This window comes from Pongo abelii, chromosome X (assembly GCF_028885655.2).
Source record: "Pongo abelii isolate AG06213 chromosome X, NHGRI_mPonAbe1-v2.0_pri, whole genome shotgun sequence".
NCBI lineage: Eukaryota > Metazoa > Chordata > Mammalia > Primates > Hominidae > Pongo > Pongo abelii.
The window spans coordinates 135,389,757-135,518,523 of NC_072008.2; the positions used below are offsets into that span (position 1 = coordinate 135,389,757).

The 128,767-nt window shown below is 37.9% G+C and overlaps 1 protein-coding gene, 1 non-coding gene and 1 pseudogene across 11 annotated transcripts; 1 reads left to right on the top strand and 2 right to left on the bottom strand.

Annotated features, from left to right (window-relative positions):
- Positions 1-30,929: 30,929 nt before the first annotated feature.
- LOC112131180 (5S ribosomal RNA) lies at positions 30,930-31,047 on the bottom strand (annotated as a pseudogene).
- Positions 31,048-40,885: 9,838 nt separating this feature from the next.
- Positions 40,886-117,399, bottom strand: SMARCA1 (SWI/SNF related, matrix associated, actin dependent regulator of chromatin, subfamily a, member 1). Of its 10 annotated transcripts, none has more exons than XM_024240351.3 (25): positions 116,917-117,399; positions 112,046-112,132; positions 110,013-110,179; positions 109,564-109,664; positions 109,356-109,456; positions 105,434-105,613; positions 101,568-101,723; positions 99,718-99,849; positions 98,361-98,429; positions 93,248-93,357; positions 91,378-91,604; positions 90,293-90,414; positions 86,581-86,616; positions 85,498-85,650; positions 83,610-83,742; positions 82,495-82,643; positions 80,585-80,704; positions 75,487-75,597; positions 75,115-75,228; positions 65,565-65,687; positions 63,102-63,234; positions 60,178-60,296; positions 59,854-60,066; positions 42,718-42,828; positions 41,142-41,617 (listed from the first exon to the last, which is right to left on the bottom strand). In XM_024240351.3, exons 1-25 carry the CDS (start codon positions 117,088-117,090, stop codon positions 41,546-41,548), a joined length of 3,213 nt encoding a protein of 1,070 aa, XP_024096119.1. In that variant the 5' UTR covers positions 117,091-117,399; the 3' UTR covers positions 41,142-41,545.
- LOC112131184 (small nucleolar RNA SNORD112) lies at positions 112,261-112,332 on the top strand. The gene has a single exon (XR_002913319.1). It is a non-coding gene; the product is annotated as a small nucleolar RNA SNORD112 (small nucleolar RNA).
- Positions 117,400-128,767: the final 11,368 nt, after the last annotated feature.

Sequence of the window (128,767 nt, forward strand, 5' to 3'; positions counted from 1 at the left end):
TGTGGGAATGTAAAATGGTACCGTCACTATGAAAAACTATCTGGCAGTTCCTCAAACAGTAAAATACAAAGTTTCTATGTGACCTGGCAATTCAATCCCTGGCAATATACCCAAGAGAACTGAAAACATATGTCCACACAAAAGTTACAGACGAATGTTCATAGTAGCATTATCCATAATTACCCCAAAGTGGAAACAACTCAAATGTCCATCAACTGAATAGACAAAGTACAGTATATCTACACAATGGAATATTATTCAACCATAAAAAAGAATAAAAGAAAGTATTAAAACATGCTAACATGGATCAACCTTGAAAACATTTTTATAAGTGAAAGAATAGTCACGAAGAACCACATATCACATGATTCCATTTATATGTAATGTCCAGAGTGGGCATATATACAGCGACATAAAGTAGATTAGTGGTTGCTTAGGGATAGAGCAGGAAGCGGGGAAATATAGAGTGACTACTGATGGGTATGGAGTTTCTTTTAAGGGGAATGAAAATTTTTAAAAATTATCTTGTAATGATGGTTGTACAAACCTGTGCACATACTAAAAACCATAAATTGTATACTTTAATGGGTGAACTGATATGGTATGTGGTACAGTATATTTCAATAAAGCCATTCTTGTGAGTTGAATTATGTCTTCCAAAAAGATATGTTGAAATCCTAAACCCTGGTACCTATGAATGTGACCTTATTTGGAAATAGGGTCTTTGCAGATGTAACTAAGTTAAGACGAAGTCATTAGGTTGATCCCTAATCCAATACGACTGGTGTTCTCATAGGAAGAGGGAAATTTGAACAAAGACACACAAGGAGACTGCCATGTGAGAACGGAAGCAGAGACTGGAGTGATGCAGCTGCAAGCCAAGAAACACCAAGAACTGGTCACCACCAGAAGCTAAGGAGAGGCAAAGAAGTGTTCTACCTAGAGTCTCAGAGGTAGCATGGCCCTACTGACACCTTGACTTCAGACTTCTAGTCTCCAGAAGCATGAAACAATTAATTTCCATTGTTTTAAGCCGCCCAGTTTGTGATATTTGGTATGGCAGCTCAAGGAAACTGATACAGCTTTTTAAAAAATACAACAACCCGTTGAGTTTTAACTTGTATGAGATATCAGAAATAACACCGGACTAGGAGTTAAAGGACTTACATTTTTGTCCAAACTCTCTTCTAACTCACTGACACTGACATTGGGCAAGTCACCAACTTTCTCTGTTTTTCCCCTTTTACAAAATGCAGGGATTGGCTTGCATGTTCACTAAGGTCCCCTCGAGGATGACATGCCCCATTAATAGAACTCTTCATTTTACAATTCTGAAAATGTTAGCATAGGACCCCAAATTCAAATGACACCAATAAAAAGTAAAATATTTTCCAAATAAATTAACTGCTTCCGATTTGAAATTCTTTTGCTCATCTTGACATCTCACTGGAATGAAATCATTCCATTTTTTCTTAGCTCCTATAGGAATATGAAGCCATTCCCCAAGCCTCGTGGGGACTAACTAGCAACTGGGACATAACATTGTTGCTGAGACAATGTAAATTAAACTCCATTTGTCCTTTCTCTTATGCCTTATAAATGCAGAACTCCTTTTCAAGAATTGTGCTTTTATAAAAACCTGTGTGATGCCAACAACTAAGCCTCATTTAACCAAAGAAAGAAAAGTAGCATTGTCCTAGTTTTTGCTCTGCCTTGTATTCAAAGATGCCTTACATAATGTGTAAACCATTGGTTTTCATATAAATTAAAGAAATCTCATGTCGATCTCTCCTTTGTTATTAAAAATGTACAGCATATTGTTGCATAACACAGCAAGTGCTCAAAATGGCTTCCCCCTTCCATGTTCTTAAAATGTGAAACATAATACTCTTTCCTTTATGTCTCCTTTTTTTTTTGACCTTCCTTTTATCTCTCCTGTGGTGTATTCTCTTTACAACAAAATTCACTTGACACACTTGACACTGTATTGTAGCTCAAGAAATGAGTACACATCAGTTGCTGAATTGTGTACATGCCATAAAGATGTCTTTTCTTTAATACCCAGCCCCACGTGAAGTTTAAATTCACTTCCCCAAGGGAGGAGCCAAGATGGCCGAATAGGAACAGCTCCGGTCTACAGCTCCCAGTGCGAGCGACGCAGAAGACGGGTGATTTCTGCATTTCCATCTGAGCTTTGAGGAGAGCAGTGGTTCTCCCAGCACGCAATTGGAGATCTGAGAACGGGCTGACTGCCTCCTCAAGTGGGTCCCTGAACCCTGACCCCCGAGCAGCCTAACTGGGAGGCACCCCCCAGCAGGGGCAGACTGACACCTCACACGGCCGGCCAGGTACTCCAACAGACCTGCAGCTGAGGGTCCTGTCTGTTAGAAGGAAAACTAACAGAAAGGACATCCACACCAAAAACCCATCTGTACATCACCATCATCAAAGACCAAAAGTAGATAAAACCACAAAGATGGGGAAAAAACAGAGCAGAAAAACTGGAAACTCTAAAAAGCAGAGTACCTCTCCTCCTCCAAAGGAACGCAGTTCCTCACCAGCAACGGAACAAAGCTGGACGGAGAATGACTTTGACGAGCTGAGAGAAGAAGGCTTCAGACGATCAAATTACTCCGAGCTACGGGAGGATATTCAAACCAAAGGCAAAGAAGTTGAAAACTTTGAAAAAAATTTAGAAGAATGTATAACTAGAATAACCAATACAGAGAAGTGCTTAAAGGAGCTGATGGAGCTGAAAACCAAGGCTCGAGAACTACGTGAAGAATGCAGAAGCCTCAGGAGCCGATGCGATCAAATGGAAGAAAGGGTATCAGCCCTGGAAGATGAAATGAATGAAATGAAGCGAGAAGGGAAGTTTAGAGAAAAAAGAATAAAAAGAAACGAGCAAAGCCTCCAAGAAATGTGGGACTATGTGAAAAGACCAAATCTACGTCTGATTGGTGTACCTGAAAGTGACGGGGAGAATGGAAACAAGTTGGAAAACACTCTGCAGGATATTATCCAGGAGAACTTCCCCAATCTAGCAAGGCAGGCCAACATTCAGATTCAGGAAATACAGAGAACGCCACAAAGATACTCCTCGAGAAGAGCAACTCCAACACACATAATTGTCAGATTCACCAAAGTTGAAATGAAGGAAAAAATGTTAACGGCAGCCAGAGAGAAAGGTCGGGTTACCATCAAAGGGAAGCCCATCAGACTAACAGCAGATCTCTCGGCAGAAACCCTACAAGCCAGAAGAGAGTGGGGGCCAATATTCAACATTCTTAAAGAAAAGAATTTTCAACCCAGAATTTCATATCCTGCCAAACTAAGCTTCATAAGTGAAGGAGAAATAAAATACTTTACAGACAAGCAAATGCTGAGAGATTTTGTTACCACCAGGCCTGCCCTAAAAGAGCTCCTGAAGGAAGCGCTAAACATGGAAAGGCACAACCGGTACCAGCCACTGCAAAATCATACCGAAATGTAAAGACCATCGAGACTAGGAAGAGACTGCATCAACTAACGAGCAAAATAACCAGCTAACGTCATAATGACAGGATCAGATTCACACATAACAATATTAACTTTAAATGTAAATGGACTAAATGCTCCAATTAAAAGACACAGACTGGCAAATTGGATAAAGACTCAAGACCCATCAGTGTGCTGTATTCAGGAAACCCATCTCACGTGCAGAGACACACATAGGCTCAAAATAAAAGGATGGAGGAAGATCTACCAAGCAAATGGAAAACAAAGAAAGGCAGGGGTTGCAATCCTAGTCTCTGATAAAACAGACTTTAAACCAACAAAGATCAAAAGAGACAAAGAAGGCCGTTACATAATGGTAAAGGGATTAATTCAACAAGAAGAGCTAACTATCCTAAATATATATGCACCCAATACAGGAGCACCCAGATTCATAAAGCAAATCCTGAGTGACCTACAAAGAGACTTAGACTCTCACACATTAATAATGGGAGACTTTAACACCCCACTGTCAACATTACACAGATCAATGAGACAGAAAGTCAACAAGGATACCCAGAAATTGAACTCAGCTCTGCACCAAGCAGACCTAATAGACATCTACAGAACTCTCCACCCCAAATCAACAGAATATACATTTTTTTCAGCACCACACCACACCTATTCCAAAATTGACCATATACTTGGAAGTAAAGCTCTCCTCAATAAATGTAAAAGAACAGAAATTATAACAAACTATCTCTCAGATCACAGTGCAATCAAGCTAGAACTCAGGATTAAGAATCTCACTCAAAACCGCTCAACTATGTGGAAACTGAACAACCTGCTCCTGAATGACTACTGGGTACATAACGAAATGAAGGCAGAAATAAAGATGTTCTTTGAAACCAACGAGAACAAAGACACAACATACCAGAATCTCTGGGATGCATTCAAAGCAGTGTGTAGAGGGAAATTTATAGCACTAAATGCCCACAAGAGAAAGCAGGAAAGATCCAAAATTGACACCCTAATATCACAATTAAAAGAACTAGAAAAGCAAGAGCAAACACATTCAAAAGCTAGCAGAAGGCAGGAAATAACTAAAATCAGAGCAGAACTGAAGGAAATAGAGACACAAAAAACCCCTCAAAAAATAAATGAATCCAGGAGCTGGTTTTTTGAAAGGATCAACAAAATTGATAGACCGCTAGGAAGATTAATAAAGAAAAAAAGAGAGAAGAATCAAATAGATGCAATAAAAAATGATAAAGGGGATATCACCACTGATCCCACAGAAATACAAACTACCATCAGAGAATATTACAAACACCTCTACGCAAATAAACTAGAAAATCTAGAAGAAATGGATAAATTCCTCAACACATACACCCTCCCAAGACTAAACCAGGAAGAAGTTGAATCTCTGAATAGACCAATAACAGGAGCTGAAATTGTGGCAATAATCAATAGCTTACCAACCAAAAAAAGTCCAGGACCAGATGGGTTCACAGCCGAATTCTGCCAGAGGTACAAGGAGGAGCTGGTACCATTCCTTCTGAAACTATTCCAAGCAATAGAAAAAGAGGGAATCCTCCCTAACTCATTTTATGAGGCCAGCATCATCCTGATACCAAAGCCTGGCAGAGACACAACCAAAAAAGAGAATTTTAGACCAATATCCTTGATGAACATTGATGCAAAAATCCTCAATAAAATACTGGCAAACAGAATCCAGCAGCACATCAAAAAGCTTATCCACCATGATCAAGTGGGCTTCATCCCTGGGATGCAAGGCTGGTTCAATATACGCAAATCAATAAATGTAATCCAGCATATAAACAGAACCAAAGTCAAAAACCACATGATTATCTCAATAGATGCAGAAAAGGCCTTTGACAAAATTCAACAACCCTTCATGCTAAAAACTCTCAATAAATTAGGTATTGATGGGTCGTATCTCAAAATAATAAGAGCTATTTATGACAAACCCACAGCCAATATCATACTGAATGGGCAAAAACTGGAAGCATTCCCTTTGAAAACTGGCACAAGACAGGGATGCCCTCTCTCACCACTTCTATTCAACATAGTGTTGGAAGTTCTGGCCAGGGCAATTAGGCAAGAGAAGGAAATCAAGGGTATTCAATTAGGAAAAGAGGAAGTCAAATTGTCCCTGTTTGCAGATGACATGATAGTATATCTAGAAAACCCCATTGTCTCAGCCCCAAATCTCCTTCAGCTGATAAGCAACTTCAGCAAAGTCTCAGGATACAAAATCAATGTACAAAAATCACAAGCATTCTTATACATCAATAACAGACAAACAGAGAGCCAAATCATGAGTGAACTCCCATTCACAATTGCTTCAAAGAGAATAAAATACCTAGGAATCCAACTTACAAGGGATGTGAAGGACCTCTTCAAGGAGAACTACAAACCACTGCTCAAGGAAATAAAAGAGGATACAAACAAATGGAAGAACATTCCATGCTCATGGGTAGGAAGAATCAATATCATGAAAATGGCCATCCTTCCCAAGGTAATTTACAGATTCAATGCCATCCCCATCAAGTTACCAATGACTTTCTTCACAGAATTGGAAAAAACTACTTTAAAGTTCATATGGAACCAAAAAAGAGCCCGCATCGCCAAGTCAATCCTAAGCCAAAAGAACAAAGCTGGAGGCATCACACTACCTGACTTCAAACTATACTACAAGGCTACAGTAACCAAAACAGCATGGTACTGGTACCAAAACAGAGATATAGATCAATGGAACAGAACAGAGCCGTCAGAAATAATGCCACATATCTACAACTATCTGATCTTTGACAAACCTGAGAAAAACAAGCAATGGGGAAAGGATTCCCTATTTAATAAATGGTGCTGGGAAAACTGGCTAGCCATATGTAGAAAGCTGAAACTGGATCCCTTCCTTACACCTTATACAAAAATCAATTCAAGATGGATTAAAGACTGAAATGTTAGACCTAAAACCATAAAAACCCTAGAAGAAAACCTAGGCAATACCATTCAGGACATAGGCATGGGCAAGGACTTCATGTCTAAAACACCAAAAGCAATGGCAACAAAAGCCAAAATTGACAAATGGGATCTAATTAAACTAAAGAGCTTCTGCACAGCAAAGGAAACTACCATCAGAGTGAACAGGCAACCTACAAAACGGGAGAAAATGTTCGCAACCTACTCATCCGACAAAGGGCTAATATCCAGAATCTACAATGAACTCCAACAAATTTACAAGAAAAAAACAAACAACCCCATCAAAAAGTGGGCAAAGGACATGAACAGACACTTCTCAAAAGAAGACATATGCAGCCAAAAAACACATGAAAAAATGCTCACCATCACTGGCCATCAGAGAAATGCAAATCAAAACCACAATGAGATACCATCTCACACCAGTTAGAATGGCAATCATTAAAAAGTCAGGAAACAACAGGTGCTGGAGAGGATGTGGAGAAATAGGAACACTTTTACACTGTTGGTGGGACTGTAAACTAGTTCAACCCTTGTAGAAGTCAGTGTGGCGATTCCTCAGGGATCTAGAACTAGAAATTCCATTTGACCCAGCCATCCCATTACTGGGTATATACCCAAAGGACTATAAATCATGCTGCTATAAAGACACATGCACACGTATGTTTATTGCGGCACTATTCACAATAGCAAAGACTTGGAACCAACCCAAATGTCCAACAATGATAGACTGGATTAAGAAAATGTGGCACATATACACCATGGAATACTATGCAGCCATAAAAAATGATGAGTTCACGTCCTTTGTAGGGACATGGATGAAATTGGAAATCATCATTCTCAGTAAACTATCGCAAGAACAAAAAACCAAACACCGCATATTCTCACTCATAGGTGGGAATTGAACAATGAGAACACATGGACACAGGAAGGGGAACATCACACTCTGGGGACTGTTGTGGGGTGGGGGGAGGGGGGAGGGATAGCATTGGGAGATATACCTAATGCTAGATGACGAGTTGGTGGGTGCAGTGCACCAGCATGGCACATGTATACATATGTAACTTACCTGCACGTTGCGCACATGTACCATAGAGCCTAAAGTATAATAATAATAATAAAAAGAAAAAAAAAATTAACTTCCCCAATCACCACAAACCAGATTTTTTTTTTCACCAGCTGAATATTCAGGAAGCAGTTTGGTATTTAGCTTCAAAGTAATGAACTCTTCTATCTTAAGTGCCAATTATTGGCTTTTTGGTATCTCATTATGCAGAATACCAAAGATAAAACAAAACAAAACAATTCTACAAGAGAATGACTATTAGATTGACAATGGAGGCTCAAATAAAATGGAATGATAGCTTCAAAGTGATGAGGAAAAATATCTTCTACCCTGAAGCCTATGCTTAGCTAAACAATCATTAAGAAGTCAGAGTGAACAAAAGGCATTTTCAGACAAACAAGACTAAAAGCAGTTTCCTTTCAAAGACCCTTGCTGAAAGGCAACAAAAATATCTACTTCAGACAGGAAAAAATAATAATTTCAGAATAAAAGTATAGGACAAAACAAACAATGGTGAGCATAGAAACTGAAAAACATGTTTACAAATTTAAAAAGCACTGAGTATAAAAATAAACAATAGTGATAGTTAAGGATGATTTAATAACAAAGTTAATACACTAGACAACAAGATGGAAGAAGGGGTGATGACGAGTATTTGTTTTCTTGCATTGTTTAGAAAAATACAGAGTGATTGATGTTAGACTTCATTGTAACATTTATCTATAAATATTTAAGGGGTCACATATTGATTTAAATTTTTTTAAGTTACCAGAAGATCAGAAATAAAATGTACGACTTCCAAATGAGTAAAGGGTAACAATAAAAATAGAGAAAACTTGATTCATAATAAGAATCATCGTTGGCAGTTCCTAAAATAGTAAAACACACAGTTACAATATGACCCAGCAATTCCACCCCTATGTATATGCCCAAGAGAGCTGAAAACACAAAACCTTGTATGTGAATGTTCATAACAGTGTTATTCACAATAACCAAAGAGTAAAAACAACCCAAATGTCTATCAACAGATAAATGGACTAACAAATGGCACTATGTCTATACAACGGAATATCATTCAGCCATAAAAAGGAATGAAGTTGCCTATAAGCTGACTGAGAGAAAAAAAGGAATGAAGTGCTGATCCATGCTACAATATGAATGAACCTTGAAAACATTATGCTAAGCAAAAGAAGCCAGACATAAAAGCCCAAATATTTTATGATTCCATTTCTGTGATGAGTCCAGAACAGGCAAATTCATAGAGACAAAAAGTAGATAAGTGACTGCCACGGGTTGGGAGAGGGGGAATTGGAAGTGACTGTTAATGTGTATGAAGTTTCTTTATGGGATAATGAACGTGTTTTAAAATTGGATTGCAGTGATGTTTGCAAAACACTGTGAATATAACAAGAGCTATTGAATTTTACATGTTAAAAGTAGGAATGGTATATAGTATGCAAATTATGCCTCAATAAATCTGTTATTAAAAAAAAGTCCAAATATATCAATAATCACAACAAAAGAAAATGAATTAAACATAGCTGTCAAAGGCCCATATCGTTTTAGAAGCAAGTTTAACCAAATGTTCAAAAATATATAATCCAGATTTTATATAAAATGCTCCAGAAGAAAAAGAAGTTAGAATTTCCAAATTATTTTGTGAATCTAGTATGTGTTGATACCAAAACTCGAAAAGAACAGTATAAAAAGAGGACAAAAACTGGAGAATCTAACATATGATCATTAATGTAAAATCCTAAATCCAACATTAGCAAACCAAACCTAGCAATGTATTATAATTTTTAAAACATTATGACCAGGTAGTATTTATCCCAGAAATATAAGATTAGTTCAACATTAGAAAATCCATGCAATTCACAAAATTAAGTGTCCAAGGGAGAAAATACACCAAATTTCACTAGATGCAGACAAAGCATTTGATAAAATTCAATACTCATTCATATGATTTTTTAAAAAACACATCTTAGCCAACTCAGAATGAAAAGGAACTTCCTTGACTTGATAAAAGGTAGCTAACAAAAATCTGCAACAAACATCATAGCTAATGGTGAAATATTTGAATCATACCCTTTAGAATCAGAAAACAAATCAAGTATCTTCATCACTATTTCTATTCAATATAGACTGGAGGCACTTGTCAGAACAATAAAACAAAAAATAAAAATAAATGAAAGAGAATATTGTAAAAAAAGAAAGAAAATTGCCATTTTTGCAACAAACTATTGGCACTAATAAAAGATTTCAGCAATGCTGCTGGACATCAAATCAACATACAAAATTATATATACCAGCAATAATCAATTAGAAAATATATAATATATTTTTAAATATCATTCACAACAGCAACAAAACCTGTAAGATTCTTAGGAAAAAAAGTTAACCAAGTATGTGTAGAATTATAATAGAGAAAATTATTATTCAATTATATTCCAACCAAAATCCCAACAGTATATTTCCCATTGTAAAAGTGATATGTAAGAGTATCAGGCCAAGAACAGCCAAGAAAATTTTGAAGAGAATGAGGGAAGATTCAACCTACTAGATATCAATTTATTAAAAACATATTAATTGTTAAATAATATGATACTAACATAAAAATAATCAAATAGATCAGCGGTTGGTAAACTTTGTCTGTAAACGGCCAGATAGTAAACACTTTAGGCTTTGCATGCCAGGGGGAAAATTTGAGGATATTGTGTAGATACTTATATAACAAGAGAGGAACTCCTACCCAGCTTCACCCCATTTGCCTGGGGTGGATAGTTCCACACAGTGAGCAGGCTTTGTATCCTCTGTTGGAGACATTTTTCAGAAGATCTACCATCCAAAGGCTAAGGTGACTATTGACCAACTATCTCAGTTTGCCTGGGACTGCCCTTGTTCTGCCCTGAAAGTCTCAGATACTGAGTATCCCCTCCATCTCCAGAAAATCAGCATGGTTGATTGCTCTACCTAAGCGGGAAGGGAAGACAAGAAGGCAACCACCACAGTCAGTAACATCTTCAGCCCCAGCCACACCCAGACCCCAGTACATCCATCCTGCTCTGCTCTCAGAGAGCTTGGCCATCTTAACTTGGGCAGGTGGCTGGAGGCAAGACAACTCACTAAGTCACTGACTCCCAGACTGAGATTCCACTGGACTGATGCCACTGCTCCATGGGGACAGCTGCCAACAGCTGCTCCATGGGGACAGCTGCCAACAGCAGAGCCTCCAACAAGTAGAAGGAGACTATGAGCCCTGGGCAGCAGTGAGGAGTGGCTGCCATAAGGGGAGGCAAGCACTGGGAACAAAGAGGAGGACATGGGCAGAGGAGTATGGCCAAGGCTTGGCCTCCAACATTTATGTTGCTAGCCTACTTGAGCAGCGCTTGTGGGCCAGATTTGACCTGAGATATATAGTTTGCTGACCCCTGAAATATATCAATGCTTCACATTACAGTGCCCAAAAGCAGATGTACATACATATGGGAACTTGGTATATAACAGAAGTAGCATTATAAATCAGTTGGGGAAATAATAGAGCATTCAGTAAATGGTGCTGGGACAATTTGTTATCTGCAAAGGTAAGGGGAAATAAAAATTGATCCCTACCTTATATCCTACACAAAAATAAATTCCAGATGAATTAAAGACTTAAATGTGAAAAACAAATTTTCAAAAAATCTAGAATTAGAAAAGTGAGAATATCTTCATGATATAAACGTATAAAATAAGTTATTAAACAGGGCACAATAAGCACAAACAAGAAAGAGTATAGACAAATTTGACTACATTAAATAGAAAACTTCTATATGATAAGACATCTTTAAAAAGTCAAAAGATATTCTACAGACAGGAAGAATATATTTTCAATGTATAAAATTAATAATACAGTGTATATTTTTAACTTCTACAAATCAATAAGAAAAAAACAACAAACAGCCCAAATGAAAAGATTTAGACATGGAATGAATAGGCAGTTCCCAGAAGAGGACATCCTAATGGCTAATATAGGAAATATAAACAAGGATGTACAAAAATGTTAATCAGAATAAGCTTGACTTATACTACAGTAACAGATCATCCCCAAATCTCAATGGCTTAACACATAAATATTTCTTATTCATGAAAAGTCAACTATAAATTAGGCACCTCTCCAAGACAGTAGTTCTCCACGAGGTGACTCAGGAATTAAGGCTGCTATGATCATGTGGCTCCATTTTCTCCATAGCCAACTTCCATGCCCCTGATCCAAGGGCAGGGTGGTGGAGGAATGAGAGAAGGGAAGGATAGGATAGGATAGGACAGGACAGGACAGGACAGGACAGGACAGGACAGCAAAGCATAGCATAGCACAGCATAGCATAGCATAACATAGACTGCCTCAGCCAGGAGGTGACCCACATCACTTCTGCTCACAATTTTATGGGCCAGAACTAGTCATGTGGCCCTGCAAGGGGACTGGAAAGTAGAGTTTTCTGTTGTTGAGGAAGGAGAAATATGAAACAGAATTTGGTAAATGCATAGCATTGTCTCTAGCATTGTCTCTGCTATAAATGATCACTACAGTTTCCAAGACAAAAACAATATAGTTTGTAATGTAAAAAATTGAGAATGATATACCTGTCCATCAAAGTGTTAAATAAAGTAGCAAGTATATTCATTGGAATACCACAGGGTAAATGAATTAACTAGATCCATATTTCTAATATGGGTAAATCTCAAAAATAAAATGTTGAGAAAACATAAAACCATAGATAGGAGGGATAAGCACCAACCTATAGGTAATGGCTACCTCTGAAGTGGAAAGGAGGGAGGGGAATGGCATAGTGAGAGGAGGGGGTGATGAATCTTCAGAGGTATGATGTGACATTTTGTTTCTTTTTAAAATGATATGTAGAGTAAAATGGTGGTTATCAGAGGCTGGAGGGGCTGGGGAATGGGGCAACACTGGTCAAAGGGTAGAAAGCTGCCATTAGAAAGGAGGGATAAATAATAGGTATTGAAGTTAATGGATAGTTAATTCATTTGATTCACTCATTCCACACTGTATGCATATATCATAACATCACTGTATATGCCATAATTATATATGATTATAATATGTTTACAAATAGAAAATAAATAAGTAATAAAAATGATCTGTAAAGGCAAATTTATAGAGAAAGGAAATTGATTAGTGGTTGCCTGGGGCTGAGTGTGAAAATGGGGAGTGACTACAAATAGACACAAGAGATTTTAGGAAGGTGATGAACGTCTTCAAAAATTAGATCGTGGTGATGGTTGCACAGCTCTGTAAATCATTGAACTGTACACACTTAAAAAAGTGAATTTTATGGTATTTAAATTGTACCTAAGTAAAGCTATTTTATATCTATAGTCATACAATAGAATGTTTCTATATCTGCAATAAATCCATATTTACCTCTAATAAATATACAAAAATGTTCTATTGTATGACTCCATTAACATAAAAATAGATGTGTACATATACAATAAAAGCTTTATTTTTCAATGAGAGGGCATAGTAGCTGGTTTCTGTCTAAAGGTCTGATGGCTCAAGTAAATTGCTTTTTGGAAAGAAAAGAACATGAGACCTAAAGATGACATTGCTGAAGCAATAATAATAACTACCTAATATTATTCAATTTATTAATTTAGATAAATGCACATTTAAATTTTAAGTCAGCCACATTGATTATCCACTCTCATTTCATAAAGCCAAATCAGTGTTTTCATCTTACTAGATCACTTTTTGCATCATCTAACATAATTTTCCAGAGCACATAATTTTCACTTTCAAATAATAGCAGAAGACACAACATTTTTTAAATGCTTCTATGATGCTCTCTCTGGAAAAAAAAAGTTCCCAGGCAACAAATACCTATAGGCATAACATACATAACACTTAGACCATTTTTTCCATTAATGGTTTACTATAATGATTAAAAGTATAGCTCTGAAGCTTGACCAGTTAACATTTATTGAGGAATTTCTATGCACCAAGCCAATCAACTTTCAAAGTAACCCTCTGGAATAAATATCTTTATTTAGCCCATTTTTTAGATGGAAAAACAAGGCTCAGAGAACTTGAGTAACTAACAGCTAGTGACAATCTGATAGCAAAGCCTGAGTGCCTCTACTTTAGCTGTTCCTATCAGAAGTCTCTACCCAGGGATGTGTTATAACATTAACCACAAGGACCTAGTGGAAGGAGAGTGTTGTCCAGAGTCCTTGTCAATGTTGTCAGAGCAAAACTTTCTGTTTTGAGTTTATTCAGTGACTTCAGGTAATTTTAACACATGGGGTTGCAGAGAATTCAGATGTTTTTGCAAGAGTTTTTCAGATTGTCTTTTTTATTGATACACAATGTTTGTACATATTTATGAGATACATTTGATATTTTATTATATGCATAGCATGCATAATCATCAATTCAGGGTATTTAAGGTATCCATCACCTCGAATATTTATCATTTCTATGAGTTGGAGACATTTCAAGTCCTCTTTTCTAGCTGTTTTGAAATATACGATGCATTGTTGTTAACTACAGTCACTCTACCCTGCTTTGAACATTAGAACTTATTCCTTCCATCTAACTGTATATTTGTATCCATTAAACAACCTCTCTTCATTGACTCCCCTACACAACCCACACATTCTTCTCAGATTTCTAGTATACATCATTCTTCTCTCTACCTCCATGAGATCAATTTTTTTTCTCCTATATGAAAACATGCGATATTTGTCTTCCTGTGCCTGGCTGTCTTGTAACAGAATGACATTCAGTTTCACCCATGTTGCTGAAATGACATTATTCCATTCTTTTATATGGCCAAATAGTATTTAATTGTATATATATGCAATTATATACATATATATATCGCTTTTTTTATTATACTTTACGTTCTGGGATACATGTGCAGAACGTGCAGGTTTGTTACATAAGTATACATGTGCCATGGTGGTTTGCTGTGCCCATTAACCCATCATCTACATTAGGTATTTATCCTAATGCTATCACTCCCCTAGCCCCCCAACCCTGACAGGCCCTGGTGTATGATCTTTCCCTCCCTGTGTCCATGTGTTCTCATTATTCAACTCCCACTTATGAGTGAGAACATGCGGTGTTTGGTTTTCTGTCCTTGGGTTAGTTTGCTGAGAATGATGGTTTCCAGCTTCATCCATGTCCCTGCAAAGGACATGAACTCATCCTTTTTATGGCTGCATAGTATTCCATGGTGTATATGTGCCACATTTTCTTTATCCAGTCTATCATTGAGGGGCATTTGGGTTGGTTCCAAGTCTTTGCTATTGTGAACAGTGCTGCAATAAACATACATGTGCATGTGTCTTTATAGTAGAATGATTTACAATCCTTTGGATATATATCCAGTAATGGGATTGCTGGGTCAAATGGTATTTCTGGTACTAGATCCTTGAGGGATCGCCACACTGTCTTCCACAATGGTTGAACTAATTTACACTTCCACCAACAGTGTAAAACGTTCCTATTTCTCCACATCTTCTCCAGCATCTGTTGTTTCCTGACTTTTTAATGATCACCAAACTAACTGGCGTGAGATGGTATCTTGTTGTGATTTGCATTTCTCTAATGACCAGTGATGTTGAGCTTTTTCTCATGTTTGTGGACCACATAAATGTCTTGAGAAGTGTCTGTTCATACCCTTTGCCTACTTTTTGATGGAGTTGTTCGTTTTTTTTCTTGTAAATTTAAGTTCCTTGTAGATTCTGGATATTAGCCCTTTGTCAGATGGATAGATTGCAAAAATTTTCTCCCATTCTGTAGGTTGCCTGTTCACTCTGATTATAGTTTCTTTTGCTGTGCAGAAGCTCTTTAGTTTAATTAGATCCCATTTGTCAATTTTGGCTTTTGTTGCCATTGCTTTTGGTGTTTTACTCATGAAGTCTTTGCCCAGGCCTATATCCTGAATGGTATTGCCTAGGTTTTCTTCTAGGGTTTTTATGGTTTTAGGTCTTTCGTTTAAGTCTTTCATCCATCTTGAGTTAATTTTTGTATAAGGTGTAAGGAAGGGGTCCAGTTTCAGTTTTCTGCATATGGCTAGCCAGTTTTCCCAACACCATTTATTAAATAGGGAATCGTTTCCCCATTTCTTGTTTTTGTCAGGTTTGTCAAAGATCAGATGGTTGTAGATGTGTGGCATTATTTCTGAGGCTTCTGTTCTGTTCCATTGGTCTATATATCTGTTTTGGTACCAGTATCATGCTGTTTTGGTTACTGTAACCTTGTAGTATAGTTTGAAGTCAGGTAGTGTGATGCCTCCAGCTTTGTTCTTTTTGCTTAGGATTGTCTTGGCTATACGGGCTCTTTTTTGGTTCCAAATGAAATTTAAAGTAGTGTTTTCTAATTCTGTGAAGAAAGTCCATGGTAGCTTGATAGGGATAGCATTGAATCTTTCAATTATTTTGGGCAGTATGGCCATTTTCACGATATTGATTCTTTCTATCCATGAGCGTGGAATTTTTTTCCATTTGTTTGTGTCCTCTCTTATTTCTTTGAGCAGTGGTTTGTAGTGCTCCTTGAAGAGGTCCTTGATATCCCTTGTAAGTTGGATTCCTAGGTATTTTATTCTCTTGGTAGCAATTGTGAATGGGAGTTCACTCATGATTTGGCTCTCTGTTTGGCTATTATTGGTGTATAGGAATGCTTGTGATTTTTGCACTCATTGATTTTATATCCTGAGAATTTGCTGAAGTTGCTTATCAGCTTAAAGAGATTTTGGGCTGAGACGATGGGGTTTTCTAAATATACAATCATGTCATCTGCAAACAGAGACAATTTGACTTCCTCTCTTCCTATTTGAGGTCCCTTTATTACCTTCTCTTGTCCAATTGCCCTGGCCAGAGCTTCCAATACTATGTTGAATAGGAGTGGTGAGAGAGGGCATCCTTGTCTTGTGCCAGTTTTCAAAGGGAATGCTTCCAACTTTTGCCCACTCATTATGATCTTGGCTGTGGGTTTGTCATAAATAGCTCTTATTATTTTGAGATACGTTCCATCAATACCTAGTTTATTGAGGGTTTTTAGCATGAAGGAGTGTTGAATTTTATCAAAGGCCTTTTCTGCATCTATTGAAATAATCATGTGGTTTTTGTCATTGGTTCTGTTTATGTGATGGATTACATTTATTGATTTGCGTATGTTGAACCAGCCTTGCATCCCAGGGATGAAGCCAACTTGATCGTAGTGGATAAGCTTTTTGATGTGCTCCTGGATTCGGTTTGCCAGTATTTTATTGAGGATTTTCACACTGATGTTCATCAGGGATATTGGCCTGAAATTTTCTTTTTTTTGTTGTGTCTCTGCCAGGCTTTGGTATCAGGATGATGCTGGCCTCATAAAATGAGTTAGGGAGGATTCCCTCTTTTTCTATTGCTTGGAATAGTTTCAGAAGGAATGGTAGAAGTTCCTCTCTGTACCTCTGGTAGAATTTGGCTGTGAATCCGTCTGGTCCTGGGCTTTTTTTGGTTGGTAGGCTATTAATTGCTGCCTCAATTTCAGAACTTGTTATTGGTCTATTCAAGGATTCGACTTCTTCCTGGTTTAGTCTTGGGAGGGTGTATGTGTCCAGGAATTTATCCATTTCTTCTAGATTTTCTAGTTTATTTGCATAGAGGTGTTTATAGTATTCTCTGATGGTAGTTTGTATTTCTGTGGGATCAGTGGTGATATCCCCTTTATCATTTTTTATTGTGTCTATTTGATTCTTCTCTCTTTTATTCTTTATTAGTTGGGCTAGTGGTCTATTTTGTTAATCTTTTCAAAAAACCAGCTCCTGGATTCCTTGATTTTTTGAAGGGTTTTTCGTGTCTCTTATCTCCTTCAGTTCTGTTCTGATCTTAGTTATTTCTTGTCTTCTGCTAGCTTTTGAATTGGTTTGCTCTTGCTTCTCTAGTTCTTTTAATTGTGATGTTAGAGTGTTCATTTTAGATGGTTCCTGCTTTCTCCCATGGGAATTTAGTGCTAGAAATTTCCCTCTAAACACTGCTTTAGCTGTGTCCCAGAGATTCTGGTACGTTGTGTCTTTCTTCTCATTGGTTTCAAAGAACTTATTTATTTCTGCCTTAATTTCGTTATTTACTCAGTAGTCATTCAGGAGCAGGTTGTTCAGTTTCCATGTAGTTATGCAGTTTTGAGTGAGTTTCTTAATCCTGAGTTCTAATTTGATTTCACTGTGGTCTGAGTGACTGTTTGTTATGATTTCCATTCTTTTGCATTTCCTTAGGAGTGTTTTACCTCCAATTTTGTGGTCAATTTTAGAATAAGTGCAATGTGGTGCTGAGAAGAATATATATTGTTGATTTGGGGTGGAGAGTTCTGTAGATGTCTATTAGGTCTGCTTGGTACAGAGCTGAGTTCAAGTCCTGAATATCCTTGTTAATTTTCTGTCTCATTGATCTAATATTGACAGTGAATACCACAGTTTTTAATCATTTGTCCATTGATGGACACTTAGGTTGATTCCATATCTTGACTGTCGTGAATAGTGCTGCAATAAACATGGCAGTGAAGTATCTTTTTGATATACTGATTTATTTTCTTTTGGATAAATACCCAGTAGTGGGATTGCTGGATCATAAGGCAGTTCTATTTTTAGTTTTCTGAGAAATCTCCATACTATTTTCCATAGTGGCTGTCTTAATTTACATTCCCACCAATAGTGTATAAGACTTCCCTTTTTTCTGCATCCTCGCCACCATCTGCTATTTACTATATTTTTAGTAATAGCCATTCTAACTGAGGATGATATCTCATTGTGGTTTTGATTTGCATTTTCCTGATGATTAGTGATGTTGAGCATTTTTAATATGCCTATTTACCATTTGAATCTCTTCTTTTGAGAAATATCTATTCATGTCATTTGCCCACTGCTTAATGAGACTATTAGGTTTTTTACTGTTGAGTTCCTTGTATATTCTAAATATTAGTCCCTTGTCACATGAGTAGTTGATAAATATTTTCTTCCAGTCAACAGGTGGTCTCTTCACTCTGTTGATTGTTTCCTTTGCTGTTCAAAACCTTTTTTGTTTATTACAGTCTAGTTTGTCTAGTTTTGTTTTTGTTGCTGCCTGTGCTTTTGAGCTCTTGGCCATAAAATCTTTGCCTAGACCAATGTCCTAAGATGTTTTCCCTATGTTTTCTTTTAGTAGTTTTATACTTTGGAGTCTTATGTTTAAATCTTTAATCCATCTTGAGTTGATATTTGAGATAAGGGTCCAGGTTAATTCTTCTGCATATGGATATCCAATTTCCTCAGCACCATTTATTGAAAAGTGTTCTTTCCCCAATGTATGTTCTTGGTACCTTTGTAAAAATCAGTTGGCTACAAATAAGTCAATTTATTTCTGGGTTCTCTGTTCTGTTCCATTGGTCTATGTGTCTATTTTTATACCAATACCATGCTGTCTTGGTAACCATAGTTTTGTAATATATTTTGAAATCAGGTAGTGTGATGCCTCCAGTTTTGTTATTTTTGTTCAGGATTGCTAACTATTTGGGTCCTTTTTTGTTTCCATATAAATTTTAGGACTGTTTTCTCTATTTCTGTGAAAAATGAAATTGGTATTTTGATAGGGATTGCATTAAATCTGCAGATTTCTTTAGGTACTATGGTCATTTTAATAATGGTAATTCTTCTAATCCATGAGCATGCAATGCCTTTGCATTTGTCTGTGTCCCCTTTAATTTCTTTCATCAGAGTTTTGTAGATTTCCTCGTAGAGGTCTTTCATCTCCTTTATTAAACCTATTCCTAGGTATTTTAATTTTTGTACCTATTGTAAATGGGATTGCCTTCTTGATTTTTTCTTTAGCTAGCTCATTATTGATGTAAAAAAACACTACTGATTTCTGTGTGTTGATTTTGTATCCTGCCACTTTACTGAATTTATCAGATCTCAAAATTTTTTTTGGTGGAGTCTTTAAGTTTTCTATTTATAAGATCATGTCATCTCCAAAGAGGGACAGTTTGTCCTCCTCTTTTTCAGTTTGGATGCTTTTTTTTTTCTCTTGCCTGATTGCTCTGGCTAGAATTTCCAGTACTATGTTGAATAGGAGTGGTGAAAGTGGGCATCCTTGTCTTATTCCAGTTCTTAGAGGAAAGGCTTTCAGCTTTTCACCATTTGGTATAATGTTGGCTGTGGATTTATCATATATGGCCTTTATTATATTGAGGTATGTTTCTTCTGTGCCTAGTATGTTGGGAGTTTTTATCATGAAGGGATGTTGAATTTTGTCAAGTGCTTTTTCTGCATCGATTGAGATGATCATACGGTTTTTGTTCTTTCTGTTGATCTGATGTATCACACCTATTGATTTGCATATGTTGAACCATCCTTGCATCTCTGGGATAAATCCCACTTAATCATGGTGTGCTATATTTTTATTGTGCTGTTAGATTCAGTTTACTAGTATTTTGTTTAGGATTTTTGCATCTACGTTCATCAGGGATATTGGCCTGTAGTTTTCTTTTCTATTGTTGTGTCCTTATCTGGTTTTGGTATCAGGATGTAATGCTGGCCTCATATAATGAGCTAGAGAGAATTCTCTTGTCTTCAAGTTTTTTTTAATATTTTGAGGAAAACTGGTGTTAGTTCTTCTTTGTGAGTTTTGTAGAATTCAGCAGTGAAGCCATTCAGTCCTGGGCTTTTATCTGTTGGGAGACATTTTATTACTGCTTCAATCCCATTACTCATTAATGGTCTGTTCAGGTTTTCTGTTTCTTCTTGGTTCAATCTTGGTAGGTTGTATGTGTCCAGGAATTTATCCATTTCCTCTAAGTTTTCCAGTTTGTTGATGTACAGTTGTTAATAACAGTGTCTGATGATCTTCTACGTTTCTGTGGTATTAGTTATAATATCTCCTTTTTCATTTCTTTCTTTCATTTATTTATTTATTTATTTATTTATTGAGATGGAGTTTTGCTTGTATCGCCCAGGCTGGAGTGCAATGGCACAATCTCGGCTCACTGCAAACTCTGCCTCCCGGGTTCAAGTGATTCTCCTATCTCAGCCTCCCGAGTAGCTGGGATTACAGGTGTCCACCACCACACCCAGCTAATTTTCATATTTTTAGTTGAGATGGGGTTTCACCATGTTGGCCAGGCTGGTCTTGAACTCCTGACCTCAGGTGATCCACCAGCCCACCTCAGCCTCTCAAAGTGCTGGGATTACAGGAGGTGCCCGCCCTCTTTTTTCATTTCTGATTTTGTTTATTTGGGCTGTCTCTCTTTTATTCTTGGTTAGTCTAGCTAGTGGTTTATCAATTTTGTTTATCTTTTCACAAAACCAATTTTTTTATTTTGTTAATCTTTTGTATTTTTTTAAGTCTATTTTATTTAGTTCTGCTCAGATCCTTGTTATTTCTTTCCTTCTACTAATTTTAGGTTTTGGTTCTTCTTGCTTTTCTAATTCCTTGAGATGCATTGTTATATTGTTCCTTTGAAGTTTTTCTACTTTTTATATAGGCATTCATTGCTATAAACGTCCCTTGTTAGCACTGCTTTTGCTGTATCTCATACATTTTGGTAGGTTGTGTTTCAATTCTTGTTTCAAGACTTTTTTTTAATTTCCTCCTTAATTTCTTCTTTGATCCAGTGGTCATTCAGGCTCATATTGTTTAATTTTTACATATTTTTTAAGTTCCTAAAGTTATTCTTATTATTAATTTCTACTTTTATTCCATTGTGGTCTGAGAAGATACTTGATATGATTTCAATTTTTAAAAATGTGTTGACACTTGTTTTCTGTCCTAGCATATGATCTACCCTGTAGAATGTTCCATGTGCTGATGAAAAGAATGTGTATTCTATAACTGTTGGATACAATATTCTGTAAATGTCTGTTAGGTCCATTTGGTCTAAAGTGCAGTTTAAATCCAATGTTTCTTTGTTAATTTCCTTTCCAGATAATTTGTCTAATGCTGACAGCAGGGTGTCACTTCTTCCAATTTTTTGAATTTGCTTTCATAGGAGAGGACTTATTCCTGAAGATGCATTTATGGTGTTGGTTGGTAGGGCACTTTGGCTTTGATTCTGAGCATGTGCAGTAGTGTAATCTCTGCATAATTTCTTCAGATGTAAAGAGTGTCAGTAGTGTCTGTGGTTTCCTCAGTGGCTTAGGGTGTGGTTTTTAGTGGTGGCTTTGGTGAAGTTTCACTGGGGATAGGTTTGTCAGGTGGGCCAGTCCCTGGACCCCTGTGGTGGCAGTGGTGGACTGCGCATACCTGTCCTTGGGCCCCAGTGTGGCATATGCTGGCACTAGTATTAGTAGGTCGATGCAGGCCAATCACTTGGCCTCCAGGCAGCTTGCTTGAGTGTCAGCAGTGGCAGTGATAGACCAGGTGGGAGGGTGGGTCCTTGGGCCCTTGGGCAGTGGGTGTGTTGTGACCGACAGCAGTAGCAATGGTATGAAAATTTACTGGCTCCCAAGTGTCTGCACAGGTGTTGGTGGTGGCTACAACAGGCTGAGTGGGCCAGTTCCCAGGCCCACAGGTGATGCATGCTGATGGGTTCCAGCTGTGGTGATAGCATCATGTTGGGTGGGCCTGTCCTCAGGCCCCTAGGAGGAGTGCTCAGATGCCAATGATGGTGGATCGGGTAGGGCGATCCTCAAGCCTACAGATGGCATGCTTGTGCACCAGGGGAAGTGAAGCCAGGCTGAGTGGACATGTCCTCAGGCCCCCTACTGGTGCATACAGGTGCTGGCTGTGATAGGCAGGAGCAGGGTGATCCCCATGCTCCCAGCAGAATGCTCAGGTTGGGGTGGCAGCTGCTGGGGAGGGTGGTGTTACTTTCAGTGGCAGCAGCCATGAACAAGTGGCTGAGGAGCACACACTTCAGCCCCAGGTGGTGGCTGCAAGCAGGATAGCCTTTCCTCAGGGCACATGTAAATGCACAGTGGCCCTGCTACTGGGGCCAGCAGGTTTGCTGCCAATGGTTTGCACTTCAGCCCTGGAAGTGGCATCTGGCTATGGGTGGAGATGTCAATGGGGCTCTAGGAATGTGAAGATGCAGGGGCTGTTGGGCCTGGGGGCAGGATGCACTCTGGTGGGAGCTGGGCTCTCAAAATGACACTATGCTGCAGTTTCTTGGGACTGGAAGGGGGTGGGGCACAGCAAGGTTGAACTCAGTGTGAGCTCCCTCTCTGTAACAATGCTGTTGCACAATCTCCAGACAGTTCCCTGGGTTAGTCTCAGGGCCCACATGGATCCAGGGCTCTCCTGTGGCTAGGACTGTGGGAGTCTACAGTAGGAATGTGAACCACAGGAATCACTCACTTACCCTTTCCCACACTGGGGAGCCTCTTCAGGCTCCCTGCCAATCCTGATGAGCTGAGCAGGCTGCCTCTTTCCCTCTTTTTCCTTGCCTTAGGTGTTTCCTGTCACTTATCTGTTGAATTCCAGCATTCTCTCTTAGGTGATCTATTTGAAGTATGATTATCTACTCACTATTTTGGTTCTTCTTTGTGGAGGAGGCAAGTACCCAATCCCTAGTCAGCCACCTTGAAGCCCCTCTCCAGATTGTCTTTTTAGGAAGGTTCCAAATTTACTAAATCATGAATAATCCCCTGGGTGCTTCAGCTCCATAGGTGACCTGGGAGTGTTGGCTGACTCAATGACCAGGAAGCGGGATGACTGATGCTGTGGCAGCAATGGATTTTTAAAAAAAAAAAAAAGTTATAAACTCCCAAATGAGGACAACAGTAGAGACCATCAGTATACCAGAGAAATCAGTGAATTTCTGACGATAGAAAGCAGATGCAGGCATGGTAACTGATGAAGAAGCAATAACCCAAAGAATGCATAGAGAAGTACAGCCAAGAAAAGAGTCAGCATGCCCTTTAGGATCCCAGAAAAGCTCAGAGTTCAGAAGCACCAGGTACAGCAAAAAGTAGAAGTGAAGTGTGGAACTCACAACACTGAGATTAATTAAAAGTCTCTATATGGAACAGTTGTCTCTCCTCAACCTCCAATTCCTCACACAAAAGAATATAATTAAGCTTTTTGAAAGACAAGGGCCAAGTTTGACTCAACTCTGTATTTTTCTAACCAGGAAGCCTACGTATAATAGTTTTCAATCAACAGTTACCAAAATACAGACAAATTTGGTATTCATACTTTTTTCTATGGAAAAACTGAAAGTAGGAATGGAGGAAGGTTTAAATATTCTCCTCACCTCTCCTGATGATAAATATGATTTACACTTGCAATACCTGGGTTAAAATCTCTTTTTGACATTTATGTGCTCTATCTCTGATCCAAGAGTACGTTTCAATTAAATAAACATATAAGAAATGTAAAAAAAAAAAAAAAAAAAAAAAAAAAAAAAAGAATATAATTACCAGGCTTCTATTCCAGGCAAGAGAAAGGAGGATTACTCTCTGGAGGAATTAAATAGTCCTAAAGGAAAGGCCTCTGCCTTATGTTCCTTGAGGGATCCCTACCAGATCAGCCTAAAGTGAAACCCACTAGTTGACAAGCTTTACCCAAGCACAGAGCTCTCAAGCAGTTGTTTATATTTTATTGCATTATTGTTATATATGAAGACACACAGGGATCACCAGGCATTTGAAAAAAAATTTGTAATGAAAAAGAGATCAATAATAAACAGAAAAATGGCCCCAAGAGCAACTGCAATAGTTCAGGGAATAAAGAGAACTTAAACAGCAGTAAAACAAAACAATTTTAAGTAGTGTTCTCAGAGAGATTCAACATATTGCATCCCCAAAACATGGACGAAATGCTATGATAAAGGACCAATCAGAGAACAAGAAAGAGGTTGTGTAAATTTAAAATGTGATTTTCATAATAAAATTTAGTAACAAGTTTGAGCATAAGGGTGGGGACATTTCCCAGAAAATAGAAGGAAAAGACAAAGAGATGGGAAATCTAAGCAAAAAGATAAAAGACATGGAGGGTCAATCCAAAAATTCCAAATCTAATTAACAGCAGTTTCAGAAAAGAGACAGAGAAAGCAGAGAGGGAGAAATTATTGGAACAAATTATACAAGATAATTTTATGGAATTGCATGAAGAATAGAGTTTCTACATAAAAGGGATCCCCCTCAGTGCTCAATGCCACAAATCAAAAACACCCAACAAGCCACATCATTATGAATTCCAGGACACCAAAAAATAAAGCAGTGTTAAAAGCTTCCAACAAGAAAAAACAATGGTGATCTATAAAGGTACAATAATCAGATTGGCATCATATTTCTCGTTTGCAACACTGGATGCTAGATGACAATTGAGCCATTCCTTCAAGTTTTGAAAGAAAAGTATTTTCAAATGAGAATTCTGCACCCAAACTTATCAATCAAGCGTGAGAACAGAATCAAAACATTTTCAGAAACTTAAAACTCAGAAAGTTTATCTCACATATTCTTTCTTATGAATTTACTTGAGGCTCTATTCCAGCCAGAAAAAGTAGTAAACCAAAAAAGAAAACAATGAGATCCAAGAAACAGTGGTTCCATCCAAGGACTGCAGTTAAGAGAAGTCCTAGGATGACTAGTATCCATTAGGACTAGAGTGCAATCAGGCCAGATTGCAGCAAGATGATGGAGGGTTCCAGGAGTAAGGTACCCACAGAAAACAATAGGAATCAAGAGCGTTTACACTATCCTTTAAAAACTGGAACAACCTAAGGAGATGATAAAGGCAGACAATTCCTGTCAATTAGGAAAGCAACCAAGCAAGCAATAATTTGGGTAATATAGTTTCCATGGAACCCTCTGGAAAGAACTGCCTAAGGATAAAATCCATCCAGGAAAGAGATAAGCAAAATAAAAAATTTATAAATAAAGATTCTTGGGTAAAATGGATTGTTTTTCCAGGCATTAAATCTATGCAAATATAAAATGAGAACTAAGCAACTACAGAATTTGAGATCACAGGAGCTGCTCACCTTGGGCAATGTGCTCAGTGGAAAAACCATATTCTTCAATCTACCCTACAGATGAGGGATGTAATGAAATACAAATAGCAGTTAGGGCTGCTGGAAGTCTTTCTGACCTTCTCTCCCTTCCTTCTGTTTCTTGCCTAGAATGTAGACATGATGTCTAGAACTCTAGCAGCCACCTCATAACCTTTAAAATGAAAGTCACACACTTAGCCTGGGAAATAAGGAAACCAGAGGAAGCTGGATCCCTATTGAGTTCATGGAACCTTCACCATGACTGACTCCCACCTCCAGTCTTTCTTCAGGTGAGAGACTAGATCCTTATGTGTTTGTCATTATTGTCAGGTCTCTATTAACTGCCAGTCAAACACAATTTCTAACTGATTCCTAGAACAGAAAGTACATGTTATTGACCTTGACAATGTAAGATAGGGAAAACATGTATGATTTCCTCATCTTTCATAGCAAAGTCAATCAATATTACTTAAAATTGGAAAAAGAAGAAAAAATACAATAACACCACCTCAATGTTTTTTTCACCAATTTTTTCCCCTCAACCTTAGAAGGATCTGTTAGAAACTGATATTTTTATGAGGAATAAATACTTTTTCCAAAGTTTACCATTCCTTCCACTTTACCTCATTTTCTCCTTATTTTGTGAAATTCTAGTAAACATAAATTGAATAATTTTGATTAAAAATAAAGAAAAAAATTAGCTGGGTGTGGTGGCGGGCACCTTTAGTCCCAGCTACTTGGGAGGCTGAGGCAGGAGAATGGTGTGAACCCGGGAGGCAGAGCTTGCAGTGAGCCGAGATAGCGGCACTGCGCTCCAGCCTAAGCGAAAGAGGGAGACTCTGTCTCAAAAAAAAAAAAAAAAAAATATATATATATATATATATATAAAATATTGCCAGGTGCAGTGGCTCATGCCTGTAATCCCAGCACTTTGGGAGGCTGAGGCAGGTGGATCACTTGAGGTCAGGAGTTCGAGACCAGCCTGGCCAGCATGGTTAAACCCCATCTCTACTAAAAATACAAAAATTCACCGGGTATGGTGGTGGGCACCTGTAATCCCAGCTACTCGGGAGGCTGAGGCAGGAGAATCACTTGAAGCTGGGAAGCAGAGGTTGCAGTGAGCTGAGATCACACCATTGCACTCCAGCCTGGGCGTCAGAGTGAGACTCCATCGCAAAAAAAAAATGTATATATATATTCATCTATCACGTGTGTGTACATATATATATACATATGCATGCAATGAGATATCTGGAACACTACGAATCTCATGCTAATGGACATTTATCAGGGTGGTGAGATTTGAGATGGTTTTAGCTCCCAACTTCTTACTTTGAATTACTAGAATTTTTGGTAATGAGCTTGTATCATTTTTAGAAGAACAATAAAGTCCTTTTGAAATAAGATGATTAGAGTCAAAGATCTCCAAAGAATTTCAAGCTCTAATACTTTATGATTTAATATTCTATGAAGCAAATGCATATCCATAATTCAGTAACAAAAGGCTCCACATTCTTTTTTTAAAAACAATAATATCTCACTAAGTCATCTGAGTCTCCTTTGATTACTGACCTTTGTTGAGGCTCAAGGCCTGGTGGAAAAATACTAGATGACTTCAAATAACCTTAGAGGACAGTGTGTTCTCATTAACCAAAAGCAATTTTTTTTAACACAAATGAAAATTTTAAAATGGGAAGCCTGCTATCTCATCTAAGAAAAATGAAAAAACATTAACTTACACATAAAGTAGTTTTTTGTTTGTTTGTTTGGGATTTGTTTGAGACAGGGTCTCGCACTGTCGCCCCCCCAGGCTGGAGTGCAAAGGCGCGATTTCAGCTCACCGCAACCTCTGCTTCCCGGGTTCAAGCGATTCTCCTGCCTCAGCCTCCCGAGTAGCTGGGATTACAGGCTCCCGCTACCACACCTGGCTATTTTTTGTATTTTTAGTAGAGACGAGGTTTCACTAACTTGACTAGGCTCATCTGGAACTCCTGACCTCGTGACCCACCGCTTCGCTAACATTTTTTGTATTTTTAGTAGAGACGAGGTTTCACTATGTTGGCCAGGCTGGTCTCGAACTCCTAACCTCGTGATCCACTGCACCCAGCCCACATAAAGTAGTTTTAATATTTAGATGTAATTATGGTAAACTGTACACTTAAAGAGTCTATAAATATAACTTACATTGTCATCACTTTCTTCAATACCAAGAGTCCAAATATATTGTCTGGTTGGAGAACCCACTATTCCTCTAATCTCTCCCAGTTCTTTCATACCTCTCTGTCTTTGCACACATGCTAAGGCTTTCTCCTTCATCTCTATTTGGCCAAATGCCATTTATCCTTCAAAACTCAGTACCTCCTACCACTACAGGCCTATAGCACCTGGGGTATACATCAGTTATAATGTTCTCAGGGCCTTGTGTAATTGTGTAGGTTGTGCACTGCACAGGGCACAAAGATGAGGGAGTAAGGGGGAGTTAAAATCCAGCCTGAGCTCAGCTGCTAAGCAAGCTGTACCTGCCTAGAGGAGGACTCTACTAAATCTGCACAAATGTTGACCTTACAGGTTCATGTTGACTCTCAGGGTTGTTTGGATTGAAATCAGAAGTTTACTGCTCCTCCTAGACTGTGAATGCATACAAGGTAGGGACAGCGCCATGTTCACCCTTTTACCCCCAGCATCCTCAATGCCTAGCATAAAGTAGGAACTTCATATTTGTTTAATAGATCCTGAATAAATATAAGATATAAACAGTTCCTTAACCTCTTAACATCACAGTGATAACAAGTGCCAGAAATTTTTCTCTCACCTTTAGGTTGAAAAACAATTTTTTAAAGTCATACAGGAAAATAAATAAAACTAATATTAAGTCAGTCGCATTTGTATGCCAGGAATTTCACATATATCATTTCATTTTATGCTTCCAATAACCCTACCCATTAAGTCCTATTAATAGTGATAATCAACATACTTAACAACCAGTACAACATAGGCACCCACCAATCAGAGTGGACTCTGATAGAGCTCAGCTATAAACAACTGTTCCACCCATGCTGGTATCAACTCAGTGTCAGCCCTGAGTATGTCATCCTCACGTTAGAGTTAGGCAAATGCATGCTCAGGAAAGTTAGATAATGTGTCAAGCTCACATAGCTAGTTAAGCGGAGAAACCAGGCCTACAACCTGGTTGATTCCCAAAACCTATGCTCTTTCCCCCATACCATGATACCACTACATCATCTGTATATAGCCTAGCAGGAGTGTGGCAACTTCACCTGTTTCCTGACACCTGGTGCAATGTCTATTCACTAGACTACTTCACCTCCCCAAAGAGGAATAATCATAGTTTATAACACTAAAGTAATTACCTTGATTCCACAAGTCACACACAACTACTCATGTGGCTTTATAGTCATGCTTTGTATCTTAATAAATCTGAGTGGTACATTTTTATTGCTTCATACATTGAAGGGGTTAGGAACAGGAGACAATTCTTGATTAAGGCTCCTGGCTCCCTCTGAATTTTCTAAAGTTAATTTTCTTTAAACTTGGACTACATAATGTAGTTCCTTTCCACAATTATACCTCAACTGCTTAAGATTATACCCAATGTAATTTTGTTCTGTGAAAGTTCGGGGCAATACTTTGCATCCTACACATTTTATTATTGGTTAATGAATTCTAGCTCGTTTCAAGACATCATAGGTTATATGAACATACGTTCATTTGGGGACCCTGTTATTTACTCAATTCTTGGATCATCCACCGTATAGCCCTATGGCCAGACATGATACATAATGCCAAATCCCTACTAGGAATGAAAACATTGAACAGTGCTTGGTTTGTTTTGAGTTTGTTTTCCATTACAGCCCTGCAGGGGATTCTAATAAATTAGTTTATACTATTAAATCAGTTCTCCTCTGTAAAGTAAAGGGGATTTTTTTTCCTTAGTTTAGTTTTACTGGAATGTAGTACTAACCTACAGGCAATCTAATCATTCTGATTTGTGACCAAAATTTATTTTACTTGCAGGAAGACAGTGAACCTAAGGAAAGAGTATCAGTTTTAAAATGCTTTTCAAAAGACATGCTTTCCTTTTTTTTTTAAGCAAGACATGTTGAAATTGCTTTAGAACAAATCAACCAAACTATGAAATGTTTTATTTACAACTACATTGATGCAAGTACACATAGAAAATATTGTACACGTGCCTTCTGTAATATAAGTTTTGGATCCTCTTTCCATCCATGTCATGGGGTGGCATTCAAAATAATTAGCAACAAGAATGGCACAGACATAAGCCAATCAAAATGGAAGAGGCCAACCCTAGCCCTGAAGCAGAAGCCTGGAGTCCTCTGCTATGCCACAAAATAACCCTTTAGTTGTTGGGTAGTAAGAAAGTGTTGGGGGTCTCAGGAAGGGATCAAGTCAGTTGGGGTAAGAGAAGGCATTCGAAAGGTTCAGGGAAGGAACTATTTACCAATAACTAAGAAGTATTCAGTATTTTAATAACAAGTTTACCTGGTTATTAAGTAATTGCCAGTATTGTTATATTCTAATTTATATTATATTTTAATATTATAGTAATAGCAGTATAATTTAAAACAAACAGTATGGTGAGTACCATCTAAAAATCAATCTGCTAGTCAATACACTGTACTCAAAATGTCCATCAATGCCTGCCAGACCCCAGGCCCTTTGTCCACCTACTCTACTCTTAGCCCCTACTATCTAGCAGCCATGTTATGTATTATATTAGTCTGCCCTTCATTGGACACAGCCAGTGAGACTTAGGATGAATTCACAACTCAAGGGCTGAAAATCCACAAGCCAGCCAGCAACCTTTGATATGGCTGGCACAAAAATAAACTGGCCAGCCAATCAGACTCCCAGTCTTGGGAATTTGAGTTGGGAAGCATGGAAAGATTCACGCATGGGGCATTAGTCCTTCCTGGCAGGAAATGAGAATGCAAGAGGTGATCACAGAAGTATCACTATATAAAAAGAGGATGGGAGGAGCTAGGGTTGGACACAAGTGGCAACAGTTAATCCCAGGTGAGTATGGACATCACAATCAGCATGTGAGGAACAGTGGCAATCCAGGTGCCAGGAGGGACAACACAGGGAGACCTCTGTTTTGAGTTTACAAATCAAGGGCTGCTAAGGATCACAACTGTCAGATGACCTAGCGAAATTCTCCTGGATTGAAACTACCATACAGCGATACAACAAAGCCCACTTCAGCTCAACCACCAAACGCCTGGATTCAAATTGGCACCCTAGAAACAGCAGTTTTCAAAGTGTGATTCCTGGACCAAAAGCATCAACATCACCTGGGAACCTGTTAGAAATGCAAGTACCTACTGAATCAGAAGCTCTAGAGATGGAGCTCAGCATTCTGGATTTTTTTAAATTAAATTTAAATAATGCCTACAGCACCCGTATTCCCAGGGGGTCTTACATCCAAGTACTAACCAGGCCCAACCCTGCTTAGCTTCCAAGATCAGGCAAGATTGGGCACGTTCAGGGTGGTATGGCCATAGACCAGTTTGAGTTTTAACAAGTCTTCCAGGTGATTCCAATCCAAGTTCGAGTTTGAGAACCAACCCCTCAAGTTGGCTTTGCCCAGAGTGCCAGTATTACCTAGAAGTGGACTGTTGCTGCCCTTAGATCATCTCAGGGATAATCCTCCCAGAGGCAGATTCCCCAGTTGGTCAGATTTGCTGATGAAAGAACTCCTCTGCAAGTTTATGCTTACTGGTTTCAGTATATAATTCATCATTCCCAAGCAGCTGCAAGGATGCAATATATACACTGAACCAAAGACCATAAGCAGGCCCAGGAACTGAAAGATTTAAGGATGTCCCCTAAAGGTTGCAGACAGAGACTGACAGGCAGCTTTTAATATGATCCTTTCATATGGCTTCTAGATGAAACTGAGTTGTGTCTCTCCTGGAAGCACGTGTTTGTGGTTGAGGTGTAATGGGTAGGTGGTTTTAGGCAGAGACAGCTTTGGTATTGTATATAGAAGAAAGGTTAGTGTACTAATGGGCAATAAACAGACTATATGAAGATGTCAATTACTGCCTGTTAGTCCACTGCCTGCTTGCAACCTCTGCTGCTCTTGCTGCCAAGTTTTATATCACATGACCTCACCCTTTAGCCACAGGGTGTACCCGACCCAGTTGTAGCCAAGTCAGTCGAGTCACTTACCTACAATGTGACCTGATGCAGAAGATGATCTATGCCCATATGATTCTCCCATTCAAAAACGTGAAGGCGGCAGCAGTTAGAAATGAGAGTTAGAGTTTACCAAAAATGTCCTGAGGAAGAGAGGGATCTACGAAGGATCATGGCAAGAAAAAGTAACAATAAAAGCAGAACTCATGCACAAAATCAGTAGGCCATTGATTAGGGCTATGGACACATACAGAGAGAAGCAGGGATGCTGAGAGAGAGAATGACAATGACAGAGACATTGAGAGAGACATCATGTAGCCCCAGAGAGAGATGAAGAGCATTAACTGCCTCGATTCCTGCTGGCTGTTGTCCTTATAATACCCACCTGTTCTTATTTAAGTAGTCAGCGAGTTACCAGAGTGCCTGAGGAGCTATTTATATTGTTTGAGTGTAAGAGCAAGTGAGAGCAAGTAACAAGATGAGAGAGACACAGAGCCAATGAGGGAAGCAAGGGCAATAAAAGAAAGAAAAAGAGACAGACTGTCCCTATGGATACAAAGCTTGAAGGGTATTCTGTAAGAGAAGGGGTCATGGCCACAACCCCTTCTCCCTGGGGTTTAACCTGAGGTGCAATTAAAAATGAAGAATGTTAATGAACAAATGAATGCATGAATATACAAATGAGTAAATAATAAATAGACAAGTACATTTTAAATGAAAACATAAAGTTAATGACATTTGTCAGGATGGACAGAGATGACTATGCCAACGTCCAGTGGCAGAAAGAGCAACAAAGCTTCTGAGATCAAACCACTATGAGACCAGAAAGATGACTCAAGCATTTGAATTTCAAACCATTTTTGCTGGAACATCTTTGCCCAACAGTGGACTGAATGGGGATCTCACTTAGGGACCAGTGAGATGGGAGTTGAGACATTTTGCCCCAGATACATTAATTTAGTCATAACAAGTAACAGGGCACAGTCGAGCCCCATCCATGGAAATAATGGCAATTATGGGATTACAAATCTTGACAACTTTGGTGGCAGCAAAAGTGACAGGAAAGCCTGTTCTGAAGCAAATAGCTTAGGTAGCAAAGGTAAAGGTCTCCTGCCTCAAAAAAGCTTGTCTGAGTTCTGGCCCAGTGACAGAAAAGGGGTGGTAGGACCATCCCTGGACCTCAATAAATATGTTGAACCTCAGGGTATTCTCAAACAACACAGGGCACTTTGATCTCACTGCCCAGTTTTGGCCCTACTATTTTGACCTCAAGACCATTTTTTTTCTGCATGTTGCTTTCTTCTTCTCAGACTATGAACCATTCTGGTTATAAGAATTCAACTTTACTAGGAGTTTAATACCCCTATTTCAACTTATAAGGATTTCTTTGAATGTACAAATAGGAATTTGACACCTTGAAAGTAGCTGAGCCCATGAGGTGCTGAGCCCAACCCAAATTGCTAACCCACAGAATTGTGAGTTGCAAATGGTTGTTTTAAGCCACTGAGTTTTAGGGTAGATTTTTATGCAGCAAAAGGTAACTGACATGGAGCCTAAAAATAAAGCCAAACCAAGTGTAATTGTCTTCAAAGCCTAAAGCTGAAAATTCTGAATATGACTCTGAATGTTTTCCTTCAGCAGAGTAAATCCATATCCCTGCATCCTGAGAGATGCAATCACTAGCTCCAGTTCTATGAGGCTTAAGCAGTGCAGCTTGGCATACCACAGCACCTACCTAGCATTGCAGAAGATCTCCACATGAGGAAAATTATGGCATGCGAACTATGCCCATACAGTCTACATTGCTTTTTTAAAAAATACAAAATAAAAACAAATCGTTTAAAAATACAGTCCATCCATATTCAAATTTCAGCATATGTGCATTTATAACAGCATATGAAAGTATCACATTTTCTCCCAGTATCGTAAACAGCAGCAAGTTGCCATTTCCCAGAAGACTCAAAATACTGTGACACCATGGTATAGTACACCATTGTCTCAAGGATTCAAGTTCGCTGATAAAGAATCTCACCAATAATCAAAAAATGTGTTAGAAAATAAGAAATCCCACATAGGTGATGTGATTCTCACAGAAGGTTATTGAGTTTGCATTCTATAATGGTACCTCTTTTGGTACCTTCTGTATCAGTCAATGCTCCAGCCACATATCAACACAGAATCAAGCACACACTAAAGAATGTACCTGGTTGCCACAGCTAAGCATCTAAGCAAGATAAGCATAGTGTCCATATTGACTTCCAGGCAAAGGAGTTAAAAGTTCCCCTCTAGTCTGCTCCCCAGCCTCCTACCCACGTAGTGGAGGAGTGCTGAATTGATGGGCAAGATTCCTGGGCACTGTTGAACCACAGTTTCTAGTGGGTGGAGCCCTGAGAATATAAACAATCCCATACAGGTAGAAAGCCCCTTTCTGGGTTCATTCTCTCTGGAGCTGGTGGCTGTAACATTTTTTTCTCATTTGAATGGCAAATTTGGAAATTTGACTTTGGCTTAAGGGAAATGGTAAGCTATTCATCCTGTTTTGGTTCTGAGTTCCACACTATCTCTACTCTAAGTTTCCTTGTGGTCAGCTTAGTAGAGTGCTGAAATAGAGTCTGGGGGCCAATGCCCCCAATGTTATTTTGCTTCCTTTGCCACTCTTTAGTCACATGTGTCTCTTGTGGAACATACCAGGGTGACAGGGCCAAGGCAGAATTTAAATATTCCCAAGTCACCAGGCCAATCACTACCATAATTCATCCCTTAATGGTGCCTGGATCTCACCTCTGTCCCTGACACTGACATGATCTCAGAAGACAGGGCAACTGTCTTCCCCAGGGACTGACATTTGGGGAATAAAGTCCCACAAAAGAGATTGAGGTTTAGTCCTCAAACTTGAAGCACTGCTGCTGTAGGGCCAGTATATACTCTCCCAAGTGTAATAGGCAGGCGCTGGTATTGGTATAAATATTCATTTTAGGTGCTAGGATAACCTTGTCCATGACTTCAAACTGCAGGAGCCACAAGGTTCTGCAGCTACGTCTCCCTAAAATAAACAGAATTCTAGTGTGTGACATTTTTGGCCTAATGGATCATTAGATCCAAATACTCATACACCCAACTTAGATGACAGACCTAGATTCTGTTCCTCTGGACTTTGTTTTAACTTGTATCCAGAGATAGAGAATGATGGTCACATAAAATTCTGAGGTGTCATGGCCTTCTGTAAAGTTTTCTGAGTCCCTTCCCCACCATATGTTCTCATGTTGACTCTGATTTGGACACTGCATAAACCCTAATATAAGAATTTGTGGAGAAAAGATAGAGTTAAAAAAAAATAACCCTTAGTGATTTACAAGGCCCAATCAAAAGACAAGACACACCTTGCAGTTGCTTTCCTGATCAGGAATCTTCAATAAATATCGGCCAAGAGTCTAATTATGGTTGTGGACTTCAGAGACCTCAGAGTGTGGGTGCAATCACTGAAGGAAGGTAGAGCTCACTCATAAAAAGAGATTAAGACCTTCACTACATGGACACAGTAGCTTATTCTTGGACTGAGGTGAAGAGTAAAAGTTAATGAAAGAAAAAAGATCAAAGGCCAAAAAGGCATTAAATAATAACCATATCCAGAATGCTGTAGGGCATTAAATAATAACTATATCCAGAATGCCGTGGCTTTCAGAATTGGGTCGGCCTGGAAATAAAGGCCCTTGGTTAGGTTAGGTTACATTATTGGATAGGTTAGACTACAGGATAGGATAGGTTAGATTACAGGGTACTTTAAATGAACTAAAAACTCTTGCCCGGGAGATAGTTATTGCTTTGGAAGTGGTGGGAAGCAGGCTAGGAAAGAATTAGGAAAGGAGGCCGGGTGCGGTGCCTCACACCCGTAATCCCATCACTTTTGGAGGACCAAGGCGGGAGGATCGTTTGAACCCAGGAGTTCGTGACCCACCTGGGCAGCATGGCGAAACCCTGCCTCTACAAAAAATACAAAAAAATCAGCCCATCGTGGCAGTGCACACGTGTAGTCCCAGCTACTTGGAAGGCTGAGGTGGGAGAATCCGCTAAGCCAGGGAAGTCAAGGCTGCAGTGAGCCATAATTGTGCAACTGCACTCCAGTCTGAGTGACAGAATGAGACGGTGTCTCAATAAACAAAACTAGGAAAGGAAGAAAGCTTGAGATCTTAGAAACCAGGATAGACATATATGAAAGGAGAAAAGGATATACCTACACAGATACAGCACCCAGATCTCAGACCCAATTGCAATCATTTTTCATGAAGGCAAGGGAAACCATCTACCTAACTGTAAACAGTGTAGCTAACATACATTAGGAAACAGTAGATGAAATACCACGACAATCTTAGTAGAAAGGGGTAAGTTATCATATTTCAGCAGTGATCTTATTGCCAGTACAAAACTAAATGCCAGTACAAAAACAAATGGCATTTGGAAACTTACAGTTGATTTCAGGAGAGGGCTGAATAAGGTATCAATCCTAAATGATGATGATGATGGTCACATAATAAATATTCTAGCAAAGGTGAGACCTTATGCAAAGATCTTTTCTATCTTGGATATAGCAAATAGGCTTTGAGCTCCACCACTGAAGGAGATATGTTAATTCAAAACTATTCATGATGAGAGGTAGACAGGTGGGAGATGAATAGTGCTCACCATCAATCTCTCATAGATATATGGAGACTCTTGAGGACAGCCCACATAATTTGGTAATCCAATATGTTGATGAATTCTAGTATCTGTATCACAGGAAGATCAGAAATCAACCAAGCATATCTTGGGGGCAATACAGACAGGGTTGAAAGTCAATGGAAAGATATAGCTTGGATCTGACTACAGTGGCCTAGATGGAAGTTTCCTCAGCAGGAGAGCAATGTATCAGGAAAGGGACAAATGATCAAGTCACTAGGCCAACAAATGAAAAGAGCCTGGTATCAACAAGCTTTTGTAATGGTTGCATTACAGTAAGAAAGGCCGATGCTTGGTCCAATTATCTAAATGAAACATTGGCACAGGGAAGGGATACCAGCTAGCATGGAGAACACTTAAAAAGACAATAGCTTGGGCACCAGCTTTGGCCTTACCAAACACCTGAGAACCTTGGAACCTCTGCCTAATAATAATACCCAATACCAGCCGGGCGTGGTGGCTCACGCCTGTAATCCCAGCACTTTGGGAGGCCGAGGCGGGCGGATCACGAGGTCAGGAGATCGAGACCAATCCTGGCTAACACGGTGAAACCCCATCTCTACTAAAAATACAAAAAATTAGCCGGGCGTGGCAGCGGGCGCCTGTAGTCCCAGCTACTCGGGAGGCTGAGGCAGGAGAATGGTGTGAACCCAGGAGGCGGAGCTTGCAGTGAGCCGAGATGGCGCCACTGCACTCCAGCCTGGGCGACAGAGACTCCGTCTCAAAAAATAATAATAATAATAATACCCAATATCATAGCTATTGGTGATACAAGAAAATTTATTTTGTTACTTAGCTTCCAGAGGCCTGGAAGGCTCCTCTAGCCTCTGTAAGGTAGCCTGGAAGAGCTAGGAGTTCCCAGTGCAAAATACCCTGATTCAGTCACACCACCCACTAACTGTTCACGGAGGGAATATAATTTACAAGAACAGACCAATAATATGCTATCCAGTCATTACTCTTATTAAACACCCTATGATTTCTAAATGAATTACTAAGGGGTAAGAAGAGCTATGCACACAAGGTGAGTATCTTAATTTGAGTTCCCTCAGAAGCAAATGCTGATAGGAAGATTCTAATGCAAGTAGTTTATTCAGGAGCTGACCTAAGGAAATACCTACAGGGGAGTAGGGAAGTGATACAGGGAAAAGAAAGCAGTTAATAGAGTGTGTTATCAAGACAGCCACTACTGTGGGTGGCTGGAGCTTAATCCGGTGGGTAAACTCTGGGGAACCATAAATCACATACCTTAGTTACCTTGCTCAAGAGGTAAGAGAGTTGGGGCATTCATACACCAACTCCCATCAGTTTTTTTATTCAGAGCCACTTCCAGATGTGTTAATCCCTAGCTCTTCCAGCCTACCATGCGGAGGGTAGAGAAGCCTTCTAGGTCTCTGAAAAAGCCTTCAGAGAGAGATAGTGGCAGATAAAAATCAGTTGGAGCACACAAAAATAATAAGGCTGAGGGATAGGTGACAGGATAGCATTAGCTATGTGTATTTCAACCACAGAAAAATCTTACTCCTTGTCTATTAGGCAGGATGGCTTAGGAAGATGAAGGAAACATGAGATGGAGTACTCAGAGAAGTTTGAAATTTGGTAACAACTTGAGGATTTCAGGAATTGGTAAGAACACCTGGAGAGAAAGACATGTGGTGGCCTTGAAGCTGGCCTGGGACTCTTAGCTGCACTGGCTACTGCACCATAGAGGGGGAACAACAGACCACAGAGGGGACCTTTGCCAATAATTAGGAAATAACAGCATTTTATTTTGATGACAGTAGATAGATTCACCAGTTAGGTAGAGGCTTTTCAAACCAAACACTCAGCAACTAAGATAGCTGCAAATATTTTAGTTCAAAAGCTTCTCTTAACTGGGAGTCTTAGACGAAGAACCAAATTTGGAAACATATTTCATGGGAAAACTGTGTAATCTGAAAAGTATCCAAGTATAGCATAACACTTGTAGGCCAGGTAGCCAGAGAAAATGACAGAACTATACAATAAAGCCATACCAATGGCTATGACGAAAACAAGAGATTACTGAGCTCACCACCTGCCTTCTTTTGATTCTAAGGAAATTAGAGCCTGAGTAGCCAATGAATCAAGACAGAGCTTTACAAGGACCTCTGTGGAAGATCTAGGGTTGTTGGGAAATCCCATTCACCCCTTATCTTTTACAGATAGAGGCCTTGAGTGAAGGAAGCCACTCAGGGTCTCTGTTTCTCTGCTCACTTTCCTCCTTGTACATTTTCCAAACAAGGAATCAGGTTGGGTCAGATTCCAATGTAATCCATTGGACCATTTTTGCTGGTGGGCAGAATCATTACGCTTTATAAGACTGCATTCATGTATATAGCACTCTCTTCTGCTTCCTCTGGCCTCCACGGAGCTGATATAGTAAACTGACAATCCAGATTTCTCTCCCTAACATAGTAGCCATGTCTAGGCCACTTGTTTGAAATGGGATTTCTTTCTTGGGATTTTTATATTTCAATGGGAGTTTAATTTCTCTGTATAAATTTAACAATAAAAGGGGTTTCATATTCAGACTTGAGGCATTTTTGTATTTCCAAGATGCTATTATTTGGACTAAGCTATCATCTGGTATTCACTGTATGGGTCTGTTTGGTAGGCTAGGTTCAACAGTGTAGCTATACATACTTTAAGATGAGAAGTAGAATAGGCGATGAATTTTTCACTAAATATATAGTGTGGTCTTTAAGTCCTGAATAAAACTATTTCACAAGTTTCTAAGGATGACATCAGAAGCATCCATTGAAGGCCTTGGGGAGCTGAATTTCACATCACTTTGGTCCAAGAAAGACTCATAACAGCCATGATATGGAACAGGGAAATGACTCCATGAAAAGGCTACAAGAACTTACCTGCAGATTTTCTCCCCTAAGGCAGAGAATCACATATTAGCTCAGCTACTGACCCCTTTGGATTACCAGAGAAAGAATGAGAAGCAGAGATTGTTAAATGTCCGTGCTGGGGTTCAAGGACTGTAACTGTGCCCACTCCCACCCACCATCTTCTCTGCTCCCTAGGAAAAGAAAGGCTGAACTGACTGATCAGAGTCCAGACCCTTATTAGGCTGTTTTCTACTGCACAGAACTTGGGGTTATCAGTAAAACTCCCTGGTATCATTTTCTCCAGCGCAGATGACTAACTATAGCTATTCATATCGTTGGAGTGGAAAATTCCAAGGTTAGATTTTGGGCTGAAGAGCTCTGGAGTTTGCAGCCAAAGCACCAGCTAGTGAAGTATTACTTTGCTCACCTTAGCCTCCCTTTCTTACAGAAAAGGCAGTTAAGCCAAGGACAGATTTGGGTATCCCTGGGTCCCCTGATATAATATCATCCCAACCTTGTCTCTTAATAGAACCCCAATTTTACCCCAACCCCCAACAGGGTACAAGAGTCTAAGTGCTAATAGTGGAAACAGTAAAAATAATCCAACCAGAAACATGGCAGTAAGAGATATAAAATCTGGACAATGAATGGAGACTTAGAAGAGTCCAACAGACAGTGGGTTGTTGTTCTAGATCTATTCCTCTGTTGGAGAACTTCTATGAAAAGACTGAGGATGTGAAGAATGCTGACTAACACTCAGGGGCTACCCAGAATTTGCTAGTAGTACACTAAAGAGAGTCTGACAGGAAATGCAAAAGATCTTGGAAGGGGGAAGAGACAACTCTTTAGTGGTCCAAACCTTGTTCTGGTAACTAACATCATTATCCTGCATTCTCAGCTTTACTTATTTGTTGTGTATTTCACACTAGATTTTGATCCATTTTCCCTGCTCTCTTACAACCTGACCCAGATTCTGATTAATTCCACACTAAAAGTTTCATGTAATAGACCCAGGTTCATTCCTGAACTGACAGTCTCTGTGACAGAGGCAGTAATGTAAGACGTTCCATTTATTTCCCTACATTTGCCAGCCCTCTTTCAGGTATATAGGACCACATGACTACTTTGGTGGCAATGAAATATAAGTGGATGTGACATGTGTCACTTCTAGGCTGAGGCAGTAAAGAGCCTAAGTGCCACATGTTCCAGATGTTGCAGCCACAAAATAGCAGAGCCTTAGTCATCCTGGAACTTTGAGTTACTGTGTGGAGCAGATCCCTTCCCTTCCCACATCCCTCTGACCTGCATGAGATATGTAGTGTGAGCAAGAAAAAAACTCTTGGTGTGTAAAACCTCTGACACTTTGAGATTGTTACCTTAGCATAACTGTATTCCTGACAAACACAGCCCCCCTTCTTCTGCATGCATAGTGCTTATTTCATACTCTAAACTTAACTGTTAATAATTCTACATGTTACACCCAGGCCCTTCTGAACTGACTCTATGGGACAGAAGATCACACACAAGTCAGCAAGCAAAGCTTTAACTTTGAACCAAATACACAGTAGTAAGCAATACAATTCAGTAAACACAACTACTTTCTACTGCACAAAAAAACAGGAAATAATTAAATTTCTTATAGACATTTCTTTATTATATTTTCCCACTTGAATATTTAGAGAATAATTTAAATGTAATGCATACTGACAGCAAGCACAGTATCAAATATTAGCTTTTTTAATATTTTTCTTTCCTCACCCTTTATTCCTTTAGGAAAAAAATATTTAGATGACCTCAAAGAAACAATTATTATGCTAATCACAGTATGCAGTAACACAAACAAGCCCAGACTCAATAGAAAAGAAAGCAACAAAGAAGTGAAAAAGTCTTTCTCCTCAAAACATTTTAATTCGTTTTTCCACAGCCATATAAATTTAAAGTATGAAACAACAATAATACAACTATAGAATCTAGGTTCTCTTTCAAAGCAGCGGCATATAAAACATAGAAAAGCTAAAACCTCAGCACAAGCTTCAAAAGAACAAGGACTGAGAGGATTTTGATGAAGACATGAAATGCACAAAATACAGTACACAAAAATACTAGAATGCCATAAAATATAAAGCTACACATTTCAGGTAGAAAGCATTGTAAAATATATAAAATATGCAAGAAATCAAAACCAAAGAGATTTTTCTTAGAGTACCATGAATACACTGGAACTGGCAATTAGCATTTGAAGATGGGAACAAGAAAATAGCAGTTTCCCATTTAAAACTTTATTTCTAGGCTTTAGGATTTCACCTTCTTGACATCCTTCTTTCCAGAGCTCTCAGTAGCTGACTCTGCTTTTCTTTTCTGTGACTAAAATGGAAACAGATTTAATGTTCTGCTCCAATATGCACATTTTAAATGGCCCAACAATGTTAAATCTAGGATGTAAATGCATTAAAAAAAAATTTTAACATGAATATTCACTTAAATGTTATATTCACAGTTAATGTTCTATATAGCCCAACAAACTATATAACCCAATGTAAAATAACCTTCAAAGATGTTTCTTTTTATGAAAAGACATAAAATACCCATCAAAAATAGTCATCAAGTATCTACTTACACACGGTATTATAAATGTACTCTTATCTTAAAGAACTACTTAATGTTTTCTGGGCAAAATTTTGTTTATGAGTATATATTTTTTTAAAAACTTATGATAGGTTTTAACGTACCATATTTCATATCTTCTATGATACACATTTCTTTCACATTTTAGCATCTCTGAAATCAGGATGCATCTTACAACTGATGACAAATTACACCTGGCAGCATTTTCCCTCAGTGGTACATAAAATAATGCTGTGTCTTACAACGGAAGGCATCTTAGATTCGATGAAATATGGCAGTTTACTTAACCACACTCAAATAATACGATCTATTAAAGAATATTTTAAATTACAGCTGTACAAAGCAACCTGACTGGATTAAAATCAAGTTATCCTATCAATTCAACAGTTCACTTATTACCAAGCAAAGCTTTGTTGTCTGCTCAGAGTTCCCATTTGTACTCATAATTCCACAAACATCAGAAAAGTTACTTGATCAAATCAGAACTCCTAGTTTCAACTTCAGCCCCATCCCATCCCACCCCTACCCCTCTGCTACCCCCATGATAGCTCTAGTCTCAATTCAAAAGATTTCACTTGCATTATACTTCTGTTCAGATTCATGAGGAATTTTTTAAAATACTAAGCCTAGTTACTAGGGAGTTCCTAACCATATATTCTACAAACAAATAAGAAACATGGTTGTGAAGTAATTCTTCTTCTGTCCAAAACAAATTAGCATTTCATAAAACCAGCTTTTATTAATAGGTATCACTATGGCATTAAACATAATATAGGCATTTTAATTATGTAAAAAAAATGGGATCTACCTAAAAGTTAGGAAAATGCTGAAAATTTTACCATTGGAGTTTTAGTTGCCCGTTTCTTCTTTTCTGCTCTCTCTCTTTCCTCAATTTCCATATTTTCTTTCTCAATCAATGAAATCAGAGTGTTACAGCGTCTCTGGAATTCCTAAATGAAGTAATAAAAAGATTTTTAATTTCTGCAACCCAATCATAATCTTTAAAACGCTGACAACTATTTAACTGTATGATTTCTGTGGTATAGAATTTCCAAAACTGCTATTTTTCAGAACAATATTCACACATACATCCATATCATATAATGCTACTCAGCAATAAAAAGGAAAGAACTATTAATACAGTTAACAATCTGAATGAACCTCAAGGGAATTATGCTAAGTAAAAAAAAAAGCTAATTTCGAAAGGTTACATACCATATTATTCCATTTATATAACATCCTTAAATGACAAAATTATAGAAAGAAAGAACAGATCAATGGTTGCCAGGAGCTAGGGAGAGGAGAAAGGGTGGGTGTGACTGTAAAGAGATAGCACAATGGAGTCTTATGGTGGTGGAGGTTACACAACTCTACACATGACAAAACTGCATTGAACTGCACACACACACACACACACACACACACACACACACACACACAAGAGCGCATGTATAACTGATGAAATCTGAACAAGCTCTATAGATTATACGAATGTCAATTTCCTGGTTGTGATATTTTACTATAGTTTTGCAAAATGTTACTATTGGGGAAAACTGGGTGAAGGGTGCATGGGACCTCCCTGTACATTTTCTTTACAACTTTTTGTGAATTTTTATTTCAAAATAAAAAGTTAACATAAATCACATAAACAAAAAAAAATAAGGGGATATTCTATGGTCAAAATAAGTTTTGGAAGTACCCAGTTTACAAAAGTTAAACAGATTTACTTATTACATGGCTTATCAGAGCCTTTCAGTTCCCTATGTGCACTGTGAACCACTAGGTGGGGCGTACAGGATGCAGCAGTTGTCAAAAATATTTAACCAACAGACTTTCTTCTCACCGGACATCTTGTGGGATCAGAGTTCTGGGGACCACATCACAGGAAACACTGCTGTATTTGTTAATTCAGAGCAAATAATACCTGAAAAGATTTCTACATTAACCTTGCCACTACCTATATTTCACTGTCAGCAAATCAATGCATGCAAACTATAAATACTTTTTATGAATGTATGGTGAGCATTAAACATGATTCATTAATACGGAATCCCATATATTATTAACCCTGTATACTTTGCTATATTTTAAAGGTAAATAATGGTTTAATATCAAAGGATAAGTACTATTTGAAAATGATTCCTTTTCTGTATAAGCACAAATGTCTGCCAGAATAGCTAAACACTCAAGAGAAAATGTAGGTTTACTGGCAATTAAGAACAACCCCAACACATACACACACAAATGGTCAAAGCACAGGAATAGAAAACTCACCAAAAAAAAAAAGTCCAAACATTATAGTCAAGTTTCACTGCAACTAATAACCAAAGAAATGCAAAGTAAAACAATGCCATCTTCATCAAGTTAGCAATATGTACATGCTTGTGTGCATATGCACATACATGGTATACGTATCTGACATTGACAATAAGATGTTGAAATGGGAACTTTCATTCACTGATGATGAAATGTCAATATTACTATCTGCTATGGACTGAGGTATGTCTCCGCAAAATTCATTTGAAGCCCTAACCTTCAATGTGACTGTATTTGAAGATAGGGACTTGTGACTATATTTGAAGATGGGGACTTTAAGGAGGTAATTAAGGTTAAATGAGGTCATATGGATGGAGCCCTAATCCAATAGGACTGGTTTCCTTGTAAGAAGTGGAAGAGACATCAAAGCTCTCCCTTTCTCTGCATGCACTCCAAGAATGGGCCATATGAGAACGTCACGTGCAGAAGGTGGCCATCTGCAATCCAGGAGGAGAAGCCACACCAGAAACCAGCCCTGCTGGCACCTTGATCTTGAACTTTCAGTCTCCATAACAGTGAGAAAATAAATTCCTGTTGCTTAAGCCACCCAGTCTGTGGCATTCTGTTATGGCAGCCCAAGCTGACTAACACACTACTTTTCTTGAAAGCAAATTCGAAATTTCAATGACGGATCTTAAAATTTTCATACCCTTTGACCTAGCAATTCCATTCCCAGAAATTTATTGTAAGGAAATGAGATGTATACGAAGATTTACAAAACAATGTTTAGAGCAGTGTTAAACTGGGAACTAACTAAAATTTTGGTAATCTGGAAACAGAATACACAGACACGTATTATTATTATATATATACACAGAAATAGCTAAAAGAATATTAACAATAATGTTACTAGTGGTTAACATCGGCTATCTCTAAGAGTAGGACTACTGATAACTTTTATTTTTCTCTTGATACTAGCCTGAATCCTCCAAATTTTCTGCAATGAACATTTAAGTCTTGGGCAATCTGTAACTTTTTAAGAATGGAAAATTGCTTAAAATTCAGTTTTATCTTTCCAAATAAAATCCAAAAAAATGGCATATAACATAGGAAATGTAAGATACAAAATAAGATCAACTATCCAGGCAAATGAATTTTAGGCTCTAAATGAAACCCAAAAGGAGGCGGAAAACCAGAGTCTAGCCAGAAAAAAATTGCTCATTAATGAATTGTTGTTTACCTATTAAAAATAATCTAACATAACACTGGCATGTTCAAGTTTCTTATGTATCTTCAAACACCCAGGGTTAAATAATTTAGAAACAATAGCTCTGAAATTTTCCTTACTTACCAAAACAATAGTGATATCTTTAGTATGCAGACCAAATATTCTCCATAGCTTCATTCAATAACACACATACAAATTAAACAGCATGTTATTCAATTTATCTATTATAGAAAAGGCTAAGTTGACCCTGATGAGATTTGATCATCGGTTTCTAGGGAGACTAAATAGAGTCTTTATGTAAAGCTGATTCATGAATCATTAAGCTATATCCTCTGGCTATTATTATTCTCAATAAGTAATAGTTGCTTGTGACTGGAGATATCTTTAGATACACATTCATGGTTCATGTGGGTGATTCAGAAAAAAAAACTAATACTTTTGAGACAGCCTCCTATGCAGGGAAGTAGAATACCTCAAAATGATTATAAATGGACTGTGTAATTAGTTCATACCTTCATTCCTTTTAACCTGTAACTACTCCAGACAGAAAAATAATCTAAGATGCTAGAGAAAGACATCGAGGAATGGACAAGTATGGGTATTACCTTCCTATCATAGGTCATGTCATGTTCTCTATAGATACCAGCTCCATCTTTTTTTTTTTTTTTTGAGACGGAGTCTCACTCTGTCGCCCAGGCTGGAGTGCAGTGGCACGATCTCGGCTCACTGCAAGCTCCACCTCCTGGGTTCACGCCATTCTCCTGCCTCAGCCTCCTGAGTAGCTAGGACTACAGGCGCCCGCCACCACACCTGGCTAATTTTTTGTATTTTTAGTAGAGACAGGGTTTCACCATGTTATCCAGGATGGTCTCGATCTCCTGACCTCGTGATCCACCCACCTCAGCCTCCCAAAGTGCTGGCATTATAGGCGTAAGCCACCACACCCAGCCTCCATTTTTTTATTCTCATGCTTCATGACTGCCTAACGCAACATACGTTATCATAAACGGAACACTAGCTAAAACTAGAAGTTAAAAGGAGAAAGGCTAGATTACCAATAAAAAATGACTCATTTATTGAATAAGTGACTATGAAATGACTAAGAAATTTCATGATGTCAAAAGCACGTTCTTTTTCTGTAATTTCTCCTTTCATATATTCTCCTAGATTCTTGTACATCTTTATCTTCCTATTTTGTGGGGGATTACAGGGAATTGTTCATAGGACCTCAAACTGTTTCCACAATTCTATAGTCTAGTTATCTCTTTCTCTCACCATTTCCCCACACTGGATTTAAAAATGAAGTTGGAGAAAAACAGCACACAAGAGGAAAAGAGGAGATGCAAAAACAATAAAGACAACAGAAGAGAATAGGAAAATAACAAATGGAAAACTGCTCTGTAGTGTTAATAGTTGTGGCAAAAAATTCCTATGTTCAAATGTGTATGGGAAATGTTGGTTTTTTAAAATGTTAAACAAATTTCTTTATGATAGGACTTCTCAGAGCTTTTAGCATTCTAATGCAGAGTGGAAATGTGAATGGCAGGATTCAGTATAATCAGCATGTCCCAACTCTATCTGAACACAGAACTCTTGTTCTGCATATCATCTATTTGCACACCCTGGAACAACGTTTGGTAGAAATCAACTTGGGAAATGTTGCACAGCATGAGTGATGAATACAACTAAGTTAGGATCAAAGTACAGGCGTATCTCGTTTTACTGCACCTCACTTTACTGAGCTTCATAGATATTGTGCTTTTACAAATTGAAAGTCTGTAGCAACCCTGCATTGAACAAGTCTATTGGTGCCATTTTTCCAAGAGGATATGTTTGCTTCATGTCTCTGCGTCACATGTTGGTAATTCTCACAATATTTCAAAGATCATTATTATTATATCTGTTACGGTGACCTGTGATCAGTGATCTTTTATGTTACTATCATAATCATTTTGAGATACCACGAATCACACCCATATTAGATGGCCAACTTTATTTATAAATGTTGTGTGTATTCTGACCACTCTACCAACCAGCCATTCCCCCAACTCTCTCCCTCCCTCACGCTTCTCTCTATTCCCTGAGACACAACGATATAGAAATTGGGCTAATTATAACTCTAAAATGGCCCCTAGGTGTTCAAATAAAAGGAAAAGACTTACTTTAAATCAAAAGCTAGAAATGATTAAGCTTAGTGAGGAAGTTGAGACAGGCCAAAAGCTAGGCCTCTTGAGCTAAACAACTAGCCAAGTTGTGAATGCAAAGGAAACGCTCTTGGAGGAAATTAAAACTGCTACTCCACTGGAAGCATTCCCTATGAAAACCAGCAAAAGAGAGAGACAAGGATGCCCTCTCTCCCCACTCCTATTCAACACAGTATTGGAAGTTCTGGCCAGGGCAATCAGGCAAGAGAAAGAAATAAACGGTATTCAAATAGGAAGAGAGGAAGTCAAATTGTCTCTGTTTGCAGATGACATGATTGTACATTTATAAAACTCCATCGTCTCAGCCCAAAATCTCCTTAAGCTGATAAGCAACTTCAGCAAAGTCTCAGGATACAAAATCTATGTGCAAAAATCACAAGCATTCCTATACACCAATAATAGACAAACAGAGAGCCAAATCATGAGTGAACTCCGACTTACAATTGCTACCAGGAGAATAAAACACCTAGGAATACAACTTACAAGGGATGTGAAGGACCTCTTCAAGAAGAACTACAAACCACTCCTAAAAGAAATAAGAGAGGACAAAACAAATAGAAAAACATTCCATGCTCATGGATAGGAAGAATCAATATCATGAAAATGGCCATACTGCCCAAAGTAATCTATAGATTAAATGCTATCCCCATCAAGCTACCATTGACTTTCTTCACAGAATTAGAAAAAACTACTTTAAATTTCAGAGCCCGTACAGCCAAGACAATCCTAAACAAAAAGAACAAAGCTGGCAGCATCACGCTACCTGACTTCAAACTATACTACAAGGCTACAGTAACCAAAACAGCATGATATTGGTACCAAAACAGATATATAGACCAATAGAACAGAAGCCTCAGAAATAACACCATACATCTACAACCATCTGATCTTTGACAAACCTGACAAAAACAAGCAATGGGGAAAGGATTCCCTATTTAATAAATGGTGTTGGGAAAACTGGCTAGCCATATGCAGAAAACTAAAACTAGACCCCTTCCTTACACCTTATACAAAAATTAATTCCAGATGGATTAAAGACCTACACATAAGACCTAAAACCATAAAAACCTTACAAGAAAACCTAGGCAATATCATTCAGGACACAGGCTTGGGCAAAGACTTCGTGAGTAAAACACCAAAAGCAATGGCGACAAAAGCCAAAATTGACAAATGAGATCTAATTAAACTAAAGAGCTTCTACACAGCAAAAGAAACTATCATCAGAGTGAACAGGCAACCTACAGAATGGGAGAAAATCTTTGCAATCTATCCATCTGACAAAGGGCTAATATCCAGAATCTACAAGGAACTTAAACAAATTTACAAGAAAAAAACCCAAACAACCCCATTAAAAAGTGGGCAAAGGATATGAACAGACACTTTTTTTTATCATTATTATACTTTAAGTTCTAGGGTACATGTGCACAACGTGCAGGTTTGTTACCTATGTATACATGTGCCATGTTGGTGTGCTGCACCCATTAACTCATCATTTACATTAGGTATATCTCCTAATGCTATCCCTCCCCCCAGTGAACAGACACTTTTCAAAAGAAGACATTTATGCGGCCAACAAACATATGAAAAAGAGCTCATCATCACTGGTCATTACAGAAATGCAAATCAAAACCACAATGACACACCATCTCACACCAGTTAGGATGGCGATCATTAAAAAGTGAGGAAACAACAGATGCTGGAGAGGATGTGGAGAAATAGGAACGCTTTTACACTGTTGGGAGTGTAAATTAGTTCAACCATTGTGGAAGACAGTGTGGCAATTCCTCAAAGATCTAGAACCAGAAATACCATTGAACCCAGCAATCCCATTACTGGGTATATACCCAAAGGATTATAAATCATTCTACTCTAAAGACACATGCACACGTATGTTTATTGCAGCACTTTTCACAATAACAAAGACTTGGAACCAACCCAAATGCCCATCAGTGATAGACTGGATAAAGAAAATGTGGCACATATACCCCCATGGAACACTACGCAGTCATAAAAAGGATGAGTTCATGGCCTTTGCAGGGACACAGATGAAGCTGGAAACCATCATTCTCGGCAAACTAACACAGGAACAGAAAACCAAACACTGCATGTTCTCACTCATAAGTGGGAGTTGAACAATGAGAACACATGGACACAAGGAGGGGAACATCACACACTGGGGCCTGTCGGGGGGTGGGGGACTAGGGGAGGGATAGCATTAGGAGAAATACCTAATGTAGATGCTGGATTGATGGGTGCAGCAAACCACCATGGCACGTGTATACCTATGTAACAAACCTGCACATTCTGCACATGTATCCCAGAACTTAAAGTATAATTAAAAAAAAAAAAAAAAGTGCTACTCCATTGAACACACAAGTGATAAGAAAGCCAAACAGCCTTATTGCTGATATGGAGAAAGTTTTAGTGGTCTGGACAGATCAAACCAGCCACAACATTCCCTTAAGCCAAAGCCTCATCCAGAGCAAGATCCTAACTCTTCAATTCTATGAAGGCTGAGAGAGGTGAGGATGGTGCAGAAGAAAAGTTTAAAGTTGGTGGAGGTTGGTTCATGAAGTTTATAGAAAGATGCTGTTTCCATAACATAAGAGTGCAAGGTGAAACAGCAAGTGCTGATGGAGAAGCTGCAGCAAGTTATCCAGAAAAATCTAGCTAAGATAATTGATGAGGGTGGCCACACTAACCAACGAATTTTCAATGGAGACAAAATACCCTAATATTAGAAGAAGATGCCATCTAGGACTTTCATAACTAGAGAGGAAAAGTGGATGTCCAGCTTCAAAGCTTCAAATGACAAGTTTACTCGTTAGGGGCTAATGCAGCTGGTGACTTTAAATTGAAACCAATGCTCATTTATTATTCTGAAAATCCTAGGGCCCTTAAAAATTATGCTAAATCCACTCTACCTTAGCTCTAGAAATGGAACAACAAAGGCTGGGGTGACAGCACTATTTATAGTATGGTTTTCTGAATATTTTAAGCCCATGTTGAGACCGTACTCCTCAAAAAAAGATTCCTTTTAAAATATTATTGCTCTTTGACAATGCACCTGGTCACCCAAGAGTTCTGATGGAGATAATATATAAGGATATTGAGGTTTTTCATGCCTGTTAACACAACATTCATTTACAGCCCATGGATCAAAGAGTAATTCTGACTTTCAAGTCATATTATTTAAGAAATACATTTCATAAGACTATAGCTGCCATAAATAGTGATTACTCTGATGGATCTGGGCAAAGTCAATTGAAAACCTTCTGGAAAGGATTCATCATTCTAGATGCCATTAAGAATATTCGTGATTTATGGAAGGAAGTCAAAATGCCAATATTAACAAGAGTTTAGAAGAAGATGATTCCAGTCCTCATGGATGACTTTGAGGGATTCAAGACTTTAGTGGAGGAAGTCACTGCAGATGTGGTGGAAATAGCAAGAGAACTAGAATTAGAAGTGGAGCCTGAAGATGTGACTGAAATGCTGCAATTTCATGATAAAACTTGAGTGGATGAGGAGTTGCTTCTTATGGATGAACAAAGAAAGTGGTTACTTGGGAAGGCATCTACTCCTGGTGAAGATGCTGTGAACATTGTTGAGATGACAACAAAGGATTCAGAATTATACATAAAATTAGTTAATAAAGGATTGGCAAGATTTGAGAGGACTGACTCCAATTTTGAAAGAAGCTCTACTGTAACACGCTATCAAACAGCATCCCATGCCAAAGATAAATCTTTTGTGAAAGGAGGAGTCAATCAATATGGCACACTTCATTGTTGTCTTCTCTGAAGAAATTGCCACAGCCACCCCAACCTTCAGCAACAACCACCCTGATCAGTCAGCAGCAATTCACACTGAGGCAAGACCATCCACCAGCAAAAAGATTACAACTTGCTAAAGGCTCAGATGATTGTTAACATTTTTAAGCAATAAAGTATTTTTTAATTAAAGTAAGTACTTTTTTAGACATAATGCCATTGCTTCCCTTATAGACAAAACTTTTATATGCACTGAGAAACCAAAAAATTCATGTGACTTGCTTTATTGTGATATTTGCTTTATCGTGGTGTTCTGGAACTGAACCTGCAATATGTCCAGTGTGTGACTGTGAAAAGAAACTGGGAACTAAGAACAAAGAACTTAAAAATTTTACTTAATTCCATTGACAAAAGGATCTTATTAACAATTTTTGAGCAGGAGGAGTGATGTAATCAAAGTGTACTTTGTACTCACAAATCTTTTCTTGATACAGAGTTCATAAAATCATAAACTCGCAAGATGAGAAAGGAACTTTTAAGTCATTCAGGTTGATGCTTGAATCCCTACTACCAGGTCCTTGCTAATTAGTTGTAGAGCCTGTCTGAATTCTTCCAATGATGGGGTACTCACTACCTCACAAGGCTGGCTATTCCAACTTCAGACAAGTTAAAAATGTTCCTTTATGCAAAGCTACAATTTGCTACCTCATGGTTTCCAAAAATTGGTTGTAGGTCTACCTTTTGTAGACATTAGAGAACAAGCTGACTTCCTTTTCCATATGACAATCTTTCACATATTTCAAGGAAGTTCCCATGCCTCTATCACAGTCACCCCTAGGTCCCCAAATACCCCTCTTTAAGGCTAAATAACCTCTCCCTTTATACACCCATCCTTCACTTAACCCTTTTCTTAAAGAATTGAATGACACTTATATCAACCCTTGGTTATAATTCTTTCCACCTTTCTTACACATACTTTTAAGCCAGGTGTTGGTATACTGTTTCAATAAAGAGCCTGATAGCAAATATTTTTGACTTTGCAGACCACACAATCTCTGTCACAACTATTTAGCTCTGCCATTGTAGCACGAAAACAGCCAAAGACAATACATAAACAAATGTGTGTCCATTTTCCAAGAAAATCTTACTTATGAACCCTAGAATGTGAATTTTGTATCATTTTCACATGTTGCAAAATATCCTTCTTCTTTTGATTTTTTTAGCCACTTAAATATATAAAAATCATTCTTTGCCTTCAGGCCACACAAAAACAGGTGGGGGGCCACAGTTTGCAAGTCCTGTTTTGAGCTACAGACTTAGCTTCACTTTAAACAAAATTGTGCTGCCTTGATTCTCCATACTTTTTTAATGGTTTATGATTCTATTCAATGCAAAGTCACTCAAGTTTCAATTTTTGAATACCAGGATATGTATCTCTACCTTTAATAAATGATGTAATGTTTGCAGTGAGTGGCACTGCCCTTAGTGTGTAGTGAATATCAATCATCCTGGGCACTAAGTTCAAATATCCTTTGCTCCAATACTCAGCTTCAAAGCATCAATTCAAAAGGCAGAGAAAGCATCAGTAGACTTGAAGTGACTTATTGAAAGAGATTAAAGAGGCTCCACATTACATTTCCTATGTACTAAAATCCTAGACACTAAGCCTACCTAAGTCTGAATGACAGAAGGTCTGCGCCTGTTATGGTTGAAAGTCAAAAGCAGCTGAATGAGCAAGGGCACACAAAAAACTCCACTCCGCATTTGTGCCTCTGAATTTGTAGCTAAAGTTCTATGAGGTCAGAATTTTCTTCTACAGCTCTAAGTAAAACAAAATGGACATTGCTGCACCTTTGCTCTTTTTTAATCGATGTCTTCACCTATACATTCTGCAGTATATTTCCCAGGTTCCTAGTCACTTTTGAATCTCTATCATACTAATGAAAAGCAATGGCAGTCTATACTAGAATGCACACAGGCAGTTATATAAGAGTTAACATTCAAATAAACATATCCTACATTTCACAAACAAGTATTAAATGTTATGATGCTTTTACGTAACTGCTGCTGCTAAAGCATTGCTATTTAGAAAATACTGTATCACTGGGCACAGTGGCTCACACCTGTAATCCCAGCACTTTAGGAGGCCGAGGCGGGCAGATCATGAGGTCAAGAAATCAAGACCATCCGGGCCAACATGGTGAAACCCCATCTCTACTAAAAATACAAAAATCAGCTGAGCATGGTGGCACATGCCTGTAGTCCCACCTACTGGGGAGGCTGAGGTAGGAGAATCACTTGATCCCAGGAGGCAGAGGTTGCAGTGAACCAAGATTACGCCACTGCACTCCAGCCTGGCAAGAGAGCAAGACTCCGTCGCAAAAAAAGAAAAAAAGAAAAAAGAAAATGTTGTATCACTTCCTCACAAGACAACACATAAGAATAAATACCTTAAAAGAACTCCTGTTAGTGCATTAATTGTATTTCATGTCAGATTGTTACAACAGTTCAAGGTACCAAATCAAACACTATTGCTGCATAATAAAACATATGACATTTATAACTGGCTATTCAAGTTTATGAATAAATAAAAGTTGCAGGGATGATAGCCAAATAAAGTCTAACCTTAGAAAAAGGTAGATTAAAGGAAAAGTAAAATGAACTCCAACCCACTGGCATATTTGCTCGCATTCTATCCAAATCTGGTCCAACTGTAGGAGTCTATGGGATAGAAGCAAACTTAAATACAACCGTTCTATGCCCATTTATTCACTGAACGCCTACTCTGGGTCACGTGCTATGCTGGTCTCTTTAAATATAACTATTAATAATTGTGGCCGGGCACAGTGGCTCATGCCTGTGATCCTGATACTTTGGGAGGCCGAGGCAGGAGGACTGCTTGAGTCCAGGTGTTCAAAACCAGCCTGGGCAACACAGTGAGACCCTGTCTTCACAAAAACTAAAAAAGCCAGCTGCGTACAGTGACATACGCCTGTAGTCCTAGCTACTCAGGAGGCTGAGGTGGGAGGTTCGCTTGAGTCCAGGAATTTGAGGCTTCAGTGACCCATGATCATGCCACTGCACTCCAGCTAGGCAAGAAAAAGACCCTGTTTCTAAAAAAAAAAAAAAAAAAACATTTAATAAGAAAAGAACATTCTAGTCTTTTAAGTGCATGAGGAAGTAATAAACTCCTAAGTGCATAAATATGTGGTTTTAAATATTTTAATTCTATAGTCAAGAAGAACCCATCAGTACATTTTACAGTTTATTAATTTTACCAATGATGTATTAATTCATATTTTTCATATTCTACTAAGAATGTAATGCTCTAAAATATCAATATTAGGCCAGGCACAGTGGCTCATGCCTGTTATCCCAGCACTTTGGGAGACTGAGGTGGGTGGATCACTTGAGGTCAGGAGTTCAAGACCAGCCTGGCCAATATGGTGAAATCCCATCTCTACCAAAAATACTAAAAATTAGCTGGTTGTAGTGATGCGCACCTGTAATCCCAGCTACTCGGGAGGTTGAGGCACGAGAATCACTTGAACCCAGGAGGCAGAGGTTGCAGTGAGCCAAGAAAAAAAAAATTAGCTGTTATCACACAATTAAGTACTAACATGAAAATTAAAAATCATGAGTAGCTGTCTTTCCTTATGAAATTTCCTAGACTACACTCCATAAGCGGCAAATAAAAGTGTTACTGTGACTATAGAACAAGTTGGCAATTTTTTAATTTGACTGTCATTTTTCTAAAGTATCTGTAAAGAAAATCCATTTCTGACTGGACTGATAATTTATAAAATATCCTGTGCTGAATCAATACTAATTAACATTTAATACCTCCTGATAAGCCAAAAACAGGGAAGTTAATAAACAGCTAAAGCAGTATTTTCTAAAAAGTATTTTTTTCCTACAATTCTAATGGAGAATGTCATTTTCTTACCTTTTAAATAAAAAACACTTTCATTTATAATAAAGCTGTGATTTGAAAACAAGCAGTAATAACACTATTTTCATTACATTGTATACCACAGTATGTGATTCTCTTTCTTAGATGCTATCAGAAAAATGCATTGAAACTACTACAAAAGACATGGTAATTGTAATGACTAATTACTAATACTCGGATTCAACTCTAATATATACAAGGCCACAGGCAATGCACGCACAGGCTCTTGAGCTGGCTGGAAAAGGAAAAAGCTCCCCAGAGGTTAAAAGGTAAGAATTTTTTTTTAACTAAAATTAAGAGTCAAAGCAACCCTGCAAATAATGCAATAAATGGTTCTATCAAGAAATGTTCCTTATTTCAGAGAGTTAAATTCTGCTTTTTCTACTTTAACTACTTAGAAGGACCTAAGAAGGTACAAGGAATTACTGATTGAATTTTGGGTACTCTTTCCACATGTCCTTTGCAGTAAACTGACTAATGTGCTAGAACTTTTGGACTTCTTAGATTCTTCTAGAATCTCCCAGTCACGTTTAGTCTGTCACTAAATGAACAGAGATACTCTCCTGACATTCATTTCCTAAAAGAAGTGGCAAGAAAATTAAGCTAGTGTTGGTAAAGGGATTGGCAAGCATTATATAAAAGGTACTATATAAATACAAAGTATTACTTCCTCTTATGGTTATTTCATAAAGGTCCTTTTAACTCTGATAAGTTTTGGACTATCCTAAGACTATGACCTCATTCTAAGATGGTTTTCTTAGAAAGAAAATGGTAGGGCAATTCATATGCTCTGAGCTTAAAAAGCTAAGTTGATCATATCCTTCCTACTTGTTTATGTAGTTCAATAGAGACTGATTACTTACTTAAAGACCACACAAATTCTCAGAGAAAGAAATCACAATCCTTTTAGCACAGAGAAATTGAACTGAAACTCATTTTCTCTTTTGTATAGCTAGCATTTTTTAATGAAAAAGAGCCTCAAAGAAATTTGCAACCTTTAGCTGAAGGCTTTCAAAGTGAGGCATATTTAGAAGCGGAAGTTCGTGCCTTTAAGCACTTTATGGCTGTTAGTTAAGTCAGGAGCCATGAATTCAGTACTTTGAGATCTCTGAATCAAATATAACTATTAAGGTTTCTACTTTTTATAAGATGCATTTCACACTATTCGTGTCTCTGAGAAAGAAAAGAGTCATCTTTAAGCCAGATCGTTTTTAAAGGTATCTTTAGTCAGCTAAGTTCAATCATTAGTAAGATTTTCATTTGAACACAGTGACACACTCACATAATGAATCAAATTACATTCTCTGTAGTTCTAAGATGGGATTTTTCAGTGAAACAACTTCTTTGTATTTCAGAAGTCACAAGTGCCTCTTTCAAAGGGGGCAGTTTCTCTTCCTAGTTTGTGAATGTGATTCACTATACAGAACAGTTACTAAAAATGAAAGGGGGAAAGAAGATCATCAAGAACCGTCAATCCATTTCTATAATTTCCTAACTGTTGAAATTATCATGAAATATTCTAAAAAGAAGTTCCAAATGTATGTTTTAAAATATATTATTTATACTCTAAATCCAGAATTATAAGCAAAAATTATTATAAGCAAAAATTATCCATTAACTAGAAGGGAAATAAAAATTTAATACGATAGAAAAAGTAACAAAACTTTTCAATTAAAATATTTAAATATAAAATAAACTATTGCATGTTTTTGAAGCTCGTTCAGAAATAATAAATTCCACTTTCTAGAAGGTAATTGAAGACAGAAATGTCTTCATTTTTAACAGACAGAAAAAGATTTCATTTTATGATCATTTAAATAGTTAATATGTGCTTTTTGGAAAACACACTTGAGATTTACATTTCTCGGTAAAGAAGGAGTACAGAGGTAAATGTTTTGTAAAAAGAAGATGGAGGAAAAACAGATTTTTTACAAGGGAGTTCGGAGACATCTAGTGGTTGGTAATATTATCCTGGATTTTTTTCTTAGAAAATAAAATAAGGTTATGTAGTTCCACAGTCGTGTTCATATTATAAATAGTGTAAGATTTTCCTGGCACTTTGAATGTGTTTCGTCCTACTGGTTTAATGATTTCAGAAACTGAAAACAGCATTAAGCTCTCAACCTTTTAAAAAATTAGCAAAATATCACTGAAATAAAAACTCAAAATTCAATAACTGTTCTATCACAGAAAAGGGTATGTATATTCTAAAACATGATTAACTGACAAATGCAGGTAGGCATTTGTCTTTTACAAGCTGTTAGTGGTGCTCTAAATTAAATCATTACATGTATAAAACCCCAAATGGCTAAAAGATTTATCCTGCATGGCTTTTAAAAGGAGTTCTCTGCTAAACATAGTCATAGATTCACTGTGCTAAAGGGGACCTTAAAAGGCCAAGTAACTCACTGCCAATGTCTTCAGAGAGTCAAAATAGAATTCCACTTTCAAAGGCTAATGAAAAGCTATTCTACATTGTTCTTCAATAATCTATTTCAATGATCCAAAGAACTCTATAAAACAACTCTTCCCTATATCTAACCTCAGTCCTTCATGCTACAGATTACCTCTTTATCTTTTTTATTCTTTTCTTAATTCTTCCTACTGTATCTTGCTAACATATACATCTTTTCATATTCTTTTGTACAAGTATAGCACTTTACATTTATCCCTATTAAATGTCATGTTTGCTGGGCGAGGTGGCTCACGCCTATAATCCCAGCACTTTGGGAAGCCAAGGCAGGTGGATCACATGAGATCAGGAGTTCGAGACCAGCCTGGCCAACATGGTGAAACCCCGTCTCTACTAAAAATACAAAAGTTAGCCAGGCGTGGTGGCAGGTGCCTGTAATACCAGCTACTCGGGAGGCTGAGACATGAGAATTGCTTGAACCTGGGAGGTGGAGATTGCAGTGAGCCAAAACTGCACCACTGCACTCCAGCCTGGGTGACAAGAGTGAAACTCCATCTCAAAATAAATAAATAAATACCTACATACATACAAAAATAAATAAAATAAATAAATGTTGTGTTGCTAGATTCAACTGATCCATCATTCCAACTACTCTAGTTCCTTCTGGATCATGGCTTGGTCTAAAATATTTGCTAGCTCTCCAAGCATACACCATTCACAAATTTGATGGACATATTCCACACACTCTAAATTTGTGTTAAAGTTTTAACAAATATGTGATCTTCTAAAGCATCTGCCAAAATTAATGTCTTCACTACAGTAACCCAGATTTTTCCTTTCCTTTTATTCAACTTGAACTGAAAATATAAAGTGAGTCAAGCAAAATATTAAGCATTGTTTCACACTCAGTCAACTTTTGGACAAAAAGATATTTCTGATAGGTAGCAGCTAAGAAAAATGTATCCTATTTTATGACTAGCCACAAAAACATTGTTTGCATTGTTAGTTTCTGGTTGCTTTTAATTTTTAGGCTGCATAAATCTATTTTGTCTTAATTACCTTGGCTGACAAAAGATTAACAATTCCAACATTAAAAATGTGTTGCATGTATTTCAAAATAATCATGAACACCACTGCTAAGTAGGACTAGAATAGAAACACAATTCACATTAGAAAGTAATGAAGGAAATCACATAAGCTAAAATAAAATATCTCTTCAACTTAAATATTCTGTTTCCTAATAAAAAACTCAACTTAGGCAACAACTCCTTTTCATTAAAAGTCCATCTTTAAGTCATTCGCATAGTCTCAAGCATAACCTGCTTACTTACAAAGGGGAAAACATAACTCTAAAGCGGAGAGCTCTGAAGATCATCACATTAACAAGTGACCAAACTTAGCATCACCAACAGTGTGACAACATGACATAATGTGCCGTCTGATGGGATACAATAAAAAATACATAACATCACTTCCATAGCACTCTTGCCAAATACGTTGAACCTAAATCTTACAATGAGTAATGAGGTAAATCCACAATGTGGGACATTCTACAAGACAACTAGCCTGGACACCTTTAAAAAGTCATGATCACGAAAACCAAAAAGTTGTGGATTAAAAGAGATTAAAGAGACCCAACAACGAAATGTAATGTGTGAAACTTGCAGGATCATCAATTTAAAAAAAAAACAGCTATAAAGGGCATTTTGGGGGCAACTGGAAAAGCTTATACATAGACTGTATACTAAATAACATTACTGAATCAATGTTTTCAGGTGGGATTGTGGTTATGTAAGAAAATGTCATTACTCTTAGGAGATACATGCTTAAGTATTTAGAGATGAACACTCACATTGTCTGTAATTTTCAAATGGTTCATAAATATAGTTAAGTATACTTATAAATATAAAATATAGATATGCATTTCAGAATATAGAATATAGATGTCCCCATATTTTTTAATACAAAATATAGATTCTCCACGTATATATAGGTGCTATGTATGTACACATATATACACAGAGAGAGAAAAAGAGAGAGCGCCAATGTGCCAAAATGTTAATTGGAGAAATCTAGGTGAAGGATATATGGCGTCTGAAATTTTTCAAAATAAAAAGTTGGAGGAAATCGGTAAGAAAGGAATACATACCATGGCAGTCCTAGACTTGATAAACCAGTCAAATCTAAACTGGGGAGCATTTCGTACACACTGTCTTAATTCTTCATATACATTTTCTCTATCAAAGCCCATTTTGTGTAACATACAAATCAAGAATCTATCTTCTTCCTCAGTATAGTTCTTTCCTTTGCTGGTTCCATACTGAATGCGCAACTGATGAAATGGAGCCTTGTATCTTGCAATCTGTGTATTTAAACAAAATAGTGCTTTTAATTGAATGTGCAGTAAGAAGTCAAAGCTGACCACTATTTCAATTAAAACTATCTAATAATAATTTGACATAAAACATAGTACTTTGGCATCCAGGGCTTTCTTGATACTGATCCTTCGTTGAATTCTTGCTTCTCCACGTTCAATTTGAGCCATAATTTTCTCAATGTCCTGTAATTCATTGCAACGTTCCCAAAATACAGCTGAAAAACAGAGTTATTTCTTTAAAATCCTATCATTTAAGCAAATAAATCCAAGGAATTGTAGAATAAGGAATTAATGGGAAAGAATACAATGAGCTTGTACTTCTTAAAATTAAGATTCAGATTGATCATATATATAATATGTTAAATTATTAAATACTACTAACTTTTCACTTAAAAATAAGACCTCAACAAGGTTTTAGGTTAGCAATTTTCCTTCATGAAATAGTATGGAATCTTATGATCCATTCCAAATGACTAGGATTTCAAAAGATGATGCAGATACTGATTTAAGCTAGGCTTTTTACTCAAACATGATAGAAAAGGGACCAAACACATAAAGTGACACAGGAGAGAGCAATATATAAACAGTGAATATAGCTTCCTAGCATGCAAAAACAATTATGGGCCAGGCACAGTGGCTCACACTGTAATCCCAGCACTTTGGGAGGCCAAGGCGGGCAGATTGCCTGAGGTTGGGAGTTTGAGACCAGCCTGGCCAACATGGTGAAACCTCATCTCTACTAAAAATACAAAAATTAGCTGCACATGGTAGTGCATGCCTGTAATCCCAGCTACTCGGGAAGCTGAGGCGGGAGAATTGCTTGAACCCGGAAAGTGGAGGTTGCAGTGAGCCGAGATCGCGCCACTACACTCCAGCCTGGGGGACTAAGTGAGACTCCGTCTCAAAAACAAACAAATAAACAAAAAACCCAAGCTATTATGAACAGGTTGTTCAAATTTTTTTCTATGGAGCAGCCATTTCTCCTGAAATTGTCATTTGCTTTTGGAATCACTCACTAATCATCTTATGGTATTTCCAATGACCAGTAGTGTGTTTTTAAACTTACTTGGAATACCCTTTTCTCATAAAAAAAAAAAAAAAAAAAAAAAACTCATTGGGATTTTAATTGCATACACACTGAAAAACATTCCAAGTCACTCAACCAAATTTTATAGATGAGCCAAATAATCTAGCTGTATTAATATGTCACATGACTTCAATGAAAGGCCTTTTAATGACATACTCCACATCCTCAAGCTTGTCATTTTTAGAGCCTATCAAGAAAGGTATGTGAGCACTCTGATTTTTATAAGCACCTGTGTTCATTTACTCATTCACTCACATATTCATTCAACAAACATTTAAACACTTGCTATGTACAAGATACTGTATATTCATGGGTGGCCAATTGTACACATTTCTTCTCTTACTGTAACCAACTACAACAAACTCATTGCAATCTCCCCACCCTGTGACATGGCCCCCAACCTGGCAGGCAGCAATTAAACAGTCCTGAGCTAGTCATGCCACCTGGCTTGATGTCAAATTTGAAAGAAAGTCTGACAGGATAATCTTTTTAAATCACATTTTTTCTTGCAACTTCACATACACCGATGTTATCTCCCTACCTATCTTCTGAAGAAAATTCTTCTTAAAAATCTCTCTGCACATACCCTTTTACATTCTTTTCATTCAACTCTTGATGCTAAAATTTCTCTCTTCAATCTATTTTTTCCCCTAAGCCTCCAAATGCCCTAAATTTATGTGCTAAATGTTCAGAGTAATAGTAATGTCATGCTGGTATCAAGGAAAAGGAAGTTCATAAACTTAATGTTATATTATATGTAATAAAAACTCAATACAACTGACCTCTAAAGTCCCCCAGAAGACTCTTTTAGATTTCCAGAAGAAAAAAAAAAAATCTCTCTAATTAAATCTGGATTTCTTCAAGCACTAGCACGCTAGATAAATTAAAAGCTGTTCCTAGCCATTATTAATCTTTAGTATATTTATTGGTACTGTAACGTTTCTTTCCTACTATTGCAAAAACAGAATTTCAGTGGTAGGGTTAAATAGATTTGGGGCAGGGGCTATCATAGAAACTTAAACCTACTTTGTAAACTTAAACCTACTTTGCCATTGTTTCAATGACAAAAAATGCTCTAGATTCTAAACATCTTGTTTCAAATTATAAGTTTAAGAGCTGAACCTATGTGGAAGTTAGAAAAGTCCCATGTACTACATATAGAAAACTTGCTAGACATATTTACCTATTTTTAATAAGATTTCTGGATAGCTAAACATGAAGAGGTTTCGCCCAGGGAGGGCACCAAAGCGCTGCGCCCTCTTGGTCCATACCTTGCCCTACACGCTTCATCTGTATCCTTTACAATACCCTTTATAATAAACCAGGAAGTGTAAAAAAAATCCATATGCTTCAGCAGCTAAACTGATTCTGGTCGAGCTCAACAACACAGGTGAGTAAGAGAGGGAGAGGATTTGAGGACCAGTTAACAGATAGATTAAAGCAACCTTTTCAGCTCTACGCCCACTAGCCCCAAGTTAATGGGACCCACGGGAACTCTCTGGAATAGGGTGGAACTCTGAGGGTGTTTGAGTATCTAAATGGGCCTGACAGGAACTCTTTACTTTAAGGACGACCTAGAAAGAAAGGCACGAATTCAATCCACTGAATATGAATCTCAGAACTGAACCAGAAGAGGACCAAATTCCAGAGGTGGGAAGGTGGGAAACTAATTTTGTCAATGCTTATCCAATAGCCACCTTTGTTTTATCAGAGCTTTATTTGCCTCTTTTAGCTAGGTGATAGAGACAATAGCAGTCAGTTTGTTAGGATAAATCTTATAACCTTTTCATAGAAATACAATTATAGTTTATACTCTCATCTATGTCTTATTCATAAAAGTTTAAAACATCTCTGAACAAAGGTACAATTAAATTGATGCTAAATAAATGAATAATGTTAAAATACAACTCCATGTTTCAAAGTATATACAAACCTGAATACTCCATGACCTCCTCAGGGGATTTGCCCTCTACCTCTCGAGCTATGTTATCAATGTCATCTCTTCCATATTTCTCATTAGCTTTAATAAACTGGTTAAAATCTCGTTTAGTCCAGTTTGTGAAACCCTGTGAACAAAAAGTTAAGCATTATCAATAGAGGTTAAATTAATAAATCCATTTATTGTCCTATTTACTTCTATACAATGATACATTAAAAAACACTTTAAAAGACTTAAAATGTTTCTCCTTATAAAACTGCACATATTTTATCTTGGAATCAAAAGTTGAGTGAGAGTTGTTATAGAAATAACTGCTTTTCTATTACAAAGAAAATGTAATCCTCTCCAAGTACTTGAAGTTGATACATAGTTCTAAGATCTTCTGTAGTTTTTAATTTCATATTTTATAGATGCTTACTACATTAAAATACAAATGCATGAAAATAAAAATGCTAATATAAATGCTGAAGTCGTGATATTCTAGTACTTCAATGATTTTTTTCACAGATCTGTTCCCACATAAACTAAAAGAGAGAAATGTGGATGCACTAAATCAAAAGAACACTGAGGAATAACCAAAAGAGAATGCAAAAAAAAAATTGTAGCTCTTTACATCATTCTGAACTAGTGTGAATAAATAATTTCTGTTCTAAATTATGTTCATAAATAGAACTTCTACAAGCAGAACGTTATTGGAGCCACTCAATTTCTTTATTAAAACATAAAACACTTTAGCCAGTGTTTTAAGTTCCCTTGGCATTATTAGCATGTCTGTGAAGTCACAAGACCAAGAATTTGTTTTCCACTCCTCGAGCCCCAACTCACATAAATGTGATACTCCAGACATTGCAAAACTCCATCCCTGACTTTTAGTTGATAAAGATTTCAGATGACCCCACATTTTGTTCCCATGTACTGCCATGGTTTTTTGAAAAAGATTAATTATTTAAGGCAGCAGAGAAGGACAAAAATGAATTCACCTACTAGGAGGGGCAGAAAACTGATTATATTTCTAATTACAAACTAAAATATTATCTCAGTTGAGACTGTATATTCATGTTATACCATACATTCACAATATACTCCAAGTCATGTAGCATTCTAAAGCCATAACTTTACTTTTACATTCAGGAAATACATTTTGAAAATAGAACATGAATATTTAAATATTTTATTTTATTCTGTGGTAAGTTCTAATATTCAGCCATCTGCAATTATATTTTCAAACTAAACTTTATTACTTCCAGGCATTTGGCTCAAAAACTTATGAATATAATTTGTGAAAATCCATACAATAAAATTACATGTTATAGCAAAATAAAAGCTATATAATAAATAATATATAAATATAAAAACTCTTTCAATAATTAACATGGAGAATTACCTACTAGTATGCACTGCACATTGTTCAAAATTTGTTGAATAAATAGATCTTGCTGGCAACCCTCCATACTAAACTAATGTCCTACGTACACATTTTGTTTATTTTGCAAGCCTTCTATGCTGAAATTCTTTTTATCTTCTATAGTTTATTTTAGAAGTAGAACACTCGTAAAACTCATTATAGCAATGCCAACTTAAAAGCATTAATATTTTGTTCAAATGGAAACCTTCCTAATTTAGTAATTGTTATACAATGATCACCTTAAATAATAATAATAATAAAAAGCTTCAGAAATCTCTCATCATTGTATGAAAATTATAAAAAAAGATAAAAAGAATTTTGAAAATTATGAAATTATTCCATTAATGAAAAATTAGTAGAATATAACTTCAGGAGACAATTCACATCTATAAACAAAAGAAATTTAAATTTTCAAGAATATGTTAATAACAGGCTTGGCGCAGTGGCTCACACCTGTAATATCAGTTGCACTTTGGGAGGCCGAGGTGGGTGGATCACTTTGAGGTCAGGAGTTTGAGACCAGCCTGGCCAACATGGCAAAACCCCATCTCTACTAAAAACACAAAAATTAGCCAGGCACGGTGGCGGGTGCCTGAAGTCCCAGCTACTCGGGAGGCTGGGGCAGGAGAATCGCTTGAACCTGGGAGGTGTAGGATACAGTGAGCTGAGATTGCACCACTGCACTCCAGCCTGAGTGACAGAGCGAAACTGTCTCAAAAAACAAAAAAGAATATGTTAATAACTACTGTCTATCAGAATTCAAATGTGGATTCACTGACCTTATTATAATTGGTAAAATGTATGTCAAATTGCTAATACTTGACACTTATATTTTGCATATACATACTACCCAGTATTTTCAAAAGGGCATATTCTATAAGATCAATTTTTAAAAATAAGGATATTTGGTCTAAACATGTTTACAAAATAGCCCTGAGTTTTGTTGGTGTGTCACACTAGGATACTAGGCCCATACAATAAAAAGTGTGATCTATATTTTCTTTTTTTCTATTGATTGACTGTAAGTATTACAGCCACTGAAAATATTTTACTTGTGTGAGAAGTTTTTCCTTCTCTTCAGTCTCTTCTGGTGTAAGAGGTTCAGCTCCATCAATCTTTTTTTGCTCTTCTCTTTGAGCCAGAGCTGGATTTGGGATATCAGGATTCCTTGGGACCTATAAATCAAGAGACAAACTAAGAGTAAACTGATGAGAAAAATTAATTACTAAGGCTGTATACACACATATCAATCTTTAGAGTTATTTAAAGAGTAAACAATATAAAATCATAGCCAGAATGACACATGGTCCTCCACATTTCTGCTACCATGATCCTAGTGAAGTAAAAACCATTCTTGTGCCACATGATATTCCATAGTTAAAACTCACTGGTAAATGCCACATTAGATTTCAGATATGACTGTACCCTGGAACAAAGTCTATCCTTACACTGTTGTAATATACAGAACAAACAAAAAGTTTGGCAGTAAGAAAAAAAAGAACCCATATTCCCCTGGCAACATAAAGCAGGATGAAGAAGTGGCAACGCACCTGAACATTACATCCAACAGTCTGATCAGTTCAACATGCAAAAAGAAAGGAGTGCTTTTATTGCCTGCCAAGGTATGTAACGGGAGAGAGCATTTTTACATAAAATGGAAAGTTTGGAAAACGTAACAGGATAATGAAGAAAAAAAGAGGAAACAGAGAATATAAGAGGGAAGGGTATAGTAGAGCACACAAATAGCTATAATAGGACCAGTGGTCAAGGAGAAAAAGACTACAACAGCAGTGACCAACAGAAATCATAGATGGTGTTTTGGGTACAGAACTGCAAATACAGTGAAAACTGAGAAGAGAACTCGAGTTCAAAAGATAAGGACAGAAGCTCGGCTCTCCAAGAAAGCAAGCTGTCACCTGTATCTCAAAACTGTAGCCTGCAGAGCCTCAGTGTATCACAGTGAGCATATATAACCAATGTGGTTCAGCAGTATGGGGCTGAACTATACTGTGTGTATGGAGGAACAAATGAAGTCTCTCAGCCTAAAGCCTGATACCATCGCTATGTGCATCTGCAGCTACAAGGAAGCACATTGATTTAAGAGGGCAAGTACATAACATGTGTACTACACTTTATAGCATTCCATTAAACATGAAAATAAAAGGGCTGGCAGTAAGCCTTCCACTGCTTGAAATGCACACATGACTCATTCCCTAGGGGCATCAGGTAGTCATGGTTTTACTACCCTGTAATTATAATACACATTAGAGTGCATTTTTCTCATTGTTATATGTATTTCATAGAGTTTGGAACTATATCATTGCAACTTAAAAGTAACTGAAAAACTATTAAGTACAATAGTTCTTCAAGTATAAAACCTAACTGAGCATTAAAAAGAAATACTGAGAAATTAGATTCACTTGTAATCATCAGTATCAGGCAATCAAATTAGCAAGTATTGACTAAATGTCTATTATGTTTGTAGAACTATGATAAGTATTGATTGGAATATAAGTATAGGTTTTATCCCTCATCCCAAATGTTTCAGACCAGAAGTGTTTCAGATTTCAGATTTTTGGGGGTTTTGGAATATTTGCATTATACTTATCTGTTGAGCATTTCTAACTTGAGAATCCGAAATCCAAAAAATGCTCCAATGAGCAGCATTTCCTTTGGACGCAATGTCAGAGCTCAAAAAGTTTTGGATTTTGGAACATGTCAGATTTCAGATTTTTGAATGAGGGAAATTCTACCTATATTAGATAAGGTCCTTGCCCACAAGGAGCTCACAAACTAGTTATGGAATTTTGAGCTGTACCTTAAGAACTCTAAGGATCTGGGGAGATGGAGAAGGAAGAAAGAATATTCTAGGCTAGGGCAGTATGAGCAAAAGCATGAAGGCAGAAATGTGCAGGAAGGCACATATGGGGTTTATGTTGAAAAGAGATAAGAAACAAGGCCGGGTAGAGACAGATTTACAGGGTCTTGAAACTACACAGAAGGTGCTGCAGACTTTTGAACAAGGGAGTAAAGTGTCAAAATGCAGTGTTTTTACCTGGAAGCCTTTTGCTGAATGGACTGAAGTGGGGCAGCGACTAACAGGCAAGAGAACCTGCTCAACTATCACAATCTAGAAATGATGCATGATCATCTGGACTAGGATGGTGGCAAATGGAAATGGAAAAGAAGGTGTACATTTAAAATGAAATGTAGCCCAGTCATAGCATGATTAAAAACAACTTCTCTTCAGTAGCTAAACCCAATGTTAAAATTACAGGCATACCAGCAATTCCATTCCTAAGTATTTACCCAAAGAAAGGAAAACGTATCTATACAAAGACTTTGACAAGATTGTTCGCAGCAGCTTTACTCATCATAGCCAAAAGCCAGAAAACAGCCCAGATGCCCATCAAGAGAATGGATAAGCAAACTGTGGCCTATCCATACAATGGAATAGGTGTTCCACAATCAAAAGGAAGGAGCCACACAGATACATAGGACAACATGGCTGAATCTCTAAAACATTATGCTAAGTGAAACAAGCCTTATACATATTGTATGATTCCATTTATGTGAAATTCTAGAACAAAAATTTAAAAACCTAATCTATGGAGGGAAAGATCAGAACAGTGGTTGCCTCTGAGGAGTGCATATGGTCACTGGGAAGAGGCACTTTCTGGGGTGACAGTAATGGTCTATATCTTTATAGGAGGAGTTCGAGTTACATAAGTGTATGCATTTGTGAAAAAACATTGAATGGTACACTTAAGGTTTATATATTTCACTCTATGTAAATGTTACTTTAAAAAATCATAAACAAAATATGACTCTGGATAATGACATGCATGTTCAAGTGTTTCTGGGTAAAATGTACTTATGTCTGCAACTTTGAGATGCATAATAATAAGATAAATATCCATATGATAGAGGGACAGAGAAATGGAAAAATCGGTGAAAAAGCAAATACGATAAGATGTAAATTGTCAAACATATGTGGGGTATATATGGGTGTTCACTGTACAATTATTTCAACATTTTTGTATTTTTAAAAATCCTTCATGATTTTTTTTCAAAGTACAGATACAGCTTTAAAAGTTAATAGACACCTTAAATTGCTGGTATGTGAAATTACTTTGGTTTTATATTTTAATTTTAATTGAAAGAAACCTCTTTGATCTTAAGATATTCTTCTCTTAAACATTTTCAAAATTTCCATGTCCAACAAACCATATTTTTAACAAAATGAAAATATTTTATAAACATCTAACTTATGACAGAAAATAGGTAATATACTCACATAAAATAAAATAAAACTGTTTATTCCCATGCAGACATCCCCATACTAAAAACTTCCCCTTTCAACTTCTAATAAAAGCAAAATCAGAATATTTTATAAAACCATTAGATTTTAGAATCCACTGCAATTTATTCTATATCCAGTGGTCATATTAATTAACATAGCAAAACAAGAATGACTTCATGAAAGCTATGTTTGCTATTTTAATTCTAGAAATTACTCAAATAGCTGCTAAAATGTTTAGAATTAGAAAAGGCTCAAAGTTTCTAAATTCCTATATCTCCTCCTGATATGGTTTGGCTGTGTCCCCACCCAAATTTCATCTTAAATTGTAGCTCCCACAATTCCCATGTGTCATGGGAAGGACCCAATGAGAGGTAATTGAATCACGGGGGCAGGTCTTTCCCATGCTGTTCTCGTGATAGTGAATAATTCTCATGAGATCTGATGGTGTTATAAAGAGGAATTCCCCTGCACAAGTTCTCTCTTCCCTTCTAACACGGAGGACGTGACTTGCTCCTCCTTGCCTTCCGCCATGATTGTGAGGCCCCCTAAGTCATGTGGAACTGTGAGTCAATTAAATCTCTTTTCTTTATAAATTACCCAGTCCCGGGTATGTCCTCATCAGCAGTGTGAAAACAGACTAATATACCTCCTATAAAAAAACCTTAATAGTCATCATTTTAATAAGACATACTTTTTTTTTTTTACCTCATGAGGTTCGTATCAGCATTAAGCTTCCTGGAATGATTTCAAAGTACTACATTATGAATTAAGCAGATAGGCCAGGCGCAGTGGCTCACACTTGTAATCCCAGCACTTTGGGAGGTCAAGGTGGGTGGATCACCTGAGGTCAGGAGTTCGAGACCAGCCTGGCCAACATGATGAAACCCCGTCTCTACTAAAAATATAAAAACTAGCCGGGCGTGGTAATGGGTACCTGTAATCCCAGCTACTCGGGAGGCTGAGGAAGGAGAATTGCTTGAACCCAGGAGATGGAGGTTACAGTGAGCTAACACAGTGCCACTGCACTCCAGCCTCGGCAAGAGAGTGAGACTCCGTCTCAAAAAAAAAAAAAAAAAAAAGAATTAAGCAGACAAATTACAGACCAATAGTACTGAACAGATACCCAGGAGGTATTTAAAGTCCTCATACTCTATGTCTCATTATGATCTCCATCAACACAATATATAAAAAGTTATCTTTCTAAAGTAAAAATCTCAATTATTATTTGGATTTCTACTCAGATGCTAAGGAATTTGTGATTAAGAAATGTATTCCATGAAGTAGTGAAAAACTTTTTTTGGCCTTGTTTCTTAGGAGGAGTTTAGCAAGCATTGCACAGGAAATATGGAGTACTGAATTAAATGTGACACCACACAAAATAAAAGCAGTAACCTGAAATCAGCTCACCATATTTTAGTTCTACCACTGAAAAAGTAGGTGGCCCACAATGACACATTACCAAAACTCACAAAGATTATGGAACTTCCTCCATTTGTCAAATGTTTATATTTGTCCCTAAAAAATTTTTATTGGGGATAAACATTAGAATGTTCTATAGCTTTCTTTAGCTTCAAATGTGGCAAAACTCATGCATTCCAGGTGTTAGACTCAATGGAACGTCCAGATATTCTGGATTTTTAATGCTGCAACTGAAATTTCAATTAAGTCATCCTCTTCCAATATAAAGGTTTTAGTGATCAAGTGACTGCATGCATTAAATAACAACTCCTTTAAGTCGAAAGAGCAATGAAGCCTTTGAATATGCCTAAGGTCAAAGCTTAGATAGCAGCAAGAACGGGCACATTATGTACTGCTGTCCACCAAGCGGTTAGGGCGAAACAAATACTTCTCTCACCTTCAAATAAAACAAAACTCTTTAACTCCAGATCTTATTATCAGCAATACTGCTGTGACCTTGTGCTGAATATGAGGGTGGGAAAGGGGGAGAAAAACAGAAAATAAAAATGCAAATAACCAGGAAATACAAGGAAACCACTCTCTACCAACTGCTTCAAAACTTGTGGGCCCTTCACTAGCCCCACTCCAAATCACAACAGAATAAGCCTTTGGAGACTCAACATAGATAAAATGTAACCATGAACCACAGTGCCCCCAGCTATGGGCATCACCTATCTCCACTTGGCTAACAATCCTTTAGGCAGAAAAGGGGGAAAGAGTCCCTTTTTGAGAATCTGTGTACACAGAATACCAGGTAACTCCACTAAAGCAATTTTGTTTTGTTCATTTGAGGATAAACTAGTGTTCTATTTACTCTGTGGCCCTGATGAGTTTTCTGAAGGTACAAGGGGGAAATAAAGCAATGCTAGTTATGCCTTGAGAAGATATGTCTAATGGTTACATATCACATCATCCTTAAAAGGGAGCTTTTTAAGATGATTAACATGCCCGCTGATTTGTCTATTCTCTGAACTCAAACAAAAAAACACCCAATTAAAGAACCCACCTTAGCTCAGGTCCATAGTTTCTAGTAAAGAATGGAAGAGACAAGGTCCAGAAAGAACCAATATCCAGAATGTATTCCTATTTGTCACGTAAATCCTCAGCTAAGCATGCATAAGGAGGATCAAGGCAAGTACCATAAAATCTAAAGTATAATAATAATAATAATAATAATAATAAAATAATAAAATAAAAATAAAAATAAATTTAAAAAAAAAGACAATACAGAAGCAATCTAGGATACGGCTGAAGAGAGCACAAGGCTAGGAGTAGAGTAGTAGGGGATTGGTTCTCCTTCCACCACCACCACCGCAGTCCAAGTCGCCACCATCTTCTCTCATTTTGATACTTCAACAGCCTCCTGGCTGGTTTCCCTGAATAAACCTGCCATTCTCTGCATCGCAGCCAAAGTGATCTTTTAAAAATGTAAATCCGGGCTGGGCATGGCGGCTCACACCTGTAATCCCAGCACTTTGGGAGGCCGAGGCAGGCAGATCAAGAGATCAAGAAATCCAGACCATCCTGGCCAACATAGTGAAACCCCATCTCTACTAAAAATACAAAAATTAGCTGGGCGTGGTGGCATGCGCCTATAGTCCCAGCTACTTGGGAGGCTGAGGCAGGAGAATCCCTTGAACCTGGGAGGCAGAGGTTGCAGTGAGCCAAGATCACGCCACTGCACTCCAGCCTGGTGACAAAGCGAGACACTGTCTCAAAAAAAAAAATGTAAATCTGATCATAATTTACCATTTATAAGTTGTATGACCCTGAGCAAATTATTCAGGGCAAACGACTCAACCTCTCTATGCTTGTTTCCTCATCTGTAAAATAAGGATGTAGTTCAAAGGCTGTTAGGAGGATAATGAGCTAACATTTATAAATAACTTGGAACAGTAAGTAACACATGTAAGGACTAAGTATCTGCTATTAGTATTACTTTACCACCCGCCCACCCACCTCCCTGCCTTAAAAACATCTCAGTGGGTTTCCTTTACTCTAAAGCTAAAGTTTGATCTCATTAATAAGACCTACAGAGCCCTCCATATGATTTGACTCTGCCCACTCACCAGCCTCATCTCAAGTCACCTTGTTTCTCACCAGTCCCTAACAACACTGGCTTTCTTACAGCTCCCAAAAGGAGCCATCCTCCTTCCCACCTCAAGACCTTTGCATATGAGGTGCCACCTGCCTCAGCTTTTCTCTCCCACACTTCACTTAGCTCATTCACATCTCTGGAAACTCAGCTTAAATGACACTTCCTTAGGGAACACTTCCCTGATCTCCCAGTCCACATGAGATACCTATATTATACTCCCTCATTAGCACCCCTTGTAAGCACAGAACCACACAAATGCCACCACCATTACGTTGTAGTATCTAATGCCTATCTCCTCTATTAGAATGTAAGCTCCATGAGATGAAAGACTTTGTCTTATTCACTGCTTTATCCCAAGTGCTTGGCCCAGTATCTGACACAGAGGATTGCTCAATAAATAGGTATTACACTTTAAAAAAAGGTCTTCCTTTTACTCTTTTTCCCTTTCCTCTTGCTTCTTTCAGGGAAGTGAGGAAGAGCAAACAATAAGGTGCAATAGCACGAATTCCATGCCATCTCCCCTCTCCCTATTCATCCCTTTCCTCTATTCTTATACCTCTCCTCCTCCCCTTCCTTTCTACCACCCTTCACAGCTGTCCCTTCATTCCTCCATCTTCTGAGGTTTCCTCTCTTCTCCACCTCCTTCCAGCTGGCCACCACCCAAAGAGTCACTGTAAGAGTTCACCCCTAACCACAAATTGCCTGTAATGAAAGGCATTGTTTATATTCAAACCAGACCCGTGGCCCGAATGCAGTGGTCACTGTAAATTATCATGGGGAACAAAATTTCAGTATGTCCAAAGAAGGAGCATAAAGTTATATCAGAGATGATTTTTTTAATTGTTGCTACTTGACTACCACTTGGCCCAACTCCCAAATGTCATGCCACACCATTGTAAACACAGTCCTTATTTAGGACTGCAGAAAGAAGCAGGGTTACATCACATGCCGAAAGAGCCCAGAATGTCTGAGTGGAACGAATAGAACATCTGAATACTGAGAAACTGGTTGTGAGACCAGGACCCATGGCAACCCTGTTAGTTCCATGATCTTGAACAAGGTCATTTAACCTCTCTGAACTTCAGTCTCCTCACCTATTAAATGGAGATGATAATAACACCTACTTCATGAGGTTGTTAGGAATCAACGACCTCAGCATGTGTTAAAGCACTTTGTAAATTATAAAATGTTCTATGCAAATATTTGATTTATTACTGAGGTCTAACATTTCAATTAATTCTCCTTTCAAGTCTCACTAACAACAGTTAATGAAAGTAACAGAAAATAATATTCTAAACCTAAAATTATTATAAACCTTAATGAGATGATATGTATTTGTTTACCTAACTACTTCATTATTAAACAATAATTATTGTTAATAATTATCATTAATTTTCCTACTTTTATTTTGCATTTGAACCTATAACTTACCTGTTTCTTCTGGTATATCACTGTTTTCACTTTCTTTGAAACTAGTTTTATGTCTTATGTGAATGTTCACCCTAGAGATCTACTCTAGTTCCAAAATATAATGAGTTAAGATATAAGTATCTTATATACATGGAGCTTTTCTAGGCACATTCCAGCTACTAATTAAAATAATGGGTCACAGTTCCAGTTGTGACAAAGGTTTACAAAATAAAATTTAAAACACAGCTGTTAATTCATAAAACAGAACACTTCATAAAATTAAAATAGTGTTAATATTATTTTATTTTATTTTATTTTTTATTATTTTATTTTATTTTATTTTTGAGACAGAGTCTCCCTCTGTCGCCCAGGCTGGAGTGCAGTGGCGCGATCTCAGCTCACTGCAACCTTCACCTCCCAGGATCAAGCGATTCTCCTGCCTCAGCCTCCCCGAGTAGCTGGGATTACAGGCACTTGCCACCGCACCCAGCTAATTTTTGTATTTTTAGTAGAGATGGGGTTTTGCCATGTTGGCAAGGCTGGTCTCATACTCCTGACCTCAAGTGATCCTTCTGCCTCGGCCTCGCAAAGTGCTGGGATTACAGGCATGAGCCACTACGCCCGGCCAGTATTTTATAATTTTTTAATATTAGTGATTATTATACCTTTAGTCATCTCTCTCCAATCACTAGGAAGTCAATTTCAACATACAGAAATTATCTGGTATGCTTATTCTCTCAATATGACAGATTCAGTGTGACAAATATTAAATTTCACTCATGAAAACTAGGATTCTATCTACCTATATAAATAAGAATTCCAAATACCAAAAGATCATTTTAAAATTGTATAATTCACTATCATGTTTATCATTATCTTTAACACCTAAGTGACTACAATCTACTAACCACCAGCAAGGCTTTCAGCAACATATAAGCAATAAAGACAGAAATACTATTTCTTGGACCTATTAAGGAAACGATCAAAAATTTCCTATCATATATTAACATTCGCTTTTAACTGCATACCTATTGTTCTCTCTACATATTCTTTAACTATTCAAACACTGGTATTATAAAAATAATGTTGTTATTACTATTTCGAAATATTGCATAATTCTTCATTAATCTCATTTAGTGATGACTGTACTGGTGATTCAGTGGTTAGATGTTTTACATCTAGTTAAACTTCCTCTTTGGTTTTAAAAACATCACTGTTGTGATTTGCTGTCACATTCTCTCAAATTAAAATGCAACATCTTCTAGTCTAGATTAACAGATTAAATTATTTTAAAGATTATATTATATTAATTTTAAAAAATTGAAAAAAATACCTTATAGCCTATTGTCTTCCGATAATAAAGAATTTCCTTTTCCAGGAGCTCAAATAAGCGTGGTGGGAAAAATTGAAAATCCTGAACATTTGGCTGTTTTGGAGGCCGTGGAGCCTATGAGAGGAAAATGTATTATATATACTTCTTTTCAGTACATGAAGTAAACTTACTTATCTTTTACTATTTCTGTTATATATGGAACAATAAATACAATAAAATCCATTTATATGGCTGGGCCAAATCAAATACTTTTTTGTACTGTTATATTTTAGAGACTATGATTTGGCAATGATACAAGTAAATCTGACCCATAGATCATGTTGCAAGAGAAATCTACTTTAGGACACAAAAACTGGCCTTGTACAGTTTTACCTTTGGAATCTTTGGCTCGCTGACACGCAAAGCCTCTCTAAAGTAGGCATCCACTGCGTAGTTTGCTTTGCGTTCTCGTTTAGGAGGTTCAATCCATTCCACCATGCCAAGCTATACACAACAAACAACAACAAGGGGTTTAATGACTCCAAACAGTTTTATCAAAATCAAGTACAACAAGGCTGCAGAAACATAAGAAAGCAAAAGCCATCAGGAAGAATCAAAACTTGCCTTATAAATCACAATTTACCTCCAAAGTTCCAAAACATAGTGGTACACCAAGTTTAGATGCAAAGACAGTTTTCTTTATTTTTATTTGAAAGTAGCTTTAAAAGTTAGTTCTTCCTTGGTGATTGAGAAGAATCTGTACAATCTGTTTTTTTTTGGTCAAATTAAATAAATAAAAGGTAGCTAATATAGACGAAAGAGTAACATTGACTGTGGTAACTGTAATACGTGTATGAATTAGAAACAGATGAAAGGGGTAAATAATAAATATCAACATGATAAGCATATATCCCTTCAAATCAAGAGAAATATTCAAATGAGACCTTTTGGAAACATAGGTATGGCAGAGTTGGAAAAGTTGGTAGAAACAGAAAGACCAGGATTCTGCTACTTCACTAGTTATATAACTTTGGGGAAATTATTTTTTTCCATCTGCAAAATGAGAATAATAATACCTACCTTGAGGATTACATATGATCATATATGTGAAAGCATTAAGTAAACTGCCAAGAGTTAAATGCAAGATATTATTAAACATCCAAAGTAGCATCAACCATGATTTGGCAGCATTACCAATTTTACCCTATTATCAGCTAGAAAATATAATTTAACAGTCAACAGACAAAACTGACACTACAATGTTCTGGAGTCTGAGAAATGGCTTCCTAAATCATATTTTTCTTTATTTCAGTCCTTAGCCTAGTATATTTACATAAAAGGGGGCATTAATCCACCATTAGTTGTCTCACTCTACTTGATCTAATCTAAGGGCTGAATTCCAACCTTGGCATCGTATTTTAAGAGTGGATAATAAACCAAGATAACCAGGACGGTTAGAGATCTACAAATTCTCACAGTGTCTAGAGAAGTAATGGCTAAAGACAGACACAATGGTGACATTCGCATATGAAAGTCTATCAAATAGAAAAGAACACAGTCCTTCGTTGATCCATAAGATTAAAATCAATGTGCAAAGTTAGAGAAAGTAGATGGCTACTCAATATAATTTAACTATTCATTAATTACCTACTGTATTATGTGCAAGTCAGTGTCAGGGATATACACATGAATAAAATAATCTCTTTCATCAAGGAACTTGTAACTCAAATAAAAAGTTTTCTGAGAACCAGAGAATATAAAACAGTGAAACAAACTACCCTGAAAGGGATAAGATTCCCAACACTACAGTGTTCAGAGGCTGCACATCTGTCTTGGATGCTAAAGATGAGATTTCTTAACTACAAGAAACTTAGCATAAATGACCTTCTAACTCTAGGAGCCTATGAGATATCGATATTATAATGAGATTATTAAGTAAAATGAGAAATTCCCACAGCAATGAAACAAATTTCGCTTTTCTTTCAGATGGATTAATGTGAAGCGACAGTAATGAAAGAGATATTTCATAAATAACCAATATTTTATATTTCTCAATTGGAGTAAAAATAAATTAATAATAATTTAAACCAACATTCTACAAGTGATGTATTTAGCTATTTAATCTATACTTGTTTGATGGTCTAGGCATTCAAATTTGAAACAAACATTAAAGGCCAATTCCTCAACTTTCAAAAAAAAGAATAAATCATACCAAATTATTTTACATAAGAGTACATTAATGCTAACTTATCTGGGTTAATTTATTCAGGATCACAGCCATCATGACTTAATTTACCAGGTATGGTTGTAAAAGTAATGCAACTGATTCAACAAACCATATACAAAAATCTACCTCAATGTATAATTTCCATGATTTATAAATGATATTCTTTCAAGTTTTCACTTCTCCTCAAAAGATAATTTAAACCTATTTTAAGAACCTATCTAGAAAACACAAGGAGGCAGAAATAAAATATAACCTCAGCTCAGAATATTCAGAAAAAAATGTGATTCTGGACACCACTGTTACTGTCAGACATTTAATTATAAAAATACAAGTCATCATAGTTATTAAAATTCCTTTTACGCATCATTACTTTGCTAAAATTAGAAGCACAAGGAAACCAGTTAGAGATAGACAAGTATTTTACTAATTTTTCTCTAAAAATGTGGATAAGAAGCTCCACTGGTATTTAGACTTCATTGTTTAAAATTTTTCCACTTTATAAAACACTCCTGTTACCCATAAGTTTGCAGGAATAATTGTAAAATTAATAAAACTTATATCACATAATGAGATCTCAAAAGCATATTAGAAAGGCAATTTCCACCCTGTGCAGATAGGCCATCACCTCCATCTCAGCAGGATAAAATATAAGCCGTCTAAGTGAAGATTAGAGATAGGACAACCTGACAAATACAAGTCAAGAAACTAAAAGCTATCAGAAGCAATAACAGAAACAAAGCATTATCAGCATACTAGCTACAATGCAAAACCAAAATGTCTCACCTCTCATTTTTCAGTAAAATAAGTACCTAAGAATGAGCTTTTTTATTTTAAGAAAATTCATTTCTGTCAGTTCAAAAATATAAAAGCTTTATAGAGCAATTTGAGCAACAAAATATATAAAGATAGAACTGGATTATAACTCAAAACATCCATGAGTCCATACTGATATAAATAAATAAATGAAGACACAAATAAATTGGGGAGAAGGGGTAGATCTTCCACACAGAAAAATATCAATTAATAAATACATATAGGTGGAATGAAGAAAATACAAAATTACCATTAGGCAAACACCACAATAATAACTACTGCAGGTAAGCTCCACCAGTACATGCTAAAATCAGTGAGTAAAAGTTTGAGAAAGATCTCCCCACAAGGTATTTATCAATTACAGAGGGAAAAATGGCAGACGATGTATTGGAAAGCCTGGATTACCAGGCAGAAGCCTGCCACAGGGGCGCTGCCCTGTGGAGTGACTCTACTAAGGCAATGCTGAGTGGAAATGTGAGGTTGGAACTCCTACAGAAAGTCCCCAACAAGGGCACTGCCTAGTGGAATTGGGGGTGTTGCAGGGACCCTAGAATTACAGAGCCACCAGCATCGAGCAACTCCTATCTGGAAAAGCTGCAGGCACCATACTCCAATTCATGAGAGCAGCCACGTGGGCTGTACCTAGCAAAGCCCTGGAGGTAGGGCTGCCCAAGGGCTCGGGACCCCATTTCTCACACTAGTGTGCCCAGGATAGGGGAAACAGAGTCAAGGGAGATCATTTTGGAGCTTTAATGCTGGGTTTTGGACTTGCATGGGGCTTGGTACCCCTCTCATTGGGCTGATTTCTCCCTTTCAGAATGGAAATGTTTACCCAATGCCTATATAACCATTGTATCTTAGAAATAAATATCTTGTTTTTGGTTTTATAGGCTCACAGCTGTAAGGAACTTGCATTGAGACTGAGATGAGACTTTGGACTTTTTAGCTGATGCTGGAACAAACTAAGACTTTTGGGGACCATTGGGATGGAATGATTATAATCTGCAATGCGAGAAGGACATGAGATTTGGGGGGCCAGGGGCAGAATGCTATAGTTTGGATATGTTTGTCCCCCAAATCTCACGTGGAAATTTGATCCCCACTGTTGGAGGTGGGGCCCAATAGGAAGTGTTTGGGTCATGAGGGCAGATCTCTCATGAAAGGCTTGGTGTAGTCCTCGAGGTAATGAGTGAGTTCTCTTAGTTCCTGACAGAGAGCCTATCATTTCCCTCCTCTCTCCGGTACTGTCTCTCTCTCTGTCTCTGCCATGTGGTCTCTGCACACACCAGCTCTCCTTTGCCTTCTGCCATAAGTGAAAGCAGGCTGAGCCCCTCACCAGAAGCAGATGCTGATGCCATGCTTCTCTTACAGCCTGTAGAACCATGAGCCAAATAAACCTCTTTTCTTTATAAACTACCAAGCCTCAGGTATCCCTTTACAGCAACACAAATGTGCAAAGACAGTAGATATACCAATTACCCTGATTTGATCATTACACATTGTATATATTTAACAAAATATCACTCTGTATCCCATAAATATGTACAATTAGTATGTGTCAACTAAAAATAAAAGGAAAAAATAATAAAGTCTATTTTTTAAAAAATGCACTGTGGGATACTAGATTAGATTCCCCTGGAATCTAACACCAGTTAATTAGATAATTAACCAATGTCCTTCTCCTGGCACAGGAAAGGACATTAGGAGAAAAACTGGTGTTAATTTCCCGGTTGTGATCATTATACTAACATGTAAATTGTTAATATTAGGGGAAGCTGAGTGAAGGATATAGGTTAGCTCTGTACTATTTTTACAACTATTTTGTAAGTCTAAAGTAATTTAAAAATAAAAAGTTTTAAAATCCCAGCCTTAATTTCAGTTTAAAAAACAAGATAAATAAAACCCCCATTTCTTCAAGAGACCACATGTAACAAAGTCCTTCTGCATTTAAGTAACTAAATGTTACTAATATTATTGTTCATATAGTTAACATTAAGTGTCAGGCATTATTCTAATAACTTTATGAGTATTAACTCATTTCATCATCAGAATCCCTCTATGATGTAACTATTATAACCTCCATTTGATAAGTGAGAAAACTGAGAATACCCAGAGTCACTTAATTAGTGACAAGAGTTGAGATTTCAGCTCCAGAATTCAGGAATTCAACCTCAATCCTACACTGCTTCTCAGTAACAAAAGTAGTACTAGCAGTAATAGTAGTAGCAGCAGCAGCAGCAGCAACAGCAAAAATGATGATCACGATGATGATGACGATGATGATAAACCAGTAAAATATATGAAAGATATACCTTGCATGAGATATTTAGACCTATATCAAATTTCACTCTAGAGCAGGGTATTACAATAGCTAAGTGCCAGTGTTATTTTATAATTGTTATGGGGAGAAATGCTCATTTGAGGGTCTAATGGTTGAGAGTAAAAAGTTACCTTCTGTTTTTCTCTATAATCTTCTCCTTCAAACTTGTATAAACTTTGTTCAATGTCCATTCTAAAATTTCTTAGAGAAGACTCTCCCATTTTTTGCAGGCGTTCATTCATCTCTGCAGTCTAAAGGTGAATACATTGAAATGAGAAAATTATCACTGAATTACTTGTAAAAGTCTGTGGATTCTCTACCTTTTTAATAGTCAGGTTTTGACATGAAATATCCAGTCTGCTAATTTACAAGGTATGAATGCAATGCTAACATCAAACCTGAAGTGCAAATTTTACTTGCCCAAGTATTTCAAATATTTAAATGGTGCTTCCCAAGTACTCTCACTTAGGCTTTCTTTAAAATCTTTTATCAGTGAAGTTGTAGCCACATTATAATTGCTCTTGCATAATTTAAATGGGACAAATAGCTAATGCTAAGAGAAAGGCAAAGATGGACTAAAAATACACATTTTGCATACTGGTATGAAACATATTAACACAAGATTATTCAAAATGCAGGTTATTACCTGAACTACAAAATTCTTCTGAAAAGCAAATTCAACCAGTTTACAAGATATGTAACAAACATAGTAAAATACACCATGGAGATGAAATCAGCAAAATCCACACTGTGATTAACTCAAAAGGCAAACCACCTAGTCTTTTCACCAAATAAATTACAAGGAATACAATACATGGCAGGAGAGGGGGCCTACAGATTTTAAAAGATAGAGATGAAATCTCAACCATGGCAATTTGTATTTTGATTTGCATTCTGATTTAAAAATGAAAAGAAAACTTTTTAAGTATAAATATTTATGAAACAATTGTAAATTTGAATACTAACTGGATATTTGGTGTTATTAAAGAATTATTGGGGTTTTTCAGGTGAGACAATGTTATAATGATTATCTCTAAAGAGTCCTTCTATTTTAGAAATACACAGTAAACTATTTACAGCTGAAGTATGTCTGAGATTTGCTTCAAAATAATCCAAGGAGGGGAAAAGATAACTGGGGATATAAACAGAACAGGACTGGTTGATGGTTGTTAGAAACAGGTGATAAGTACTTCGGGGCTCATTATACTACTCTGTCTACTTTTACTTATGTTTAAAATTATCCATAATTTGTGGAGAGGGGAAGGTGAACTAAACACAAAATTACAATATTCTGAAACAACTTATTATGCTTTAACAAATAGTGATTTAGCATTTCATGAAATGTTTTATAAAAGATTTTCAATTAACCAATGTATCAGTAGATGATTTCTAGTCCAGTGCAAAAAAAAAAAAAGATTATAAAAATACAGTCCTGGTCAGGCGTGGTGGCTCTTGCCTATAATCTGAGTGCTTTGGGAGGCAGAGGTGGGAGGCTCACTTGGGGCCAGAGGTTCAAGATCAGCCTGGGCAACACAGCAAGGCCCTGTCTCTAAAAAAGAAAATTAATTAGATGTGCATGTTCGTACATGCCTGTGGTCCCAGCTACTCGGGAGGCTGAGGTGGGAGGATCACTTGAGCCCAGGAGGTGGAGACTACAGTGAGTTATGATTGCACCACTGCACTCCAGCCTGGGTGACAGAGCAAAACCCTGTCTCTTAAAAAAAAAAAAAAAGAAAAAAAAAGCATTCCTTATACATGTGATTAAACACAAAATTTACTTGGCTTTTATAGTATTTTCAATAAAGCATTAGATATAATGTCACTCAATTTTAAACTCTGGTTCTTAGTCTTTCTCACCAAAAAAAAGTTTTAAAGCCTTAATCTACCCCTGGAAATAGATCTACAAGTTGTTGGAGAGAATATGAGCTATCTGAAACATGTAGATAACGTAGATAAACATGTACAATGAAAATATAAGTATGCTGATGTATGTTGATATTAAAACAATTCAGCATGAAAATAAAATGCTATTTTAACTAACCTTCTTTTCCCCTCTTTCCAGAATAGTTGTAATGTCTTCATCTGTCAACTCACTCTCTTTAGAAGCAAAAACATGGGTGGCTCCATGCCGTATCATTTGTAACATTTCCTCTTTTGCCAGCTTGTTAGACTGTTGGTCAATGAGTCTTCCTAATGATAAAAATTGAAATTGTACATATTCAATCAATCATACTCCAAAGAAGGCATAATCATTCTAATCAGACATTACCACATTTAACCATACATAAAGCTTTAAAGAACAAAAAATTAGTGAGCATTAAGGTTATTTGTTTAATGAACAACCCTACAAGTTTTTCTTCTAGCATACTTTCTATTTCTATATGAATTCCCTTCTGTAAAACTCAGTTAAAACCCAGAAGGACAGAAACTTTTTTTCATGTTCAAACTCTGTTTTCAGATCAAACTTCTCTATATGAAAAGGTACCCTCTCATATGTTTTCAAAAAATTAAAAGTCGCCATTTTATCTGCTAAATAATCTCAGGTACTTCAAAAAGCATGCTACTGACATTCAAGAATAAGCTAGTGATGTTCGACTACTCCATATATTAAATGCCAGGGTTTCAATTCAGAAGATTTCAGTTAGCATTGTTTGTTTGTTTGTTTGTTTTTGAGACAGTGTCTTGCTCTGTCGCCCAAGGTGGAGTGCAGTGGCGCGATCTTGGCTCACTGCAACCTCCACCTCCCAGGTTCAAGCAATTCTCCTGCCTCAGCCTCCTGAGTAGCTGGGACTACTGACGCACGCCACCACACCCAGCTAATTTTTCGTATTTTTAGTAGAGACAGGGTTTCACCGAATGTTGGCCAGGCTGGTCTCAAACTCCTGATCTCAGGTGATCCGCCCGCCTCGGCCTCCCAAAGTGCTGGGATTACAGGCATGACCTACCTCACCCGGCCTCAATTAGCATTTTTAAATTTTTTCCTTTTATTTTTAGGTGATACATAACAATTGTACAGACTCATGGGATACACAGTGATGTTTCAATTTTTCCTCTAAGTTTTCAAATTTTGGTAAATTTTTATTAAAAGTAATCTCCTTTGAAGAAAACTACATGTGTTTTACAAAAACACCTAATTAAGTTTCTATGTATAAATACCTTGTTGTATAACAATTGAATCGAGTCTCAGTTTTATCTCAGCTCTTTCTACAATCCTCTCTTCAACAGTGTTGTCAGTGATGAGACGGAATACACGTACTGGTTTCTTCTGACCAATACGATGTGCTCGATCCTAGTAGAAAGAGTTCTAATATAAGACGTTGGATATTCTGGATAAAATTTAGAGTATAGCCATCATATGCTATAAAATTCTAAAAATAAAATTAGTTCTTTTTCTCTAGATCTGACACTTTGGAAAAGAGCATGATGAATATTGAGAATATCTAAAGACCACTGGGAACAAAGAAATCTGCAAATATTATATTGTACCATTAATGGGAAACTTCCAGGACAAAGGGCAAAGCACCTGTAAGACGAATAAAAGAGGGAGCTGAAAGTTTCTGGATTCAGTTACTAAGTAACTTTAAGCAACTAAATATAAACATCTTCCAAACTAGCAAGGAATTTTATTAAGTAGTTAGTAAGGGTTGCTATGGTGGCAAAAGTCTGCTTTATCTCATCATCAGGCACTTCTTTCTGCTTACTGAGGGATATGCAGTAAAGAGTTATAAAAGTTAATGGGATATTAATATCCTTACTATTCAGTAGTCTAGGACTGGTCCTATGGTTTATAGTTGGTACAGGTGACAGGTGGCAAACTTCTAGTGGTATAAAACCATCTAGGGAGAGTATTTTTAAAACGCAGAAGCTGCTAGAGCAAATAGGTAAAGGGAGGAGGGTGGTAGAGAAAAAAAAAATTTAAGTTCAAAACAGGCCTTGTACTAAATATAAAAACACTAGAGCCTAGTAACAAAGTTTCAACACAGCACATTTTTAAAACAGAATGCAATCCCCTGCACATATTTACATTAAACCTGAACCAACAAATCCTGAAAGATGGGATGCACACTAAGACTTCCACGGAAATGAAGTGCTATCACTATTAGATTTTCCAGTTCAGTAACACTGTAACTTACTGGGGCTTACTCCTAGTTAGTCATATCAAACAGGTAGTTCAATACCATCGTAATGTAATAATAATTACGCCAAAGCATATTGATTTTGGAATGTCCCAGTGGTCAATCCCTTTCAATTCTCTATTATAAAAGGAAAGACTCCTAAGTTATACCTCATTGGCATATGACTTTTCATTGCTCCCAAAAAGACAATTATCCATAGCTATATATTCAAAATCCTAAGAAGTTATTTTGCATCTTTTTACTTCTAAATTATATTTCTTTATCTGAAAATGTGAGTCACACTGAGAGAAGTTGTAGCTCTAGTTCAATAAATGACACCAAAATATCAAAGGGGTTACCTGTAGTGTCATGATGAAAGGTCAGAGAAACTTTGCTCCCTAAAGAAAATTTTTTTAAGTGTAGAATAGCTTTTGCATGGTACATTATTAAGTAGCAAGTGTTTTTCTGGAATATATTCCTTTCTTACCTTTTTGCCTTCTCTCCCAAATTGTTTTTTATGAAAGTTAAAATCCTACCTCTCCTAATTTCAGTACTAAGGATTTTAATATATTTAGTTGTTAAGCAGAATAACAACAAGAGATTTTTTTTTAATCCTTTTCATTAAAACAAATTTATGTGTCCTCTTCAATCTGTAGGAATGGGAAAAAACTGACATTTCTATTTCATGATAAAAACCAAAATCAACACATAAATGCTACAGTTGGATCTGGGGTGTGTTTGTTGTTTGCTTTCATTTGTTTTGTTTTTGCAATTAGCATAGCAACTGTGTTTTCCAGGATAATCGACTGTAACTTCTACAAAATCTTTCAAAAATTGTTACCTTTTTATCATAAATGACCTTTATGTGTGTAAATAGCAATAGTATTCAGAGCTATGATAAATTTCTGACACCAATAAAGATTACTAACCATAGCTTGTAGATCAACCTGTGGGTTCCAGTCTGAATCATATAGTATAACCACATCAGCACTTGCCAGGTTAATTCCGAGACCTCCAGCCCTGGTACTTAGCATAAAGATGAATTTGCTACTATTGGGAGCATTAAAAGCCTCTATTGCTTCCTTTATTTTTAATTGATAAAGGGATAGAAGAAAAAGAGAAAAATAAAATTAGACTATCAGGGTCCTTAAGAAACAAATAAAAACATTTAAAATACATATAGAAAATCTTCACACACTTTATAATATTCCTTATAAATATACTTTATAATATTCTTCCATCTTCAAGAATATTTAAGCATCTATACATATACTGTACTGTGTGAATTTCTGTAGAAAGTATATTATATAAATGAAGTTCCTAATCTTTAAAAGCTTACATCAATAGAGACAAACTTAGAACGATTACATACACAAATTTAACTAAGCAAGTAATAATTCATTTACATTATTTAAAAACAATAACAATGAAAACGTTTTGAGTGAGAGCTGAAATATATCAGAAATCTCAACTTCATTTCCATTAGCTTATGAATGATTAGTTTAGAAGATCAACCAACAGAGAAAATGGTTTACAAATGGGAATGAGGGCAATGGATAAAGGGGAAAGTAAGAAGATTTCTATCAGTATGGTAACAAGGAACAAGCAGGTAAGTAATGAAGAAAATCAGGATGACAATCCAAGGATATTTAGTAAAGAATGTTAAAATTAATATGAATATTCTTACTATATAAAGATCTCATACAAATTAATTAGAAAAACAAAGTCCAGTAGAAAAATGAGCAGAAAAAAAGAACAGACAATTCACAGAACAAATACAAATGGTTAGAAAACACAATAATAATGTTCATTCTCGCTAGTAATCAAATAAATGCAAACTAAAACAACATAATAACATTTTTTAAGATTTAAAAAAAATGATAATACTCAATGTTGACGAGGGGGCGGTGAGACGGGCACTCTCATACATTGCTGCTGGGAGTATAAATTGGTACAACCTTTCTGGAAAGCAATTTGGCAATATGCATCAAGAGCCTTAAAAATGTTCATACCCTTTGACCCAGAAATTCCACTTCTAGGAATTTATCCTAAGGAAATAATCAGAGATGTGCACAAAGATTTATGTATAAGGACTTTCACTATAGCATTATTTATAATAGTGAAAATTTTGAAACAACCTAAACGATCAAGAATAGAGGGATGAATTATTTATAGTACATCCACAGGGTGAAATATTATTCTAAAATTACTTTTACAATTATTTTTTACGGACATTAAAAAGTACGATATAATATTGAGTAAAAAGTATCAGGATACTGTACTTTGCATATAGTATATGAAGTCTGATACCAATTACTTATACATATTACATATACCTAAAAAGATAGGCCAGAAATACTTGTATTTAATTTCAAAACTTTCTTCAGTAGTCATATATTACTTGCATAATCACAAAGTATGGGCGATCTTTTTTAAAATAAATGGATGGCATGGTCAAAGTTTCAGGCAGAGAAGGTAACTACCACCGTCACAGTCAGCAGAGCAGGTAAAGGGGGCAGTATAGAAAGCAGCGTGGTGTAGTGAGAGGCACCTTGGTGTAGAGGAAATAGCAAAAACTTGGGCATGAATCACAACTTCACCACTGATTACATCTGTGATTCTGGGCAAGTATTTAATCTCTCTGAGACACAGTTTCAAATGGAGAAATTATACCAATACTTTACCGCGCTGCTGGGAGAATTCAATTGGAACTTTAAGTTGCCTAGCTTATAGTAGTTGCTTGACAAATGTTAGTTCCTTTCCCTATAAAAGTGAGGAGGCCAATTAAGCAGAGGTTACAGGAACTGAGTCAGACGATGACCAGTGGCTTTGTTAGCAGAATTTAGCTGTAGTAATGGAGAAAGGGAAAATCTGAGAGCTGTTGAGAAAGAATTGCTTATTCACAGCTGGCACACAATCAAAGCAAGGAATCAAACGTGGTCTTCTTATTGGGAAAATAGATGAAATGATGGTGTGGACAACATAATGGGAAAGCAGGGCATTTCCAAGAAAAAAGGAACAGCTCTGACTTTGCTATATTTAAAGTCAATACATGAAATTCAGAGTCTCTGAGGGGATAACATTGTTTGGAATTTTTAAAAACCAGAACAATTTGGACATAAATAGGTAAACAGTAGAGAGCTCAGTCAGAAATGCAAATTGGCTATTTGAGGCCAGAAAGCACGTACTGCTCTGCCATGATATTCTCTTTGTCCTAGGAAGAAGGATCATCCTGAATGGTACTATAGGGCCTTATTTAGTACGGATTCGGGGAAACCAATCCTCAGGAATAAGTCAGCAAAAGCTCAGTAACGCTTCAAATTGCCATCTCAGAGAGAGTGAAAAAACTATAGGACACGGAATAGTGTAAGCCTTGAAATATCCTCATACGTATAAATGTTATTGCAACTGTTTCCCCATAGAGGTAGCAGTAAGACCTTTAATATGAAAAGGGTCTGTGTGCTTGCTGTGAACACTATGCTATGCTAGAACCAGGCTTCAATAAGGAGGCACACAAGGAACAGAGTGCCCATTGCAGCTACGGAAGGAGAGGGATGCGGGCTAAGAGAGAGTCCTTGTAGCCTGAGATGGGGCCCTAAAGGTGTAAGGGAGAAAGCCCTGTGTGCAATTTCACGACGTGCAGTACGTACTGCAATATGCCGTTTAAAACTGTGCTCATACCTATTATATCCACTTATCCTCACAACAACATTGTCAGAGAAAAGAAGCCTAGGTGTTATTATCCTTAGAATTAAAGCTACTGAGGCTCAGAGAATTAAATGGCTTGCACACGCTGCAAAGTGGTGAAGTTGGTGCTAAAATTCAGGTCTTCTGAAACCAAGTTCAGTGCATTTTCCACTATACCATAAAACCATGATCTTTACCCAAAGCATGAGTACAGCAGGTCCTCAAGTAACATCATTTCATTATAAAACTGATGACAAAAAAACAATCAATTCCTGGCCAGGGCCACTGTCCATATGGGTTTTGCATGTGCTCCCCATGTCTGTGTGAGTTTTCTCTGTGCCCTCCCACAGCCCAAAGCTGTGCACAAAAACCAAATTGGCATGTCTACATGGTCCCAGTATGAGTGGCGTGTGTGCGAGCATGCCCTGTGATGGAATGGCATTCTGTCCAGGGTTAGTTCCTGCCTGGGGTCCTGAGCTGCCAGAAGAGGCTCCAACCACTGTAATCCTGAACTGGAATAAGCAGGTAAATAATTATCTTACTTGTTTTTATTAATCTTTCTTAAACGTATGTATGGCTCACATTTATTTCCATGTTGAATATTATAAGTGTTTTGGTCTTTATTTAGAAGCTTGGTGATGTCTTTGTGACCAGAAATATGCCACAGGAATTGGGGTCTTGTCCTGTCACACAGTTTGAAGTGCAGTGGCACAATCACATCTCACTGCAGCCTCAAACTCCTGGGCTCAAGCCATCCTCCTGCCTCGGCCTCCAGAGGAGCAAGGACTACAGGTGCATGCCACCATGCCTGGCTAATGCTTTTTTAAATTTTATTTTATTTTTGTAGAGACCGGGTCTCGCTATGTTGCTCAGGCTAGTCTTTACTGGGCTCGAGCAATCCTCCTGCCTCAGCCTCCCAATCCCAAACGTTGTTATTACAGGCATGAGCTAACACACCTGGCCAGAACTTAAATCTTGTTTATATCAATTAGCCTAAGACAGAATTGATTTCATCATACATTGTTCTGATTGACGTCGCAGTTTCTATACGAACCTATCTTTTTTTTTTTTTTTTTTTAGACAGAGTCTCATTATGTCACCCAGGATGGAGTGGTGCAATGTCATGATCTTGGCTCACTGCAACCTCCACCTCCCAGGTTGAAGCGATTCTGCTGCCTCAGCCTCCTGAGTAGCTGGGATTACAGACGCAGACCACCACACCCGGCTAATTTTTTTTTGCAACGACATTAAGTGAGGACTTACTGTACAGACTTAAAACAGTAGCCAAAGACAGAGCTCTGAAGGATCACAGAAAACAGAAGATAAATTAGCAAAGCCTTCCAAGAAAAAGCGCTTTAAAGGGTATTAAATGCATTAGACCCATGACATTTGTGAGGAATAATCTAAAGACCTGTAAGAATTTCCATGTTTGAGAAAAATACTGCATACTAGATAAGCTTACTCACTAAGTGACTCATTCCTGCAGGCCAACCTTTTAGTGTCCCAAGGTTTAAATTCATGATAAATACCTATACCTATGTTTTCACATTTAGTTTTTACAAGAGCTCTATAAGAACAAAGATCATTCCCTTTACAGATTACTATGCTTCATGAGTCTTTAGGGTTGCTTATAAACTGGCAAAATCTCAACCATTAAACTCCACAAATGGCAAAGGTCTGCTATAGCTGGCAAATTAGGAAAAGAAAATGACATGAAATTGAAGGTCAGAGAGTAAGGTGAGAAACTGTTAGTAATTTAAAAGGTCAGAGATAGGCATGGTTAGAGAAAATAAGGATGGGATGGTGTAGTGCCCTTTAGATAAGTGGTGATGTCTTTGAAGACCTTGAAAAAGATGATTTGTAAAGAATCAGTGGAATGGAAGCCACACTGAAGACTGAAGAGAGAAAGAGATGCTAATGAGAAATTCAATGCACCCACCTAAAGAAAAGGCAAAAGTTCAAAGCTACCTAATGTTGATATACATTGCTTAATTGAACTCTGATTTCTGAAATCTTATTTTATTTTCTCTTCCTCACCTCTCTTTCTTCATGCGGGGTTTGTCCATCCAGTCGACAATACTCATAACCACGCCACATGCAATAATCTTCCAAAATATCCAACAAGCGAGTCATCTGGCTGAAAATGAGAACCCTTGAACCTAAAACATTTCACCAAGAAAAAGTGAGTTGTACAACTTGTGTGAAACTAACTTAAAAGCTACAAAATAAACACATGCAACATAAACGTAGAGCACATGAACACTCCACTAACGCACACACACACGTGCATACACACACACACACCTTCAAGAGATGCTATATATAGAATAATGCATTTGTTGAGTTAGGCATTTTTTAAGGTCTTCAAAATCCTCCACACATATTGCAATGACTTAAAAGATAAAAGATTGCCTTTACTTTTTCTTAAGGATGAATGATGGGTCCACAGGCTCTCTCACTGGACTACAGCAATAGTCTCCCAACTAGTCTCCTGTTCCTAGTCTCTCATCCTCAATAGACCCCCATACTGCTTTCAAGGTTCTCTTCCTAACATGTAAGAGTGACATACTCTGATTGTCACTCTTCACAGCCAAGTCTTCTCTGACGCTCCCTCTGCCTTCAAAATACAAGTCCTAACTCCTTAAGGCATGGTTTAAAATACCTTTCATAATTTGGCTCCATCCATCTTTCCAGATTCATCAACTGCCACTCTACCCCAAGTACCATATGCTCTCTGTGTTCCCTTGTTTCACACCTCGTTTCATTGCCCTAGAAAACCCTTCCCCTCCTTTTCCCCATGGTTCACTCCTACACATTCTCCAGTGCTCACCTCAAAGGTCATCTCTGTGAAGACTTTCCCAACTCCCAGTTTCTCAACATATCATAGCACTTATCACAATGAATTGCAACTATTCCTCCTCACTACACTGTGAGCTTATCCAAGGCAAAGATTGTTGTCTTATTCATCTTTGTACACCCAGCCTGTAGGACAATTCCTGGCAAATGGTAAGTACTCAACAATGTCTGCTGAATAAGTGAATGAATGAATATGGAAAATTTTATTTACATACAAGTCATTAACATAAATTTATTCCATGCTAATTTAAAAATTTATTACTCACCCTGTTCTTTGAGTTTGGCCAATAGTTTATCCAGAACTACCATTTTACCGCTGTTGCTGACAATATGCTCATCAGTGGTATAAGGTGGACCAGGTTCAGCACCATCAAACAGATATGGATGATTACAACACTTTCGAAGCTGCATCAGAATGTTTAAGAGTCGCATCTTGTCCATCTTGCCAGAAGAGTTTAAAACATCAATATCTTTCATCAGGATTTTTGTATACCTAAAAATTTAAACTATAATTAATCATCAATTACTAGAAAGTTAATGTCATAAACAAATGTTCCTTTGGCCATCAGATTAGATTCCTGTCTAAAGATAAACAAGATTTGACTTGAGATTAAATCTAATGGGCAAAACCAACAAAGTAATGAATATTTGAACATGTGAACTTGTGTGTTGCTTATAAACCTGTTTCCTCCTGCTTTATCCATGACGAGAAATTGCCATCAGTTGACAATTATTTAGAGAATTCTACCTGCTAATTATCAGTAACTACAACATTTGCCTGAATTTGACACTCAACATTTACTTGTTTGAACTAAAAACAATTTCAATTTCTTATACCTGTCTTCACAGGTCATTTTTTTCTGATCCTATAAATATTTTTCATTCTCTTTTCTACAATTCCACCCCCACAGAGACTTACGTATATATATACACCCAATCAATGATAATATGTAATTATAATAATTATCAACTTTTGCTGAGTGCAAGTGCCAAGTATCATGTCAAGGGCTTTATATGAATTATGCCACTAAATCTTCATAACAATTCTGAGTATTTACTAGTATCATCCCCATTTTACAGATGGAAATTAAGGCAGCTAAGAGAAGTTAAACAACTTACTCAGGGTCACAGAAGGGACAAAACCAAGCTGTGATCTTATGTCTGAGTCCAAAGAATATACTCTTAATCTCGTGTAGTAAAGAAATCATATATTTTATACATGATCTAATTGTATTTATATACGTAACATTTTGCTCCTATTAGCAGCATTATTACATTATCAACACTTCCCACTTATGATTCCTTGTGACTTCCCTTGTCAATTTCCTGCTTTAATTGCATTTATCTAACCATTCCAGATTCTATTTTTGTAATATCCACAATCACCGAAATTTTCATCAACACTAGTAATACGGTTATAATTATTTTCACTGAAGGAAAAAGCAAGAATGCTTTTTTTTGAGACACGGTCTCACTCTGTCGCCTACCCTGGAGTGCAGTGGCACAAACATAGCTCACTGCAGCCTTCACTTCCTGGGCTCCAGTAATCCTCCTGCTTCAGCCTCTCATGTAGCTGGAAACACAGGTGTGTGCCACAATGCTCAGCTAATTTTATTTTTTATTTTTTGTAGAGATGGGGTCTCACTTTGTTGCCCAGGCTAGTCTTGAACTCTTGGGCTCAAACGATCCTCCTGCCTTGGCCTCCCAAAGTGCTGGGATTACAGATGTGAGCCACTGCACCTGGCCAAAGAATGCTTTTAAAGAATGCTTTTCAACTAACAAGTATGCCACTGACATTACCCCCTTTAATCCTAACATCATCCTCATAAGTTAAATATTATTATCCCCATTTTACAGAATGGAAATTTAGGCTATGTAACTTGCCCAAGATAACTAGCTATTAAGTGGTAATGCATGGAATTCAAACACAGATCTATAGACTCCAAAACCTATACTCTTTTCAAAGGGTTAAATAAAATACTTACAAATTTTCTCTGAAAATATCTGAACTACTTAACTTGCCATTTAAATATAAAATGTAATTTTTGAACTAACAGCATAACTGAACAACTACAAAGCTAATTTTTAGTAAATTCTTACACACAAATAAGTTTTAAAGGAAATGAAATAGCTCACCATTCTCGTTGCATCTTACTCAGCCCCAAGTAAATCTTTATTTCCTTTTTAGGTGGCAGACTCTTCTCTACATCAGTTTTTATACGGCGTAACAAAAATGGTTTTAAAACCTAAAAGGTGATCATTTTTACAAAAGTTTATGAAACATTTAATATGATTAATAATGTATTTCATTAACAACATTAATGTGAAATTTACTTCCCACTGCATAGTCTGACAAACACTACCAATATCAGTTGTGAACTTTCTTGGTAAAGAACCACCAAGTAAGAATCCATTAGAAAATCAGAATAGGGGACCTAAAGTAGGCATTCATGACTGCATGGCACAAAATACATGAAAAATTAAGACAACAAGACTATTGGTTGCTGAATAAGCACTAAAGAACCCTTAAAAAAAAAAAAAAAAAAAAAAAAAAAAGCTGCTGTAACACAAGATTTTTTTTTTTTTTCTTTTTGGAGATAGTCTCACCCTGTCACCCAGGCTGGAGTGCAATGGCACAATCTCAGCTCACTGCAACCTCCGCCTCCTGGCTTCAAGCAATTCTCCTGCCTCAGCCTCAGCCTCCTGAGTAGCTGGAATTACAGGTATGCGCCACCACGCCTGGCTCATTTTTGTATCTTTAGTAGAGACGGGGTTTCACCATGTTGGCCAGGCTGGTCTCGAACTCCCGACCCCGTGATCCACCCGCCTTGGCCTCCCAAAGTGCTGGGATTACAGGCGTGAGCCACTGTGCCCAGCCCACAGGATTTTTAAACCTGAGAGGAAATCTGAAGTCAGAATATCTATCATGGAGTCTTCAAAAATAAAATAAAAATGCAGGTCATTTCAAAGTACCATCATGTGCCACTTAATGATGGGGATATGTTCTAAGAAATGTGTTGTTAAGTGATTTCATCATTGTGCTAAGATCATAGAGTGTTCTTACACAAACCTACATGGTATATGTATTTATTTGTTTTTTCATATAGAAAACCACGTGTCCCAGCACCATTACTCACTATCAATCATTTCCCCTACTTGATCTGCAATGCCAGTAACAAGTGCCATATATAAGGTCTCTATATATGCTCCATTATAATCTGATGGGACCACCATCATCTATGCGGTCCATCGTTGACCATAACGTTGTTATGCCAGTGCATGACTGTAGTTAAATATATAAATGAGGAGAAAACATTCAATATGAAGGAAAATATAGATGAATAGAGAAAAAAAGATAAAATAGTCAGTGTATACCTGGAAGACAGGTTCTATCCCAAGACAATAGTGCCACAATCTATAGAGTACCTACCTACAATGTGCCAGATACTATACTATGAACTTTACATGTATTATTTAATCCTTACAATAAATCTGAAAGAAATGTTATCATTTCTATTTTAGTAAGGCCATCAAAGGAACTTTGCTAGCAAGTGGTAGATGTGGAATTCAAACCCAGATCAGGCTAATTCTAAAATCAGCTCAGTCCTGACTAGCTGTTGTGAGCCTAGGAAAGTTCTCTAATTTTTCCAAGCCTATTTCCTCATCGGTTCATCCAAAAACAAATATATGATATGTGTATATACCAAACTTTTTTTTTTTTTTGAGACAGAGTCTCGCTCTGTCACCCAGGCTGGAGTGCAGTGGGGCAATCTCGGCTCACTGCAACCTCCGCCTCCCAGGTTCAAGCAATTCTCCTGCCTCAGCCTCCCAAGTAGCTGGGACTACAGGCACACACCACCACGCTCGGCTAATTTTTCCTATTTTAGTACAGATGAGGTTTCACCATGTTGCCCAGGCTGGTCTCGAACTCCTGAGCTCAGGCAATCTGCCTGCCTCGACCTCCCAAAGTGCTAAGATTACAGCACATTGTAAAAAGTGCTAGGATTACAGCACTTTGTAAAAAGTGCTAGGATTACAGGCGTGAGCCACTGCGCCCGGCCCGCCAAACTTTTTTTTTGGGCGGGGGGGAAGGGGACAGAGTCTCACTCTGTCGCCAGGCTGAAATGCAGTGGTGAGATCTCGGCTCACTGCAACCTCCGTCTCCCAGGTTCAAGCCATTCTCCTACCTCAGCCTCCCGAGTAGCTGGGACTATAGGCGCCAGCCACCACGCCCAGCTAATTTTTTGTATTTTTAGTAGAAATGTGGTTTCACCATGTTGGCCAGGATGGTCTCAATCTCTTGACCTCATGATCCACCGGCCTCGGCCTCCCAAAGTGCTGGGATTACAGGTGTGAGCCACCCTGCCCAGCCAAACATTTTTAAATGGGGATAATGATACCTATTTCCAAGTCTGCTGTGGAAATTTGTGGTAGTACATGTGTAGAACTTAAGTATATAGTAGACAATAAACTGTAGCTATTATTATTAGAGATCTATGGGAGGTAAGGACAGGGGAAGAGTAAAAGAAGACTTCTGGCTTCTGGTGTGAGCCTCAAAGTTTTCTAAAAGATATCCTTAAGAGTTTAAACTGCCTGTGAGATACTTACAAAAAGACTCCGAAGGCAATGCGTTATGAAAGTATAGTGATTAGGAGAGGGATACAGAGAGGTCAATTAAGGAGGCATCAGTATATAGGTGGTAGGTAAAACCATGGCAGTGGATCCCCAGGGAGAGCATGTACAAAAGCCAAAGACAAAGCCCTATAAAATGCTAAACTTCATAAGAGACAGTCAAAGAAAGAAAAGCCCACAAAAGGGACTGATAGGGGTGGACAAAGGGTAAAAGAAAATCCAAAAGAGAACAGTATCCTAGAAACCAAGCAGCAAAGAGTTTCCAGCAGGAGGAGATAGTCAGCAGCTTCAAAGCAATAGCCAAGATACTGACCAAAAAGCGTACCCTGAATTCAGCAACTGGAAAGTCATTGGAGACACTGTGAGATAAGTTTCAGTTGTATGGAATAGATAGAAGCCAGTGGTCAATGGATTCAAGAGTAAACAGGAGACTAGGGAGTAGATATGGAAAGGATAAACTACTCTTTCAAGGAGCTTAGCTATCAAGGGAAGAAAAAGGAATCACAGCCAGAGGGACACAGTGTTGAGGGAGCACTGTTTTGCCTATGTGTGAGGGTGGATGGGTACATGTTTGGGTTTGGAATTAATAAGGGAGATACCTGAGCATGTTTACACTTAGGGAAAAGACCCAATATGGATGGAGAGGTAGAAAATACAGTCAGTTAAAAAGACAGAAAATATAGTCAATTAAAAAGAGGTAGAAAATATAGTCAACTAAAAAGATAAATCATGGGGGAAAGTCCATAAAGAATAGGAAGAGATGAGATCAAGGATTCACATGGAAGAATTAGCCACTGACCAGAGAAAAGACACCTCTTCCACTCAAACAGAAGGTAACACAGATGCAGACCTCCTTAGAAGGTTGACATGCTTGAAGGACTTCCTACCTACTGTCTTCTTTTTTCTCTTTGAGAAAGGAATGATGTTACCTGATGAGGGAGAAGGAGGGCAGGAGATACCTGGGATAGAAATCTTGGGGAGACTGGGGAAGGTCTGAAATAGTTGTTATAGGAAACAGGAAAGAAGACTATAGAAGGCCATGCTGAAGGATCACCAGTATCATGACATCTCAGCTTATGTTAGAGAACATGGAATCACGGTGGTTCCAACCTGGACAGTTGTGAAATCTTCTTTACCAATGTTGGGCAGCCCCAATACAGAGATGTCCACTCTGCTAGTAAGTAGCAGAAGCAAAATTGAAACCCAGAAGACAGAGACAGTTACATTACATTATTCCAGGTTACGGTTTTTAGGCAGGTATGGCAGACGGAGAAGGGAGCAAGGGAGTTTAGGAGTACTGGCCAAAGATGGTTCGAGTGATAGAAAATGAGTTCATTGCTGGATACAGAAAAAAGTCACAACAGAAATAAGCTGATAGATGGGGAGAAAATGCAGAGGTCTGGGGATTAGAGGTCTCTGTGAGGTAACAGGACAAGTACAGAAGGATTAACATGAACGAAAGCACTAGAAAGAGATGAGAAATTGCGATCAAAGAATAGAAAGTTGGGGCCGGGCACAGTGGTTCTCGCCTGTAATCTCAGCACTTTGGGAGGCCAAGATGGGTGGATCATGAGGTCAGGAGTTCGAGACCAGCCTGGCCAACATGGTGAAAACCCGTCTCTACTAAAAATACAAAAATTACCTGGGCGTGGTGGCATGTGCCTTTAGTCCCAGCTACTTGGGAGGCTGAGGCAAGAGAATCGCTTGAACCCGGGAGGCAGGAGTTGCAGTGAGCCAAGATCATGCCACTGAACTCCAGCAGCCTGGGCTATAGAGCGAGACTCTCTCAAAAGAAAAAGAAAAGAAAAGAAAAGAAAGGTTGGACGCAGTGGCTCACGCCTGTAATCCCAGCACTTTGGGAGGCCCAGGCGGGCAGATTACCTGAGGTCAGGAGTTCGAGATCAGCCTGGCCAACGTGGTGAAACCCCATCTCTACTAAAAATACAAAAATTAGCCGGGCGTGGTGGCACACACCTGTAATCCCAGCTACTCGGGAGGCTGAGGCAGGAGAATTGCTTGAGCCAGGGAGGTGGAGTTTGGAGTGTGCCAAGATCATGCCACTGCACTCCAGCCTGGCCGACAGACCAAGACTCTGTCTTAAAGAAAAAAAAAAAAAAGAATACAAAATTGGTATACAATGAATGTTAAGGAGCCACCCAATGATGAACAGATTAACAGGAAACAGAATGGGTGGAGGATAAAACTGCAAGACAGCTTAGGCTTCAAAGGAAGAGCTTTATACATGACAGTGGAGAAGCAGTAGCTTAGAAGTGGCAGTGGGGGAACTAGGAGAAGACCGATACCATCCTGAGGAACTGTGGGGTGTGGGAGCAGGAACAGCCTCTCTATTGGAGAGGACCACATTATTCACAGGGGAGAGCCAAGGCAAAAAAGCTGCTCTAGAGAGAGGCTGAGGACATAGAGGAATAAAAACAAACAAACAAACAACAACAAAAAAAAAAAAACAAAGAGGCTGTCACAAAGGTTAGGAGGGAGAAACAGTGACATTGAGCCAAGAGGCAAACACAAGTTCAAACAGATTCCATAGCATTTTGTTTTCTGGGTCAGTTTGTGTATACTATTTAATTACTGAATGTTCTTGTCTGCTATTACTTACTGCATGAAGTCTTTCCACGAGTTTTTGATCACCAAGACAATTTTTAGTGTCAAACCAAGAATCAAAGTCCTGTAGAGGGGTGGAAATTCTCCAATGAGTGCACAGTTTTTTAAAATATACCCGATATTCTGTAGATTCTTACACAACCAATACGGAAATAATGCATTTAAAAAGTACTTTCAAAAATATTATCAGCTGTGATAGCTACTATTATTTACTTCTGAAAATAGGTAAAATACTGGAGCAGTTAACAAAATTTGAGCCCCATTGTGTAAGAATTCCATCAACTTTTTCCTTAAAAGACATTTATTAGGCTTCCCCATACTGTAGCAATATTATATCTAGTTTAAAAAGTAGAATATAAAATCAAAGACATAACGCTAATAAGAATGTTAATTTTACCAAACAATAAAACAAATGAAAGCAAGATAAAGTGTGCAAACCAACTTATGGCTGAACTTGCTACTTTTTATTATCAATTAATAGTCATAATGGGGCCGGGTACAGTGGCTCACACCTGTAATCCCAGCACTTTGGGAGGCTGAGGCGGGCAGACCACTTGAGGTCAGGAGTTCGAGACCAGCCTGACCAACATGGCAAAACCCTGTCTCTACTAAAAATACAAAAAATTAGCCAGGTGTGGTGACGGGCACCTGTAATCCCAGCTACTGGGGAGGCTGAGGCAGGAGAATCACTTTAATCCGGGAGGCGGAGGTTGCAGTGAGCTGAGATTGTGCCACTGTACTCCAGCCTGGGGGACAGAGTGAGACTCCCTCTCAAAATAAGAATAATAATAATAATAATAATAATAATGGGAAAAATCAAGCACCAAAGTTCTTAAATCTTTCCATTTAGTTTGGTGTCCTAGCATAACTTTGTGTTAATGATAAAAAAAAAAATATAAATCACACATTTACACAATATGCTGTCTTTCAAATCACATACTCTGAGCTCTTTAGCACTCACCAAATGTCAATGCCTACAGTAATCAAAGATTATTTTATAGCTTCCACCTGCCAAACTAGTATACAAAAATATGTTTCAAACCCCTTCAACTTAATGAAAATAAAATGGTGAATGCACTACTATGGACTCAGCCTCACATCATAAGTTTTAGGAGTAATGTGATAGAGACAAAGTTGAACAGGCAAGTTGATCTCAAAGACAAGAAGCATACTATTTCTCAAAAGATCCTCATTTAAAACTTTGTATTAAAGAACTCTTTCCTAAGAAAACCAAAACATGCAGATAAAAAATTACAAATTAAAAAGTACCATAAATTTCAATCTATAGTGTTTTAAAACACACGTCAGTGAAAATAAGAAAGTTATACTTAAAACATATGGCTTAAACTTACATCTGCAGAATTAAAGACATCAGGCAATAGAAAGTTGAGTAAGGCCCACAGTTCATGCAGGTTATTCTGCAAAGGTGTTCCAGTTAGGAGCAAGCGGTTAGTCGACTTGAACTCACGAACAATCTCTGAAAGCTAGAAAATAATACTCATATGAGGATTATTTTACTTATTAGAATGCTCAACATTCAGTTATACTGTAATTTATCCAACCAATATATTTTTGACTACAATATAACTTGAAAATGTTCTATGGAAAAATACCCTAGTTCAGGTGACAATGCTGCAATGAGACAAAACTGAACATTTCTATACTTAAAAGAATGCAAGCCAGGCGCAGTGGCTCATGCCTGTAATCCCAGCACTTTGGGAGGCCGAGGCAGGTGGATCACTTCAGGTCCGGGGTTTGAGACCAGACTCGCCAACACGGTGAAACCCCATCTCTACTAAAAATACAAAAAAAAATTAGCTGGGCGTGGTGGTGCATGCCTTTAATTCCAGCTACTCAGGAGGCTGAGGCAGGAGAATCGTTTCAATCCAGGAGGCGGAAGTTGCAGTGAGATGAGATCATGCCACTGCACTCTACCCTGGGCAACGGAGTGAAACTCCGTCTCAAAAAAAAAAAAAAAGAAGAAGAATGCAGATCATATTTATACCTGAGACCCTCCCCGCAACTTCAAAATGTTCGTTTCTCCATTTTGGGCTCACAGAAAAATGTCAGAACTTCTCCATGGAATCCAGGTTAGCCATTTTACACAATAAAATCTCCATCTCCCCACCAACCACATTCATCTACATGCCTAGACACGTTCTAACTTGGCCTGGTCACAATTTTTAAGCCCCAGAATTGAGCCGATTTTCCCAGTAACTTATATTAACTTTCTAAACATAAGACCACAAAAATTAAGACACAAAAAGCACAAAAGAATGGTAATCATATGAACAAAAATGCACATTTTTATAATGCTCTTAAATAAAAAATTATTCTCTAACATGCGTCCTCTTATCAGATATTAGTTCCAATTTGAAATTAGTATAATCCACCTGGTGGTTTTGCTCCAGTTCTGTCCCTGTTTCTCCCAAATTAGCCCAGTGATCCAAAGAGAGGTTCATCATAATTGAAGCTTTTCCTACTGTTGATGGAGTTGAATGGCAAGAAATATTGATATTTTTCAGTGTTAACACCACACTCTAATTTACACAAGTCAGATAATTCCAGGAAATTATTTTCTCTCATTCATATAAATACATATAAGGTAGCCCCTCAATAAAAAATAAATCAATACAAATGATATTTGTACACTATTCTCAACAATATTAAAATACTACAGCATAACAGAGTTAGGCACAGGAGGTATACCAAAGGAACACTTAATTTTCTTTACATTAAAAACTGTGCTTAATTTTAATGTGTCTTGTATTCAATAATTTAGATTTGCATTCACATTCCATGAATAAAATCACAATGTTCCATCTTTTTTTTTGAGACGGAGTCTCACTCTGTTGCCAGGCTGAAGTGCAGGGGTGCGATCTCGGCTCACTGCAACCTCCACCTCCTGGGTTCAAGCTATTCTCCTGCCTCAGCCTCCCAAGTAGCTGGGACTACAGGCATGCACCACCACACCCTGCTAATTTTTGTATTTTTAGTAGAGACGGGGTTTCACCATGTTGGCCAGAATGGTCTCAATCTCTTGACCTTGTGATCCACCCTCCTCGGCCTCCTAAAGTGCTGGGATTACAGGCATGAGCCACCACACCCGGCTGTTCCATCATTTTTTATTCTGAATACAGAAAAGTGAACAAACCAACCTGGTAATTAAATGTAAACTTTAATAAAGATATTGATAACTTACCTTAGATTTTTCATTCTTTATTCTGTGAGCTTCATCAATGACTAGGTATCGCCAGTGAAACTTTTTGAATACAGATTTTTCTTTAATTACCATCTCATAAGAAGTAACGCAAACATCCCACTCTCCTGGCATCATTTCATCACGAATAAAAGCAGCCTAATGCAAAATAAATACTTCATATTAGAATATATTTATATTAGAATATGTTACAAGATGACCACAGAATTAAAATATCAAGAAAATATTAAGAGTTCTAAGAGACCCTGAGGATCATTTAGTTTCATCCATTTTAGAGATGGGAAAACTGAGGCCCAAAGATAGTTGTGTGGTCAATTATCTGGATGACCTGCTAATATATTCATTAACAGAAGAGAAACAAAGGCTTCCCTTACAGAAATACGGCATATTCAATGACCTAGAAAAGTTCGTATGACCAGAAATCACAAAGTTACTGGGCTTGTCTTCATATCATGGGGCATCCAAAAGAACATAGACAAAGTAACTCTTTCTGAACAACATATTCTTGCCAAGATCCAAGAGTTACCAACATAATACAGTTTCAACAAATAGAAAGAACTCAATGTGCATGAATGATTCCAACCTTTCGAGAACTCTTCTATGTCCCTTCTTCATTTTCTAGCTGGGCTGACTCATACACTTTGCTAAAAGGTCATGGAAGCCCACTAATGTTTTTGTGAAGTTCCAGATGTTGCCATGAGGTTACAAATGTGATTTCATAAAGGGGACTTGCTCTGTCTTGTACAGGAGGCTATGGAAAACAGTGAGACTATTTAAAACTATTTTTAAGTCTTCACAGGCAGTGGCCAACATGGTAGGTAAGTTGACTGAGAGCATTTTTAACTTGTATGAGCTGAATTCCAGATGTTATCGGTCAAAATAAAACCACAAAAGTTAATGGGAAGCAACAAAATCTATATAAAGAAGAGGCTGATTAGTATTATAAATCTAGCTGGGCACAGTGGCTCACACTTGTAGTGTCAGCAACTTTGGGAGGCCAAGGCGGATGGATCACGAGTTCAGGAGTTCAAGAACAGCCTGGCCAATATGGTGAAACCTCATCTCTACTAAAAAATACAAAAATTAGCTGGGCATGGTGGCTCACACCTGTAATCCCAGCTACTTGGGAAGCTGAGGCAGGAGAATCGCTTGAGCCCAGGAGGCGGGGAGGTTGCAGTGAGCTAAGATGTCACCACTGCACTCAAGCCTTTGCGACAGAGCGAGACTCCGCCTCAAAAAAAAAAAAAAAATTTTATAAATCTGAAGTTACAGTGCATAAGCAAAATTAACTGTTCCCTGCAAAGTCTTTATTTCATAATTCACAACTATACACTAAACACACTGCAGACTCATTCAACAGATATTTACTGAGTGTCTACTATGTATAAGAGAATCACCTGGACTGAAGAGGAGGACAGAAAAAAAAAGGCCTTTTCAGAGATCTCAGTTGCACCCTGGGAAGTGATCACATTTATAAATTTAATTAAGACATTAGGGAATAGGAGACAAAATAAAGAGAAGTAGAGTGCCAGATCCCATTCAATCGTGCTAACACCTTATCCTTATTTGATTTTGTGAAGCTCTCAGTTTGATGGTTTCGCCTACAAGTTTCATGGAACAAATGCATATTTTTAATTTAAATTAGCTCTGCTTTGAATTTTTTGTAAGTATTGGATAAATTTAGAGTTAAACATCTCGATAAAACATTAAAGGTGTCACATAATCCAAAAGCTCTCATTTTAGAGGTGAAAAAATTAAGGCCCTTGAAGACTCACTCAACCCCACACAATCAGTAGCAAAGCCACAACTGAAATCAAACCCATTTCTATGTCTACTATCTTTGATACCTCTGGTGTGGAAAAGGAAGGGGCCACAAAGCACATTGGTATCAATCAGACAGGATCAAGAGTATCTCTAATAATCTCCCAACTCAATTAAATGCCTATTATAACCTACATCAAATTTTTATTACTAAAATATTACCTTCATAAAATGTTTACAGAAGACCAGGAAAATACAAAGACCCAACATATCTATCCTATGTTCTACCAAGATTCAAATCTGTCTATATGTAATGATCTGGACTTCCTCTATACATATCCACATCAATCTCTAAGTGCTGAACATGGTACATTTATTCTTTATGTAATTGGCAATTATTGGTTTTCAAACTCTTTTGACCATAGCCCACAGTAAAATTACCTTTTGAATTGCAATCCAGTATATACATATATGTCTGAATGTGTGTACACCCAAAGAGGCAATTTAAAAGTTTCTCAAAGCAATATTTATCCTTATTATAGTATGAAACACTCTGCAATTTGCTAGTCCATTCTCTCTCAATGTTGCAGAAAATTGTTGTCACCAAGTACTAAGCTAAAGTCACAACCCACTAATGGGTAGCAACTCACAATTTGAAAAACACTAACTTTGAAGACTGGTGTTCAAGATTAAGAAATTTTGCAAAGCCAGGCACAGTGGTGCACACTTGTAGTCCCAGCAACTCAGGAACCCGAGGTGAGAGGATCGCTTGAGCCCAGGAGTTCAAGGCTGCAGTGAGCTAGGATCACATCACTGCATTCCAGCCTGGGCGACAGAGCGAGACCCCGCCTCTGGAAAAAGAAACAAAGAAATTTTTCAAGCCACCAGAATCCCAGCCTCCCCAGGAAGTAGGGATAGGGCAGTCATAAATTAAATATACTGAGATGTTATAAAAACACAAACCTAGATATTTAACTTTTGCTTTTAATCTTTAAGAAATAATTCTAGCAAAAGCTCAATACTTTAGAAATGCAAAGTTTATATGGAGTGGTATTACATTAGATAACAATGGTGACCAGAAAGAGTTCTAAGTAACTAATTTGCTTTAGGGAAATATTAGGCATAGGGAAGAATCTGGCCTGTAATTGTAAACTTATGAGCTCAGTATTTCAATATTTAAATTATTTATAAGTTAAATTTAAATAAATTTAAGTAATTTTTCTTCAAGCAAAATGATAAGGATAAAATTATGTAATTCATTGCACTACCATTCTTTTGAGGATATCTTTAGATAACCTATCTAAATATGGAAAACTGAATACATCTCTAAACTGTGTTCTCTGGAGGCAAATAAAGACAAAGTTTAATAATACGCTTTCTAAGCTGATGATCTGTTTTAGTATTTTTACATAATATATTATTTTTAGATTAATTCTACAGTCCTAAAATGATTGTAGCCACTAGACTGACAAATGGCTGATTTAAACACCCCCCCAAAATGCCCAGTTTCTAATATTACCTGAGTATACAGACATGTATTTTTCTATTCGAAGACCAAAACTGAAAGCTGCGTCTATGCATAAACACAAAACACGAGGCTCTCTGTACATACAGAAGAGGTTCCAGTTGTGTACATGCATACGCGTGTGTGTACACCAAGTCAAAAATCAAAAACTTGAATATAAAATTTTAAGTAATGCAAATTTATATATTGTTAGCTTCAAAATAGCACAAATGAGAGTCACTGGTAAGATATACTGTCAATAAAATAAGATGTTTTTAATGAAAAGTCACTCAAAGTACAATTCAAAAATGCTTAGGTTAATGAACTAGTTAAAGCAAATGTAGATGAAGCATAATAATGGATTGTCTATTATTAATAGGTGATATATCTACCTCATGGGAGTGTTGTGAGAATTAAATTAATAGATGCAAAGCACTTAAAACAGAGCCTAGCTTAGAGTACATACACCTTAAGTCTTATTTAGTGGTAGTCAACTCAGATGTTTTTAACAGCAATAATATGTAACTAAACTCCAGAAATGATGTTATTCTTGACTGCCTTTTTACACTTGTTTCTCACTTACTCTGGCATCCTTGTCTCCGACAAAACAAATGACACGGAGAGATGGGACCCATCGTTTAAATTCATTCATCCAGTTGTGTAAAGTAGACTTTGGAACTAAAACCATGTGAGGTCCAGGAATATTTCGGTAGTGTTTCAGGTAACCAAGCAAAGCAATTGTTTGTAAAGTTTTCCCAAGGCCCTGCATTTATCATCACAAGGAAAAAAAATCCATGAACATTTTTTCTGTAAGGAAACATTTTGTTAGGAACAACATAACAAAAGATCTTTGTCCACTATCTCGCAAAGGCAATTATGTTTCTACCAATGAAAAGTAAAAATACCAAATACCTTTTTTTAAAGAAGATAATCAAATCATTCCAATTCAGTATTGTACTTACCGTGAGCACAAACAGAAACCAATAACTTGCAGTCAGAATGTTGCTCAACAAAGCAACTTTCTATTTAGAACATTTTCCTCCTAAAGGAGCAAGCAATCTACTATATAATTTTTCTTCTTGTTCTGAAGTTAGGAATTTTCTGTGTGTTTGTTTTATAAAGACATGCTTCCTTTGCCAGCCTGCTTAGATACTGGTCTTTCTTTCCTATTGTTCCTAACATTATTACAGCCCAGACATTAAATATTCAGACTATGTGTCTCAAGGGGCTTGTGGCTCTGTACTTGCATCTCACACTCTTAAAAACCTTAGGAACCACAAAACAGAACTTTGCAGCCAGAAAGAACCTGAGAGAGATCACCAACTCCAGAGGAGTTTTTAAAAAATAATATATTCAATATCTATGAACCCATACCTAACCCATAAGAAAGGGAACTAAGTCCTTTTCTGGCCTCTTAAAACTGCTTTTGGTTTTATCTCTGAGCAAGATATATACTTCTTTTTATAAATATCTGCTTAAAGCTATTTTTTTGATTATATCCTATCTGATATGTCACTTAATGAGACAACTTTTATGAGTACTATACATCAAAACCTTAAAATGTTTATAATCCTTAACCAAGTAATTCTACTTCTAGGAATCCTACGGAAATAATCTGAGAGGTACAGAAAAACTACAAGATTCTTATAGTGGCATTATTTACACTATACATCAGGCAATCCAAATGAACAGCAATAAGAGAGAAGTTGAATAAAATTATGGTACCTCCCAAGGATTATTATGCAATAATTAATTATGTTCAGAAAATGTCTTAATTACATGGAAAATATGTATGAATGTAAATAAATCAGAATGCCAAATTATATATACAATACCATTTCAACTATACAAAATAAGTATATCCAGAAGAAAAAGACTAAAATGAAATATGCCAAAATGTTAGCTGTGGTTACTTCTAAGTAGCAGAATTATAACTTAATTTTAATTATTCATTTTTTTCCAAATTTTCTATACTCCTTAAAAGTGTCTACTTTTTAGTAATTAAAACATATCTGGTATCGGCTGGGTGCGGTGGCTCACACCTGTAATCCCAGCACTTTGGGAGACCGAGGCGGATGGATTCACCTGAAGTCAGGAGTTTGAGAACAGCCTGACCAACACAGTGAAACCCCACCTCTACTAAAAATACAAAATAAGCCAGGCGTGGTGGTGGGCGCCTGTAATCCCAGCTACCTGGGAGGCTGGGGAAGGAGAACTACTTGAACCCGGGAGGTGGAGGTTGCAGTAAGCCAAGATCACGCCATTGCACTCCAGCCTGGACAACAAGAGCAAAACTCCATCTCAAAAAAAAAGTATGTGTATATAAAAAAAAAAGTATATATCATATATTATATATATTTATATATAATATATATTTATATATCATATATTATATATATAATACATATATCTGATATCAGCACAAATTCATCACTAAAGATCAGATCCTTCATGTTTAGACAGGCTGAAGCCAAGAGCTGCTTGGGGCAAATAATCCTGGTCCTTCCATTGTCCAATTAACCAAGCTCCTCCCCCTCTGAGCTGACAACAGTCTTCAAACTAGAATACCTAAATATAAGGAGCTACAGACCCTTGCTTTAAGGGATCCTCTGCCACACACCTAACAGTTGCTCAACCAGGGATGAGTACTTATGCGACTGACTACCAACTATACTAGACGCCATAGGGCACATATCATCATGTGGCTCTTCTGGATAATAGCGATTACAAGTATGGTTTCAGAGTCACACAAATATGAGTATCATTGAGTTATATGGATTTAGAACTTTCCCTGCCCTCTCTTAAACCCCATTTTATTAATTTGGCCTTAAAATACAAATATGGGGCCGGGCACAGTGGCTCACGCCTGTAATCCCAGCACTTTGGGAGGCCAAGGCAGGAGGATCACCAGGTCAGGAGATTGAGACCATGGTGAAACCCCATCTCTACTAAAAAAATACAAAAAATTAGCTGGGCACGGTGGCAGGCGCCTGTAGTCCCAGCTGCTCGGGAGGCTGAGGCAGGAGAATGGCATGAACCCAGAAGGCGGAGCTTGCAGTGAGCCAAGATCATGCCACTGCACTCCAGCCTGGGCGACAGAGCAAGACTCTGTCTCCAAAAAAAAAAAAAAAAAAAAGCCTTCATATATTCCCCCTTTAGCTGATGAATTAGCACATCTTATGTGCCTTACTTTTTCCTGTTCAGTTATTTTATTTACACATTTATAACTCCTTCACTGATTTCCAAAGCCCCACCATGCACTGTCCTGTATCAAGATTCAACATTACTCTTTATTCGTTCCTTATTCCACCTATGCACTTTTTGATTGTTCACAAGTCAAAATATTGATAATCATTCACACATGCATATATTCAGGCAGTCATTTATGTATTGTTTGGTTTGTATACCCCACCTTATTCCCAAAAGGATTTCAGGTAGCCTACAATGAAAACATGGAACATAAATTATGGCAAAATAGAAATAAAGAGACGACAAGAAAAGTAAGAAAGACAAGTAGATAAAGAATAGGAAAAGACAGAAGGACACACAGGGCAGACCATTAAAGGTTACATAAGGCCAGGGTGGGGGTGGCTCACACCTGTAATCCCAGCACTTTGGGAGGCCGAGGCAGGTGGATCACGAGGTCAGGAGTTCAAGACCAGCCTGGCCAAAACGGTGAAACCCCATCTCTACTAAAAATACAAAAAAATTAGCCAGACGTGGTGGCAGGCGCCTGTAACCCCAGCTATTCAGGAGACCAAGACAGAGAATTGCTTGAACCTGGGAGTTGGAGGTGACAGTGAGCTGAGATCGTGCCACTGCACTCCAGTCTGGGTGACAGAGACAGACTCCATCTCAAAAAATTAAAAAAAAAAAAAGTTACATAAAGGCATCATTTGGGCATCCATCTTGACTCTGTGCTTCCTGGAAGCCAAAATGCAAACAAAAACAAAAGTACAGAGAAGGTTTTTGGACCATTTGAGGAAAGCTCAGTAAGAGTTTTACGGCCTGTGAAAGTCTGTGTTCTAGTGGTGACTTAACGAAACAATTCTAGCCAGGCGCTGTGGCTCACACCTGTAATCCCAACACTTTGGGAGGTCGAGGTGGGAGGACTGCTTGAGCCCAGGAGTTCAAAATCAGTCTGGGTGACATGGCGAGACCTGTCTCTACTAAAAATAAAAATAAAAATTAGCCCAGTGTGGTGGGCACATGCCTGGAGTCGCAGCTACTCAGGAGGCTGAGGCAGGAGGATCGCTTGAACCCAGGAAGTCAAGGGTGCAGTGAGCCGAGATTGCACCACTGCACTCAAGCCTGGACAACACAGAGAGACCCTCTCTCAAAAAAATAATAATAATTCTAAGACTACAAAATACCTTTTACATGATAACAACTTTTAAAAAGCCTCCAGGCATGGGGGGGGGGTGGGGCAGGTAAGCTCAGGTTTTTCAAATTTACGTAAAAATCACTGATAACTGAGAATGTGTTTTTGCCTACCAATTCCTTACCATTTCATCAGCCAAAATGCCATTGACTCCATTTTCATATAAAGAGATCAACCAATTCAGTCCTCGAATCTGATAATCTCTCAGTGGCCCCCCTTTCACATCTGGGGAAAAAAATGCAAGGATGTTTCATACTTTCATTAATATACTCAAGTAAAATTTTTCTAAAACTAAATTGAAAAAGAACTCACCAATGTGATGAAGTACTTACATGAAGGTGACACCTCAAATCTAATACACACATTAGATGTTTTCCGACTCTCGGACAGTAGCTCTTCATCTTCTTCTTGCTCTGTGCGCCTATGGCGGTAGCTGAAATTAAAAAAGGAAATCCCTTCATATTCGGCCTAAATGATAAGGTATCAATTAAATCAGTGTACATGGCTATTATCTTTTATAGAAAAAGAATGAGTTGTCCAAGGTCTCGCTTAGAAATCAGTAGAACCAGCCTACATTTTTACTGATCAGCCTCTAGTGAGAAAAAAATATAGTGAGAAAAAAAAAATTACGCAAAACATAATTATAATGGCAATATTTTTTGTCACATGAAGGTATACTGAACAATGAAGAGGGAAGGGGTGCACGAAGGGATCAAGGGAGGACAGGAGGAAGAAAAGGTAGGAGAAAGGAAAGAAAGTAGAGAGAGAGGTGCCAACATACTCTCCAGCAGAAATTAAGCTCTGCTTTTCATCTTTCTTTATTCGGGGACGTCCCAATTTCATGTTCAGTGGAGATGTTGGAGATTTCTGTGCTGAAGGCTGAATGAAATGTGCAAAAAGTTCTGTCTGCTTCAGTAAAAATTCAAATCTCTTTGCTCGGTCGGCTTTCTAATTTGCAAAACAAAAGAAAAGTAAGGACTTTCCTTTTCATTCCTTCAAAGTTATTTAACAAATACTTGTATCGCATTTACTTTGAACAACATTCTTAGCACTTGAAACATATTAATCCATTCAGTTCTCTTAAGAAGCCTACGACGTAATTACAAGTATCATCTCCATTGTAACTACATGATACTGAAGCACAGAGAGGGTAAGTAATTTGCCCAACCTTGCACAGCTAATAAGCAGCAGAATTTGCAAACGTATTTTCAAGTAGTTTGAAGGGAAGAAAAATGATCTGACAGACAGTAAATTCCCCAATAAGAAATACCCTTCTTAAAGAGTCATAATCATAAAGCAAATCCTCTTTCCAAAACATCATTTTATTAAATAAAATAGTAACAAAATTAAGCACCAAATATATAACATATCCCAAATATTGAAATACAAATTAACTATGATATATATACCATAAACTGAACTCTTAAGAATTTCCAAGTTGTATCCAGAAATAACTTAAATCTTAAAATACAGTATCATCTTGTCTCAAAATATTTTCAATGTCATGGTATAATAATGTAATAAACATTCCTCTCTTCACTCACAGGGATCTAGAAAACTGTATTTTGTGCTAGTAGCATATAAACTTTCTCCCCAAAGTAAGCAGAATTTGGGAAAAATATATAAACACACGCACATATATGTGAAATAGTTTATTAACTATTAAAAGTTGATATGTATTCTAATTTCTCAATAAATTGCAAAAGGTCAGGGAACGTGTACCATATACAGGCAATAAAACTTTGTTTCACTAAAAAAATCTTAAAAGATCAAAAGATATACACATCATCCTAGATAAAGGAAAAAATAAAGACTATTTATTTATTCAAAGTCACTTTCCAACCACAGAGTAGAGAATACTTGATTGCTAATGAAGGATGCATAATTAATAACCCAGAAAACTTACAGAAGAGTTTATTAACATAAACATAAGAGTTAGATAAATTCAGACTACAAGCTGGAAGGAGGCCAAAAACTTTCCATTTTCTATTATCCTCACTGGAATGTTATTTTTAGAGTTGTTAAAACATTGCCTACCTACATTAGATGTGGCCTTAAACATTAAGTCTTATAAAAAGCTATCAACAACAAAAAAATATTTCATCTCTACTTATTTTTATAATATTACTGCAAAAACAACCCCTCAGAGGAAAAAAAATCCATTTCAACCACCTGTTAAATTCTTGAAAGATCCAAGGTTATAAGAGTTTAGTTAAAGTTAAAATATGTATTTTAGCAACTAAAAATTAAATAATTAAATGTATTATAGCAAGCAATATGTAAGTATAACTAAGATTATGCTGCTTAAATATGTGATATCTTCATGCATTGGACAAATATTCTTCCCTTTAAAGTGTACTGACATATTACATGTTTCATTAATGTGTAGCATTTATTCATATGTCCAAAGAAGGAGAAAGAAACAAAAATATGTCAATCTGGCTTTGTGACTGGATTTCTCTCAGGTCACAAAGCCACAGTGGTATTACCACTGATATTTTCACCTCATAAATAAATATTTCTAGCTGAAAGCACTTTATTATGGGACAGAGAGCACTGAACAAAAATGAGATGTGACTTCTAGTCCTACCTATGACATATAGCTTCCCTGATCCTTTATTTCCTCATCTGAAAATGAGGAGGTTAATTTATTCAACAGAAAATATTGTGATAGATTGTATATTAAATTATTTTCCAATTCTAAAATCGATGATTCTCTACGCATTATATATATACATGTATTTTTTCATCTTTAACATCTCAACTATAAAAATTAACTACAGCATTCACTATCCTATCCAAGACTACATTTACCATTTTCTCTTCATATTCTGGGTCCATTTCCTTTTCAGATTTAGGCGCTTTAGCAGCAAGTTTGAGTTGAAATGAAGAAACGTTTTTCTAGAATTTCAAAGAAAATAAATGTCACCAAATTGCAAAGCAAGGTTCTTAAACTGGTCAATGCTCTCATTAGAAGAAGGCGGAAAGTAATTACATAACTAAATATATAAATCAATGTGGGACATGTATGGACTAATGATGAGAGCATGTCACAAAACAAGGCTTATGATTAATCTAGTTCTGTACACCTGAGGTCCAATAAAAAAAATCTGAAAAATTGTGAATGCCAGAGAAATATTAATTGGAATAAAATCCAAAAGGCAAGACATTGAGCTTTCTCATCCATTCTTTATAGTGTAAGAAAATGTGTAAACATTAAATAAGAGATTTTAAAATCTAGAAAAGGCTAATATCAACCACAAACCAAAGAATTCAAAGAAAGTAAATATTAATTCTCAGAAACACTCCTTTATGTCATGGAAATACGCCACACTTTCAGAAGAAAAACTGTGGTTTCTGTTCCTAAAACGATATTTTTAAAATTGTTTTCATAGTATTATAAGAATATTTAATTTTTTATGTAATGCAATGTGATCATATATACTTAATATAATAGTACAGTTTTAAACTTTTGGCTTATGTTAATTTTCTCTAACTGGGAAGAAAACTACTTTAAACTATTTATATTGCATAAACATTTTGTAGAAGCAATTTGTCAAGGCTACTTAACTATTAATGTTTGATATTTTTAAATTGTAATTTAGTGAAAACTAACATCAATCAATAACTTAATACAGAGATTATCTGGGGAAGGGGGTTATCTCATGCACCCTATCCTTTGTAAAGACAAGCCTATACTGGCAAATATAAATACATATATAGAATAAGCCTCCTTCCCTATAAGAAATCAAGAAATAAAACAATAAAAACACAAATCTACCCATCAGAACCAAAGATGAAAGTATTTCAGTTTTAACACAGACTTTGCATAAGTGAAAACACAAATTTGTTCATGAAAACCATCATGGCTTTTGTCAACCTATTTATGAAAACTTAGGTCAAAAATCAACAGAATGTGACCTTAAACATAAGTAAAATATGGCCCCCATTATGTCTTCCAATATTTACTAAAATTTCTATTTTGAGGAAATCCAAACTGAGATTATGGAATTTGACCTTGTCCAGACTCTTACTTTGTCTCACTGATCAGATATCACTCAGTTACACTAACCCAAATAATAACCATCTTGATTTACAGCATCTGATATGTACACATCTATGTGGAATGTTTTGAATGTAATCCTGGATGGATGAGAATAGAAAACTGCTGAAGAGCCCCTCAAACTCACACTTTCAGACTGCCATATATAATATAAATCATATTTATTTTCAAAGCAACAAGAAAAATTGGGTATCAAATCCATACCTTTATCATTCATTTCTTGAAAGGTATATGAAGTGTAGTTTTCCAGTATCAAAACAATGAAAATTACTTTGCCTCATACACACAAATATATATAATAATGTGGGAAGTACACTTACAGAAAATTAAAGCTTTAATCCTAGAAAAACATTTTACCCATTACTTTTTTGCTTACCTTGCGGTAGACTACCATCAAAATCTAATTATATGCTAATTAAAATTCCTAATCTTGAGCAGGGCTATTAAAAGCTGTGGGTAATTACTTAATTGGCACTATCTTCCACAACAAATTTTAAAATACCTACCTTGTAAACCTTCTCGTGTGTGTGTGTGTGTGTGTGTGTGTGTGTGTGTGTGTATTTTCAAAACTACATTTTTTCATACAAGAAAAGATGAAAGGTGACTAAGAGACTTTAATGAATTCCTTTGGATTTTGTTATCTGAGTCTAGGTGCCATGAGAATGCAGCACAAGGTCAACAAAATGGCTTGTTTTAAAGACCATGACCTTTTTCTTGACGTTTTCATTACCAAAGATACCATCTCCAATTTCTACAGTGTTGGGTAATCCAACCGTCACTTAAACCAACTAAATTCAACAACCAGAAAGTAAGCAAAAATACCTTTGAGTAGGTAAATGTCACAGGTCAGTTCACTAATTCTCATCTACTGTATTCATCATGAAAGCGCTCTCATTCAGAAACCTATTTTCTTTTTATTTGGTAGACAATTCCACCAAGTTTGAAAATCTGGCTTCCCATGTCACCGAGAATACAAGCAACAGTAAATGACATGGAAAGATCACTAGATGAAGGCACTCTACAAGAAGGCACGGCAGAAATCCAGGACGAAAGTGTCTTCCACTGCAGTAGCATCACTGATTCTTGGTGTGCACGTGTCATTATTTCCCTCTCCCTGTTTTATCACTGACACTTGTATTTTACAGTTGTTTTCAAATGAGTTTATGGTTTTGTTACACCTATAATCTTTATCATAAACTAACATTATTTCTGGTGAAACTAGATGAGGTGTTTAAAAAGTGATCGCTAACAGCCTGGCAATTAAGGAAGAAGACAGAACATTTTTATTTATTTATTTATTTTGAGACGGAGTCTCACTCTGTTGCTCAGGTTGGAGTGCAGTGGTGTGATCTCGGCTCATTGCAACCTCAGCCTTCCGGGTTCAAGCGATTCTCCTGCCTCAGCCTCCCAAGTAGCTGGGATTACAGGTGCCTGCCACCACACTCGTCTAATTTTTTTTTTGGTATTTTTAGTAGAGACAGGGTTTCACCATATTGGCCAGGCTGGTTTCGAACTCCTGACCTCAAGTGATCTACCCGCCTCGGCCTCCCAAAGTGCTAGGATTACAGGCGCGAGCCACCGCGCCCGGCCAGAAAAATTATTTTTAAAAATCAACACAATACTGGAAGAGTCTCGTAGGTGGTTACTTAATTGAGAGGGAACAACCTGAGGGATTTCAGGTGCCTTTGTGTCACTGTCAAGAGTACACTAACTGATGGCCATGAAGAAGAGGTTAATCTGCACTTTTAGTACACAATTTAAAGTGTCAAGGTAGTATGTAATGTATTTCAATTTTTAAGGAAAAATTAAAAATAAAAATGGATATCCAGGAAGTTCCTGACACACAGCACCTCATTTCCCTATCCAGGGTGGACAAATGAAGTACTGGTAGGGCAATTTCTAATGAGGCAAGAGTTGACAAATATGTAGGCATCAACTCAGTTGTTTATATTATATAGTTTTTTTATTGGTCTCCCGTTTTGTCACAATTCAAAATTTTATACAAAATTTTATACAAAATTCAAAAATTTATACAATCTGGAAATTCGACAACCTTTCCTGCCATACAAAAGGCAGTTTGGCACTCACATTTGCCCAGTCTAGGGAATAAAAGGCACACAGACATTTCCGAATTTCACAACATTTGATTTATATTGATGCTTGGTATTACGCCCACTTTTAATCAACAATATTGTCTTACTAATCCAAGTAGCGCGTAGATCTTACAATGTGTGTGTTTTCTACGGTTTTCATTTAGCACTACAATTGTCCTTCTGTTTAGTCAACCTTGTAATAGTAAAATATGTCACATAAGCAACTGCTAAATTTAAAATTACTCTTCTCATTTAAGGCGAAAGGTGTTCATTTTCCTCAAAAGCTTTTCATTTGGTCGTAAAGTATCATATAATGATTCAGACAAAGCCACTTGAGATCTCTAAAGCATAATTACCCACCTTTTTAAAATTGCGATATGACTACTCATAAATAGGAAAAAATCCACCCATAAACGATTAATTATGCAATTTTATCATACATCAAAAATGCTTATGCCCCATCCTATTTTTATGTCAATTTTTCAATGTTTTATAGTTTTATTTGCATGTCTCGGGCCACATGAAATGTGCCTTATGGAGATAATACATATTTTCTGGATTGGCTTGAATATGTGTCAGAGCGGTTCCCTTACATTAGAAGCAGCTCATCTTGGCGACACTGAGTTTTTTAAAAATTAAAGGAGAAAAAAAAAAAAAAAAAAAAAAACCTGTGTGTGTCCAGGAGCCAGCAGCGCCCACTAGGAGAGAGAGGCGGAAGCCTGGAAAGCTTGGGGCCGGATTGAGGGACCACTGGGGTGGCCCTGGAGTGAAACCCTATACCATCGGGGGCGGGGCAGAAGAGGGTGAGGGTGCAGATGTTGGAAATTTTCCTAAGCCAGCGTCCACGGTTCCTCAGTTTGGGGGGGCGGGGGGGTACGACGCAGAGAGCTCCTTTCCTCAGGGTGACACCCCCACCTCGGCAGGCGGGGTTCAAACGAACAAGGGATGGTTTTTTCCTGCCATCCAAAAGACCGACATTGCCAATGAAAGAAAGAAATGTCTTCCCTGTCACCCTCCACCCAGCAACCACCAGCACCTTGAAATTCAAATTACAAAAAAAGCCCCAGCAAAACCCCTTTAGTGCGAGTGTGGGATTGAAGGGCCCAGATTTCCCAGGCAGAGGCCGACGGGAAGGGGGGGGAGAGGGAGCGAGCGAGAGGAGAGGGAGAGGCGGAGGCTTTTTCCTGCACAGCCCCATCCCCCACCGCGTTACCCGAGTTCCGGGAAGGTGGAGGGGGTCGGGGGCTGTCGAGGGGCTCCCGAGCCCCCAGGCCCCGGGAGAGCGGGCACCCCTCCACCCCGCGCCGCTCCCGCCCGCGCCCAGCCCCGCCCCCGTCCTCCAGGCGGCGAGAAGGAAAGGGGGAGGGGAGCGAACGCCAGGCGGTTCCGCCGCCGACCCCCGCACCCGCCGCCCCTAGCCCCGCAAAGCTCCGCGGGTACCTGTCGGCGCCGAAAGGTCAGGGTTTGGGCCCCTCAGAGGGGCCAGGCACAGGATTTGTCCACTACACACACACCCCCTTCCTATTTACCTCCTTCTTCTTCTCGCCCTTCTCCGTGGCCGCGGTGGCTTCGGTGGCCGCGGCGGCCGCTCCCTCCTCCTGAGAGGTGGACGGCCCCGGCTGCTCGTCCTCTATGACCACGATAGTGGCGGTCGCATCCGCGGCTGCCACGGTGGCTGCCACTGCGGCGGTGTCCTGCTCCATGCCGTGGGAGCGGGAACGAGGAGGGGAACGAGGCAGGGGACGAGGGCTCCTGGGCGGCGGCAGTGGCTGCACTGGAAAGAGCTAGATGGAGCAGGGGTGGGGAATCACTCCGCTTCCAACCCCTTCGCTCAGGCCCCCCTTCTTTAAATAACCCTCAACCCTGCCCCACTTCCGTCCACCCACCCTACGTCATGGCCTCCCCCCGTCACTCTCCCCCCTTCCTCCACCCCCCCTCAACGATCGCGAGACTCCCCTTCCCCACCCAGAGCCCGGGCCGGCCCCGCACGACCAACTGTTGCCTGAGTGTGGGGCGCGGACAGGGGTGGAGGCGGGAACCCACAACTCGCGGCCCCCTGAAAATCTCCTTTCCCACACGCCCCCAACAGTGAGCCTGAGCTCCCCTCGCAGATGCGTGTGGAATGAATCCTCTTTCCCTTAAATCTGCTCTTTGTACCTCGGGGCGCTCTCCCCTTCTTGCACAAAGAACTTTTCCTCTGCTTCTAACTGTACTGTAGAAGGTCTTTTTCACCATTTGCAAAGCGCGGAACCCCTCTGGGACTGCCCTTTCCCAGATCCCTAAAGAGGAAGGATTAGCGGTGCTGTTTCCACCTTCCTAAATTCTGCACAAAGAGAAGCACTCCTTGAATCTCTTGATTGCAGCTGCAAACACATTCACTTACAAGGCAAAGTCTGACTCTCAAGTTTTACGTATATTTGCTCTATTTTCACCTCTGGTACCTCTCAGGCAGCCAATGTGCAGGAACCCTTCTCTTACCTTCACCACTACATTTTTAAATTCCTAGGGGACAAGGTTACCCACCGAACCTGGGGCAACATGTGGTAGGCACTCAATATTAGTAATTGAAATGAATTACTGTGATTTTTTGGCACAGGTTCTATTTGCACCTCCATTATTATTTGGTAATAATACAACACATAATATGAATGATCATGGATATAAAATCATTTCGTGATACAGAATCAATCAGTGTCCATCAGCAGGTGAATGGTTAAGGAAAATATGGTCTGTATACACAATGGAATACTATTTAGCCATAAAAAAAGAATGAAATGTCATTTGTAGCAACATAAATGAAACTGATGTTTATTATGTTGCACAAAATAAGCCAGGCACAAAAAGACAAATATCACGTGTTCTCACTCATATGTGGGAGCTAAAAAGCTGATCTCATGGAGGTAGAGAGTAGAATGATGGGTACCAGAAGTCTGGGAAGGGTGTGTGGGGTTGAGGCAGATCAATGAAGAGAGGTTGGTTAATGAGTACAAATATACAGTTAGATGGAAGGAATAAGTTCTAATGTTCAAAGTAGAGTAGGGTGACTCTAGTGAACAAACAATGCAATGTATATTTTGAAATAGCTAGAAGAGAGGACATGAAATGTTCCCAACACATAGAAATGATAAATACTTGAGGCAATGGACACCCTAAATACCCTGACTTGAGAAGGACCCTTAAGGACAGCAACAGTGGGGGATTTATTTTTCACCATGTTGCAGTTATTGAAAGATAGAATTCCTCTTTCACTGCATGGGGCTGCAAAGGAGAAAAGCTCAAGAAATATTTGTTGTGTATTGGTGTGTCCCTCCTTTCGAGTCAGTTTTGTTCCACTGTATTTCTCATTGTCAGTGTACATTATTTCAGTTACATCGTGGGTTAAATGCACTTTTGTGAGGAAATCTGGGAAACTCACATCCCTTTATAACACCTTTTTTTGTGTGGGGACATGTGTTCCATGTTCCAAAAAAAGAATTTAAAAATTTATTTGGGGGCAGAACATATTTGTACGTTGGCAATTTTCCATGCATGTATAATGCAATCCTTCCTTTTCAAGATGACGCGGCTGAAAGTGCTACCAAGTATATGAATTTGGCTGGAAAGGTCGATGCTTGGTCAACAGACCTTGCCACAGGATTCATGTAAATATTGCCCTTTGGCTTGTGGCAACAGCTACTATTTACAGAGCATGTGCTATCCTTATTTGTAAATCTGCCTAAAATTCATGATCTGTAGACTTTGTTCAACAAGAGTCATCTCATTTCTGAGCCTACTCAACACCTTGCTCTATCTGCTACTACTTTCCCCAATTACGTCTTTTCATTTGAAATGGTCTTGGATTGCTCTATTCCATTGGGATTGGAGAACAGAGCAAACTTTTATAAAGAACTGGCTCTCACGCTTGTAATCCCAGCACTTTGGGAGGCCGAGGCAGGCTGATCACAAGGAGATCCAGACCATCCTGGCCAACATGGTGAAACCCCTTCTCTACTAAAAATACAAAAATTAGCTGGGTATGGTGGTGCGTGCCTGTAATCCCAGCTACTCGGGAGGCTGAGGCAGGAGAATCGCTTGAACCCAGGAGGCACAGGTTGCGGTGAGCCAAGATCAAGCCACTGCACTCCAGCCTGGCAACAGAGCGAGACTCTGTATCAAAAAACAAAATAAAAATAAAAATAAACTGGGAACCTCAGAACTAATCCTGGTCTACCGGTCAATACGTCCATTTTGGTAGATTATAGAGGTTGTTCAACAATCATTCTCGAATAGCCAAACTTGTTTAGTAGCTACTAGAACATGTGTCCACTGGTGATATTAAATGTTTTACGAAGTTCATAAAGGAAAAGCCAAAGGCTTCGTGTTCCTTCTCTTATTTTGTATCTGAAATTTGTCATTGAAACCACAGTATGACTTAAAACCACATTGTGATCCGACTGATTAATGTTCTTCAGAAACTGGCACAAAAGATTCTGGACACACTGTCTTGCTTACAGCTACAGTAACCATTCTGTTCATATCAGTAAGCTTTCTCACTATTTTTTTAAAGACATTTATGATAGTGGCATTTTGAAAATGTGCTATTTCCTTGGTGATCTGTATTTTAAGGAAAAGGTCATGGTAATAACTAGTATATGTCTACCATTTCTTGAGCACCCACTATTGTATTAGGCACTGTGCTAGATTCTTTACATATGATATTGCTAATCCACCAAATAATTCTATGAAATAAATATTATTATCCCTATTTTACAGATGAGAAAATGGAGATTTAGGCTAAATAACTCATCTAAGGTTCCACAGCTAGTAAGTGACATTCAAACCCCAGACTGTCTAGTCCAAACCTCGTTTTTCATCTTTATTAAGTTCACTGGTCTTCACAGGGCTTCCTCCTTGACAGTAGAAATTATACTGAGAAAATAACTGAAAAATATTTCTGCCATCTGTCTCCATGGTGTTCCCTCTAAAGCAGCCGTGTCCGACCCTTTGAATGCAAGAACGTTTTTGCCTATCTGTGGTGGCAGATATCATGAAAATTAGGCATGGACCTTTTTTTTTTTTTTTTTTTTTTTTTGAGTATCAGCTATCATTGGCATTAGTATTTTATGTGTGGCCCAAGACAATTATTCTTCCAGTATGACCCAGGGAAGCCAAAAGGTTGGACACCCATGCTCTAAAGTAAACTCTCAAAACAGTAATGGGACTCAGGACAGTTTGCACAAAGAAGGGGAGAGCGTAATAGAAACAACTGAGATGTCCAAGAAGAAAGGATTGACAAAACATTGTATAGTACATTAATAAATGGAATGCTATGCAAGCATTAAGAATGATTATGTGTTGACTGGACACGGTGGCTCACGCCTGTAATCCCAGAACTTTGGGAGGCCGAGGCGGGTGAATCACAAGGTCAGAAGTTCGAGACCAGCCTGGCCAACATGATGAAACTCCATCTCTACTAAAAATACAAAAAAATTAGCTGTGCGTAGTGGCAGGCACCTGTAATCCCAGCTACTAGGGAGGCTGAGGCAGGAGAATTGCTTGAACTCTGGAGGGGGAGGTTGCAGTGAGGCGAGGTCGCACCACTGCACCCTGGCCTGGGCGACAGAGTGAGACTCTGTTTCAAAAAAAAAGAATGATTATGTAATCAGGTATCTGTTGACATGAAAATATATTCCTGTATATTGTTAAGTGAAAACATACAGGCAAAAAGTTAGAATGATCCCATTTTCACCACATACACACACTGAAAAACACTATTTACATAAATGTATTTCCACAAAGGAAAAACCCTGGAAGGTTCTACTCCAAATGTTAAACCAGTAGTTACAGCAAGGTGGTGGGATTGTGTGTAATTTTTTTTTTCTTATTTTGCTTTTCTATTCTAGTTTTCCTCAATGAAGGTGTTTCTTTATGTAATAGATAAATACCATTTTATAGATGAATCAAAACGTATTACTCAAAACTGAACAAGTTGAAATTAATCCTTAACAGGAGTATGACCTTGTAGATAGGGTGAGTCAAAAAAAAAAAAAAAAGAAAGAAAGAAAAAGAACAGGCCAGGTGCAGTGGCTCACGCCTGTAATCCCAGCACATTGAGAGGCCGAGGTGGGTAGATCATGAAGTCAGGAGTTCAAGACCAGCCTGGCCAAGAGGGTGAAACTCCGTCTCTTCTAAAAATAAAAAAGATTAGCTGGGTGCGGTGGAGGGCACCTGTAATCCCAGCTACTTGAGAGGCTGAGGCAGGAGAATCGCTTGAACCCAGGAGGCGGAAGTTGCAGTGAGCCAAGATCACGCCACTGCACTCTAGCCTGGGTGACAGAGCAAGACTCCGTCTCAAAAAAAAAATGAACAGAACAATTTCACACAGAAGAGACAATGCAGTAGTAATGTATAATGTGACAGAAGCAATGTGAGTATTATACTGTTCACAATAATGTTACTTGATTGAGGAATGATTTTTGACATTGTTTTAGGTGGTATATAAAATGATTTTTCTACTTTTAAGCAATTTTGCAAAACTAGCTCAGGAAAAAAATGAGATTCTCTTTTTTTTTTTTTTTTTTTTGAGACAGAGTCTCGTTCTGTTGCCCAGGCTGGAGCGCAGTGGCACAATCCCAGCTCACTGCAACCACCACCTCCCGGATTCAAGCGATTCTTCTGTCTCAGCCTCCCGAGTAGCTGAGACTACAGGCGCATGCCACCACGCCTGGCTAATTTTTGTATTTTTAGTAGATATGGTGTTTCACCATGTTGGTCAGGCTGGTCTCGAACTCCTGACCTCTTGATCCGCCCGCCTTGGCCTCCCAAAGTCCTGGGATTACAGGCGTGAGCCACCGCGCCCAGCAAGATTTTCTTAAATGCTCCCAACCCTGAAATTCTACCCACCCCTACATGCCCTAAAACACGAAACACATGCTGAATAATCTGAATTGGGTTTGCTAAAGACACAATATTTTTTTCACTATTTAATACATTTTATTTGCATTTAAATAAGTCAGAGTTAGTTTCTATTATATGCAAGTAAAAATTCTCATGGATGCACACGTTACCATTGATTTCCATGTATTTACTATGTATGTAAAGGCACAATATTATCCATGGCGATATTATTAGAAGCAAAATAGTACAATTATTACCAGCTTTGGCTGTAGAGTCAGAAAGACTTGGAGTTCAGATTCTACCAAATTGTTTAACCTCTCTCTCCTCTGATTTGCATCTGTAAAATGGGTATAATAATACCTAATTCAACGTGATTTCATGAGGATTTAATGTAAAATATATGTATAAAACATTTAACATTATCCCGGCATATAACAGATACTCAGTGGATGGTAGTTAACAAAAAGAAAAAAGCAGGGTGCTGCTTTAGTTTTGGCTAAGCCAAGGAAAAAGCCAGAATATGATAAAGTAAGTCTGAAAGTCAGTGCTAAACTAAAATAGGAATAAGGCGGAAGTGCTGTTTGCCAAGTTCATTTTCTCTGTTCATTATCATTTATCAGGGTCAGCAATTTGGTGCAGTTACACTTCCTCAAAGGTAAGTTCTGAAGAAAGGCAGTAATGAGGGAGAAGAGGGTTAGGCTACTTCTCTACTTAGACTGTGACTTTTTTGAGGACAGGAGTCATACTCGATTCGTCTTTGTTTAAAAAGAGGCCGGAGGGGCCAGGCACGGTGGCTCATGCCTATAATCCCAGCACTTTGTGAGGCCGAGATGGGAGAATCACCTGAGGTCGGGAGTTTGAGGCCAGCCTGACCAACGTGGAGAAATCCTGTCTCTAACAAAAATACAAAATTAGCTGGGTGTGGTGGCGCATGCCCACAATCCCAGCTACTTGGGAGGCTGAAGCAGGAGAATCGCTTGAACCTGGGAGGCAGAGGTTGCAGTGAGCTGAAATCATGCCATTACACTCCAGCCTGGGCAACAAGAGCTAAACTCCATCTCAAAAAATACATAATAATAATAAGAGGTAGGAGGGAAGGCAGTTCAGGGACTGGCTCCCTAGCTACATCATGCCCTCCCCACTCCACACATACCCTTCAGCTTCTATGTTGCCTTCTTGTTTCTCCCATTTCTCTTCCTTCAGTCTTGTCCTGAGTGTCCATTCTTGCCAGATTTCACATGCATAATAATACACTTATATAACATTTTTCAGAGCTCTCCCCCAGCTTACCCACTGCATGTGGAACAAGATACCAAAAGACAAAAGACAATGATGTCTACATACACACACACACACACACACACACACACACACACACTCTCTCTCTCAAAAAAAAAAAAAAGAAAAAAAGGATTGGGTCCTTGTCCTGGGCCTAGATCAGTGGTTTTCAAACTTTAGCACATCAGCATCATCTGGAGGGCTTGTTAAAACACAGATAGTTGGCCCCACTCCCAGAGTTTCTGAATTGGTTAAGTTTGGAGTGGGGCCAAGAATTTGTCTATCTAACAAGTTCCCCACTGATGCTGATGCTGATGCTGATGCTGTTGGTCCAGGGACCACACTTGGAGAACTAGTGACCTAGAACAAGGACTAGCAAACTTTTCCTGTAAAGGGCCAGGTAGTAAGTATTTGAGGCTTTACAGATTATAAAGTCTTTGTCACAACCGCTAAACTCTGCTGTTGTAACATGAAAGCAGCCATAGACTATAGGTAACCACATGAACATGGCTGGATTCCAATAAAACTGTTTTTATGGACACTGGAATTTGAATTTCATATAACTAAATATTATTCTTTTGATTTTTTAAAACAATTTTAAATGTAAAAACATTCTTAGTTCAAGGGCCATAGAAAAATGGGCTTCAGGCTGTGTTTGCTGACCTTTGCCTGAAAGAGACTCATTCTCTGTGGAAGACAAACACAGGTGGACGAAAGAAGACTTAACAAAGCAATTAATATGTGAGAATGTCTTTAACCTCAATAGTCATCAGGGAAATGCAAGTTAAAACCACAATGAGGCCCGGCACAGTGGCCCATGCTTGTATCCCCAGCACTTTGGGAGGCCAAGGCGGGTGTATTGCTTGAGCCCAGGAGTTCGAGACCAGCGTAGGCAACATGGTGAAATCCTGTCTCTACAAAAATAAAAAATAAATTAGTCTGGAGTGGTGGCATGCACCTGTAGTCCCAGCTACTCAGGAGGCTAAAGCAGGAGGATCACATATCCTTGGGAGGTCGAGGCTGCAGTGAGTCATGGTCATGCCACTACACTCCAGCCTGGGGTGACATAACAAGACTCTGTCTCAAAACAAAACAAAACAAAAACAATGAGATACTGCTGCACATCCATTAGAATGGCTAAAATATTTAAAGACTGACAACAGCCAGAGTTTGTGAGGATGGGGACTCTCACAGAGTGCAAGTGAAAATGTAAATTGTACAACCACTTTGGAAACCAGTTTGGCAGTATTTATTACAGTTGAACACATATGCACCCTTTTGTAGTAGTGACACAGAGATGTGCCACCTAGATTCTGCTTTGAGGAAGAACATTCTACTCAGGTATGCGGGAGAGGTACAGTCAGCAGATAGCCTCCAGCTGTCAGCTCCTTGAGACTCTGCCTTAGCTGCAAAGAGCTGCTTCACCCGAGGTCACACTCTTCCTAAGGTGACCATTTCAACCTGACACAGAACACACCAATGGGCTCTACTTGTTCCAAAACTCAGTGCCAAGTTAGCTCAAGCTTTGTCAGCCTTGTATCATAGTTCATCTCTCCTGCCCAATACTACTCCCTCTGCCATCCTTCCACTGGTATTGATCCCTAATAAACATCTTGCACCCAACATTTCATGCCAGCTTTTGCTTCTAGAGAGCCCAACCTGTGACATCTTTCACCCCACTAGGATAATACACCCCAGAGGTAATCATTCATATATGCACCAAAAACCATGTACAATATATTTTCTAGGCTGGGTGCAGTGGCTCACGCCTGTAATCCTAGCACTCTGGGAAGCCGAGATGGGTGGATCACCTAAGGTCATGAGTTCGAGACCAGCCTGACCAACATGATGAAACCCCGTCTACTAAAAAAAAAAATGGCTGGGTGTGATGGTACATGCCTGTAGTCCCAGCTACTCGGGAGGCTGAGGCAGGAGAATTGCTTGAACCCGGGAGGCGGAGGTTGCAGTGAGCCAAGATTGCGCCACTGCACTCCAGCCTGAGTGACAGAGTGAGACTCTGTCTCGGGTGGGGCGGGGGGGAAGAATTCTCTTATCAGCTTTTGTTTGTAATAGCCAAATGCTGGAAACCACCTAATGTCCATCAACAAGAGAATGAATGAAATCCGAGTATAGTCACACAATAGAATATTGTACATCAATGAAACTGAAGGGCATCTATATACGACCATATGCATGACATACTATTGGCTGAAATAAGCAAGATATAAAGAATACATACCATACAATGCCATTCATATAAAGTTCAAAAGCAGGCAAAAGTTTTAATGACTGCATTCATAAGTGATAAAACTATAAAGAAAAGCAAGGAAATGATTATCACAGAACTCAAGATAGTGGTTATGTCCAGGGATGACCTTCAAAAATTTTAATGACCACTATGGCATGGACTTTGACCACTCCAAACAGACAGAACCTTTTATACCTCACCAGGGAATGCTGGCTCAATGTGACCCTTGGTTTAATTCCGGGTGGGAGAAGGAGGAATGATCAGAGAAAGGCACCTGTTTTGGGTGCCCGGCCCAGAAGTGAAATTGGAAGCTGGAGTCTTGCATTGTTTGCACTTTCAAAGTGCTAACAATGTTCAATTTTTTAACCTGGGTAGAGGTTACATGGACATTCACTTTATAATTATTTTTTAAACTGTACATACACATTTTATGCACACTAAAAGAAGAAAAATTAGGCACACCATAGAAAAATATAAAGAAGTACTTTATAAATGTTTTTTTCAAAACATGTGACTATAAAGCACTGAGGAGATGGTGCTGAGTAGCGATAAGAATGATCAGAGCTCATCATGTGCTTGTTCATTCTGTAACAATATTGTACAAAACAGACCTTGAAAAGTTCCAAGAACTTCCCTAAGAGGTACACAGAGACACTGTTATTCAGGAGAGAGCATTCCTTTCCAACTGAGAGGAGACAGGAGAAAAGCTTCAAAGAAGGAAAAGCTTCATTTGAGGTGAGCATTGAAGAATAGAGAATTCCAGCATGTACAGTTGCAGAGGAGGTTGGGGAAAAGATGTAGCATTAGCACTGAGGTGGAGTGAAGAATAAGTGGCATGTGATCAAGAGATTAAATAGTTACGTTGGTTAGAGCAAAACTTCCCAATTTGTATTGATGCTTAACATACTTAGGATAATTCTAAATCACTCATTATTTTCTGTAAGGGACAGTTATACACTCCACAGATACCTATCGAAATGCTACTGTGCCAGGTACTAGGTGCTAGGTATACAGCCATAAGCAAGACAGACAAGGTTCTGGAGCTTATGCTGCTTATGTCTGGATTTAATGCCTTTCTAGAAGCATCATTCTTTCTGATGGCAGAAAACAATCCTCCACTTAAACTCAGTCAATTCATGTTTAAACCCAATCAGATTTAGGATTCACCCCCTCCCTCCTTCACACCCCACATGTTGATTTTGAACTCCAGAGTTTATGCAAGACTGAAATAACAGTGGTGGGGAGGAGGAACCCACTTCTCAGGTTCTTGGTATATTCTGCACTGGGCTTCCTTGGGATGTGCAGTTATCCTGTCTTCCATCTCTGCTGCCATCCATTAGGGTGGCCAACTGCCCATCAGGCCTCTAATGACATGGTCTTTACTTCTCCCAAATGTGGCTTCTTCTCATCATGACCACAAGATTCCAGCTTTCAAATTATCTTCTGGGCTGGGCGTGATGGCTCATACCTGTAATCATAGCACTTTAGGAGGCCAAGGGAGGGTGAATCACTTGAGCCCAGAAGTTCAAGACCAACCTGGGCAACATGGCAAGACACTGTCTCTTAATTTTTTTTTAATTACCTAGACATGGTGGTGCACATCTGTAGTCCCAGCTACTCAGGAGGCTGAGACAGGAGGATCACTTGAACTCAGGAGTTCAAGGCTGCAGTGAGCTATGATTATGCCACTGCATTCCAGCCTGGACAACAAAGTGAGACTCTGTCTCTAAATAAACCAAAGCATTCTCTTACTTTCCTGCTCTACTCCTTCTTCTCAGTTCTGAGGCTCTTGTCTGAGGGTGGAGGTATGGGTTGAGGAACATAACACATCTTTCTCAACAGAGACTCTTTCCAAATCTTCCTGTCTTACACCCTGGACTGAGACTTAAAATGGTAACCTAAAAACCAAGAATATATTTTCCCCTTCGTTTGTGACACCTGCATTAGAGATAAGACCAGGCTCATGTCTCCCTATCTGCATCCAGAAGGGTCACATGATTGAGAGTAGCAGGGAGCTCAGGCAGCCTTCATAGGTCATCCCACTATATCCATCACAGTATGGTTAAATGTTACTAGGCCTTGCAGCATTCACAAATAGACAAAAACCCTTTTCAAGACCTGAAATTGGAATTATTGAATTTTGTGCTTTAAAAAATATCAACCTGCTTACTTTAATAATTTTTGCATTTTGTTTCTAAATGATGATATTAGAGATCTCATCATTTGACTTTGTAGATGTGGATAATTTTTTATTCCCAATAAGTGAGAAAACAAATTGTATTTAGCCATAACTCAATTTTCTTTTTAAGGATTTCTGAAGTGCTTGAGAAATTTTTATGAGCTATATAAGAATTTTGATCAGATAAATGCAGCTTCTGGGTCTGATGAGTGTTATCTTGGGAATTTTTAGAATTGTAATCATTTTATGCTCTGTATTTCAATCATCAGCATCTCTTTGATTCTTTATGGATATATATTAAACAGCTTATGTATCATTTTTTATAATTTAACACTCTATAAAGGTCAAGACCAAGATGGCAAGCTAGCAGTGTTCAGCTAAATGATCGACTAAGTATTTGAGTCACGGACACATCCATTTGATTGCCACTAACTGCTGTACATGTTCAAATCTGAAGGGAAATCATGGGCAGAGCATAAAGTTTCTAAAGAGTTTCCTTGGGAGATAACTCTGGAATGATGCATTCAGGACAGATCCTTGGAGCTTTAATGCCAGGCTGACGCCATATTCTTTCAGTTCAGCATCTCCAATTTCTGAGAGGAAGAGGCAAGTAGGCCTGGGCAATGTTGACCTGCCTATGGGATTCACTAAGCAGAAAGGAGAGCCTAGCCTTGGTGAATGTGATAGGGGTAGAGAATGAAGGAAATTAAGAAACTAGCCTGTACAGGAATAAAGTAGCAAAGAAGGGCCTATATAGAAAGAAGAAACTAGCCCGTATAGGAATAAAGTAGAAAGAAGG

What these genes read in the sequence shown, in the direction of transcription:
- SMARCA1 (XM_024240351.3), bottom strand. Translation starts at nt 117,090, where the DNA reads ATGGAGCAGGACACCGCCGCAGTGGCAGCCACCGTGGCAGCCGCGGAT. An exon ending in ATGTCTTTAATTCTGCAGAT is followed by an intron (nt 98,430 to 99,717) that starts GTAAGTTTAAGC and finishes ACCCCTCTACAG; the next exon opens with GACTTTGATTCTTGGTTTGA. An exon ending in CCCCGCATGAAGAAAGAGAG is followed by an intron (nt 86,617 to 90,292) that starts GTGAGGAAGAGA and finishes TTATTTCCTTAG; the next exon opens with GATAAATTCCTAGAAGTGGA.